Source organism: Salmo trutta, chromosome 36 (assembly GCF_901001165.1).
Source record: "Salmo trutta chromosome 36, fSalTru1.1, whole genome shotgun sequence".
Taxonomy (NCBI): Eukaryota; Metazoa; Chordata; class Actinopteri; order Salmoniformes; family Salmonidae; genus Salmo; species Salmo trutta.
Window position 1 is genome coordinate 34,470,797 of NC_042992.1, and position 144,179 is coordinate 34,614,975.

General features: G+C 42.8%; 7 protein-coding genes and 1 long non-coding RNA gene across 12 annotated transcripts in view; 7 read left to right on the plus strand and 1 right to left on the minus strand.

The window, feature by feature from the left end:
- Nucleotides 1–5,746: 5,746 nt before the first annotated feature.
- On the plus strand, nucleotides 5,747–11,924 carry LOC115176198 (zinc finger protein 706-like). Of its 2 annotated transcripts, none has more exons than XR_003872169.1 (4): nucleotides 5,747–5,839; nucleotides 7,546–7,687; nucleotides 10,583–10,748; nucleotides 10,840–11,924. XR_003872169.1 is itself a non-coding variant. In XM_029736076.1 (4 exons), exons 2-3 carry the CDS (start codon nucleotides 7,553–7,555, stop codon nucleotides 10,676–10,678), a joined length of 231 nt encoding a protein of 76 aa, XP_029591936.1. In that variant the 5' UTR covers nucleotides 5,748–5,839; nucleotides 7,546–7,552; the 3' UTR covers nucleotides 10,679–10,710; nucleotides 10,840–11,924. The 2 variants fall into 2 exon arrangements, 1 of the variants encoding a protein (XP_029591936.1); XM_029736076.1 differs by having other exon boundaries at nucleotides 5,748–5,839; nucleotides 10,583–10,710.
- Nucleotides 11,925–13,888: 1,964 nt separating this feature from the next.
- LOC115176194 (bone morphogenetic protein 8A-like) lies at nucleotides 13,889–29,510 on the minus strand. Of its 2 annotated transcripts, XM_029736070.1 has the most exons (5): nucleotides 29,496–29,510; nucleotides 19,276–19,455; nucleotides 19,007–19,086; nucleotides 18,688–18,798; nucleotides 13,889–14,411 (listed from the first exon to the last, which is right to left on the minus strand). In XM_029736070.1, the coding sequence occupies exons 2-5, from the start codon at nucleotides 19,400–19,402 to the stop codon at nucleotides 14,262–14,264; spliced, it is 468 nt and encodes a 155-aa protein (XP_029591930.1). In that variant the 5' UTR covers nucleotides 19,403–19,455; nucleotides 29,496–29,510; the 3' UTR covers nucleotides 13,889–14,261. The 2 variants fall into 2 exon arrangements, with proteins under 2 accessions (XP_029591930.1, XP_029591931.1); XM_029736071.1 differs by lacking the exon at nucleotides 29,496–29,510 and having other exon boundaries at nucleotides 19,291–19,615.
- On the plus strand, nucleotides 14,762–18,066 carry LOC115176175 (uncharacterized). Its single transcript, XM_029736027.1, has 14 exons — nucleotides 14,762–15,216; nucleotides 15,428–15,513; nucleotides 15,597–15,668; nucleotides 15,758–15,841; nucleotides 15,953–16,099; nucleotides 16,189–16,269; nucleotides 16,395–16,544; nucleotides 16,665–16,714; nucleotides 16,835–16,904; nucleotides 17,006–17,092; nucleotides 17,191–17,289; nucleotides 17,413–17,493; nucleotides 17,584–17,688; nucleotides 17,846–18,066. Exons 1-14 carry the CDS (start codon nucleotides 15,051–15,053, stop codon nucleotides 17,975–17,977), a joined length of 1,410 nt encoding a protein of 469 aa, XP_029591887.1. The 5' UTR covers nucleotides 14,762–15,050; the 3' UTR covers nucleotides 17,978–18,066.
- LOC115176201 (uncharacterized) lies at nucleotides 23,599–24,386 on the plus strand. The gene is made up of 2 exons (XR_003872172.1): nucleotides 23,599–23,683; nucleotides 24,113–24,386. It is a non-coding gene; the product is annotated as an uncharacterized LOC115176201 (long non-coding RNA).
- Nucleotides 29,511–32,957: 3,447 nt separating the features above from the next.
- ak2 (adenylate kinase 2) lies at nucleotides 32,958–39,547 on the plus strand. 2 transcript variants are annotated; one of them, XM_029736068.1, is made up of 7 exons: nucleotides 32,958–33,153; nucleotides 35,902–36,027; nucleotides 36,226–36,336; nucleotides 36,613–36,707; nucleotides 37,074–37,146; nucleotides 37,984–38,256; nucleotides 39,433–39,547. In XM_029736068.1, exons 1-6 carry the CDS (start codon nucleotides 33,055–33,057, stop codon nucleotides 38,212–38,214), a joined length of 735 nt encoding a protein of 244 aa, XP_029591928.1. In that variant the 5' UTR covers nucleotides 32,958–33,054; the 3' UTR covers nucleotides 38,215–38,256; nucleotides 39,433–39,547. The 2 variants fall into 2 exon arrangements, with proteins under 2 accessions (XP_029591928.1, XP_029591929.1); XM_029736069.1 differs by having other exon boundaries at nucleotides 32,959–33,153; nucleotides 37,984–38,188.
- Nucleotides 39,548–41,195: 1,648 nt separating this feature from the next.
- LOC115176164 (E3 ubiquitin-protein ligase RNF19B) lies at nucleotides 41,196–64,610 on the plus strand. 2 transcript variants are annotated; one of them, XM_029736004.1, is made up of 9 exons: nucleotides 41,196–41,236; nucleotides 51,847–53,134; nucleotides 58,604–58,803; nucleotides 59,200–59,344; nucleotides 60,221–60,383; nucleotides 61,231–61,486; nucleotides 61,674–61,863; nucleotides 62,126–62,260; nucleotides 62,613–64,610. In XM_029736004.1, the coding sequence occupies exons 2-9, from the start codon at nucleotides 52,443–52,445 to the stop codon at nucleotides 63,025–63,027; spliced, it is 2,196 nt and encodes a 731-aa protein (XP_029591864.1). In that variant the 5' UTR covers nucleotides 41,196–41,236; nucleotides 51,847–52,442; the 3' UTR covers nucleotides 63,028–64,610. The 2 variants fall into 2 exon arrangements, with proteins under 2 accessions (XP_029591864.1, XP_029591866.1); XM_029736006.1 differs by lacking the exon at nucleotides 41,196–41,236 and adding an exon at nucleotides 49,768–50,072.
- A 5,553-nt stretch (nucleotides 64,611–70,163) lies between these two features.
- LOC115176196 (NADH dehydrogenase [ubiquinone] iron-sulfur protein 5) lies at nucleotides 70,164–77,867 on the plus strand. The gene is made up of 3 exons (XM_029736073.1): nucleotides 70,164–70,274; nucleotides 73,180–73,399; nucleotides 77,640–77,867. Exons 2-3 carry the CDS (start codon nucleotides 73,184–73,186, stop codon nucleotides 77,745–77,747), a joined length of 324 nt encoding a protein of 107 aa, XP_029591933.1. The 5' UTR covers nucleotides 70,164–70,274; nucleotides 73,180–73,183; the 3' UTR covers nucleotides 77,748–77,867.
- A 1,781-nt stretch (nucleotides 77,868–79,648) lies between these two features.
- The window catches only part of LOC115176136 (microtubule-actin cross-linking factor 1-like), a 117,434-nt gene continuing 52,903 nt past the window's right edge, over nucleotides 79,649–144,179 (plus strand). Inside the window, exons 1-2 of the mRNA XM_029735969.1 lie at nucleotides 79,649–80,122; nucleotides 84,421–84,693. Of these exons, the coding sequence (XP_029591829.1) occupies nucleotides 84,450–84,693 (244 nt within the window). The 5' untranslated portion in view covers nucleotides 79,649–80,122; nucleotides 84,421–84,449. The remainder of the gene's footprint in view (nucleotides 80,123–84,420; nucleotides 84,694–144,179) is intronic.

Consider the following 144,179-nt stretch of genomic DNA (forward strand, 5'->3'; position numbering starts at 1 on the left):
GCCAATGAGAGCATACAGGTCGCAGTAGTGGGTAGTATGATTGATGCCAGCAAGCATTTGACTTCCCTTGCTAAACATTTTTATAAAAGAATTATAAAGAATTAGCCAATCAGTGTAGAGCTGAGCTTAGCTGTGGGTTGTCCTGGCGCAGAAAAACGACCCCAAGGGAGGCCAGTTTGGATTTGGCTTCACACCAATTAAATCACATCCTATGCAAAACGTAATTGTCAGAAAAAACATGTCTGTTTCTGGTCTGCTTGCGTCGTTGTCCTGCAGTAGCTAGCTTGCTAAATCAGACCTTTCCTAAGCCATGGACGGAGATGTGGATTTGGACTTGTGGTTTTGACTTACAGTGCATTCGGGAAGTATTCAGACCCCTTGACTTTTTCCAAATTGTGTTACTTTACAGCCTTATTCTAAAATGGATTAAATCGTTTTTGTTCCTCGTCAATCTACACATAACAGCCCATAATGACAAAGTAAAAACAGGTTGAGAAATTTTTGCAAACGTATAAAGAAACAACAACTGAAATATCACATTTACATAAGAATTTAGACCCTTTACTCAGTACCTTGTTGAAGCACCTTTGGCAGTGATTACAGCCTTGAGTCTTGTTGGGTATGACACTACAAGCTTGGCACACCTGTATTTGGGGAGTCTCTCCCATTCTTCTATGCAGATCTGCTCAAGCTCAGGTTGAGAGCCTTGTCCCGAAGCCACTCCTGCGTTGTCTTGGCTGTGTGCTTAGGGTCGTTTTCCTGTTGGAAGGTGATTTTTTCAGGTCTCTCCAGAGATGTTCGATCGGGTTCAAGGCTGGGCACTGGCTGGGCCACTCAAGGACAGGTTGTGTGCTTAGGGTCATTGTCCTGTTGGAAGGTGATGTCCTGAGCGCTCTGGAGCAAGTTTTCATTAAGGATCTCTCTGTACTTTGCTCCGTTCATCTTCCCCTCAATCCTGACTAGTCTCCCAGTCCCTGCCGCTGAAAAACATCCCCACAGCATGATGCTGCCACCACCATGCTTCACCGTAGGGATGGTACCAGGTTTCCTCCAGACATGGCGCTTGGCATTCAGGCCAAAGAGTTCAATCTTGGTTTCATCAGACCAGAGATTCTTGTTTCTCATAATCTGAGAGTCCTTTAGGTGCCTTTTGGCAAACTCCAAGCAGGCTGTCATGTGCCTTTTACTGAGGAGTGGCTTCCGTCTGGCCTCTCTACCATAAAGTCCTGATTGGTGGAGTGCTGCAGAGATGGTTTTCCTTATGGAAGGTTCTCCAATCTCCACAGAGGAACTCTGGAGCTCTGTCAGGGTGACCATCAGGTTCTTGGTCACATCCCTGACCAAGGCACTTCTCCCCCGATTGCTCAGTTTGGCAGGGCGGCCAGCTCTAGGAAGAGTCTTGGTGGTTCCAAACTTCTTCCATTTAAGAATGATGGAGGCCACTGTGTTCTTGGGGACCTTCAATGCTGCAGACATTTTTTGGTACCCTTCCCCAGTTCTGTGCCTTGACACAATCCTGTCTCTGAGCGCAACAGACAATTCCTTCTACCTCATGGCTTGGTTGTCAACTGTGGGACCTTATATAGACAAGTGTGTGCCATTCTAAATCATGTCCAATCAATTGAATTTACCACAGGTAGACTCCAATCAAGTTGTAGAAACATCATAAGGATGATCAATGGAAACAGGATGCACCTGAGCGCAATTTCGAATCTCATAATAAATTGCCTGAGTACTTATGTAAATATGGTATTTCAGTTTTTTAAAATTATATAAATGTGCAAAAATGTCTAAAAACCTATTTTTGCTTTGTCATTATAGGGTATTGTGTGTAGATTGTATATAATTTTATCAATTTTAGAATAAGGCTGTAATGTAACAAAATGTGTAAAAAGTCAATGGGTCTGAATACTTTCCGAATGCACTGTGATTCTCTGTACAGGCCAATGATTATGATGTGATTCTGATCTAACAATACATTTATATATTGTGCCACTGGTCTAAGATGATTGAAGTTCAATATGTAGCCTAGATGTAGCCTAGTAGGCTCACGTTAACTAGCTAGTCGACTTAGCTGGTTCGTTGTTGCCCATGCAAGGAAGTTAGGCTAGCAAGCATTTTAGCTATGTAGCCAATGAAAACCAAAATGAAATATGTACTGTATGGCAGAGCCATATACCGTTTTGTCAACATGAAAGAGAGGAGGATGGCATTTGCGTTCAACTAGTCTACATTTAGGGTGAATCAACTCTAATTTTTTTTACCTTTGCGCTCACATGCACACACACACACACACACACTCACACACACAAACACACACAGAAATCAGTGCCATGGACAGCCACATGATATTTAGAAACATTGATTGGATTAAATTGTTTTTGGTATCTGTAAATTTGCTTTCAGTGTATTCAACTAAGCATACATGTACAGTTGAAGTCGGAAGTTTACATACACTTAGGTTGGAGTCATTAAAACTGGTTTTTCAATCACCCCACAAATTTCTTGTTTTGGCAAGTCGGTTAGGACATCTACTTTGTGCATGACACAAGTAATCTCAATTTTCCAACAATTGTTTACAGACAGATTATAATTTGGATTATAATTTGGAAATTGCTCCCAAGGATGAACCAGACTTGTGGAGGTCTACAATTTTTTTCTGGGGTCTTGGCTGATTTCTTTTGATTTTCCCATGATGTCAAGCAAAGAGGCGCTGAGTTTGAAGGTAGGCCTTGAAATACATCCACAGGTACACCTCCAATTGACTCAAATGATGTCAATTCGCCTATCAGAAGTGTCTAAAGCCATAACATAATTTTCTGGAATTTTCCAAGCTGTTTAAAGGCACAGTCAACTTAGTGTATGTAAACTTCTGACCCACTGGAATTGTAATACAGTGAATTGTAAGTGAAATAATCTGTCTGTAAACAATATTGTTGGAACAATGACTTGTGTCATGCACAAAGTAGATGTCCTAACCGACTTGCCAAAACTATAGTTTGTTAACAAGAAATTTGTGGAGTGGTTGAAAACCTAAGTGTGTGTAAACTTCCAACTTCAACTGTATATCTATTCCATTGATAAACAGTCATCTTATTAATCATAACCTCTTATCATATCATCATTCTGAACAGTTGAGCTCCCAAGTGGCGCAGCGGTCTAAGGCACTGCATCTCAGTGCAAGAGGCATCATTACAGCACCTTGTTCAAATCCAGGCTGCGTCACATCCTCGCCGTGATTGGGAGTCCCATAAGGTAGCGCCCAATTGACCCATAATCATCTGGGTTTGGCCGGGGTAGGCTATCATTGTAAATAGGAATTTTGTCTTAACTGACTTGCCTAGTTAAATAAAAAGTTGTAACCTACTTGGATCTACAATAACCCCAGCCTTACTCATGATTCAGTACTACACAAATTGGTTTAATTATTTATTTACTAGCTAATTAAATAATCACAAGATAACATACACACTTAATACATGAGACAAAGGTCCCTAGCGGACTTTTAAAATATGGTGGCTTTCTACACCACGACATGGAAAAGGAGCGAGAGGGAAAAAAACACTTATCGTCGATACATTTCAGAACTGTTCTCACATTAATCATATAGTTTGCACATGAACCGCCGCCCATTTGGAGAAAAAAAATCATGAATGTATTTACGTATGGGTGCCTTTGTTCGTTGTGTAGTCCTGAACAGAACTGCAGAGTTCACTCTGTTCCATTCGCTCCTGAAGCTGCTTATTTGAAGGTAAGCCAGCCAGCCAAAATTAAAAACAATATGACATTTGTTTTCCATAGCTCCCCACTGACCATTCCCTACATTCTTATGTTAGAAATATTGTTCCAGTATTCAGTTTTTTGAACGTGTTAGAGTTTCGTCAGGAACCAGTCTGTTAACAAAGTACATTCCTTTCGCCGAAGCTGGAGGGGATAAGAGAGAGTCTTCTTCTACCTTAATTTACAATAGGGTGTGGAGGTGTCAAAACCCCCACACCAGTTCCCTCCTCCCCTCTGCGGGTGAGAGGAGGTCTGGTTATTGCCAACCATTGCCAAGCTGATCTAACCCATTGTGATCCTCACAGGACAGTCATGACATGATCAATGATGTCTACTCTCGGGTACGGCCGGATATTGGGAGGTCGTTATTTGCAGATGATGGGGCCTTATGGAAGAGGGGAAGAAATGTGCCATACATAGTCAGGAAGGTACAGGAAGCAATTGATGAGGTAGAGCTGTGGGCATTAATGTGGGGATTCAGGTTCTCTGTAGATAAAACTCAGACAGTGTTCTTTACCAGGAGGAAGGTGGGAGATGGGGTATGCTTGAGGTTATATGGATGAAACTTGGAGAACGTGGGGGCCTTCAGGTTTCTTGGGGTATACTTTGACACTAGACTGACCTGGGCAGAACACTTTGAGAGAGGTGGGAAAGTGTATGAAGGTGCTAAATGTGATACGCTGTCTGACAGGGAAGGAGTGGGAGGCTGGGCGTTCCTCATTGAGGACCATGTATGTTGCATTGATCCAATTTGTAATAGACTATGGCAGCATAGCGTATGGTTCGGCAGCCCGGGCCTCATTGGAAAGGCTAGATGTCACACAGGGGCAAGAATATGTAGTGGGCCGTTTCGGAACTCCCCAGTGGCTGCACTACAGGTGGAGAAGGGGGATAGGCCATTGCAGATAAGGAGACAGCAGCTGGCAATGAATTAATGGGTTAACCTACAGCGAAATGTGGTGTCTCATCCTACGAAAGGGATTTTACAGGCATGCTGGGAACATGAGTGAAGGCAGAACACAAGCTTTGGGTGGTTGGGTAATACCCAGGCAAAGGAGATGGGACTGTATAAAAGGGAGTTTAGTCCAACGGTAGCTATCCCTGTGAATCCACCATGGCTACTCCCACCTCCAATAGTTGATCTAGAAGTATTGGAGAGACTACAGAAACGCATTACAGATCATATGGATGTGTATACGGCGGAGCTGATGGAAATACTGTTGGCCTTGCAGTGGGTGGAGAAAGTCAAGCCAGACAGAGTAGTTATTTGCTCTGATTCATGTGTGGTGTTGCCTTTAGCTCACGTAGCAGAGAAGACATGCTTTATGAGGTGCTACCAATCCATGGCAGGATTAGACAAATGGGTACACAGATAAGATTTACTTGTGTCCCAGCCTACGTGGGGGTGGAGGGGAACAAGGCAGGTGATGTACTGGCTAAACAAGCACTTCGTAGTGGAGATGTTGATGTTGTAGTTTTAATGCGCAAGGCAGAGGCAAAAAGACTGATTTGGACAGTGACGGTGCAGAGATGACAGAAGCAGTGGAATAGAGATACTAAGGGAAGGCATTTCTTTCAAGTACAGAGAAAATTCGGGGAGGGGAGATTGGCAGGATAGGACAGAAGAAAGGAGGCTATTTTTACAAGATTAAGAGTGTGACACAGCGGGTTGAATAATACCTTAAATGTAATCGGAAAGCATCCACAGGAAAGTGGGATTATTGCCAGGAAACAGAGACCGTGGAGCATGTATTGCTACAGTGTGGACTTTATCAGAGGGAAAGAGAGAGGCTGAGAACTAGTATGAGGGAGAAGGGGATACAGGAAATGAGTTTAAAGAGTATATTGACAAGAACGTCATTAGATATAGTCTCAAATAGTTTGTTATATTTTTTAAGAGCAACGGGGCTGGCAGGTAGGATTTAGTTTCTCCCTGTCTCTGGTCCGCACTCCACTACAGTAGGTGGCGGTAATGCACCATAACGTTAGATGCCAATCAGCGATAAGCCTCACCGAAGCAGAAGAAGAAGCAGAAGAAGAAGGGCGAAGCAACGCTAAGGTATTTTTTCTCTCAAAATGTAACATATTGTTTATTAGATTGAAGAGCACATATATCGGTTTGTACAACTAATAGCCAAATAAACACTTGGGTAACGTTCGTTTTGGTTTAGCTATTCAGTTCTGCAATGTCAGCTAAATAACTAGCTAGCTATGCCACACGTGAAATAGCTGGCTAGCTAACTGATCGCTTAACGTTAGCCATTGTTGTTAGAACTGTCTAACCATGTTGTATTTTGTTTCAGTTCGCGCCTCAGACGTGTTGGTCTTAGCTATTATCATTAAACCACGCCAACTGTTACTAATTAATTGGCTAGCTTACTAGATAGATGTTGGCTTTGATTGCTAGCTAGCTAGCTTGCTCTCTTTGCCAACCGAACTAAAGTTGGCTAGCTAGTTACAGTGCAAGAGCGAAGTATCAAGACGGGGTATAGTCATTAGTGCAAACAGTTGCAAAACGTTTCGCAACGAAAACTAGTTGCTATTGGACACAGGTCAGTTTTTCCTATTGAATACACCCCAGCTAGCCACTGCACTGGAATGGCCTGTTGTGATTCTTGTTTTATGCTCATCACATTCTTACCAGAACAGACGACAATAAACCTAGTTTTAAAACCCCTTATAAAGTTGGTTTTGTAGCGTAAACTGGGAATTTGATATTTTTGATTGATTATGATTGTCTGTTTCATATGTGCAAAGTCGTTAACGATGTCCACTTTAACAACATATTTTAGCCATTAAATAGTATAGCATGCCTACATCTTATATCAATCAAATGTATTTATAAAGCCCTTCTTACATCAGCTGATGTCACAAAGTGCTGTACAGAAACCCAGCCTAAAACCTCAAACAGCAAGCAATGCAGATGTAGAAGCACGGTGGCTAGGAAAAACTCCCTAGAAAGGCCAGAACCTAGGAAGAAACCTAGAGAGGAACCAGGGTATGAGGGGTAGACCAGTCCTCTTCTGGCTGTGCCAGGTGGAGATTATAACAGAACATGGCCAAGATGTTCAAATGTTCATAGATGACCAGCATGGTCAAATAATAATAATCACAGTGGTTGTAGAGGGTGCAACAGGTCAGCACCTCAGGAGTAAATGTCAGTTGGCTTTTCATAGCCGATCTTTCAGAGTATCTCTAGCGCTCCTGCTGTCTCTAGAGAGTTGAGAACAGCAGGTCTGGGACAAGGTAGCACATCCGGTGAACAGGTCAGGGCTCCATAGCCGCAGGCAGAACAGTTGAAACTGGAGCAGCAGGTGGACTGTGGACAGCAAGGAATCATCAGGCCAGGTAGTCCTGAGGCATGGTCCTAGGGCTCAGGTCCTCTGAGAGAGAGAGAGAGAATTAGAGAGAGCATACTTAAATTCACACAGGACACCGGAGAAATACTCCAGATATAACAGACTGACCCTAGCCCCCGACACATAAACTATTGGAGCATAAATACTGGAGGCTGAGACGGAAGGGGCCAGGAGAGCTATACATCTTATAGCTAAGCTGTTACATAAACTATTGTTTACCAAATACTAGCTAGCTATATAATATTACAGAATCTCTTGTTTAGTTGTCAGCTGGCTAGTTTCTTGTGTAGCTAAATTCACTTGTACGTTCTCTAAATTGATGGCTAGACTTCTGACAAAGACTGAGATACTAGTATCACCAGATAAATACAAATGGGTAGCATTTTTCTACGTCTGTTTCTCTCAGGTAGGCCATGGCTCGCGGTCAACAGAAGATTCAATCCCAGCAAAAGAACGCCAAGGCGGCAGCTGCTAAGAAGAAGGGAGCGGCAGCAGACCAGAAGACTGCAGCCAAGGCAGCGCTGGTCCACACCTGTCCTGTCTGTCGGGTGAGTATTAGTGGTTGGTACTGTATGTGCCTTTAGAAGGCAGGCCAAACTCGTGTTTGGTGATTCCTGGTGTCTCATCAAAATAAACTGCAGCATGTTTTGGTAATCATTCAGCGGTTTTTACCTGATTAAGTACATAACCATTAGAAATTGATGTTGAAAGTTCAATAAAATAGTCCTAAAACTTAAGTTGAAAATGATGGTGGTGCTGCTTTCTGTAGACAATGTGTCCAAATCAATAACCAATATGCAGAAACAGTTTGTTATATTGAAGACCTAAACATAAAATGTACTATCTGCACATACATGTGCAACAATAATAATCACAGTACTTTTGTATTAACGGCACACACACCAAAAACCCTGTTTTGACAAGTGACAAATAACTGATATCAATTAGGGGGGAAATCAGGTTGTATGCGCTCTTGAAACCCACAAATTAAAAGAAAAACATGGAAACTGGAGTTTTTTTTACATCACTGGGTAGAGAACAACTTGCAGAACACTGTCATATAGATTTTAGAGTGATTCATTTTGCTTTGGGGTTCGACCAAGACAGGAAGACAAATGCAACACTTATTTGTGAATCACTCATATCGATATCACATTGAAATCAATTGTGCGAGAGGGGGAGATGAGGTTGCACGTCCTGTTAAAATTAACACGGCTCAAAAACCAAACGGAATCTGGGAATAATGTGTACATCACTGGTTAGAGGACAATTTGTAGAAGACCGTTAGCTAGGCCTACATTTAGAAGTGTTGCATTTTCTTTCAAGTGGGTCACAGACGCGGTAAGTGTAATGCAACACTTTTTTTTTGTTAATCACTTCCATCAATGTCACGCTGAAATCAATAGAATGGGGGTTAAATGTTGGTGGTGTAGCGCTGTTTGAAGTAACACTATTCACACTTGGAATAACCTAAACACGGTTGGTTAGATCAACTTGTAGCGGAATTACATTTTTATCTTGGAATGTCAGGTGTTGATTTCGGTAGGAAACGGAACACCTTTTTTGTTAGTTATCTTAAACTTAAACGAATCACGACGCGACATAGGATATCAACAGTGACAACAGTTGGCTGCTATTTAAGTGACAGTTTGACTGTCAAATCCATGTATTGGTGTGTGGCCATAGACTTTTATAGAGAGACCGCGTTTAATTTTCTGTCGCATTTCGTTGACTTATGTGGCATTTCTAAGTCCTGCATAACCGGTACAAAACCAAAGATATTGATCTGTTTTAAGTAATCAATCATATGTCATCTTGAAAACTATACACTTTTATACTAGCATCAACAATCTGAGGTAAAATGGATGTGTAAATCCAATACATTTTCTGGGGTGAAAATGCAGGCATGTGTAAGTTATTAACACAAACTGTCCACATTAGGGAAATTAACAGAATATACAATTGACTATGGCAAAATATTTCAACATGTCCATTTAAGATGATAGTATACACTATATATTCAAAAGTATGTGGACACCCCGTCAAATTAGTGGATTCGGCTATTTCAGCCACACCCGTTGCTGACAGGTGTATAAAATCGAGCATAGAGCCATGTAATCTCCATAGACAGACATTGGCTGTAGAATGGCCTTACTGAAGAGCTCAGTGACTTTCAACGTGGCTCCACCTTTCCAACAAGTCAGTTAGTCAAATTTCTGCCCTGCTATAACTGCCCTGGTCAACTATAAGTGCTGTTATTGTGAATTGGAAACGTCTAGGAGCAACAACGGCTCAGCCGTGAAGTGGTAGGCCCAAGCTCACAGAACGGGAGCTTGTGTCCTCGGTTGCAACACTCACTACCGAGTTTCAAGCTGCCTCTGGAAGCAACGTCACAAGAACTGTTTATTGGGTGCTTTATGAAATGGGTTTGCATGGCCGAGTCGCCGCACACAAGCCTAAGATCACCATTCACAATGCCAAGTGTCGGCTGGAGTGGTGTAAAGCTCGCCGCCATTGGACTCTGGAGCAGTGGAAATGCGTTCTCTGGAGTGATGAATCACGCTTCAAAATCTGGCAGTCTGACGGACAAATCTGGTTTTGGCCGATGCCAGGAGAACTGTGCCTGCCCCAATGCATAGAGCCAACTGTGAATTTTGGTGGAGGAGGAATAATAGTCTGGGGCTGTTTCATGGTTCGGGCTAGGCCCCTTAGTTTCAGTGAAGGGAAATCTTAACGCTACAGCATACAATGTGCGTCCAACTTTGTGGCAACAGTTTGAAGGCTTTTTCCTGTTTCAGCATGCACCCATGCACAAAGCGAGGTCCATACAGAAATGGTTTGTCGAGATCGGTGTGGAAGAACTTGACTGGCCTGCACAGAGCTCTGACCTCGGCTACATCGAACACCTTTGGGATGAATTGGAACGCAGACTGCGAGCCAGGCCTAATTGCCTAAATTCAGTGCCCGACCTCACTAATGCTCTTGTGGCTGAATGGAAGCAAGTCCCCTCAGCAAGCCTTCCCAATAGAGTGGAGGCTATTATAGCAGCAAAGGGGGAACCAACGCCATATGCCCATCATTTTGGAATGAGATGTTCGACGAGCAGCTGTCCACATACTTTTGGTCATGTAGTTTGTTGCCCACTTGCAAACTATTGCAACAATGACATCTCTTTCTCGCTCATTTAACCATTTAGAGAGTAAAATAATGGTCTCAACCACAATTTAACCAGGCACTCTAGACTAGAGCCTCCATAGTCTGTACAGCAGCCTGAACGTTTGACATCCCTACCTTTTAGGTTTCTCTTTGTGTCTAGTCCATTGTACTGGCCTGTGTGATCTGTTGTACTTTGATGCATTTTATTGCTTTATCATTTGTCACCTGAAAATTCGGTCTCAGCCAACAGTTGTTGATATCCTCCGTCCCTTACCTGACCCTTACAGACGCAGATGCCGGACCCGAAGACGTTCAAGCAGCACTTTGAGAGCAAGCATCCCAAGTCGCCAATGCCCCCAGAGCTGGATGATGTTGAGGCTTAAAAGACCAACACACACAATGGACCTACAGCTGGGTTAAGATGCTCTCATCATTCAGACTCCCAGTATACATGTTAGAAGCAAACTCTTTCCCCATGCTAAAGTTGTATGACTCAATATGTGGATATGTCGTCACTCATCGCCTTTCATGTTGTGATTCACAGACACACGATGACCACGATTAGAGCGCTGCGACTGGAACGTAATGGCTTCAAGAGACAAAACACCGAGACCCCTGGACATGGGTGGGGGAATATTTGTGTGACAATGACCTAAAAGGGGGGCAGAAGCACACCAGCACCCCATCTTATATGTCCAACCATCCCTCAACTTCAGACTCTGTGGAAGCATCCATCTTAATTATATGAGCCCACTCTACCTACATCCCTTTTCCCTGTGCTGCTTCCTTCATTAATACCTGATTCAATAACATCTAGACTGTTACACATCTAAAAGTGTCATGGTGTTACTGTTTTTGCAACTTTTTCTCATTTGTGTACCGCTGTCTTACTTTTGCCCCCACCTCTTTTCTATACCTCCTCCCATACACTCTTGTGCAAATCATTTCTGCTTTCTTTGAGAATGGTGTCATAGTGGAAAGGATTTGTTAATTGCCCAAGACTGAGCCTTGTTCTGCCTGTAAAAGGCCCTGGTCGAAACAGTACCAAAATCACTTTTGATAGTCGCCGGGTCCACGTTGTAACAATTGTATTTTGCATTTGACCATTTCCAAGAAATGTATAAATATATATGAAAGCATTCCTCTGCCTATTTGATCCATTCTGAAGGAAAGCAGTGAATACGTTTTCTCTGTGTGTGAGAGAATATGTATGCCTTGTAATGCTGGCAGAAAATGTGTTACTTCCAAATGCAAGTTAAACGCCATTCCGTCTATACTGATACCAGACTAATGCATACTTATAAGTATTTAATGTATTTCCAATATACTGGAATGCTATGTAGCTGAAGAGGGGTGACACTGTCTAGGATAGGAGTGTCAATCAGTTTCTGGAGGTCTGTGTTCACTGGCATTTCCTCTCACTTCTGCATCAAATCAACCTCTGCAATATATATTCTAGTTATTTTATTACAAACATAGCAGTACACAGTCCTCCATAAATATGTTGACAATGACAAATTCCTGTGTATTGGATCCTCTGTACATAGAAAAACGACAAAAAAATGACATTTGCCATTGCTACTAACTTGTACTGGTTAAAAGTATAATTAAAGAAATGCATAAAAAGTAGTAATTTTTGTCACGTGCTTATGGTCCATATATTTAGCGTTAGTACATCTAAAAGAGACAATGAGAAATTCATGGTTCAACAAGACAACATAGACATCAAAAGGGTAGAAATGTAGCATTGCACTTATGTCACAGTACTTTACAGCTTTGATTGGATACATAGAATATATGACAAAGGGTGATGTAATTATCTGAATTACTGTAGATTTGAATAGTTTAAGAGTGAAGTATGGTTCTAAGTCCAATGTGAAGGTCCTTCTTTATGAAGGAGGCAATGTGTGTTATTCATATACCATTCTCATACTCAAAATCAATATATTATACTGAACAGAAATATAAACAACATTGAAAGTGTTGGTCCCATGTTTCATGAGCTGAAGTAAAATATTTCAGGAATGTTTCATAAGCACAAAAAGTTTATTTCTCAAATTTTGTGCATAATTTGTTTATAGCCATGTTAGTGAGCATTTCTTCTTTGCCAAGATAATCCATCCACCTGGCAGGTGGGGCACTTCAATAAACTGATTAAATAGCATAATCATTAGACAAGTGCACATTGTGCTGGGGACAATAACAGGCCACCTTAAAATGTGCAGTTTTGCCACACAACACACAGTTTTTTCTCAAATTTTGATGGAGCATGTCGACTGCTGGAATGTCCACCAGAGATGTTGCTGGAGTATTAATTTCTCTACCAATGTCGTTTTAGAGAATTTGGTAGTATGTCCAACCGCAGACCAAGTTTAACCATGACAGCCCAGGACCTCCACATCCGGCTTCTTCACATGCAGGATCATCTGAGATCAGACACCATTGATAGCTGATGAAACTGGGATTGCACAACTGAAGAGTTTGTAAGAAGAAATCGTCACAGTGCTCGTCGTACTCACCAGGGTCTTGACCTGACTTCAGTGGACAAATGCTCACCTTTGATGGCCACTGGCACGCTGAAGAAGTGTGCTCTTCACAGATGAATCCTGTTGTAGCGTGGGTGAGTAGTTTGCTGATGTCAACGTTGTGAACAGAGCGCCCCATGGTGGCGGTGGGGTTATGGTATGGGGAAATAAACTATGGACAACGAACACAATTGCATTTTATCGATGGCAATTTGAATGCACAGAGAAACCATTGTTGTGCCACTCATCCGCCGCCATCACCTCATATTTCAGGATGATAATGCTCGGTCCCATGTTGCAAGGATCTGTACACAATTCCTGGAAGCTGAAAATATCAAAATTGTTCCATGTCCTGCATACTCATAAGCATGTTTGGGATGCTCTGGATCAACGTGCACGACAGCATGTTCCAGTTCCTGCCAAAATCCAGCAACTTAAAAAAAAATATCAAAAAGGAGTGGGACAACATTCCACAGGCGTCAATCAACAGCCTGATCAACTCTATGCTAAGGTGATGTGGGCTCCCGAGTGGCGCAGCAGTCTAAGGTACTGTATCTCTCGTGCAAGAGGAGTCACTGGTTCAAATCCAAGCTGCATTATTATTATTATTATTATTTGACCCTGCTGGTAATCTATGAACATTTGAACATCTTGGCCATGTTCTGTTATAATCTCCACCCGTTACAGCCAGAAGAGGACTGGCCACCCCTCATACCCTGGTTCCTCTCTAGGTTTCTTCCTAGGTTCTGGCCTTTCTAGGGAGTTTTTCCTAGCCACCGTGCTTCTACACCTGCATTGCTTGCTGTTTGGGGTTTTAGGCTGGTTTCTGTACAGCACTTTGTGACATCAGCTGATGTAAGAAGGGCTTCATAAATACATTTGATTGATTAATTGCATCACATCCAGCCGTGATTGGGAGTCCCATAGGGCGGGGCACAATTGGCCCAGCGTTGTCCGGGTTTGGCCGAGGTAGGCCGTCATTGTAAATAAGAATTTGTTCTTAACTGACTTGCCTAGTTAAAAAGGTTAAATTAAAAAAATATATATATTAAATGAGTCCCACTGCATGAGGCAAATGGTGGTCACACCAGATACTGACTGGTTTTCTGATCCACGCTCCTATCTTCATTTAAAATGGTATCTGTTACCAACAGATGCACATCTGTATTCCCAGTCATGTGAAATCCATAGATTAGGGCCTAAAGAACATATTTTAATTGACTGATTTCCTTATATGAACTATAACTCAGTAAAATCGTTGAAATTGTTGCATGTAAAGTTTATATTTTTGTTCAGTGTAGATACATACTAATTATCCTCATATTTCCAGATTATTGATATCAACTGCTGGCTGTAAGGTATATTACCCTGTTTGTATCTTTTGGAACAATGGTAGTGAGGTTTATTACAATGATGTAGAATAGATGGGCCACCACAGATGTCACAGGCATCCACAGGTCTTGACCACCATGTTGCGATGCTTCTTTAGGATCACATTGTTGTTGTCGTCATAGAAGAGTACAGAGATGGGACTGAGCTTGGTGGGTGCGCAGCACGCTTTGGGAACCTCATCTGGCTTCAAAAGGTGAACCTGCCACGAAAAAAGGTCAATCAGACTTATTCATACATACACTTTGATATAATCAATGATAATATCCTGTTTATAAAAGAGATATTGATTATTATTATGCAGATGCTTCAGTGCTCTCCTACTTCAGTGGGCTGTGGCTTCGCCCCCCTTGTCTGAATTTGGTCAATATGTTTTAACCCAGGTTGTCTGTGCTCCACAAGACTTTATAGCCCACTGAGCCAAAGCCTAGAAGTTCAACAACAACTTCCATGAAACAAACTAAAACATTTCAATGGGCCATTGACCAAGCTGGTGACTTAAAAAAAAAATGGTATTTTTATTTTACATTATACACACACAACATAGGAAAGCCTCTGGTGACAAAATAGGGTCAATAGAATTAGAATGATGACCAGGAACTGTATAGGATTCTAACGGTAACCATTGAGTTCCAAATTCATTTCTATGGCAACACAGCTGTCAATTTTGTAAACAACACTTTTCAAATATATGTGTTGCCATGAGACATCTAACCGTTAGAACATATCGGCGTTCTATTGAACGTTTTCTGTTCGAAAACAAGAACAACTTGAATTTGCTGTTCAACAACAACAAACTTGACTGATTTTTGAGACCTGAGATTGAAACATCGACTGGAAAATGCCTGGGTGCTTTTCAACATTGACGGAGAGACTGCGAGGACGTCGGCGGCCTACTGCGTCGACAGGTTGTTCAAATTCATTTGTGGCTTGTTTTTCTTGTCTTTTTCCGTTTTGCAGGGTTCGTGATCGTCGGGAGGTGGACAGCGACGGCGACTTCGAAGTTGGTATGTGGAATTTTAAACTTCTTATTTTACTACATTCAACATTGACAATGTGATTTGTGAAATGTTGTGTATTTCTGTAATCCAGGCTTGCAAGCTAACGTTAACTTTAGTAATTGTTGCTAAACGATGCACTTTTGCTAGTAGTATTAGCTAGCGTGCTACATTTTACGTCCTAATAATTGTTTGTTTGTATTCCTTTTCCTAATTTTAGAATCAACTGTACTGGATGAGGTCCAGTTGGATGTGCCACTGCTGCCAGTTATCCTTCATGTCCAGGATGCTGCTATCATCCTTGAGGTACACTTTTCAGAAAGTTTTTGGTTTTATGTTTGAAAAGTATCCCACATATTCATTGTGAAAATCTTTGTTGTCTGCTTTAGGAGGCCACTGGTAATTGGCAGCTGATAGCGATTAGGTTCAGCCCCCTGTACTGTGGACCTGTTGTGATCAGGGTAAGAGAACCACACACAGTCACATCACCGTTACAATGTTTGCTGTTTCTAACCTGAATGTATTGTAATGTCACCCCCCTCTTGTGCAGAACAATGCCGGTCCGGTGGCTAAAGCCTGGAGGACTTTCCAGTTCATCAGCCCCATTATCACCTACATGCGTGGGGGATCCCAGGTATGTGTCTTTGTAACTATCTAGTCCTAATCTACATTGTCAGAGTCATGTGATCTTGATGGAAATATGTTACAGCGATGGCTGATGTTGTTTTGTTGTTTCTCTCCACAGCAGGTGGTGGTGAGGATGCACCATGTGAGTAGGGTTCGAGGCCTGGAGACTCAACTGGTGTGGGCCATCTCCAAGGAGACAGCCAGACTTAGTCCAGAGGGCATCCCCTACTGTGCCACCAAGGTGCAGTCTGTCACTTGGATCCAGGTAAGATGTAAATACTACTGAAATAGTATTAGATTAGGCTTTTCTTAACTTATTCCCTTTGGCCTTAACATGTCGTCTCTCTCTGTCAGTATGTGGCTGGCAGGGTGACCCAGTATGCATCTCACCTCCGCCACGAGACGTCTGTGGACGTGACGCTTGGCTGCTACCAGGTAAATAAACGTTTTCCTATGTATATAGAATACAAATTACTGGGCATTTTTCCATTAGATATGCTCTGTTTTCTATTAACCTGTGTGTGTGGTAAACAGGTTTGTTGTGTGTGTTTTTGGAGCAGCAGACTGATGTCTCGGTGGTGTACGCCACTCTCCACATGGGGCTGGATGGGCTGCTCTCCTCCTCGGCGTGGTCGGAGGCTGCCTCCGTCTCTACGCCCACCAATCAGCAGTTCACTGAGCCAGAGCCTGAGGGCCACAACTGCTATGAGGTCAGATGTTAGACACACAGTTACACATTCTATTGACTAGTAGCATTAAGATCCTTCCATTGACCCATTGTTTGTCATGTAATTGGTCACTGATGTTGAATGTTTGTTCTGTTGTTGTAGGGCTGGGAGGAGGACCTGCTGCCTGAGGAGAGGGAGGTTCCTCTGCTAAAGTGAGTTCCTGTAAATGTCTGTGTAGTCTGGGCTTGTCAGATGCTGAAGGATAGTGGTCACCATGCTGTTATCCCCATTGACTCTAATGGTTGACATGCTCCATTCCCTCCCTCCCACAGCCTCTACCTTACCACCAAGAGAGTGGAGGACATCGCCCTGAGGCTCGTCTCCCTGCGCCAGGCCTTCACTGTGAGTGGACCCACTTTTATTTTTTCTCTCTGTATCTTCTTGTTCTGTCTGTCTCCTAGAGGAAGATGGGTGTCTCACCCTAACTCTTCCCTCTTCTCTAGACACTGCTTGGTTCCACCCTGAGCAGGAACCATCTGTTTGTGGCAGGAAAGGTCCTAATGGGCGCACTGGTTCAGGCCCACCACATGGTAGCTCACTAACTCATTATTCATTCAAGGGAAAGAGAGCGTCCTCAGTGGGAAATGTCTTCTGTTCACTAACATCAATGCTCTTTGCTTTGTGATAGGACGAGGCCGAATTCATCCGTGCCTATAACGACTTTGTTGACTACCTGAGTGACCCCTCCAAGAAGATTGACATTGAGAGGGAGCTGGCTGAGGCAAAGGTGAGTTCATTAACTCTTTCATGTCTCACTTTGAGTTCTTCCACATGCATGTCTTTATACATCACAGTATCTGATCTATTTGAAATCCTTCCTATTTTCTCCAAATGTGTTTTCTTGTCCTAGATCCATCATGTTAACCTGATAGATGTCCTCTTTGAACTGGTGATGTTTGGGATGATGACAGCTCAGAAGTCCCTGATGGTGGTAAATAGCATCTCACTGGTACATGTTTCCATGTCTCTCTATTAGCAAATTCACTTAAATTTTTCTTCTCTCCTCCTCTGTTTCCTTTAGCACCCTGGTGGGTTCATGGAGCGTCTGTACGCTCTCCTGTACTCCTTCCTGCCCGCTGCTGCCAGCATTGAGCCAAAGGCTGAGAGATACCTGCTGCTGCTCAATGTAAGTGTCGAGTTTACTTCCTTATTCCTAGTTTACTTTTTCCTGATTAACAGGGTTTCAATTACGTTTTACAGGGAGTAACTCTCATTGTCTCTTTCCTCTTGGTAAGCTAGTAACTCAGAGCCATTATCTATGTGTTGTGTGGTGTTCTCTTCAGGGCGGGCTGATGGCTCTGCTAGATGACATGTTTGGGCAGCAGCTGGCCTGGTACTTTAACCCAGAATCTCTGGTCACTGAGCTCTCCAGCCTCCTGGAGTACCACCTGGAGAACCTCATGGCCAGCATGTAGTCCTGCTGCAGAGATCTGAAAGACCACACTCTCTCTCTGTCTGTCCATCTCTCTCTCTCTCTCTCTCTCTCTCTCTCTCTCTCTCTGTCCATCTCTCTCTCTCTCTCTCTCTCTCTCTCTGTCTCTCTCTCTCTCTCTCTCTGTCCGTCCATATCTCTCTCTCTCCATCCATCTTTCTTTCTCTCTCTCAGGATTTGAGGACTTGAAGTGCTTCGTTGAACCATGATTAGTTAACACCCATTAAATTAATGTATTCTCTTGTTTTCTCTCCCTACAGGATTCTTGTGACACTTTGTCACCTAACAGGGATCTAGACACTAATGCACTACATTACTTTGCACTGAATTTGACATTTTTAAATAAAATAACTAGTAGTTCAAAGCATTTGTCTCTGTCTTTTCATTTACTTGATCATTTCATCACTATTTCCTCTTCCTGGAGTTATGAGGCTAATATTACATGAACAATTATGCTTTATTCTTAACATATGGAAATAAACAACAACGTTTAGTTGATTTACAGGTACTACAGGCCCACACTTTATGGCATTGTACTGTGATGTGTGAGTCTGCCATTGTAGACTTAGGTAACTTGGGTATATTACTTTCAATCTGCCATATTTCCCATTAATGTCTGAGCAATTTACCGTCTTTCCCACTGAAACCAATGTTAGTGTTCATGTGAGAGAGGGTGTAGTAGTACATACTGACCACTAGTTGGATCATAGCGTGGTTGGTGGCGTTCATGCAGGAACCCAGAGGGTATAGGCATTCTCCATCACAGTAGAAGGCAGAGTAACCCGTAGGAGCCAGGACCCAGTCCTAATAGAGAGAAATACCATAGAAATAGAATGACAAGATTAGATAAATGACTAGAACAGAAATACATACACTCCAATGCACGTACTACACAAATGCCTTGCTTCCTTAAAAAGACTAATTGTGTGTTACAGCAAATAAGGTGATACAATGTTAGCTCATGATATTATCTATTCAGTAGAATGAGTAGTTAAGGGAGACAGAAGCTTACCTTCCAGCCTAGGTCACTAAAGCTCACATATAATTCATGTCTCTTACAAGCCTGACGCCCACTGTTGACGTGGCTGTGATCTGAAAGGGACCAAACAATATGTTATGAGACAGGACACACTGTAAAGCACACTTTGGATGCATTGGATTTACAATAAAGACACAATTAAATGCAACTTAATTAATTTAGTAATTTGGATTAACGATGCCTTTAAACGTTGCATTAAACAAGCTTCACAACAAGACCTAAAACCAGGGTTGTCCCCTGACCTTGTAGGACCTCACCATGTGTACTGGGCAGGGGCAGGTCATATTTGGGCTTCCTCTTGCGCGGGTTGGGTTTTAGGGCACGTTGGGGGTGACGGGGGGTCTGGCTGGCCCTGAAGAAGGTCACCATGAAGGGCTGTTTGGAGCGGGGGCCCCTTCAACCCACCAAGCCTACCCACCCAGCTGACAAGGACAGATAGAGAGAAAACTGTGTGCGCGTGTGTGTGAGATATAATCGTGAGGTAAACCAAAACATATCTCCATTTCTATGTATTTACTAAACAATTACAAATACTATGACATTACAGTGTTACTGCGCAGGTACTGGTGTCGTATTCTGAGTTATCTTGCCTCTAGTCAAAGGCATAATAATCAAGAAATCCATATTGTGGGTAATAACCTCCCCATCGGCAGAGCATTTCCTGACCCTGACCATAGTGTTAACTCTATGAGGCTCACCCTCCTCTGTCTCCACATAGTGACGAATGCCCAGGTTGCTGCGGGGGTGCAGGACGTGACAAATAAACTTGAAACTGGAATGTTTACTGGTCGCTCTTGAGGTAAAGGGGAATTCAGATGTGAGGAATACATTTGACTAGTTGTAGAAAATACTGGAGATCAATAAAAATAAGGCAAGGAGCAAGCACTGCGTGGATATTAAGTGTGCCAAACAGGTGCTGTATAGATTACAATACTATTTTTCTAACCTTTTGGAACAATGTAAACACTAAATACATTATAAGCGTATCAGAATGCAATTTCCAAAATGGAAGGCTTATTTATTGTTGAAGCTAATTATTCAAGGCTAGCTTTATTTTATTTTAAAACTAAAATGCTTGATTACATTTCAAATGATGAATGACTCATATGCTGTGTGATGACATGAACGAATGAAAGATTGATTGATACAGTAGCCTATATACAGTGTCAAGAAAAAGTATGGGAACCCTTTGAAATTACCTGGATTTCTGCATAAATTAGTAAGACAATTTTATCTGATCTTCATCTAAGTTACAACAGTTGACAAACACAGTGTGCTGAACTAATAACACACAAATTGTATTTGTATTGTCTATATTGAATACATAATTTAAACATTCACAGTGTAGGTTGGGAAATGTATGTGAACCCCAAGGCTAATGACTTCTCCAAAAGCTAATTGGAGTCAGGAGTCAACTAACCTAGAGTCCAACCAATGAGACAAGATTGGAGATGCTGGTTAGAGGTGTCTAGCCCTATAAAAAAACACTCACAAAATTTGAGATCGCTATTCACAAGAAGCCTTGCCTGATGTGAACCATGCCTCAAACAAAAGAGATCTCAGAAGACCAATAAAAATTGTTGACTTGCATAAAGCTGGAAAGGGTTACAAAAGTATCTCTAAAAGCCTTGATGTTCATCAGTCCACGGTAAGACAAATGGAGAAAGTTCAGCACTGCTGCTCTTCTCCATAGGAGTCGCCGTAAGGGAAAGATGATTGCAAGAGCACAGCGCATTATGCTCAATGCGGTTATGAAGAATCCTAGAGTGTCAGCTAAAGACTTACAGAAATCTCTGAAACATGTTAACATCTCTGTTGACGAGTCTACGATACGTAAAACACTAAACAAGAATGGTGTTCATGGGAGGACACCACAGAAGAAGCCACTGCTGTCCAAAAAAAACATTGCTGCACGTCTGAAGTTTGCAAAAGTGCACCTGGATGTTCCACAGTGCTACTGGCAAAATATTCTGGACAGATGAAACTACAGTTGAGTTGTTTGCAAGGAACACACAACACTATGTGTGGAGAAAAAAAGGCAAAGCATACCAACATCAAAAACCTCATCCCAACTGTAAAGTATCATGGTTAGGGGCTGCTTTGCTGCCTCTGGACCTGGACAGCTTGCTATCGCCGACGGAAAAAAAAATTCCCAAGTTTAACAAGACATTTTGCAGGAGGATGTAAGGCTATCTGTCCACCAATTGAAGCTCAACAGAAGTTGGGTGATGCAACAGGACAACGACCCAAAAAACAGAAGTAAATCAACAACAGAATGGCTTCAACAGAGGAAAATACGCCTTCTGGAGTGGCCAAGTCAGTCCTGACCTCAACCCCATTGAGATGCTGTGGCATGACCTCAAGAGAACGGTTCACACCAGACATCCCAACAATATTGTGGAACTGAAACAGTTTTGTAAAGAGGAATGGTCCAAAATTCCTCCTGACCGTTGTGCAGGTCTGATCCGCAACTACAGAAAACATTTGGTTGAGGTTATTGTTGCCAAAGGAGGGTCAACCAGTTATTAAATCCAAGGGTTCACATACTTTTCCCACCCTGCAGTGTGAGTGTTTACATGGTGTGTTCAATAAAGACATGAAAACGTATCATTTTTTGTGTGTTATTAGTTTAAACAGATCCAATCAAATTTTATGACCAATTTATGCAGAAATCCAGGAAATTCCAAAGTGTTCACATACTTTTTCTTGCCAGTGTAGTTGATCACAAACTCAAGGAATGCAAGAAGCTAGCAAATTCCTGTCCACTTTCAAAAGGTATTCACAATATTCTAATAATACAAGGGGTTATGAAAGAAAACACTTGGCCTGGGGTCGTTCAGTGGTCTTGTGCTGTGGTGGAATGTCTCACCATTATGCTTGCACCAATCCAATGCTTTTAAATGCATGAGGTGAAATGATGCAGGGTATTAGAACACAGCTTATTTCTTTCCCCACTTTCCCCAAAATCAATTTGTCCCCTCAATCACTCTTGCCACTTGCTTGCTTTCGGCAAGGCTATTTTCTTGCCTGCCAAAATTCTCCTCTCCTTCTATCTTGGGACTGCAAGGCCTGGCACACTTCAGAATACCCATCCCTCAATCCCCTATCCCATCGTGCTTTTCCCTCTAAAGGCTTTTCCTACATTTTTTTACGCTTTTTCTGTTTTAGTTTTTTTAAATGTAGGTACAGTAGTAATAATAAAATAATAATAACAACAAATAAAAATGTGTACTCTGGGCAAAAAAGAAAGTTCAAATACATAAGTCAACATGAGTGCATATCCATAATCACAGTAAACTGTTATAACATCAAAAATTAGATTTTTTTTAATGTATAATAATATAATAAGCAAAACTATGACTGAATGTGCCTCCATGAAGAATCCCCTCCCCAATAGGTCCCTTCCCCCTCAATAGGACACCCCCAGCACCTCCACCATCCCCATCAACCCACCCACAAAACACAATAATGATAATAATAGAAATTTAAATAAAATAAATATACATACACACATGTACAGTACATATACATAAACATATTCACAAGACACTCAACTTCTCATCTCTTTTTCCTCCATCAGATATGCAGGTGACATTTCCACCTGGATGACAGCACATAATCAGCAAGACGGAGATGCTCTTCATCCGAGGGAATACCTGCCCATTCTCAGATGTTAGATAACCCGAGATGATCACGTCATTTACATTCCAGTCTTTGTCAGCTCCACATTTGACTACTTTAACCCACACCCTGCTGGAATCCCTGCATTCTCAGATTCCCCTCTGTTATTAATCTCTATATTGTAATCAATAAAGTGTTTCAAAATGCTGTACTTTTATGAACATATATGTTCAGATCATTCCTGAGAGAGAAGGGGTGTAATATTTCCAGATGGGTGTGTGGTACCTTCCTCACCCATGCCAACAAGATGTTACTTCTTGTGGGGTCTTTGCCTTGAAAGTAAGTATGAGAGTATAAGTAATGTACAATTAACCTACTGAAAGTATACTGACTAAAAGGCAAAACAGAACTGTCAAATTATATTATAGATGTGTCGTTGTATACTTGCGAATTAGAATCTTAAATTGAACATAATTCTGTTGGTGAAAACTGAAATGCCTATCAATTTTTTTCCCCAGTTTGCTGAATGTGTTCTGAAGGTATAAGGGCACAAGGTGAGGCCCAGATGCAGATGGTTCGAGTCTCTGATATTTATTCAAATCCAAGGGGTAAGCAAGAAGATGGTCGTGGACAGGAAAAAGATCAAAAACAGGTCAGAGTCCAGGAGGTACAGAGTGGCAGGCAGGCTCAAGGTCAGGCAGGCGGGTTCAGAGTCCAGACAGGCAAGGGTCACAACCAGGAGGACGAGCAAAAACAGCGCAAAGTAAAAAGCAGGAGACTGGAATAACATGCTGGTTGACTTAACAAACTGTCAACAGACTAGCAGGGAACACAGGAATAAGTATCCAGGGACTAATGAGGGACTAATGAGGAAAACAGGTGACACCTGGATGTGGGTGGAGACAATCACAAAGACAGCTGAAACAGATCAGGGCGTGACAGAAGGAGGAGTCGTTGTCTTTTCAAATAGGGACAAAGATGTTAACATCACGAGAGAAGAAATAGCAGTCACTCTCCTCTAAAACACTGGTATGTTCAATTTCTAATTTAATATAATTGTAGTTAAAGAAAAACTTGAAAGCTCCATATAAATGTTATCTTTGATCCAACTTCTGACTAGATGGCTGCTAAAACACATGTATATAAATAATTATGTTACAAGAAACCTATACTATTCCCTTGTTCGCTCAGAAAAATGCATGTAAAGATGTATAGACTACTTGACATTATGTTTTGCCTGATGACCTGAGCCATTATTGAGGTGGACAATAATGAGGAAGACACTAACGGGGTAATTGCTGGTTCACTTCAAAAGGCATGTTTTTAGGAGTACAAATTTGTATAAGCAGTAATACTACCTCTAGAAATATCATCTACTTTGTCTGATAATGAAATAATTATAATTCAAGAAAATGTATTCAACGTTTTAAATATATTTACATTTATCATAAATTTCAGATTGGTTGTGACCGCTGCCCACGATGGTTCCACCAGTCCTGTATGAAAACCATTCCATCATTGGAGGATTGTGTCTGCGCTGCCTGTCAGGACTAGGTTAGGCTTGAGTTCCAGGTGACGGTATCACCTGGAAAACTTTCCATAAAAAGTGGACTAAATGTTCAGTCGAGCTGTTGCAGCTTTCCAATATGTATTTATATTTGATTTGTCATTTTATCTCTTATGCAAAGATTGAAATTTTGTATTTCTTATTAAATGTTAAACTTAACTTTGATCAATATTTGTTATTTTCTTAAACGTTTCTAAAATAAGTTTGTTTCTTTATACTTTCATTTAGCTTTCTGTTGCACACACTACTGGTCAACATGCGCTACCAAAATGATTCTGAAGTGTGCCAGGCCTTGCAGTCCCAAGATCGAAGGGGGTGGGGGTAGAATTTCAGCAGGCAAGAAAATAGCCTTGCCGAACCACCTCCTAATTTCCTTAAATTTGTGGCTAGAGTCAAGTACTTTCTGTCGCACACATCAGTCAAATACTTTCTATAGAACAGTTTACGTCAGGATAGGCAACCGAAATTAATGAGGGAGTAAAATGTAGGCAAGCAATAAATACACTGCTCAAAAAAATAAAGGGAACACTTAAACAACACAATGTAACTCCAAGTCAATCACACATCTGTGAAATCAAACTGTCCACTTAGGAAGCAACACTGATTGACAATACATTTCACATGCTGTTGTGCAAATGGAATAGACAACAGGTGGACATTTTTGGCAATTAGCAAGACACCCCCAATAAAGGACTGGTTCTGCAGGTGGTGACCACAGACCACTTCTCAGTTCCTATGCTTCCTGGCTGATGTTTTGGTCACTTTTGAATGCTGGCGGTGCTTTCACTCTTGTGGTAGCATGAGACGAAGTCTACAACCCACACAAGTGGCTCAGGTAGTGCAGCTCATCCAGAATGGCACATCAATGCGAGCTGTGGCAAGAAGGTTTGCTGTGTCAGCGTAGTGTCCAGGGCATGGAGGCGCTACCAGGAGACAGGCCAGTACATCAGGAGACGTGGAGGAGGCCTTAGGAGGGCAACAACCCAGCAGCAGGACCGCTACCTCCGCCTTTGTGCAAGGAGGAGCAGGAGGAGCACTGCCAGAGCCCTGCAAAATGACCTCTAGCAGGCCATAAATGTGCATGTGTCTGCTCAAACGTTCAGAAACAGACTCCATGAGGGTGGTATGAGGGCCCGACGTCCACAGGTGGGAGTTGTGCTTACAGCCCAACACCGTGCAGGATGTTTGGCATTTCCAGAGAACACCAAGATTGGCAAATTCGCCACTGGCGCCCTGTGCTCTTCACAGATGAAAGCAGGTTCACACTGAGCACGTGACAGAGTCTGGAGATGCCGTGGAGAACGTTCTGCTGCCTGCAACATCTTCCAGCATGACCGGTTTGGCGGTGGGTCAGTCATGGTGTGGGGTGGCATTTCTTTGGGGGGGCCGCACAGCCCTCCATGTGCTCGCCAGAGGTAGCCTGACTGCCATTAGGTACCGAGATGAGATCCTCAGACCCCTTGTGAGACCATATGCTGGTGCGGTTGGCCCTGGGTTCCTCCTAATGCAAGACAATGCTAGACCTCATGTGGCTGGAGTGTGTCAGCAGTTCCTGCAAGAGGAAGGCATTGATGCTATGGAATGGCCCACCCGTTCCCCAGACCCGAATAAAATTGAGCTCATCTGGGACATCAAGTCTCGCTCCATCCACCAACGCCACGTTGTGGTGCACACAGACTGTCCAGGAGTTGGCGGATGCTTTAGTCCAGGTCTGGGAGGAGATCCCTCAGGAGACCATCCGCCACCTCATCAGGAGCATGCCCAGGCGTTGTAGGGAGGTCATACAGGCATGTGGAGGCCACACACACTACTGAGCCTCATTTTGACTTGTTTTAAGGACATTACATCAATGTTGGATCAGCGTGTAGTGTGGTTTTCCACTTTCATTTTGAGTGTGACTCCAAATCCAGAACTCCATGGATTGATAAATTTGATAAATTTTATTTTTGTGTGATTTTGTTGTCAGCACATTCAACTATGTAAAGAAAAAAGTATTTAATAAGATTATTTCTTTCATTCAGATCTAGGATGCGTTGTTTAAGTGTTCCCTTTATTTTTTTGAGCAGTATATTTCAGAACAACTGCTAGACGAATAAGACATTGGTGAGATTATGAATTTTGGCAAAGAGATGTATTTATAAATTAATTCACTTCAAACAAATAGCCAAACCGAAAACTGCAGACATTACTAGTCCCCCCGCGATCAAACTGACAAAAATCAAATGAAACGCAGCCTAACGTGATCAGAAATCTCAAGTCGCAGCAATGAAGAATTGAGTTGGCAAGAATTGGAGCTGTTCGGTACAAAACCGGAAGAGTCATCTTTATTTCATCCTTCCTGACTGTTGATGACCTCTTAAAGTGGAACTGCACGGAAAAGGCTCCATGCAGGATTTCGCCAAAATGTAACCCACTGGACAAAAACTGGTTGAATCAACATTGTTTCCATGTCATTTCAAACCCAAAAATCTATGTGATGACATTGAATCAACGTCTTTTTTTTCACTCAATTTTGAACCTAAATCCAATTACATGGCGGCATTTGTTGTTGAATTCAAGGTTAGTTGACAACTAAACCAAATGTAAATCAAAACTAGAAGTTGTACTAATGTCTGTGCCCAGTGAAAAGTAATTTGTCTTAGTAAACATGTTTTGAAATACAGTAGGTTATCAATATGCGTTGTCAAATAAAGTCAATACAAGAGATCTTCTGTTGGATCTGACAATTAATCTTGATGGTTGTACAGTCATCTCAAATAAAACTGAAGGACCTCGGTGTTACCCTGGACCCTGATCTCTCTTTTGACGAACATATCAATAGTATTTCATGGACAGCTTTTTCCATCTACGTAACATTGCAAAAAAATCTTACACTTTTTGTCCAAAAATGATGCAGAAAAGTTAATCCATGCTTTTGTCACTTCTAGATTAGACTACTGCAATGCTCTACTTTCCGGCTACCCGGATAAAGCACTAAACTAGGGCTGATTTCAAGATTTTACTGCTAACCTACAAGGATTTACATGGACTTTCTCCTACCTATCTCTCTGATTTGGTCCTGCCGTACATACCTACACGTACGCTATGGTCACAAGACGCAGGCCTCCTTATTGCCCCTAGAATTTCTAAGCAAACAGCTAGAGGCAGGGCTTTCTCCTATAGAGCTCTATTTTTTTCTGGCAGGGCCTGCCTATCCATGTGAGAGACAAAGTCGGTCTCGACCTTTAAGTCTTTATTGAAGACTCATCTCTTCAGCAGGTCCTATAATTGAGTGTAGTCTGGCCCAGGAGTGTGAAGGTGAATGGAAAGGCACTGGAGCGACGAACCACAATTGCAGCCTCTGCCTGGCCGGTTCCCCTCTCTCCACTGGGATTCTCTGCCTTTAACCCTATTACGGGGGCTGAGTCACTTGCTTAATGGTGCTCTTCCATGCCGTCCATGGGAGGGGTGCGTCACTTGAGTAGGTTGAGTCACTGACGTGATCTTCCTGTCCGGGTTGGCGCCCCCCTCAGGTTTGTGCCGTGGGGGAGATCTTCGTGGGCTACACTCAGCCTTGTCTCAGGATGGTAAGTTGGTGGTTGGAGTTATCCCTCTAGTGGTGTGGGGGCTGTGCTTTGGCAAAGTGGGTGGGGTTATATCCTGCCTAGTTGGCCCTGTCCGGGGTATTTATGTTGCAATAGTTTGTGTTGGGGGGCTAGGGTCAGTCTGTTTATATTTGGAGTATTTCTCCTGTCTTATCCGGTGTCCTGTATGAATTTAAGTATTCTCTCTCTCTCTCTGTCTCTGTCTCTGTCTCTCTCTGTCCTGGGACCATGCCTCAGGACAACCTGGCCTGATGACTCCATGCTGTCCCCAGTCCACCAAAAAATGCTGCTGCTCCAGTTTCAACTGTTCTGCCTGCAGCTATGGAACCCTGACCTGTTCACTGGACCTGCTGTTTTCGACTCTCTCTCTCTCTCTACCGCACCTGCTGTCGCTAACTCTGAATGCTCTGCTGTGAAAAGCCAACTGACATTTACTCCTGTTGCACCCTCTACAACCACTGTGATTATTATTATTTGACCCTGCTGATCATCTATGAACATTTTAACATCTTGGCCATGTACTGTTATAATCTCCACCTGGCACAGCCAGAAGAGGACTGGCCACCCCTCAGAGCCTGGTTCCTATGTTCCTGCCTTTCTAGGGAGTTTTTCCTAGCCACCGTGCTTCTACATCTGCATTGCTTGCTGTTTGGGGTTTTAGGCTGGGTTTCTGTATAGCACTTTGTGACATCGGCTGATGCAAAAAGGGTTTTATAAATACATTTGATTGAAAGTTTGATTGATACAGTATCAATATAATTTTAAAGAGGAAATCTTGGTCTTTTTTGGTAAACAGCTGAGGTGTGGTGATGGAATGAGACCATCCATGACCACGAGATCAAAATGATCGTTTTAACCATGTTTTGAAGCTATACAGTGTTTGTTTAGAGTAAACCGAGCTTACATTTGCGGTTCTGATGGGATAATACAGTTGAACTAAGCTCATGAGGCATTTATAAGTAATATTCTTCAAGAATCAATGCCTACGTCATAAAATGTATTTACCAATCCCAGATTGACCCTTTAACATTAGATAGATATTGATGCAGATAGAATAAGCTTTTTGTTGAACATACTGAGCATACAGCATGTCTATAAAAATATATATTTTTTGTGACATATTTTAGTTTAGAACAAGCACCATCTTTTCCTTCAGTACTTTGTTGCTTTTTGAAATTCACATCAGTGTAGACTACTCCTTCAGACATACTTTGTAAGTGTAACAGTATAGCTTCCGTCCCTCTCCTCGCCCCAACGTGGGCTTGAACCAGGGACTCTCTGCGCACATCAACAACTGACACCCCACGAAGCATCGTTACCCATCGCGCCACAAAAGCCGCGGCCCTTGCAGCGCAAGGGGAACAACTAGCGCGCACCACCGATAACTAGCTAGCCATTTCACATCGGTTACATAAGCCATTGTAAGTGTATGTCTTTCAGTGGGTGGAGATGGTTACTGATCCTAAAAACTCATACTAGACCCAAAATAGACATTTCTATATAATGGGGACTGAGGGACAGAGTTCTGCAATGACAAAGACTTCTCTTGTCTGTTAGTGGCATTAATTCAACTAACTATCACAATTTTTTATTTACCATTATTTAACTAGGCCAGTCAGTTAAGAACAGATTCTTATTTTCAATGACAGCCTAGAAACAGAGTTTAAACTGCAGAACGACAGATTTTTACCTTGTCAGCTCAGGGATTGGATCTTGCAACCTTTCGGTTACTAGGCCAACACTCTAACCCCTAGGCTACCTGCCACCCCGTTAATGATTAAGTGGTAGGCCTATTCCTATCGTTGGTCATCATTTACATCCACACAGCTCTTTCTCTTATAGACATGTAGCTGAACCACATGAGGTATCTGATTAGTTTGATTAATAGTATGTTTCTCTTTTCTGCTTCTAAAAGCATCTTAATTTAGAGAAAGACTGTGGTTTTGATAGAAGTTTGTTGGTTTTCTTGTTAGTTGGAAAAGTATTATTTGAACAACCTTTAATCAGGGGTTTGCCTACAAAAACAATCATTTACAGTTGAAGTCAGAAGTTTACATACACTTAGGTTGGAGTCATTAAAACTCGTTTTTCAACCACTCCACAAATGTCTTGTTAACAAACTATAGTTTTGGCAAGTCTGTTAGGAAATTTACTTTGTGCATGACACAAGTAATTTTTCCAACAATTGTTTCCAGACAGATTATTGCACTTATAATTCACTGTATCACATTTCCAGTGGGTCAGAAGTTTACATACACTAAGTTGACTGTGCCTTTAAACAGCTTGGAAAATTCCAGAAAATGATGTTATGGCTTTAGAAGCTTCTGACAGGCTAATTGACATAATTTGAGTCAATTGGAGGTGTACCTGTAGATGTATTCCAATGCCTACCTTCAAACTCAGTGCCTCTTTGCTTGACATCATGGGGAAATCAAAAGAAATCAGCCAAGACCTCCGAAAAAATGTTGTAAACCTCGACAAGTCTGGTTCATCCTTGGGAGCAATTTCCAAACGCCTGAAGGTAACACGTTCATCTGTACAAACAAGAGTATGCAAGTATAAACACCATGGGACCATGCAGCCATGGGACCCTGACTCAGTTACACCAGCTCTGTCAGGAGAAATGGGCCAAATTTCACCCAACTTATTGTGGGAAGCTTGTGGAAGGCTACCCAAAACGTTTGACCCAAGTTCAACAATTTAAAGGCAATGCTACCAAATACTAATTGAGTGTATGTAAACTTCTGACCCACTTGGAATGTGACGAAAAAAATAAAAGCTGAAATAAATCATTCTCTCTACTATTATTCTGACATTTCACATTCTTAAAATAAAGTGGTGATCCTAACTGACCTAAGACAGGGAACTTTTACTTGGATTAAATGTCAGGAATCGTGAAAAACTGAGTTGAAATGTATTTGGCTAAGGTGTATGTAAACTTCCTAATTCAATTGTATACCTAACAAATGCCTATATTTAGACACAAAAACAATGTTAATAATGATACTTATTATTATTTATTTAACTTGTATGGCGCTTTTTTTTTTTTTACAAAAAACAATCTCAAAGCGTATAAAATCTAAACAAACGAACAACAAATGTAGATTGATTGATGGAGATTGAATGTCTCAATATGGATTCGAATGAAATGCTGGGAGTTGAGGCTGTTTGGATTGAAAAGGCACTGTCGTTTCAGCAGGGGAGGCATCGATGGTAGAGCCAGAGAGTCAGTGCACCACATCTGCTTCTCCGACGGTCAGATCCTCCATAGGACCCGCTTCTCCGTAGGTACTGGTCGTCCATTGGCGAACATTTTGCGCCCACCTGGGTGATGCCACGGATGATGAAAAGCGACCACATCTTGGCAGTAACCTCTCTAGGGTAGGGGGCAGTATTTTCACATCCTGATAAAAAACGTACCCGATTTAATCTGGTTATTACTACTGCCCAGAAACTAGAATATGCATATAATTGTTTGATTTGGATAGAAAACACCCTAAAGTTTCTAAAACTGTTTGAATGGTGTATGTGAGTATAACAGAACTCATATGGCAGGCCAAAACCTGAGAAGATTCTGTACAGGAAGTGCCCTCTCTGACCATTTCTTGGCCTTCTATACCCTCTTTATCGAAAACAGAGGATCTCTGCTGTAACGTGACACTTTCTAAGGCTCCCATAGGCTCTCAGAAGGCGCCAGAACGTCAAATGATGACTTTGCAGTCCCTGGCTGAAAAACAGTAGCGCATTTGGATAGTGGTCGATCTGAGAACAATGAGACGGGCGTGCACGTGAAGAGTCCATTTTACATTTTCAGTCTTTGAACGAAAAAGACATCTCCCAGTCGGAATATTATCGCTATTTTAAGAGAAAAATCGCATAAAAATGTATTTTAAACAGCGTTTGACATGCTTCGAAGTACGGTAATGGAATATTTTGACATTTTTTTGTCACGACATGCGTCTGCGTGTCACCGTTCGGATAGTGTCTTGAACGCAAGAACAAAACAGAGGATATTTGAACATAACTATGGATTATTTTGAACCAAAACAACATTTGTGGATGAAGTAGAAGTCCTGGGAGTGCATTCTGACGAAGAACAGCAAAGGTAATCCAATTTTTCTTATAGTAATTCTGAGTTTAGTGAACGCCAAACTTGGTGGGTGTCAAATTAGCTAGCCTGTGATGGCGAGCTATCTACTCAGAATATTGCAAAATGTGCTTTTGCCGAAAAGCTATTTTAAAATCTGACACCGCGATTGCATAAAGGAGTTCTGTATCTATAATTCTTAAAATAATTGTTATGTTTTTTGTGAACGTTTATCGTGAGTAATTTAGTTAATTCACCGGAAGTTTTCGGTATGTTTGCTAGTTCTGAACGTCACATGCTAATGTAAAAAGCTGTTTTTTTATATAAATATGAACTTGATTGAACAAAACATGCATGTATTGTATAACATAATGTCCTAGGAGTGTCATCTGATGAAGATCATCAAAGGTTAGTGCTGCATTTAGCTGTGGTTTTGGTGACATTATATGCTAGCTTGAAAGATGGGTGTGTGATTATTTCTGGCTGGGTACTCTCCTGACATAATCTAATGTTTTGCTTTCGTTGTAAAGCCTTTTTGAAATCGGACAATGTGGTTAGATAAAGGAGCGTCTTGTCTTTAAAATGGTGTAAAATAGTCATATGTTTGAGAAATTGAAGTAATAGCATTTTTAAGGTATTTGAATATCGCGCCACTCGATTCCACTGGCTGTTGACTATGTGGGACGATTTCGTCCCACATACCCTAGAGAGGTTTTAAGAACAGTCCCTGAGCCTCCTCTGCCACCGCTACAAACAGCATGTAGTACTAGTTGTAATTATTCCCGACAGATGAAACCATAATAGTAATATTACTTAATTATTAAATAATAATAATAAACAATTAATATGAATAATAATAATAGAGATGTATCTAACAGTCTAACTAATAACAATGTTCATTTACATTTCTATGGTCCCTCACCAAAGAAAACCCGTATTTGCGTGTGCAAAACCCGGATGTTATAACAAGAAATTTGCTTACTATTTCAGCAAATCAGCGTGTATGACGTTTGACTGAGCCATCTAATGACCAATGAGAGGGAAGTATTTTCTAATAAGGGGCGGGCTTTATTCCTAAACAGCAAGAAATAAGTCGCTGACACTTCCTTTCGTGGTCAAGTTGGCAGATAACAAAAGTGGCACAAGGACGGTTAAAGTGAACATGGCCCCCAGCATGCAATTGAACGATGCCGTGTCCGATGTTAGAAAGGGAATTCGGGCAATCCTTCTCGGACCCCCAGGTGCTGGGAAAGGAACACAGGTGAGTGAGTTATGCTAACTTGCTATGGAAGTGCAGGAATGGGAGACCGCATGGCCGACACTGCCACCTAAGTGTATACACCTTGTCCTGAAGTTCATTCTGAATTGGCTTGCATAGATGGCTAGCTTTCCCAAGTTTCGTGTCATGAATTGGGTTTCTAGATCAGACGGATAAGGAAGTATAATGCAAGTTGTAGCTAGCTCACTAGTTATGAGCATTTGTTAAGTTGAGCGTAGCCATTTCCCTTTGAACTAACGTTATCTGGTGCTGACCAGTTTGATTTGTGAACTTGCAACACTTTGGCACAATGTTGTACTCGTCTCTGGAGTAGCATGCCAATGTATTGTATGAAGGGCTCTTTGAACTGTGACTTTCAATGTCCCATTAGGTGACTGTATGCTAATCATACTCTCCAGCTGGCCAGAGCCAACTACTTTCATTTGATCTAACCAGGTTCAGTGAGCGTGTAGACTTGACTTCCCTGTCAATAAGCTCAGTGTAATTGTTATTTAGTTTCTGGAAGTTTCTGGTCCGGGAGAACAAATGGTTGTGCAGGGTTTTGTTTGAAATGTGTTTGGGCTGGAACAACAGCTGGCACACCTGCAGCTTGCCAGGACCGAAGTTGGGGACATCTGTACTTCCTTACTGTAGTGGCTGGATAGCTGCAGAGCATTGCCTTATAAAACACTCACATTTTCGGTTGCACAGGCTGGTACAAGTACTGTAGGGCGTTCAGGCAGTGCTTTCTGAAAGTATACATACCCCTATTTTGTTACAGCCTGAGGTTTTTTTTTAAGTGATTAAATTGAGATTTTTTTGGCTGGGTCACTGGCCTATAATACCTTATGACAGGGTTCCCCCAACTGGGGGCTGGCCTGTGGGTGGTTTTATTTGACTTTCTTAAAAAATTTGATTAATTGAGAAGCTGGAATGTCTTGACTCAAAGTATTCATCCCCTTTGTTATGGCAAGCCTAAATGAGTTCAGGAGTAAAAATGTGCTTTTATAAGTTGCATGGACTGTGTGCAATAAGTGTTTAACATGCTTTCTAAATGACTACCTCATCTCTGTACCCCACACATACAATTATCTGTAAGGTCCCTCAGTCGAGCAGTGAATTTCAACCACGAAGACCAGGGAGGTTTTCCAATGCATCACAAAGAAGGGCACCAATTGATAGTTGGTGATAATATAAATAAATAATAATAATTAAAAAAAATATATATCTCTATCCTGTTGAGCATGAAGTTATTAATTACACTTTGGATACACCCAGTCACTACAAAGATACAGGTGTCCTTCCTAACTCAGTTGCTGGAAAGGAAGGAAGTCGCTCAGGGATTTCACCATGAGGGCAATGGTGACTTGTAAACAGTTAGAGTTTAATGGCTATGATAGAAAACCGAGGATGGATCAACAGTGTAGTTACTCCACAATACTAACCTTACTGACAGTAAAAACATGGCACTAAAGTAATACTGTAAAAAATGTGGCAAAGCAATTCACTTTTATTCCTGAATAGACAGAGTTATCTTTGGGTCAAATCCAATACAACACATTAGAGTACCACTCTCTATATTTTCAAGCATAGTGGTGGCTGCATCATGTTATGGGTATGCTTGTTATCATTAAGGCTTGGAGTTCTTCAGGATAAAACATTTAAAAAAAGTTAACGGAATGGAGCAAAGCACAGGGAAAATCCTAGAGGAAAACCAGGTTGTCTGCTTTCCAGCAGACACTGGGATATGACATTTCATTTCCTAAAATGAGGCCAAATATAGACTAGATTTGTTTACCAAGAAGATGGTGAATGTTGCTGAGTTACGGTTTTGTCTTAAATCTGCTTGAAAATCTATGGCAAGACTTGACAATGGTTGTCTAGCAATGATCAACAACCAACTTGAGAGCTTGAAGAATGTTGATCAGTATAATGGGCAAATATTGTACAATCCAGGTGTGCAAAGCTCTTAGACTTAACCAGAAAGACTCACAGCTGTAATCGCTGCCAAAGGGGATTTTAACGTGTTGACTCGGGGGTATGAGTACTTATGTTGTTTAGCTATTTCAGTTCCATAAATTTGTTAACATTTCTAAAAATATTTTTTTATGTTGTCATTATGGGGTATTGTGTGTGTGTGTGTGTGTGTGTGTGTAGATGGGTGAGATTAAAAAAATATATATTAATCCATTTTGAATTCAGGCTGTAACACAACAAAATGTGGAATAAGTGAAGGGCTATGAATAATTTGACTGTACTTGTCTCGCTTGGAAGATCTTAAGTATTTACTTAGTCCCTTGGGGGGGATTGGTCTTTAGCTCTCAGTTGTGGCGCAACTTGAACATCGCTCTGAAATGTAAAAACTAAATGGCAACATGATTGTGTCCTTGAAACAACTGTACTGCATGTGCTATGGCGTTTAATTATTCAACCCACGTTTTTCCAGAAGTGTCCCATGCCCTCCCCACATCGAGCCATAGCATGGGTGGAGGCTCATGTCATGGGTGGAGGCTATGTTGCAGCTGGAGGGATGTTGTGATCAACTATTAAGATTCAGCACGACTTGAATACCTTGAAGGGCTCCCACCTGTTGTAATAATTTGACATGTTGGGGAGGTGGAAATGTGTTGCCGTACTTCTCTCTTCAGAGTTGTCAAGTTACACTTGAAACATGAGACATGGCTACCGAAACGCTACCCTTGTTGCCTTTGTAACATTAGGCCTAATGCCAATAACCCCCCTCCCTCCCAGGCTCCTCGGTTGGCAGAGCAGTACTGCGTGTGTCATCTGGCCACGGGGGACATGCTGAGGGTCATGGTGGCGTCTGGCTCTGAGCTCGGCAAGCGGCTCAAGGAGACCATGGATGCCGGGAAACTGGTAAGATGTGTTGTGTGTGTTCATATGTTAGTTCTGAACGTGTGTCTGTGCTCATTTTAATAGGAATGAATCTGTTTTGTGTCACCGGTTCTGTAGCTTAGTGGTAATCTGAGACCGGTTTACTTGGACCTCTGTCCCAATTGTGTGTTGTCATGCCTTTTTTTGTCTCATTGCTCATCACTGTCAACTTACTCATAGGTCAGTGACGAGATGGTGGTAGAACTCATAGAAAATAACCTGGACACGCCTCCCTGTAAGAAGGGGTTCCTATTGGACGGATTCCCCCGCACAGTGAAACAAGCAGAGATGGTGAGGATTGGTTGGTGCCTGACTCCATTTTTGCTGTCAATTCCAAGAGCAAAAGTGTCTCTAGCTGTTAATCAAGCATATGTAGTGGGTAAACCGATTGCTGTTCGTGGTGGAAAAAAAGTGCTTCCTACACTTCCAATGCATTTTTCTGCAAAGGGTGGGTTAACTGTCGCGCAAAATGAAAATGGGTAAACTGCGTTTACCCTCGACTGCTTCACTGAGGATATGAACCTGTTTCCTCCCTGCTCCTATGTTTCATGAGTCCCTCTCTCCTAGCTGGATGACTTGCTGGAGAAGCGCACCGAGAAGCTGGACTCTGTGATTGAGTTCTCCGTCGACGACTCCCTACTGGTGCGCAGGATCTGTGGCAGGTAGGACCAAATATTGTATAGCAGGGGGAGACGTGCTGCGTTGACCTGTGGTTTGATCCAGTTATTATAGACCATTTGTTGGAGAAATTGTTATGAAACCGAGCAATGCCTCCCTCAGCCGCAACAAACAGTGATCTGTACAGAGGACACGGCTTCATACAGAGGAAATAATGTGCCTGTAGTCCAATCCAAATGGTGCCATTCGCATGTCAAAAGGGGTTCTTCGGGTGGCCATTATGGGATGTGGTGTGAAATGTTGAAGTGGGCCAAAGGCAGTGTGGTTGGACTTGATGGAGGACGGGAGTGTTGTTGAAATGGGGTTAAACCATGTGGCCCACTAACCTCTTTCCCCCCCCCCCCCCCCAGACTAATTCACCAGCCTAGCGGTCGCTCCTACCATGACGAGTTCAACCCACCCAAAGAGCCCATGAAGGATGACGTAAGTACCTTGACAAACATCCCCCTTTCTGAGTCTGGAAACCCTACTTCTAATGTAGACCATTTTAGTCATTTAGCAGACACTCTTATCCAGAGCGACTTGCAGTAGTGAATGCATGCATTTCATACCCTTTATTTTTTTCCCCGTACTGGTCCCCCGTGGGAATCGAACCCACAACCCTGGCGTTGCAAACACCATGCTCTACCAACTGAGCCCAGAGGAAGCTGGTTGTATAATCCTCTAATCACAGGTTTTCAAATGTGTTTCTGGGTCAATTTGCACTTCAAAAAGTGTGCACGCGCTCAGTGTTTGTGGAAATATGCACTTTTAACAAGTGTGTTCTTTTTAGAAGTGTCTATCATATGAAGAATGTAGTGGCTCATTCGCACACACTCTTTCACAAGTGTCGTGTGACACAATTCCTTGGCTAGGAGTTGTTCCGTGCAGGTGGCTTTGAGCTCTTTCAGATGCTCAGCACAGAAATGGCTTTCAACACACAAATCAAAAGGGTTGTAGTGTGTGTGGTACCCAGAGATGTAGATCGGTGCTACTGGCTTGGCAATCTATTTGACACCGCTCAAGGCCTTCACCACCCCTTCTGTGTTCATCATAGATCCAAAAGGACTGGATAGGAGGTAATTAATATGGTAGATGCACTTGACCATCTGGAGGGCTAGAGGGAGCCATCACCATATTTCTTAAACCTATCAAATTTGTATAGATCTGTGAACTCTGAAAGTGTAGGGAGGAAGGGAAAAATAAATAACAGGAGAGAAGCCAAAATGGCACTTTTCAGTCATATGAACCCTAATGTCTTCTCTCTCTGTCCCCCATCAGGTGACGGGGCAGCCGCTGATGCGCCGCAGCGACGACAACGCGTCGACGCTGCGCTCGCGGCTGGAGGCCTACCACCGGCAGACGGTGCCCTTAGTCAAGTACTACAGCGCCCGCGGCCTGCACAGGGCCGTTGATGCCGCCCAGTCCCCCGACGTCGTCTTCGCCTCCATCCTCGCCGCCTTCTCCTCGGCCACAGCCTCCCCCTGTAAAGACCTGGTGCTCTTCGTCTAAGCTCCCTTCCACTTCAGTTGCTTCTTCACTCTCAGGACTCTGGTCCGTGCTCCTTTCGTCTAGCTTTCCAACTCTCCTCCTCGGGACGAGTCTGTGCTCCGTTCTCTTCATCTCTCTACTTTCTGGTGGGGTGTACTTGTGTTTGAATGCGCTCCTCTAATGGGTCTGTTCCTGGACACTACAGAGAATAGCTGATTTTATAATGGCGTGTATAAGATGAGTGTAACGTCCCCCTTGGGTCAGGTATACATATTGGTGGAAATGTAGCTTATTTGTGATGGTCCCTGTACTTGGATTAAATTGAGCAAGCTGTAGGGAATATGGATGTGATTTAAAAAAATGTATTACAGTTAATGTAATACATCTTAATGTAATGTGTCATTAGTTTGAAAAATGAAAGACGGGGATAGATAAGGCGAATGTCAGTCTACTCAGAAATTAATTATCTACTGACTTTTGTACTTTGACACTTGGTGTGCATTGCTTTTCTTTGGTTAGTGAAACTGAAAGCATGCCTTTTTTTTCCTAGAGCATAGCCACAAACACAAATTACCTGTCATACCGATGTATATTTACTTCCTGTTAACCAACACCATTTTTATGTTCCTATTGATACGATTTCCATCCCGCTCTATAAATAGGCTACCTGTTGACTCATTTGTCCTTTCCTTTCTAGATGTTTGTCCCTTCTTGCTCTCTGTAGTCAACTGTGATCTCTGCATTTGGTTGAAACATCTGCATGCCGATTGTGACTTATCATCTTTGAATGTGAATGCATGCTCTCAGGGTAGTCGGAAAACAATAGCAATTGTGTAAAGCTATATTGGCCAGTAGAATTGCTGTGGGAATTTTCCTAGCTTGACTAGATAATGTTAAGTTTCAAAACAATGACTATTGAATTCTGCTTTAGTTCCTGTAGTCAAGTTTGATACTGGCAAATGATTGTTAATGTGCTGCTAAGTCGCGTTGTAGTGCAGCGTTAATTTTGACTCATGTAAAGCCTGATGGCTGACTCTTTATGATAGTTAATTGCACTAGATGGACAGGATTGTTAAATTGAACACATACAAGGGTCTTTCTATATCCAATGGAGCAACTTGTCTGTACATGTTCTGCCTCTTGCAGCTTTAAATGATCCAAAACTCAGCATTTTGTTGGAATTTCTATGCGATTGTCTCAAATGTTTAAATTCACCCAAGTCTCTTATTTTTGTTTCAGCTATTTGAATCCCTGCTTCTCCGAGTGCAATCTACCAGTAATAAGTGAAGCCATCTTGGAATTGACTTTGATTATGTTTCCCTTCTAATAAAAAGATGCTTTTCTACAATCATGACATTTTGTAGCCTCCCTTTGTGCTGCATACTACTCATATATATTGCCTTACTTTCTACTAATATAACTCAACTGCAATTACCTCAATGTGAATTGAGTCATGGTTTATGTTGCGTATTCTACATAACTGGGTGGTGTCTTTATGGAACATAACACAGTTGTTTGCATTAGCCTGCATAGTGATTTGGCTAACGTTCATACTTGGCAAAGGTGTACTAGGGCTAGAAGTTTTTCAAAGTATTAGACACTGAAAGATGTAATTTGAGGAACCGGATCGAAGTAAATTGCGCGAGCACTCAATCCTATATGGAAAGTTGGAGGAAATGCAGTAGGCTACATTTCCCATATCTAATCGACTGCGCTAAGTGTCTTTATGATTTGATTTCTGGGAACTCGACATAAATAATAGTCAGCGAGTTCCAGGCCATGTCATTACACAGAATCCAAATATTGACGTTTCCCTGGTTATTTCCAAGCACTGTAAATTCATTTTGAGCTTTCGATGGTGACATCACCACGGACGGGTGGGGTTTCCTTGTTCCTCGGTTTGTGGCGTCACATACTGGGGCTTTCCTCCATGAGAAAGCAGAGGCTGCGGAGGTTCTTCTGTTGCTCTCCTAAAACGGGACAGGGCGCGATCTGCATTTCATAACCTATACATACTCCATTTGATATTTTAGGAACAGTGTGTCAGGTCCCGTATAGGAAGCTGAGATGCAATAGCCTAGACAAGGAAGATTTCAACACACCCAAAGCAAGCGATCACAGCCCATCGCCATTGACGAATGAACATTAACAGCGGATCCCAGAAAACGGTCTCGTACCACCCCTTGAGGTAAGACTAGTCTGCCTTATTGGGCCTTGACACACAATGCAACATGTTGAAGATATTCCGATTTTTGTGGATTCATGTCGCTCAGTTGCTTACTTGGTAGGCTACATTATGGGAAGTAACATATCTTAACTCTAACGGCAGTGTTACTGTTCGTTACATGGTCAGTGTATATGAACAGCCAATTGTATATATCCCATATTGTTGTGCATGTTCTGACTGCTGCTCATTCTTGAGTAATAAACAATTACAGTGAGTCATGGCTGGTGATAGTGTACTATAGTACATACTTAAGCGTTTGGGTTTGTTTATGACCACTGAACAAAAATATAAATGCAACATGTAAAGTGTTGGCCCTATGTTTCATGAGATGAAATTAAAGATCACAGAAATGTTCCATATGCACAAAAAGCGTATTTCACAAAAATGTTGTGCCCAAATGTGTTTACATCCCTGTTAGTGAGCATTTCCCCTTTGCCAAGATAATCCATCCACAGACTGGTGTGCCATTTCAAAAAGCCGATTAAAAAGCATGATCATTACACAGGTGCACCTTGTGCTGGGGACAATAACAGGCCGCTCTAAAATGTGCAGTTTTCTCACAACACAATGTCACAGATGTTTTGAGGGAGTGTGCAATTGACATGCTGACTGCAGGACTGTCCACCAGAGCTGTTGCCAGAGAATTGAATGTTAATTTCTTTAACATATGCCACCTCCAATGTTGTTTTAGAGAATTTGGCAATACGTCCAACTGGCCTCACAACCACAGACCACGTGTAACCACGCCAGCCCAGGACCTCCACATCCGGCTTCTACACCTGCGGGATCGTCTGAGACCAGCCACCCAGTATTTCGGTATGTAATAAACCCCTTCTGTGGGGAAAAACTCATTCTGATTGGCTGGGCTTGGCTCCCCATTGGGTGGGACCATGCCAAGCCATGTGCAATCCATAGATTAGTGCCTAATTGATTTATTTCAATTGACTGATTTCCTTATATGAACTGTAACTCACTAAAATCGTTGAAATTGTTGCATTTATATTTTTGTAAAGTATACATGCATGTTTGTACAGTAGTGTCAGGTGAACTCTGTTTCAAAGCTCCTGTTGTGTCAGATTCCCTCTCATTCTCAATTTTCTCCTCTCTCACCCCCTCACTCTTTCACTCATTCATTCCTGGTACCACCACTCCCCTGTTTGTCCCAAAATCATTATTGAGGACAGGACATTATATATACAAAAGTATGTTGACACTCCTTCAAATGAGTGGATTTGGCTATTTCAGCCACACCTGTTGCTGACAGGTGTATCAAATCGAGCACACCGCCATGCAATCTCCATAGACAAACATTGGCAGTGGAATGGCCTACTGAAGAGCTCAGTGACATTTAAGGTGGCACCATCATAGGATGGCACCTTTTCAACAAGTCAATTTGTAACATTTCTGCCCTGCTAGAGCTGCCCCGGTCAACTGTAAGTGCTGTTATTGTGAAGTGGAAACGTCTAGGAGCAAAACCGGCTCAGCCGCGAAGAGGTAGGCCACACAAGCTCACAGAACGAGACCGCCCAGTGCTGAAGCACGTAGAAAATGTCTGTCAGTTGCAACACTCACTACCGAGTTCCAAACTGCCTCTTGAAGCAACGTCAGCACAATAACTGTTCTTCAGGAGCTTCATGGAATGGGTCTCCATGGCCGGACAGCCTCACACAAGCCTAAGATCACCATGCTCAATGCCAAGCGTCGGCTGGAGTGGTGTAAAGCTCACCACCATTGGACTTTGGAGCAGTGGAAATGCGTTCTCTGGATTGACGAATCACGCTTCAACATCTGGCAGTCCGACGGACAAATCTGGATTTTTGGCGAATGCCAGGAGAACGTTACCTACCCCAATGCATAGTGCCAACTGTACAGTTTGGTGGAGGAGGAATAATGGTCTGGAGCTGTTTTTCATGGTTCGGGCTAGGCCCCTTTGTTCCAGTAAAGGGAAATATTAATGCTACAGCATACAATGACATTCTAGACAATTCTGTGCTTCCAACTTTGTGGCAACAGTTTGGGGAAGGCCCTTTCCTGTTTCAGCATGACAATGCCCCCGTGCACAAAGCGAGGGCCATACAGAAAGTTTTTGTCGAGATCGGTGTGGAAGAACTTGACAGGCCTGCACAGCGCCCTGACCTCGACCCCATCGAACACCTTTTGGGATGAATTGGAACGCCGACTGCGAGCCAGGCCTAATCGCCCAACATCAGTGTCCAACCTTACTAATGCTCTTGTTTCTGAATGAATGAAAGCAAGTCCCCGCAGCAATGTTCCAACATCTAGTGGAAAGCCTTCCCAGAAGAGTGGAGGCTGTTATAGCAGCAAAGGGGGGACCAACTCCATATTAATGCCCATGATTTTACAATGAGATGTTCAACGAGCAGGTGTCCACATACTTTTGGCCATGTAGTGTATCATTCCGTTGAGCGAGAAAAGAGGTGACGACGCGCAACCCTGAAAGCATGATATCCAGCTGCTTGCTCTAGTTACCATCTGTCCTCAACAACTAATAGAAAAGCAATACTCACTTCCCCACAACTACCTTAGCCAAATACATTTCAACTCAGTTTTTCACAATTCCTGACATTTAATCCTAGTGAAATTCCCTGTCTTAGGTCAGTTAGGATCACCACTTTATTTTAAGAATGTGAAATGTCAGAATAATAGTAGAGAGAATGATTTATTTCAGCTTTTATTTCTTTCATCACATTCCCAGTGGGTCAGAAGTTTACATACACTCAATTAGTATTTGGTAGCATTGCCTTTAAATTGTTTAACTTGGGTCAAACGTTTCGGGTAGCCTTCCACAAGCTTCCCATCATAAGTTGGGTGAATTTTGGCCCATTCCTCCTGATAGAGCTGGTGTAACTGAGGCAGGTTTGTAGGCCTCCTTGCTCGCAGATGCTTTTTCAGTTCTGCCCTCAAATGTTCTATAGGCTTGAGGTCAGGGCTTTGTGATGGCCACTCCAATATCTTGACTTTGTTGTCCTTAAGCCATTTTGCCACAACTTTGGAAGTATTCTTCGGGTCGTTGTCCATTTGGAAGACCCATTTGCGACCAAGCTTTAACTTCCTGACTGATGTCTTGAGATGTTGCTTCAATATATCCACATAATTTAATTCCTCATGATGCCATCTATTTTGTGAAGTGCACCAGACCCTCCTGCAGCAATGCACCCCCACATCATGATGCTGCCACCCCCGTGCTTCACGGTTGGGTTGTTGTTCTTCGGCTTGCAAGCCACCCCCTTTTTCCTCCAAATATAACAATGGTCATTATGGCCAAACAGTTCTATTTTTGTTTCATCAGACCAGAAGACATTTCTCCAAAAAGTACGATATTTGTCACCATGTGCAGTTGCAAACCGTAGTATGGCTTTTTTATGGCGGTTTTGGAGCAGTGGCTTCTTCCTTGCTGAGCGGCCTTTCAGGTTATGTCGATATAGGACTCGTTTTACTGTGGATATAGATACTTTTGCACCTGTTTCCTCCAGCATCTTCACAAGGTCTTTTGCTGTTGTTTTGGGATTGATGTGCTCTTTTTGCACCAAAGTACGTTCATCTCTAGGAGACAGAATGTGTCTCCTTCCTGAGCGGTAAGATGGCTGCGTGGTCCCATGGTGTTTATACTTGCATACTATTGTTTGTACAGATGAACGTGGCACCTTCAGGTGTTTGTAAATTGCTCCCATGGATGAACCAGACTTGTTGAGGTCTACAATTTTTTTTCTGAGGTCTTGGCTGATTTCTTTTGATTTAACCATGATGTCAAGCAAAGAGGCACTGAGTTTGAAGGCAGGCCTTGAAATACATCCGCAGGTACACCTCCAATTGACTCAAATGATGTCAATTAGCCTATCAGAAGCTTCTAAAGCCATAACATAATTTTCTGGAATTTTCCAAGCTGTTTAAAGGCACAGTCAACTTAGTGTATGTAAACTCCTGACCCACTGGAATTGTGATACAGTGAATTATAAGTAAAATAATCTGTCTGTAAACAATTGTTGGAATAATTACTTGTGTCAAGCCCACATTAGATGTCCTAACCGACTTGCCAAAACTATAGTTTGTTAACAAGAAATTTGTGGAGTGGTTGAAAAACGAGATTTAATGACTCCAACCTAAGTGTATGTAAACTTCCGACTTCAACTGTATATTACCATAAGGGACCTCTATTTATTAGAAATGCTGACATCATTACTTGTCTGAGGTCCCATATAGTGGAACTATTCTCACAATCATAGTTTGTTAAGGCCCACATGCTTCAGGTTACAGTCCCCTGGAAGTCAGCCTAACAGTCAACCATACTAGGCCTATGTGACATCTCTGTCTCCTCTCCCCTCACATGCACTGTCCTAACTGACATGTCTCTCCGCCTTCTCCTTCATTCTCTTCCTCCCTCGAACTACCCGTCCCCTCCCTGACTTTCATGCCCACTGGTCAGTTGGTAGACTCTGATCTGTGTTGGTGGATTGGAGCTCAGAGAGCTAAGGCTGTGGAGCTGGGGCCTGGGCCTGCACTCTGCCACTGTGACGCCTCCAGGCTTCACATGAAACGTTCAGTTTGCCTCCAGAACGCTCCTCTAATTATTATACCTTGTTAGCTCGGGGATTCAATCTAGCAACCTTTCGGTTACTGGCCCAACGCTCTAACCACTAGGCTCCCTGCCGCCCCATACATGTAAGACTTAAGTGTGTGTGTATGTGCGCATGTGTGTTTGTGTTTGACGACGTGTCTGTAATGTGTGTATGACTGGGTGTATAAGTATGTGGGTGCGTGTCATGTGCGTTCGAGTGTTTGGGATGGGGGTATTCCAGGGTATTGCTGTTGCTTCATTTTGTTTGAAAAGGGATGCTTGAATGACTGTCCACTGCAGACAAGCTCATCGCTGCCAGCTTCAGTTCTGAGGTAAATTCAGAGGAATCACAAAGTCTGGTTTCTCTAGGTGCTTCCACAGAATGGCCCACGACTGTCTCTGGCACACTCCTCTTCAAACTCCCACGTCTACCATTACTGATAGTGTGGGAGGGCTCCACAAGGCCTCCAAATGGCCTCCAAACTCTATGAATCAGTAGGTAACTAGATAACGGAGCTTTTAGCTGAACAGAAGGACACGTTTCCTTTTTTAACCCAGTTAGCATGTAATATCATCACATCATGACATGACTCAACTGGCCTGGTGTTTGGAGGCGGCAGCAGCGTTGGCCTGCCCAGCCCTTCTAGCCCACTACTGAGACATGACGATGCCCTTGTCACAGAGAAAGAGGACCGAGAGGGAGAGCGAGGAAGAACGAGAAGGAACAAGAGGGAGAGCGAGGAGAGGTTGAAAGAAGGGTGTATTACTGTGTCGTAGCCAGAGGGGCAGTTCACTCTGTTACCTCCCTCTATATTTGCTCCTGCCAGGAGATTAAGTGAGAAGGACACACTGAGTTGCATCTGTCTCTCTAGCCAGAGGGGCATCTCACTGCCTCACTCTGGTCACCACCTTTTTTATTACGCCCTTCTGCACTAATGAACTTAGAACATTAAACCAGTAAATCAGAGTTCACAGAGACCACTTGCTCTACCCAGAGACACAGGCCTCAGTCCTCAGTTACAGCTCAGGGCTTACAGAGGGTTTAGGAAGTATCAAAACCAGCTAATTAGCTTGCCAAACACTCTGTCAGTCTTTGTAAACAAACAACACACCAACATGAATCGGGTGGTTTGTGTGGTGGTGAGCTTCAATGACTTAGGCCTACTGGACTACAGTACCACTGTATCAGTACGATATAATGCACTCTTTGATTGTGTTACTTTATCACTGAATATAAAACATTTAAAAAATGTACCTTTATTTAACTAGGCAAGTCAGTTAAGAACAAATTCTTATTTTCAATGACGGCCTAGGAACAGTGGGTCAACTGCCTTGTTCAGGGGCAGAACGACAGATTTTGTACCTTGTCAGCTCGGGGATTCGATCTTGCAGCCTTTCGGTTACTAGTCCCAACGCTCTAACCACTAGGCTACGCTGCTGCCCCAATAAACCATATCCCTGAATAATATGAATAAAACAATTTGGTGAGTAATTTCTTTATTTCTCTTTATTTTTATGAAGCATAATCAAAGTAGCCAAAGTGAAACACTTGAAATATAGCATAACAGTATAATAGGAACTTTCCCAGTCTTCCCTTTTACTTTGGTTGGATGTCCCTGGGAAAAACGAAACCCATGCTTTTATTGTCTTTATTTTGCATAATGTATTTGGCTTGTTAAGTGTATCCCCAACACAGCTCTGCTGCAGCAGCATTTCAGCTCTAAGTGACTCAGCAGCTTGTGTAACAGCTATCAGGTATTTCGGTAGCACAGCTACATTACCGTTCAAAAGTTTGGGGTCACTTAGAAATGTCCTTGTTTTTGAAAGAAAAGCAAATTTGTTGTCCATTATAATAACATCAAATTGATCAGAAATACAGTGTTGACATTGTTAATGTTGTAAATGACTATTGTAGCTGGAAACTGAAGATTTTTTAATGGAATATCTACATAGGCGTATAGAGGTCCATTATCAGCAACCATCACTTCTGTGTTCCAATGGCACGTTGTGTTAGCTAATCCAAGTTTATCATTTTAAAAGGCTAATTGATCATTAGAAAACCCTTTTGCAATTATGTTAGCACAGCTGAAAACTGTTGTTGTGATTAAAGAAGCAATAAAACCGGCCTTAGACTAGTTGAGTATCTGGAGCATCAGCATTTGTGGGTTCGATTACAGAATCAAAATGGCCAGAAACAAAGAACTTTCTTCTGAAACTCGTCAGTCTATTCTTGTTCTGAGAAATGAAGGCTATTCCATACGAGAAATTGTTAAGATACTGAAGATCTCGTACAACGCTGTGTACTACTCCCTTCAAAGAACAGCGCAAACTGGCTCTAACCAGAATAGAAAGAGGAGTGGGAGGCCCCGGTCCACAACTGAGCAAGAGGACAAGTGTCTAGTTTGAGAAACAGACACCTCACAAGTCCTCAAATGGCAGCTTCATTAAATAGTACCCGCAAAACACCAGTCTCAACGTCAACAGTGAAGAGGAAAATCCGGGATGCTGGCCTTCTAGGCAGAGTTCCTCTGTCCAGTGTCTGTGTTCTTTTGCTCATCTTAATCTTTTCTTTTCATTGGCCAGTCTGAGATAAGGCTTTTTCTTTGCAACTCTGCCTAGAAGGCCAGCATCCCGGAGTTGCCTCATCACTGTTGACGTTGAGGCCGGTGTTTTGCGGGTGCTATTTAATAAAGCTGCCAGTTGAGGACTTGTGAGGCGTCTGTTTCTCAAATGTTATTTTAATGGACCAAAAAATGAGCTTTTCTTTCAAAAACAAGGACCTTTCTGAGTGACCCCAAACTTTTGAACGGTGGTGTATATTACACCTAAATGACTTACAGTAAGTTTGTGTGTGTGAATGTGTGTAGATGTAGGTTCATAGGGCCCCTGGGAAGGATGTAGGATCCTAAAGTGCTCAGACTGTACGGTTTCAGTGTCTTCCGCAGATAGATTTGCTTAGACTAGGCCAAACAAACTGAATGAACAAACTGGCCCCACTTAATGTCCAAAAAGAGCAATGTCTATGTTAAGAGGATGAGAGGCTATGCATACAGTTGACTCACAGTGCAGCAGCAAGGATAACACTATTTGACTTGTCTGAGAGATTCTTAATGCAGAAGACAAGCTAGAGAGCTGCTTAGAGGCAAAAGAAAACAATTTCATTAGTGTAATTGTTCATCACAGTGAGAGATTGTGTGTGTGTGAGCAGCAGTCGAGTGGGAGGAAAAGTGAGGGACAAAGAGTGTGCTGATCACAGAATCCAGACCACTGAGTCTTCAGCCTGTTCATGCCCATCTGCCATGCCTCCTCACTCACACCCCTCTCTCTCTATATCACACACAACTTTAGATACTGCACTGAACAAAACTATAAACTCAACATGCAACAATTTCAAAGATTTTACTGAGTTGCAGTTCATATGGAAATCAGTCAATTCAAATAAATTCATTAGGCCCTAATCTATAGATTTCACATGACAGGGAATAGTGCATCTGTTGGTCACAGGTACCTTAAAAAAAGGTAGGGGCGTAGATCAGAAAATCAGTCAGTATCTAGGGTGCATCATTTGCCTCATGCAGCGTGACACATCGCCTTCACATAGAGTTGATTGGGCTGTTGATTGTGGCCTGTGGAATGTTCCACTCTTCAATGGCTGTGCGAAGTTGCTGGATATTGGCGGGAGCTGGAACACGCTGTCGTACACGTCAATCCAGAGCATCCCAAACATGCTCAATGGGTGACATGTCTGCTGAGTATGCAGGCCATGGAAGATCTGGGACATTTTCAACTTCCAGGAATTGTATACAGATATGGGGTCGTGCATTATAATTCTGAAACGTGAGGTGATGGCGGCGGATGAATGGCGCGACAATAAGCTTCAGGATCTCGTCGCACGTATCTATGTTTTCAAATGGCCATTTATAAAATGCAATTGTGTTCGTTGTCCGTAGCTTATGCCTGCCCATCCCATAACCACACTGCCACCATGGGGCACTCTGTTGACAACGTTGACATCAACAAACAGCTCGCCCACATGACGCCGTACACGCTGTGTGCCATCTGTTGAAACCAGGATTCATCCGTGAAGAGCACACTTCTCCAGTGTGCCAGTGGTCATCGAAGGTGAGCGTTTGCCCGCTGATGACCTTCCCTGAGACGGTTTCTGACAGTTTGTGCAGAAATTCTTCGGTTGTACCTAACCCACAGTTTCATCAGCTGTCCGGGTGGCTGGTCTCAGACGATCCCACAGGTGAAGAAATGGCATGTGGAGGTCCTGGGCTGGCGTGGTTACACGTACCAATAGTATTTCAATCAATCATGGCTAGCTATATACAGTATCTATGTTAGCCCTTTTCCCATATACCCTTCTGTCAACAAGGGCTGAAGTCAAATGTTTTATGAGTCAGTACACATACTGGCTGCTCCTCTCTCTGTGTCTGTCTCAGCCTCCTGCACTCAGAGGCTACGACTGGAATCAGAATCATATTTGCCTTGTCATAGACCTGTAGTCCAGAGGCCAGGCATACTGTAGGAGGAGAAAATCAGGCCAGGACTCTGTTATGACTCAGTGTGTGTGTTTGTGTGCTTAGAAGGTGGGTGTGCTACCTTAGACAGTGGCACAGATTCTGAATATCAACCCTCATAACTGTCATTCTCTCATCCTTTCCCCTTATCTTAGCATAACATTATCTGCATACAAACACACTCTCACCTATAACACTGTATAAATACACACATTAAGCAGTACTGTAATTACCAATGTCTACATTATCTATAAATTACAAGAGTACGTGTGTGTGTGTGTGTGTGTGTGTGCGTGCGTGCGTGCGTGCGTGCGTGCGCGCGCGCGTGCGCGTAAGTGCCAGAGTCACTGAGTGGGTCGCTGTTTGCTCGGCTCATAGTGAGCATCGGCATGGCAACCGCAGTAGCAGCCCAGTGTGAAGTGGAGAGCAGCTCGAGACTCTGTGTGTGTGTGTGTGTGTGAGAGAGGGTTTCATATTGACGGAGCGAGACAAAAGAGAAGAGCAGATGAGAGAAAGAACGAGAAGGAATGGTAGAGGTTAAATAATATAGAAGGTAATTGGACTGATGAATATGTTTGCTTCCCCTTCAAGATACGTTATGTCATTATCATTAGTAAATTCACAAAAATAGTATTCCGCTTTCCAAAGGGCTGTATCTTATGAGTAAGTGTGAGTCAATGAGCATGTTTTTATCAGTGATCATGCTAGCTGTGCATGTGCCTAGTGTACAGTGCATTCGGAAAGTATTCAGACCCCTTGACTTGTTCCACATTTTGTTACGTTACAGCCTTATTCTAAAATTGATTAAATCATTTTTCCCCCCTCATCAATCTACACACAATACCCCATAAAAAAAGGCAATATCACATTTACATAAGTATTCAGACTCTTTACTCAGTACTTTGTTGAAGCACTTTTGGCAGCGATTACAGCCTTGAGTCTTCTTGGGTATGATGCTACAAGCTTGGCACACCTGTATTTGGGGAGTTTCTCCCATTCTTCTCTGCAGATCCTCCCAAGTTCTGTCAGGTTGGATGGGGAGTGTTGCTGCACAGATATTTTCAGGTCTCTCCAGAGATGTTTGATCGGGTTCAAGTCCGGGGTCTGGCTGGGCATCTCAAGGACATTCACACTTCTCCCGAAGCCACTCCTGCATTGTCTTGGCTGTGTTTTTAGGGTCGTTGTCTTGTTGGAAGGTGAACCTTCGCCCCAGTCTAAGGTCCTGAGCGCCTCTGGAGCAGGTTTTCATCAAGGATCTGTACTTTGCTTCGTTCATTGTTCCCTTAATCCTGACTAGTCTCCAAGTCCCTGCCGCTGAATAACATCCTCACAGCATGATGCTGCCACCACTATGCTACACCGTAGGGATGGTCCCTGGTTTCCACCAGACGTGATGCTTGGCATTCAGGCTATAGAGCTCAATCTTGGTTTGATCAGACCAGTGAATCTTGTTTCTCACGGTCTGAGAGTCTTTAGGTGCCTTTTGGCAAACTCCAAGCAGGCTAGCATGTGCCTTTTAATGAGGAGTGGTGGAGTGCTGCAGAGATGTTTGTCCTTCGGGAAGGTTCTCCCTTCTCCACAGAGGATCTCTGGAGGTCTGTTAGTGACCATCTGGTTCTTGGTCACCTCCCTGACCAAGGCCCTTCTCCCCCGATTGCTCAGTTTGGCCGCCAGGCATCCATCTCTAGGAAGAATCTTGGTGGTTCCAAACTTCTTCCATTTAAGAATGATGGAGGCCATTGTGTTCTAGGGGACCTTCAATGCTACGGACAATTCCTTCGACCTCATGACTTGGTTTTTGGTCCACTGTGGGACCTTATATAGACAGTTGTGTGCCTTTCCAAATCATGTCCAATCAATTGAGTTTATCACAGGTGGACTCCAGTCAAGTTGTAGAAACACCTCTTGGATGACCAATTGAAACAGGATGCACCTGAGCTCAGTCTCATAGCAAAGGGTCTGAATACTTATGTAAATTAGGCATTTCTGTTTTTTATTTTTAATACATTTGCAAAAATGTCTAAAAACCTTTTTTTGCTTTGTCATTATGGGGTATTGTGTGTTGATTAATGAGGGGAACAAAGTAATTTAATCAATTTTACAATAAGGCTATAACATAACAAACTGTGTAAAAAGTCAAGGGGTCTGAATACTTTCCGAATGCACTGTATTTAATTTCTTCTTCCTGGCTATCTGCACCAAGAGTTCATTGTGAAGTCGAAAAAGCGAGAGAGAGAACGAGCAAGGAGGGAGAGGTGTGTCATACTGAGCATGCTCCCTGTGCTCTTTGCACTGCTAACTTCCTGTTATCTTCTTCCTCCTCACAGACAGTTGATTGAGAGTGTAAGAGACACACACAGAAGAGAAGAGGAGAAGAAAATCTGACCGGAGCAACCACCAAGAAGGATTTAAGAAAATTTGAATAACCTCCAAGAAGTTCTTCTTTAAATTCTATAACGTTCCTATCATGTTTTTTTCCCTCCTCGTTTGAATTGAGAAACATTTACTGAGAAGGGACATTGACGTTTCTTGTTGTAGTCATTCTCCTCTTTGTGGTTTACAGTAACAGTTTACTGTCAGTTTGGAGCCCCATGTTTGTTTGGACGAAAGCACACCTGTTACTTTTCTCACATTCTTGATTTGGAGCAACGGAGTGTGAGACGTGTGAACGCCAGTGGGAGGAAGGGGACTTTGTTTCTTTCACGTTTGTCTTCTCGTTTATAGTTCCATTTGTGGGTTCCATTGTTTCTTGTCAGAGGAAGGGGAAAAAGGGTTTCCAACTGGGTATCAGTGACATTCCATTCTGGTTTCACCCAAGGACAAGTACCCTCTTGTGTGTGTGTGTGAGGAAAGCTTCCTCACAGTGATATAAGACTATACAAGCGGAAAAGGAAAGAAGCTTTCGTGTGTCACTTCTGGGAAAATGGGATCGGAAAAGGACTCGGAATCCCCCCACTCCTCGGTGAGCGGCATTCCCAACCCCAAATGCCGGGCACCGGGAAAACGCCACGGACGCATCTCCTTCCACAGCCTCTTCCACAGCAAACGGGGTTCCCGGAGCGCCAATATAGGGGCGGCCACACCTTTATCCCAGCTCCACAACCAAAACCATCAACAACAGCAACTCACCCCCCTTGTCCCCCCCGTAGTCCCTTCTACCCCCACACCTAACCCAGCCCCCACCACCACCACCATGGACGCCCCCCAGGACCCAGCCAACTCCCCCACCTCCACCCAAACAGAGCCCCTCTCTTCCAGTCGGCTCTCCCTGGGTCTGCCCCAGTCCTCCAGCTCCACCACCACCAGCGCCTCTCCTCCAGCAGACTTCCTGGAGTGCCCCCTGTGCCTGGTACCCCAGCCCCCCGAACAGCTCCCTGAGCTGCTGGGCTGCAGCCACCGCTCCTGCCTGTGCTGCCTGCGCCAGTACCTGCGCATCGAGATCACCGAGAGCCGCGTCCACCTCAGCTGCCCCGAGTGCTCGGAGCGACTGGCGCCTCATCAGGTGGCGGATATTTTGGACGACGTAGGTCTGCTGGAGAAGTATGAGGAGTTCCTGCTGCGACGCTGCCTGGCCTCCGACCCAGACTGCCGCTGGTGTCCCGCGCCCGACTGCGGGTAAGAGTTAACTTCCGTTGTTGCCTGGCCTTAACCTTAATCGTAACCTGAGTGTGAACCTGAACCTTAACCTTAACTCTATAGAGTCATCACTGTCTAGCCGTGGTAGAAGGGGCGGAAGTACCTTAAAGCGCTTTCTGACCACAAATGTGATTTTAACACCTGAACTTAACCCTTACCTTTACCAAACCCCTACCATTAACCCAAACTATAACTTTTCTTTACGCAGATTCATGCTTTCAAAGCAGTGTTCTGTCAGTTATCCGAAGTCTGAGGATGTTTGTCGTGAACTGGAATGACCTCCAGCATTATTACAAGCTTTAGAGGTGACAAAAGTGAGAGGAAACATTTATAGCCTAGAATTCTCTAAGTAGGTTAGAATGTTGCAGACTATTATGTGGTTACAAGGGGAAGGACAATGCTCGGTGGCTGATCGTGTAATGTGATAAGGGGAAATTTCTGATAAACTGGTATGAGCCTATTTTGTGTGTGTGTTTATGTGTGTGTGTGTATGTATGTCTGTGTTTGTGTGTAGGTGACACACGCATGCATGTGTATGTGGGAGGGAAAGCACAGATTATCTGTGCTGGTTATATTCAAAGGAAACATGCCAGTTTGGTAATGTGAATCCTGTCAGACAGAGAGGAAGGACCAAGACAGTGGGCTGGACTATAGATGACCTACATTCTAAAAAGACCAGAATGACTCACTACACAACTATTCCTTCTCTACAGCCCTACCATGGAAAGGTCTAGTGTGGTTTGGGCTAACGGGAGTGGAGCTTTTCAAAGGGGTACTCTGTGTGTGTGTGTGTGTGTGTGTGTGTGTGTGTGTGTGTGTGTCATAATGGTACTACATTGTCGTGGGTAAGGAATACGTGGCCTTGGTTACAGTAAAGTGGCCTGGATTGTCTCTGGCTGTGGAGTCTCAGGGACCTCTGTCTAAATCGCTTTTTCTTTATTTGTCTTCCACTTTCTTTCTCTCTTTAAAAAAAAATATGTTTATCATAGTCACAAACCCCAGACTCCTTAACTCTGTCTCACTTGAATGATCAAACACTCATGCACACCAGAGTTTGCTCAATTTAGAATTTCTGGAATTGACTCCCATTCAGGCTGTAATACAACAAAATGTGGAATAAATCAAGGGTATGAATACTTTCTGGAGGCACTGTAGAATAGATTAGGCATTTTAATTTCACTGAATTTAATTATATTTCCTTTCGAATTAGAGTTCTGTATCCTGTTTACTACTTCAATTCAAATGTAATAATTTTATTGGAATTTACGAGGCATTCTCAATTCCATTCTGGATTGAGCCCAACCCTGACACACACACACACACACACACACACACACACACACACACACACACACACACACACACACACACACACACACACACACACACACACACACACACACACACCATCTCAATCTATTATTCTTGTGAAGGTTTTAACTCTTGAGCTTCATTGTCCTTTAGACTCATTGGTCAGTTCCCTCTCCATTCCCCAATCAGACCTCACTGACTGACAGGGGGAGACAACCAATCAGAGCAGCGATAGGTCTATGGTCGCTCTGCAGGCTGTCAGTTGCTATGGTGACTAGTGAGGCGGCATAGAGGTAGCCAGTGTTGCCAGGGGTAACAGAGGTTGGGATTTATTTAAAGTGATCATTGCTACCCACCGCTGCGACCTGTATGCTCTCGTCGGTTGGCCCGCGCTACATATTCGTCGCCAAACTCACTGGCTCCAGGTCATCTATAAGTCTTTGCTAGGTAAAGCCCCGCCTTATCTCAGCTCACTGGTCACCGTAGCAACACCCACCCGTAGCACCCGCTCCAGCAGGTTTATCTCACTGGTCATCCCCAAAGCCAACACCTCCTTTGGCTGCCTTTCCTTCCAGTTCTCTGCTGCCAATGACTGGAACGAATTGCAAATATCACTGAAGTTGGAGACTTATATCTCCCTCACTAACTTTAAGCATCGGCTGTCAGAGCAGCTTACCGATCGCTGCAACTGTACACAGCCCATCTGTAAATAGCCCATCCAACTACCTCATCCACATATTATTAGTTTTTTGTTCTTTTGCACCCCAGTATCTCTACTTGCACATCATCACCTGCACATCTATCACTCCATTGTTAATGTTAAATTGTAATTATTTCGCCACTATGGTCTATTTATTGCCTTACCTCCCTGATCTAACTTCATTTGCACACACTGTATAAAGATTTTTCTATTGTGTTATTGACTGTACGTTTGTTAATCCCATGTGTAACTCTGTTGTTGTTTTTGTAGCACTGCTTTGCTTTACCTTGGCCAGGTCGCAGTTGGAAATGAGAACTTGTTCTCAACTGGCCTAACTGGTTAAATAAAGGTGAAATAAAAAAAGAAATGACACACTCACAGGACTGAGTGTGTGTGTGTACAGAGTCACAGACAGTGTACTACATTTGTACTGTAATGATAGCCTAGTTGAAAACAAAGCAGTGTCTCACCAGTGTCTTAAAAGCAATGACAGCTTGCGCTATTCTTAGACATGGCTGTCAGAGTGCATTTGCTCCAAACCTGTAGCTTGTCAGCATTGGACTCCTCAGATTCCCACCGCTCAAAGCCGTGATGTCAGTCATGATCGTGCTCCAACGCAGCAGAACCGACCAATCAAATCACATTTTATTGGTCACATACAAATATTTAGCAGATGTTATCGCGGGTGTAGCAAAATGCAGCGTTGACATGGATTGTTCCTACAGGGAAAAGGCTTCCTTGGCAACTTGTGTCTCTGCTCTGTTGGAACAAGTCACTGAGCTCAGGCTTGAAGACATGTTGCCAGTTTGAACAAACAAACAAAGTAATTGGGAAAGAAACCAGCGCAAACTGGATTTAATGTGCTGCTAAGAACTGTGTTAAAGGGGAAAAAACCATAGTGGTGTAAACATTTCCCCTAGTTTGAGGTTTTGAAAGAGAATAGGTTTTCAACAGTTTTTGTATTTGACGTCTGGTTTGCCTGTGTAGCGGAACACTGGAGGCCTTGAACAGAGTGGTGGTCAATAAGACTGAGTGCTCATCTTGAATACCAGGACCTACAGTTGAAGTTGGAAGTTTACATACACCTTAGCCAAATACATTTCAACTCAGTTTTTCTCAATTCCTGACATTTAATCCTAGTAAAAATTCCCTGTCTTAGGTCAGTTAGGATCACCACTTTATTTTAAGAATGTGAAATGTCAGAATAATAGTAGAGAGAATGATTTATTTCAGCTTTTATTTCTTTCATCACATTCCCAGTGGGTCAGAAGTTTACATACACTCAATTAGTATTTGGTAGCATTGCCTTTAAATTGTTGAACTTGGGTCAAACGTTTCGGGTAGCCTTCCACAAGCTTCCCACAGTAAGTTGGGTGAATTTTGGCCCATTCCTCCTGACAGAGGTGGTGTAACTGAGTCAGGTTTGCTTGCACATGCTTTTTCAGTTCTGCCCACAAATGTTCTATAGGATTGAGGTCAGGGCTTTGTGATGGCCACTCCAATACCTTGACTTTGTTGTCCTTAAGCCATTTTGCCACAACTTTGGAAGTACGCTTGGGGTCATTGTCCATTTGGAAGACCCATTTGCGACCAAGCTTCAACTTCCTGACTGATGTCTTGAGATGTTGCTTCAATATATCCACATAATTTTCATTCCTCATGATGCCATATATTTTGTGAAGTGCACCAGTCCCTACTGCAGCAAAGCACCCCCACAACATGATGCTGCCACCCCCGTGCTTCACGCTGGGATGGTGTTCTTCGGCTTGCAAGCCTCCCCCTTTTTCCTCCAAACATAACAATGGTCAATATGGCCAAACAGTTCTATTTTTGTTTCATCAGATCAGAGGACATTTCTCCAAAAAGTACGATCTTTGTCCCCATGTGCAGATGCAAACCGTAGTCTAGCTTTTTTATGGTGCTTTTGGAGCAGTGCCTTTTTCCTTGCTGAGCGGCCTTTCAGGTTATGTCGATATAGGACTCGCTTTACTGTGGATATAGATACTTTTGTACCTGTTTCCTCCAGCATCTTCACAAGATCCTTTGCTGTTGTTCTGGGATTGATTTGCACTTTTCGCACCAAAGTACGTTCATCTCTAGGAGACAGAACGCGTCTCCTTCCTGAGCGGTATGACGGCTGCGTGGTCCCATGGTGTTTATACTTGCGTACTATTGTTTGTACAGATGAACGAGGTACCTTCAGGCATTTGTAAATTGCTCCCAAGGATGAACCAGACTTGTGGAGGTTTACAAATTTTTTTCTGAGGTCTTGGCTGATTTCTTTTGATTTTCCCATGATGTCAAGCAAAGAGGCACTGAGTTTGAAGGTAGGCCTTGAAATACATCCACGGGTACACCTCCAATTGACTCAAATGATGTCAATTAGCCTATCAGAAGCTTCTAAAGCCATGACATCATTTTCTGGAATTTTCCAAGCTGTTTAAATTCACAGTCAACTTAGTGTATGTAAACTTCTGACCCACTGGAATTGTGATACAGTGATTTATAAGTGAAATAATCAGTCTGTAAACAATTGTTGGAAAAATTAGATGTCCTAACCGACTTGCCAAAACTATAGTTTGTTAACAAGAAATGTGTGGAGTGTTTGAAAAACGAGTTTTAATGACTCCAACCTAAGTGTATGTAAACTTCTGACTTCAACTGTACATTCAAAGCAATAGTTGTGTGACGGGTCATATGTCATTTTTAGCATTGTTATCTGATGAGAAAGAGAGTAACTTTCTAATTAGATTCAGTTTTGCTCAGTCTTTGAGCACTGTCACTTACGAATAGTATTATATGAGATGAAATACCATTTCATCTTTACATACAGTACTTGATGATCTTGTTACATCCGAGATAAGATAAGAACCCTGCCTCCCCTCTTATGGTGAGGTGACAGCCTATTTACTGTATGGAGAAGTGTGTGTGTGTGTGTGTGTGTGTGTGTGTGTGTGTGTGTGTGTGTGTGTGTGTGTGTGTGTGTGTGTGTGTGGTGTCATGGAACTCTGCAATTATGATAATATGCTATGAAGATTAGCTCTTGGTCTTTCTCCCCTCGTGCCCTTCATTGAGGCTACTCCAGACAGCCTGAAATCATATTTTTCCTATTTCTCCTTCCTCTCGTATCCTTTTTTCTAACTCTCTCTCTCCACGGCTCAGTTAATTGTGAACATTTGTCTGGCTACAGTGTATTTAATTTGAACCTTAACCGCTTGATAGTTTCCTTAACTCACAATTTCCTCCAAGGCTGTTGTGTCTCCTCCACTGACTCAGTATCTCTCTCTGTCTCCCCTCTCTCTCTCTCTCTCTCTCTCTCTCTCTCTCTCTCTCTCCAGTGATGTCTTTTTCACTTTGCCATTGATTTCGCATGAGCCAATATGTGCCTATAAAGGTTTTCTGAAAATCAAACGTCTTCCTCTTTCTCCCGCTGACAGGTTCGCTGTGATCGCTTCGGGCTGTGCCAGCTGCCCCAGGCTGGTGTGTTGCAGAGAGGGCTGCTTGGCTGAGTTCTGTTACCACTGCAAGCAGGCGTGGCACCCCAACCAGACCTGTGACTCGGCCCGCCAGCAGAGGGCACTCTCCTTGCACATGCACAGCAACCACTCACCCAGCTACGCGCAGGAGCACGGGCACGGTACTTTGATTACTCTTCATGCCGTTATTGTTATGTCTGTATATTAGTCTCCCTCTTCTTATAAAGCAATTTTCAGACCTCCTTTCATGTTCCAAATGTCTCGGTGGACAGAACAGTAAGTCAGTTTGAATGAACCTTTATCACAACCTCATATGTCTCAGCCCGTCTCTTACACTAGCTGTTGGCAGTCAAAAAGAACTATATCGTCACACAATGTCTCCAAACCAATCCTCCTCTGTCTCTGGTTAAAGTAGAAGTACCTTTTAGGCACAGATCTAGAATCAGCTTACCCTCCCCATATCCTAACGGCAAGCCATAAAACTGACCTCAGATCAACGTTGTCTTGAATCCTACTCCCACTAAACAACCTACCCACTCTCTATCTCTTGTCTCTAGCTGACGACATCAAGCCCTGCCCACGATGCGGCGCCTACATAATCAAGATGAACGACGGCAGCTGTAACCACATGACCTGTGCCGTGTGTGGCTGTGAGTTCTGCTGGCTCTGCATGAAGGAGATCTCTGACCTGCACTACCTCAGGTAACTCTCAAGACTATGGCAGTTCACGTCAACACAGATTTATGTATTGGACTAGTAGATGACTTTCCATGTGCCAAACATCCGTATAGGTCTACCCACCCTTAGCAGAGTTGCCAAAAACCGGATGCATCCGGTTTTCAGGGATACAGATAATTCAACCTGGCGTCCTTTTCCGCTGAAAACCGGATGTGGGAACTCCGCTCAGCCTGCATGATGACATCCACCCAATTTTAAAGCATGATTGTAATTACTGGGGTTAGACTGGTGCTTTTTTTTAAAATCCTTCAGAATTGATTTTAAATTAGAAATACCTACACATTTTATGGAATGAATTAAGATTAAAAAAAACCAAATACTGACGCAAAACATAACTGAACGAAAGGCTTTATTGTTTTGATAAGAAGACACCAAATATATTCCTACATTAAAATGACAAAACGTTTCCACAGATTCCGTCTAACACGTCTTACGTCATATGAGCAATACTGTAAAAGTGGAAAACAGGCAGTGGTGCGCGTCTCACTCCCGTGTGACAATTAGCAGAGGGCTCTGAATTCATAATGACACAACCTTCCGTCACCTCCACTCCTCTGTTGCTGTGGGGATTGTTTTTCCTGAACATGGGCCCAGAACTAATCACTTTTCTGTCTACCTCCCTTGCTCTTCACCATATTCCTCCCCCTTTCTTTTTATATCTGTTTCCCCTTCATTACAATTTTTTCTTTATTTTCTCAATTCACAATCTCCTCCTCCCCCTCTCTCGCGCTCTCTCTATTTTCCACACGTTCCATTCTTTCCCCTTTTCCTTGCTTTCTCTCTCCCCTTTCTCTCCCTCCGTATCCCTTCATCAATCCCTCTCTTTCTTCTGCCTCTCAGTCCGTCAGGGTGTACGTTCTGGGGAAAGAAGCCGTGGACTCGTAAGAAGAAGATCCTGTGGCAGCTGGGCACTCTGATCGGAGCCCCGGTGGGCATCACCCTAATCGCTGGTATCGCTGTGCCTGCCATGGTTATTGGCATCCCCGTCTATGCGGGGCGCAAGGTATGCAAAAACACTGGCAGATGGGCAACCCCTTACTGAAATCCCCTTTCATTTGGCCTACACTCAGTCATTTAGCAGAGGATCTGATTTGGAGTGGCTTACTAAGACATTAAAAGGAAAAGAATGAAAATATCTACTTTTCATGATATTTAACAGAAAAGCTATTAATTGTAGAAATGATATGTGGCGGTGCTGGTCTTAGAAATGGAGTTAGTTTCAATATGATGATGTTCACTTTCGTGGTGGAACTTTCATTTCCTGCGTGTATTTCAGCAATCGAGAAATACAATTCCTGAAATAGATATGGTTTCAAACCATAAGATCTTTTTTAGTTTTCGGGACGATGCTACAACTGTTCTTCGGAAACGACATCATTTTGAAACTATTTAGTCTCGATAGAATTGTAGAATGGCCTATTTTAAAGGATATCTCTTTACCGCATCCTGGTGGCAATACAGTATAACTGCGAGCTTGAACCTAAGCCTGTTTGAATGCTGTAAAATAGCCCACCCACACACCCTGTATTGTTCCAGGCTCCTAAGCCTTCCCAGCTGTAGAAATACCTTTCAGAGTATTACAAGTTGTACTCAGCCAACTGCCTCACCCAATCACAACCAGAGATGTAAAGCCGTAATAGTTCTAGGTAAAGGAGCTCTGATGGTGGTACTAATAGACTAATATAAGCATGTGAATAAAGAAAGAAATCCCCTCACATGACCTACTTCCTACTTCTCCCAAGTGCTTTATAATATTAATCAAACCTAAACCACAATACAGACGTTTCAGCTGCAATAGCCTTTATTGCTATTCACCTTCACTACTATCTATCTTTTTATTTTTGTGATAGATTCATGCCCATTATGCGGGGAAGAAGAGCAATCGCCACAGGAGGAACCTGGCCATCACGGGAGGAGTGGCCCTGTCAATCATCACAGCTCCTGTGATCGCAGCCGTCAGCGTGGGTATTGGCGTGCCCATCATGTTGGCGTACGTCTATGGAGTCGTGCCCATCTCTCTGTGCCGCGGAGGAGGCTGTGGCGTCAGCCGAGGAAAGGGGCGTGGCATGCGGATAGACTTTGACGAGGACGACGGCCCAATCACAGGTGAGCAAGACTTAAAGAGCTATCATTTTTGCCTTAATAGACCTAATACTGTAAAATACAATGACACTAACCTACATGTATGTCTCTCTTTTATGTTACAAACATAATTGAACTGCAAGTTAATTTAGACAAGAAATATATATCATCATCATTCATGAAATAAAAATATGAAATAATTGTCCCCTAGTGGCTGATGCGTGGCGGGCCCTCAAGTCCCCCAGCCTGGGTGAGAGCAGCCTGGAGGGGGCAGCCAGCGGCCTTAGCACCACCTCCCCCAGTGAGGGCCTCTCTGTGGCCCCCGGGGTCCTGGGAGACAACCCCCACTTCAACACTCTGGCCGGGGGCGCCCTTGGAGCCAGGACTGGCAAATTCAACAGGTATGGAGGGGAGCCCAGCAGGGAAGAGAACCTGTTCTGTACTTCTTATGGAGGGGAATGTTGTGCATTGTAAGCAGAGACACAGTATAAATAGGGGCCAAGTAAGCCTTAAACGAACTAAGTTTTTGTTGTCCGTTTAAGAATTAGACCCGCTGCTGTGAATGTTTTTTGCTGAGTAAATGTAATGTGGCATATGTTGAATGCTGTAATAACTATTGTTGGTATAAACATGTAATAATAACCATGTTTTGTGTTGTTCCAGTTTGGAGCTCCAGGGAGGGGAGCTGGGGAAGGACGGTGCCCAGAGAGAGACAGGTAGTCTGGGAGCGGGTAGTGACTGTGCCAGCACCCGGGGCATGGCAGGCTCCATTATCTCCTCCTACACACTCCCTGACAGGTGAGTGTCACAATCTCCCTCTCTCTTACACACACACGATTTTGAGAAAATCTACTCCTCCTCCATGATTTGACATCTAGTCGCATTTTGTTTCTGTCGGTCTCATGTTGTTGTTGTCTCTGATGCAACAGCTCAATTTCCTCAAATCTCTCTTGCGTCTGACTTGTCTTTAGTCTGTGTGGTATGCAGGCAGCACTTAGTGGTTCAAAAATATTTATTTTAGCCATTGATTTAGTTCCCGACAGATGTTTTCAAATCAATTTTGAGTTAAACTTATAATGGTAGGCAAGGTGACACTGGATACAGCAGATGATATGCTGACTAGTAAATCTAAATGTCTTTGTTCTCCTAGGGACTATACTAACCTGGAGATCCAGGTGGACATCGAGACCAAACCCAGCCACCTCTGCCTGACCAGTGAGGAAGACCTAAACACGCCCCCTGCTGCTATGGCAGGGGGGGAGGAGCCTCAGGACTGCAGCTCCAGAAGGGGCGGGGGTCTGTTTGGCTCAGCACTAGGCCTGTCGCCAGGGGCATCGCTCAGGGAGGGGCTTCGCGATGTCACTCTGGCCCAGCCCGAGAGCATCCGTAGCGACCTGGAGATGTCCGACACCCAATCGGACGACATCGCCGAGCTGACGTCAGACGACTGTGACTCGCCTCATCCCAAGAGCTGCCGGCCCCCTCAACCCCAGGCCACCTGCAGACCCCTTCACACCTCCGACAGACTGCACTGTCCCCCGGATAATGTCATCCTCTATGTTTAAGAGTCCAACTGATGGAGAGCTCTCAGAGATTCCACAACCCCCACCCAAAATGTTTTTTTGCTTTTCGGTAATTCTTTTGCTGCTTTTTTGTTAACAAAACATCTTACCTGCAAACAACACCCGTCTACATGTGTCTGTCTTTCTCTCAACATCTTGATCTCCTTGCAGAGAATTGGCAGGGTTCTACCTCTGAGATTTCTCTGTTTACTTCTAGGTGCAAAAATGCCTTGGCTACTTGAGCGACAAAAAAAGCTAAACAAGAGGTACACATTTTCCACAAGAAATACTGCAACAAAAAAAAGAGGAAACAAGGTGAAAGGTCACCAAGCACACTAACGAGTCAAGGATTGTGGGGAATGGGGTTTGTACTATGGAAGAGGATGTTTTTAGGGATGTTTGAGTGTGGCATTTGTACTGGACTTTGTTGGCTTAATTTCCTCCCTTTTTTTGTTAGAACTGAATGATATTGAATGATTTAGAAGTAGTTTTATTTGCTGTGTGCATGAGTCTCCGTGAACTGAGTTTTCTACGGCTGTGTAGGCCTTCAAGTGTAGTATGTACCCGTTACACTGGTGGAGTTTACAGTAGTTTGTTCAGAGACGTGACTTTTAGAGGCGATCTGCACTTGAATCTCACCTGCACAGAGAAGAACAATGTAGGGGTTAACGAGAGTCAATGTTGTGGAAGATAGACAAGTACTTAACCAGCAGACAGTTCCACTTGAATGACTGACTGCCTGCCTTACAGACAGTGATGACACTCACTGACGAACACACTGGCTTTCTGACATGCTAGCTGTCTGACCCACTCTAGTTATGCGTGTGCGTTCTACACCAAGACTATAAAGTCAAAATATACATTTTCAGTAGAAAACAATAGTAGAATGAATGGATGGACTTCTTGTGATTGTATTTGTTTGTCCCACTATCGAGTGAATTTATGAATGAGCACTTGTGCACTTTATCTAAATATTCATTTAATTTTTTTGCTCTTTGTTGTCATCAGTTACTGTCTTTGAGTTTTCTTCCGTTACGTACTTGTAAAATCATAACCAAATGTTGATTATCAGAAACCTTTTTACAGTGTAACAACATTTTGCAGACCCATTTTTATTTCTTCTAGAATAATTACTAGAGCTTGTTTTTGCTGTTTTACCAACCATGTGTTTGAGTTGTTTAAGATATCCCCATTTACTATAGACATCATGAAATCTGTATATGGGAACATTGTTTCATTTCAAATAAGCTTTATGCGGTCAGATCATACTATTGAGCAGTGCTTGGTATGGTCTGTTGATGTTATTCAGTTGTCGCTTATTTCTGCCTATGAGAAACCACATGAATGTACCACGGATTGAAACAGGAACTTCCTAAATATGAAAGGAGGATTTACCCTTAAGAACACAGTACATGTGGGTAAAATAGTTATAAATATATGAATAGCAATATAAAAGTGTTGTATATAAATGTGTAGTATCTCCCGTCACTGTTTTGGAAGCCCCTTTCTGGGGCCAAACACACAGGACTGTGAAAGAGGTTGTGGACTTTGATTTGGAAAATAAACAAATGTTTCTGTTGCAAGAATATTGTGTTATTATTATATGTTCTATTGTGTGTGAAATATTGGATTTAGGGTATTGGAACACACACACACACAAACATATAGAGAGAGAGAGAAAATAGCTTTGCATAACATACATAGATGGTCATAGTCTGTTTTGGGGACTAGTGAACTACACTGAACAAAAATATAAATGCAACATGTAAAGTATTGGTCCCGTGTTTCATGAGCTGAAATAAAAGATACCTGAAATGTTCTATGTGCACAAAAGTGTTTACATCCCTGTTAGTGAGCATTTCTCTTGTGCCAAAATAGTCCATCTACCTGACAGGTGTGGCATATCAAGAAGATGATTAAACAGCATGATCATTACACAGGTGCACCTTGTGCTGGGGGCCACAAAAGGCCACTCTAACATGTGCAGTTTTGTCACACAACACAATGCCACAGATGTCTCAGGTTTTGAGGGAGCGTGCAGTTGGCATGCTGACTGCAGGAATGTCTACCAAAGTAATTGGCTGAGAATTGAATATTAATTTCTCTACCATAAGCCGCATCCAACATCGCTTTAGAGAATTTGGCAGTACGTTCAACCGGCTTCATAACCGCAGAACACGTGTAACCACGCCAGCCCAGGATCTCCACATCCGGCTTCTTCACCTGGGGGATCGTCTGATACCAGCCACCCGGACAGCTATGGGTATGCACAACTGAAGAATTTATCAGAAACTGTCTGAGGGAAGCTCATCTGAATGCTTGTCGTCCTCCCCAGGGTCTTGACCTGACTACAGTTGGCGTCATAACCGACTTCAGTGGGCAAATGCTCACCTTCGATGACCACTGGCACGCTGGAGAAGTGTGCTCTTCACAGAGGAATCACGGTTTCATCTGTACCGTGTATAGCATTGTGTGGGCAAGCGGTTTGCTGATATCAATGTTGTGAACAGAGTGCCCCATGGTGACGGTGGGGTTATGGTATGGGCAGGCATAAGCTACGGCCCATGAACACAATTGCATTTTATCAATGGCAATTTGAATGCACAGAGATACCATGACGAGATCCTGAGGCCCATTGTCGTGCCATCACCTCATGTTTGGGATGCTCTGGATTGACGTGTACGACAGCGTGTTCCATTTCCCACCAATATCCAGCAACTTTGCACACACATTGAAGAGGAGTGGGACAACATTCCACAGGCCACAATTAACTCTATGCGAAGGAGATGTCACGCTGATTAAGACAAATGGTGGTCACACAAACTATACTGACTGGTTTCCTGATCCACACCCTTACTTTCTTTTAAGGTATCTGTGACCAATAGATGCATATCTGTATTCCCAGTCATGTGGGAATACAGAATAATAATAATGAACTTATTTCAATTGACTGTAACTCAGTAAAATCTTAGAAATCGTTGCATGTTGCGTTTATATTTTTGTTCAGTGTACATATACAGTGCCTTCAGAAAGTATTCATACCCCTTGACTTATTCCACATTTTGTGTTACAGCCTGAATTCAAGAATGGATACAATAAACAAGTTCTCACCCATCTGCACACAATACCCAATAATGACAAAGTGAAAACATGTTTTTAGAAATGTTTGCAAATTTATTGAGAATGGAATACAGAAATATCTCATTTACAAAGTATTACACCCCATTGCTATAACACTCCAAATTGAGCTCAGGTGCATCCTGTTTCCATTGATCGTTCTTGAGACGTGTCTACAATTTCATTGGCGTCCACCTGTGGTCAATTCAATTGATTGGACATGATTTGGAATGGCACACACCTACCTATATAAGGTCCCACAGTTGACAGTGCATGTCAGAGCAAAAACCAAGCCATGAGGTCAAAGGAATTATCCTTAGAGCTCCGAGACAGAATTGTGTTGAGGCACAGATCTTGGGAAGGATACCAAAAAATGTCTGCAACATTGAAGGTCCCCAAGAACACAGTGGCCTCCATCATTCTTAAATGGAAAATGTTTGGAACCACCAAGACTCTTCCTAGAGCTGGCTGCCCGGCCAAACTGAGCAATTGGGGGAGAAGGACCTTGGTCAGGGAGGTGAGGTGACCAGGAACCCGATGGTCACTCTGACAGCACTCTAGAGTTCCGCTGTGGAGATATGAGAACCTTCCAGAAGGACAACCATCTTTGCAGCACTCCACCAATCAGGCCTTTATGGTAAAGTGGCCAGACGGAAGCCCCTCCTCAGTAAAAGGCACATGACAGCCATGCTTGGAGTTTGCCAAAAGGCACCTAAAGACTCTCAGACCATGAGAAACAAGATTCTCTGGTCTGATGAAACCAAGATTGAACTCTTTGGCCTGAATGCCAAGTGTCACGTCTGGAGGAAACCTTGCACCATCCCTACAGACTTGGTTTCCTCTATCGTAATCGCTCCTCTTTCACCACAGCTGCCAAACTAACCCTGATTCAGATGACCATCCTGCCCATGCTAGATTACGTAGAAATTTAATTTATAGATCGGCAGGTAAGGGTGCTCTCGAGCAGCTAGATGTTCTTTACCATTTGGCCATCAGATTTGCCACCAATGCTCCTTATAGGACACATCACTGCATTCTATACTCCTCCTTGTGCCGCTGCCATGTTGTGTTGCTACCTTGTTGTTGTGTTGCTGCCATGCTATGTTGTTGTCTTAGGTCTCTTTATGTAGTGTTGTGTTGTCTCTCTTGTCGTGATGTGTGTTTTGTCCTATATCTGTTTTTTATTTTTAATCCCCTGTCCCCGCAGGAAGCCTTTTGCTTTCTGGTGGGCCATCATTGTAAATAAAAATGTGTTTTTAACTTACTTGCCTAATTAAATAAAAAATGGTGTTGGCAGCATCATGCTGTGGGGATGTTTTTCAGCGGCAGGGACTGGGAGACTAGTCAGGATCGAGGGAAAGATGACCAGAGCACACAGCCAAGACAACGCAGGAGTGGCTTCGGAACATGTCTCTGAATGTCCTTGAGTGGCCCAGCGAGAGCCTGGACTTGAACCCGATCAAACATCTCTGGAGAGACCTGAATATAACTGTGCAGTAACGCTCCCCATCCAACCTGACAGAGCTTGAGAGGATCTGCAGAGAAGAATGGGAGAAACTCCTCAAATACAGATGTGCCAAGCTTGTAGCGTCATACCCAAGAAGACTCGATGCTGTAATCGCTGCCAAAGGTACTTCAACAAAGTACTGAGTAAAGGGTCTGAATACTTATGTAAATGTGTATATATGTAAATATATTAGCAACAATTTCTAAAAAGCTGTTTTTGCTTTGTCATTATGGGGTATTGTGTGTAAATTGATGTGGTGAAAAAAAACGATTGAATAAATTTTAGATTAAGGCTGTAACGTAACAAAATGTGGAAAAAGTCAAGGGGTCTGAATACTTTCTGAAGGCACTGTATCTGGGGAAGGGTATAAAACAAGTTCTAGAGTGTTTTTAGTTTCCAAGAGCACATTAGTCTCCATCATTGGGAAATGGACCCAGACTCTGCCTAGAGCTGGCCGTCCGACCAAACTGAGCAACCGGTTGTCACGAGAATTTTTATCCCAATGTTCTAACTGAACTATTTTATAGCTTTGACCAATTCCCAGAGGTTGTAAGGCTCTGGTTAATGAAGAATTAGACCAAGTCCCAGTCTGCAATAGATCAACACTTTATTCAGAGAGCACTCTGCCCCTCAAATGCAGAGCCAGTCTTTTATATATATACACACACACACACACACACACACACACACACACACACACACACACACACACACACACACACACACACACACACACACACACACACACACACACACACACACAAGTTTCTTATCATAGGCTGACTTGACAGTATGAGTTTCTGTGTCTTCCCAGAGCATTGCCGTAGATGTTTCCATACTGGCTGTTACCATATAATATAGGTGTTAAAGATTTCTAATTTAAGAGTCAAGTGAGAAAGACAAGCTATTGTAACTAAAAGAATAATACTTCTGGCTGTAACACAGGCAATATTTTTCACACTACCCCCATACATAGTTATCTCGTCTCACAGGTGCACCCTGCTTGCATAGCTACAAAAGAATACAATGCCCTAGTTATAATTCTAACCAAGCTACACACATCACCAGATTATATTCTTCTGATTCTAACACATTTCACACAGTTATACAGTTTCAGGGTGGAATACTTTAGTCATTATCTTAAACATACAAATTCTTCTATCACCGGTCAAGAAGGACTTTGGTCAGGGAGGTGACCAAGAACCCAATGACCTCTGACAGAACTACAGGGTTCCTTGGTTTAGATGTGAGAACCTGCCAGAAGGACAAGTCTCTACAATACTTCACCAATCTGGACTTTATGGGATAGATGCCAGACGTAAGCAACTCCTGAGAAAAAGGCACATGACAGCATGCCTGGAGTTTTCAAAAAGGCATGTGAAAGACTCTGAGATCATAAGGCAAAAGATTCTGTGGTCTGATGAGACAAAAATGCAACTCTTTGGCATCGTTCATCGCCCGTCTAACACCATCCCCACCATGAAACATGATGGTGGCAGCATCATGCTATGGGAATGCTTTTCAGTGGCAGGGACAGGAACGACTGGTAAGGCTAGAGGGAACAATTAATTTGGCTCTCTTGATGAGAGCCAAATAAAGGCAAATCCTTGATGAGAACCTGCTTCAGAGTGCAAACGACCTAAGACTGGGGCGAAGATTTACATTCCAACAGGACAATGACCCCAATCATACAGTCAAAGCAATGCTGGAATGGCTTCAGAACAACAATGTGAAAGTCCTGGAGTGCCCCAGCCAAAGCCCAGACTTGAATCCCATTGAAAATCTGTGGAAAGACTTGAAGATTGCTGTTCACTGCCGCTCCCCATCTAACGTAACAAAGCTTGAGAAAATCTGCAAGGATGAATGGGGAAAAAATCCCCAAATCCAGATGTGCAAAGCTGATACAACATACCCAAGACAACTCAAAGCTGTAATCACCACCAAAGGTGCTTCTACAAAGTATTGACTCATGGGTGTGACTACTTATGCAAATGTATATTTAATTTTCAATAAATGTGCAAACATTTCTAAAAACATATTTTCACTCATTATGGGTATTGTGTGTAGATGGGTGAGAAATCTATTTAATCCACTTCAAATTCAGGTTGTAACACTACATGTGGAATAAGTTACAAAAATAAAATGTGGAATAAGTGAAAGGGTATGAACATTTTCTGAAGGCACTGTAGTTTAACTAGCAATTTAACTATGTTTTGCAATAGCTTCGTGGTAGTAAACTAAATTAAAATGTTCAGTAGTTAATTTCTTTTTTTTGCCCTGTAGTGGTGTAACTAACTACTGGAACTACACACAGTTTTGTTTAATAAGCTAAATTACACATTTTAACATATGTTCGTACTATTTTGTAGTCTATAACATATTTGATATAATTTATCACGAGGGAGTGAACTACTTTTTCAAGGTAAATTGGTGGCTTGATAAACGAAACATTTGATTAGCTTCCTCAACATCGTCCAGTTTGGGTTAAGACCCCTAGGTTCTATACAGTAGTGTCGTAAATATAGGCTGGGTTTCCAAGCGACCGTCTGATTTCAGGCTTAGGCTCACTCTACCGTAAAGTAACGGGGACCCACACAGAAGGTTAAAGTGACTTCAACAAAACGCGGTAAATAATGACAGTTATACCATATTTACATACCTTTTGACAATACAGTAGAAACAGGTTAGTGAGTCACCACATACAGTGCGAGTGGCCTGTTAGTCAGTTAACAGTAGCTAACTTTAGTCAGTTGGTCCGTGTATCAATAGTTAGCTAGCAAGCTAAACAATTAGCTAGACAATGAAGTCGAGTGCAATAAGTGCATCCCATGGCTGCTAAATATTGCTAGCTACCAATAGCTAGATAATAGGCTTGTATGAATGTCTAATTGCAACGTTGCGATGACTAACGTTAGTTAGCTAACTAGCTAAGGTTGGCAAGCTGTAACGTTAACAAGCTACAGTAGCTAGCTATCATGTTTGAAACAACTGTCCCAGGCTAGACATTTCATAGTAGCTAACTTGCCCATTCACGTATTATTCTAATGCCAGCGCCTATGGCTGTGTATGTGGCCCCTTCTCGAGAGTTAGTAACGTTAGCTAGGTAATTTTACTGAACATTTAACGTTAGCTATTGGACCTGAATTAATATTGATGCCTCCAGTTGTATGAACAATAATTTACAGCAAGATGGCTCTCTGAAAAATGTCAGAGAGATTTCATCCACCTCTATCACATTGGGTGTACCAGTATTTATTAGACGAAGACCGTAGCAAACGTTTGAGGTTTCCAGGGTTAGAGTAGAGTTGTCATGCTGAGGCAGTGAAGAAAGTAGAGGAAGATGGGTTAAGGGGGAGGAGTGGTGAGAGTAGTAGAGATATACCAGTACAGAGGGATAGGCCAAAGAGTGATATAAGTTTCAGTAAGATTAGATTGTTAGCATTTATAGCAATGGTTATCAACTGTACTGCAGGGATGGAACGGAAGTCTCAGAAAATGGAGGTTGTGGTGGCAGCTGCAGAGAGGTATTTTGGTGTTCGAGACTTGACAGCAGAAGAGTTACAAGATGTGTGAAGTGGTGATGTCCCATCCTTTCAGGGTGATGGCATGAGGTAGGAATAAATACATTTAATTAGTGGAGTAGGTGGGGTGTTATTTTTATTTTATATCATTTTGAAATTAGTGAGTATATAGTGTGTGATGGTAGGGTATTTATTTAATACATATTTCTTTTTCAAGTAAAGTATAAGGGAGTTGTACTCCAGTCTAGTAGGTGGCGGTAATGCAACAAATTGGATGCCAACCACCGTTAAACCTCATAGAAGAAGAAGAAACCTTTTACTCAACAATTTTGCAACTTAAACCAGTTTTTATTGGACAAATTCTGTTGCCTTCACTTACTGAACAATGTAGCGAAAAATGGGGCAATTCAAGAGGGTGCTACGAAATGAATGTCCCAACGTTGTTTTCTTTGTCCTATTTCATTATAAATTACATAGAATTAATCATTATATTGTTCTCTACAATATTATAACCTTAATATATTTGCACTTGACAGTGTTTAGGAAATATGAACGTTAATTTGCTGTGACCGTTTTGCAATTCCTTCTCATTTAACTTCTCAAAGTATTACCATACGGGACTGATGCTGTCGCTTGCCTTTCTCTGCCATTTTCCAACTGTTAACGACGATGACGTAGTAGTAGAGTCGACTCTAAAATAATTGATTCCTCGACTCCTTGCGGTGTCAATATTCCTAGCGGAATCGACTCCTAAGATTCTGTATTTTTGGAGGAAACTGATTAGTTGCCTTACTTCCGAGAACACAAACACTCGCATAGGGCTGACCCCATTTAGTAGACTGGTCGATTGTTTGGTCGATAGGCTGTTGGTCGACCGAGATTTCTTTAGTCGAGATGTAGCAAAAACAATAATAAAAAAATATCGACCGTTTTAGACTTCGCAGCTCATGTTTGTATCTCTTCTATATTTGGTGTTGTGAGGTGGTACCATTTGGAGGTGTTTCCGCTCTTTGGACCAAATCAAAATCAACTTGATACCTTAGTCATTTTCATCTCCAGATCCTTGTCTTTCATTGCCTATAACTGGGAATAATCTACGTTGAGGGGCAGTTTCTATGGCAATTTAAACGGAAAGAGTCAGAAATACACAATGATAACAAGAACAGATTGTCTTCGCCGGGGGTGGATATTGAAATTCAGTCTGTTAGCTTTGTAAATAAATATAAATCTAGTCCCTATTTAGTTTTGTATTCAGTGGATTTCATTTAGAAAAAGCCCATGTTTTCATTCACAAAACTGCAGCAACTAGTTAGCTTGTCAACTTGAACAGCGTCACAGGGTTATATTGACAGATTTGTGTTGAGCATTATAAACTGGGTGGACAGCTGTGGTATATCAGACTGTATACCACGGGTATGACGAAACATTTATTTTTACTGCTATAATTACATTGGTAATCAGCTTATAATAGCAATAAGGCACCTCAGGGCGTTGTGGTATACGGCCAATATACCATGGCTAAGGGCTGTATCCAGGCACTCCTCGTTGCGTTGTGCATAAGAACAGCCCTTAGCCGTGGTATATTGGCCATATACCACACCCTCTCAGGCCTTATTGCTGAAGTGACCATTGTGATGACATTCCATTCACTCTAAACATGCTAAATTCTCAGAGTAAATAGTCAAACTTTTGAACCATATATGGTAGAGACATGGGGTTTGGACTGCTGTTTTTCTGACTGAATCGACATATTTGTATAAACCTTGAATAAATTAATAATTTCATTGCTGTACACGCTACAAATTATGTTTGCTTACGCTTGGTTCCTAATGTTAGTGAATGCACCCTTTGTTATTATGGCCGCAATGACTCTAAGGAAAACATTTGCATTGCCAAAACCACAATGCCACAAAAGACCCCTTTCTAAAACCACGATGCCACAGAAAGACCCCTTTCTAATCAGAAACCTTTAGCATCACTCTTGCTCTTCTCTCTTCCCCCCTCCTGCAGCATCATGCCGTTCATCGACCTCCAGGGGAAGTTGGGCATCAACATAGACAAATGGATGTTGATCCAGGGTGGAGACCAGCCATACAAACGGGCACCCCGCTGCCACGCCTTTGAGAAGGAGTGGATCGAGTGTGCGGATGGCATTGGTCAGACCCGTGCCAAGAAGGAATGCAAGCTTGAGTTTGAGGACTTCTATGAGTGCATGCACAGAGAGAAGACGGTGAGTGTAGGATATCTGAGCTTAAGAGTGTGTGTGAACTGTGAAGATTGATTGTGTGTGTGTGTGATTTTCATGTCCTTTCCTAATAAACACTTGTGATTTCATCAACCAAGACCGGTTGAGGAGTTGTCAGTTGATATCCATGTCTGATAAAATAACTGCTTGTCCTTCTACATGGGTGTCCATCCTAGGGATGTGACAAATGGAAAAATGTTCTTAACGTTTAAATGTACATTAAAACGATGAGACAAATGCATAAAATGTCACGTGAATTCATAATGCAGCTGCGCTGCTGGCAGCAACTGCCTGGGTCTCACGGTGCGTCCCTTCCAGATGGTGAAGCATTGCACCTGTACTACCATTACTGTACTTCAACTCCACCTTGCAAAATTTGCAATTCCTTCTCATTTAACTTCTCAAAGTATTACCATACGGGACTGATGCTGTCACTTGCCTTTCTCTGCCATTTTCCAACTGTTAACGACGATGACGTAGTAGTGGAGAGTCGACTCTAAAATAATTGATTCCTCGACTCCTTGCAGTGTCAATATTCCTAGCGGAATCGACTCCTAAGATTCTGTATTTTTGGAGGAGACTGATTAGTTGCCGTACTTCCGAGAACACAAACACTCGCATAGGGCTGACCCCATTTAGTCGACTGGTCAATTGTTTGGTTGATAGGCTGTTGGTCGACCGAGATTTCTTTAGTCAAGCAGTAGCAAAAATAATAATAAAAATATCATGGTGTACAAGACACCTGTCTGATTCGTGGCACAGTCCATCACTCTTAGGCATGTGCTATTGAAGTTGTATAGGGTTAAGGACAATGGTGCAACACTAATAAAAATTATATTATTTTATAACAAACGCGCTTTCTCCCGCATTTCATAGCGGTCACTGTCAACGGTTCTGAAACATCAATGCATTGTTGAATTCGCACCTTTTCCTAGACCATGTTGCAATCTGCGTAATAGCAAAGTTAACCAGCATATTGGTGTTGAGAACAATGCGGCGGAGGTAGCAGCAGAGATAGGAGACAAGAAAACAGCCCTTGCCTTAATTGTTTAACAAAAGTGAGGAGAGAGTAAACTCCAACTTAATTAGCTCTATAGTCAATAGCCTAACTGTTAAATGTTCCATATACAGTACCAGTCAAAAGTTTGGACAATCAAGGGTTTTTCTTTATTTTAACTATTTTAATCATTGTAGAATAATAGTGAAGACATAAACTATGAAATAACACATATGGAAACATGTAGTAACCAAACAAGCATATTATATTAAATATATTTTCTATTTGAGATTCTTCAAAGTAGCCACCCTTTTCCTTGATGACAGCTGTGCACACTCTTGGCATTCTCTCAACCAGCTTCATGAGGTAGTCACCTGGAATGCATTTCAATTAACAGGTGTGCCTTGTTAAAAGTTAATTTGTGGAATTTCTTAATGCGTTTGAGCCAATCAGTTGTGTTGTGACAAGATAGGGGTGGTATAGTTAAATAAATGTTAAATAAAAAAAGTTAACTGAGCACTTGTTGGCTGGTAGGGGTGGTATACAGAAGGTAGGGGTGGTATACAGAAGATAGCCCTATTTGGTAAAAGACCAAGTCCATATTATAGCAAGAACAGCTCAAATAAGCAAAGAGAAACAACAGTCCATCATTACTTTAAGACATGAAGGTCAGTCAATACGGAAAATTTCAAGAACTTTGAAAGTTTCTTCAAGTACAGTTGCAAAAACCATCAAGCGCTATGATGAAACTGGCTCTCATGAGGACCACCACAGGAAAGAAAGACCCAGAGTTTTCCAGTATGGAAAAATAAATGTATGAAATGTATGAATGTATGCACTCACTACTGTAAGTCGCTCTGGATAAGAGCGTCTGCTAAATGACTAAAATTTAAAAATGTAAATGTTACCAGCCTCAGAAATTGCAGCCAGCCCAAATAAATGCTTTAGAGTTCAAGTAACAGACACATCTCAACATCAACTGTTGAGAGAAGACTGCGTGAATCAGGCCTTTATGGTCGAATTGCTGCAAAGAAACTACTACTAAAGGACACCAATAAGAAGAGGAGACTTGCTTGGGCCAAGAAAATCGAGCAATGGACATTAGCCGGTGGAAATCTGTCCTTTGGTCTGATCAGTCCAAATTTGACATATTTGAGATGCAGAGTAGGTGAACGGATGATCTCCACATGTGTAGTTCTCACCGTGAAGCATGGAGGAGGAAGTGTGATGGTGTGGGCGTGCTTTGCTGGTGACACTGTCAGTGATTTATTTTGAATTCTGACAAAAGGCATACTTAACCAGCATGGCTACCACAACATTCTGCAGCGATACGCCATCCCATCTGGTTTGGGCTTAGTGGGGCTATCATTTGTTTTTCAACAGGACAATGACCCAACACTCCTTCAGGCTGTGTAAGGGCTATTTGAAGGAGGAGAGTGCTGCATCAGATGACCTGACCTCCACAATCACCCGACCTCCACCCAATTGAGATAGTTTGGGATGAGTTGGACCGCAGAGGGGAGGAAATTGTAACAAATTTTTTCAAATTTATTACAAATAAAAATACCTTATTTACATAAGTATTTAGACCCTTTGCTATGAGACTCGAAAATGAGCTCATGTGCATCCTGTTGCCATTGATGTTTCAACAAGGTTCTCTGGTCTGATGTTACCAAGATTGAACTCTTTGGCCTGAATGCCAAGCGTCACGTCTAGAGGAAACCTGTCACCATCCCTACGCTTAAGCATGGTGGTGGCAGCAACATGCTGTGGGGATGTTTTTCAGCGGCAGGGACTGTGAGACTTGTCAGGATCGAGGGAAAGATGAACGGAGCAAAGTACAGAGAGATCCTTGATGAAAACCTGCTCGAGCGCTCAGGACCTCAGACTGAGGCAAAGGTTCACCTTCCAACAGGACAACAACCCTAAGCACACTGCCAAGACAACGCAGGAGTGGCTTCAGGACAAGTTTCTGAATGTCCTTGAGTGGCCCAGCCAGAGCCCGGACTTGAACCCAATCGAACATCTCTGGAGAGACCTGAAAATAGCTGTGCAGCGACGCTGCCCATCCAACCTGACAGAGCTTGAGATGATCTGCAGAGAAGAATGGGAGAAACTCCCCAAATACAGGTGGAACAAGCTTGTAGTGTCATACCCAAGAAGACTTGAGGCTGTAATCGCTGCCAAAGGTTCTACAGCAATGTACTCAGTAAAAGGTCTGAATACTTATGTAAATGTTATATTTCCGTAAACTTTTTGTTGTTGACATTTACAAAAATGTCTAAAAACCTATTTTTGCTTTGTCATTATGGGGTATTGTGTGTAGATTAATGAGGGGAAAAAAACTGTAATACATTTTAGACTAAGGCTGTAACATAAAGTGTGGAAAAAGTCAAGGGGTCTGAATACTTTCGGAATTCTCTGTATATATGGAAAAATACACATTTTAAAAATTTCGACCAATCAAACAGATGACTCTCGGTCGACCAAGATTTATTTTAGCCCTACACTCGCATCTGTCATAGCGAGCTAGTAAGGGACGGACAGAGAGTGGAGGGCACAGTATAGGCAGGTCGGCAGACAGGCCTAGTGCACAGTTCTGACTATCTATTGGCAATCAAAAGCTGTATCTCGCAATTCTTGGCATGCAATGTCTCGCAACTTCAGTAAAACATGGCATATCATCAATGAATAGGCTAGGATGTTGAGATGAGTGAGATGCAACACTTCAGTCATATAAAGTACCTGCTCGTGCACTGGTTTGCTTCATGCGGTTTACAGCGTGGTAGACCGGGCACCAAAACAGTTGAGAAGTTGAGCTTCGCTCTTCAACGCTCTTATTTTTGCGGAAATTCACCAATTATGCTATTCTGCATCGACGTTAAAAAAAAACGCATTGTTTTCCGGTTAGGTATTTTTCTTAACGACAAGGATCCCAATTTCGTTGAAATATTTTACCGTTTAAAACGTTCACACCCCTAGTGGAAGCTTTGGTGTTGAATACCAAATTAAGAGCGTCAAGACTAGAGGAAATGCTTTTGTTTTAACAGTTTTTGTTAAAAATACATTGAGTTGATGAATGAAGAGAATTGTGGTTTTGATCAGCAAAGAGCTGAAAAAACACCAATACCTCCTTAAGAAGTTCTGAGCTTGCACCCCCAAAAAGGTTTGACAGCCTGTCTCACAACTAAGTGTCTGACGTGGATTGCTCTCTCTGTCTGTCTGTAGCACAAGAGGCTGTATGAGATCCGTAAGCAGAGGGACAAGATGGTGAAGGAGGGCACCTACCAGACCCCAGCGCACCACACCGGTGCTCAGGCTGATGACAGGCCTTGACCTTGTTGACCACAAGGTGTCCCCCCAACTTGTGTATAATAATTGTTATTCAGAGATCACTTTATTGTTCGTGTCCAACCCTTTGCAAGTTAGCAAATAAATATTATTGACCATGAACCTTGTATGATTTTCTCTCTCTCCTTTTTTAGGTACAGTGTAGGGAGAGATGATTGGAAGAAAGGGACAGAAATGTGAAGGTGATTTATGATATGTGAACTCAGGTTTAAGTTTGTTCACTATCTTTGTGATCTTGGTTTTGAATGTGTTAATACTACCGATTTAACTCAATTATTTGTAATACCATACTAACTACACAATACAAGACAATATGTTTTGAGCGTGAATGTATTCGTTAAAAAAATGAAATTATTTCAAATTAGCCTACTTGTTTTAGGACAAAAATAGCTGCAGTTGAAGTACTACAGCACTACAGACGATATAACCAGCATAATTAATATCCTTGAAAAAACTAAACATATGAGACTTCCAGAAATGACAATCAGAAATATCCTAATGATATCCTTATAAACCAGCCTTGCTTGGAAGTGCGGAGTTGATGATATCTGAACCCCACTCAACTCTAAACCCTGTCACCTAATTCTGGTAAATATCAGAGTTGATGGATTAGTTGATCTGCTTCTAATGAAATTGAAATATGAATGAATGCACTCTGAAATCCCAATTAAATTACCAAGTGTTTCACTAGCCCTAATAAGATTAGGAGATCCTCCATGTCACCACAAGGTGGCGCAAAGAGCCAAGTAAATACTACACAATCTCCGATCTACCTAATCGTGTCAAATCATATTTGAAGTAAATAGGCGTCTGTTACAATGCAACACAAATAAAGGGTTTTATTACTTGCTGATATAGAGTGGAGAATTAAGTATTATGGAGTGAGTTTAGCCTCTGCCTTAATCACAAGGGTTATTTACCAAAATGAAGAGATACCAATGCTGACACTATATAGTTGATAAACCGTTTTGATTTAGTGTTTGGAGGGAGGGGCGCGGGTAGGAGCTGGAATTTTCAGAAGTGCCAAAAGATTGCCTCATGGCCTGACTCCCGCCAAAGGGTTGCACGTTATTTTTCTGATTCATTTCAGTCTGTTGGTGACATTGTATCTAGGCCGTGGGACAAGGTGAAAAGGCAACAGTGTGGTCTAGGCTAGTCATCACAAGGTTTTAATAAAGTGTTTGGGTAAGGGGATTTTGCCCTGTCTGGGCACTGCATTTTCTTTTCCAAAACTATAGGCCTATTGTGCTGCTTTAATGCCTTGCAGTTGACCTGATTTATTGTCAATTACAGAAATGCGTTCTTCCCTTATTTTGATTAACAAAGGGGATTTTAAAGGAGATTGTTTTATTATGTCAGTAAAGTTAAGCAGCATGTTACATATTACAGCCAAACGTTATGGTACCTTTTATCTTCTGAAGCAAGTCTCCGGTCTAACTTGCAAAATTGCACTGCTTCTCATTTGGCCAGTCCCACAGAATTGGCCTTAGCCTTTTGTTTGATTAAAACATCAGCAGCGAGCCTAGTTAATCCTGAACTGTTGGACAGCATTTCGTTGCGCTCTCTGACTGCTCAGCGGAGGGAAGGAGGGAGGGAGGGTCGGTGTATATAGGGGCCAATGGTTATCCAGGGAGGACCATTCTTGCAAGCTATTCTCCCGACCGGACAAGATGGACCTGTAGGACTGGGAGGGTCCTACAATACTCTGAAATATGTAGTTGTTTAGTTGCATAAATACATATTGGGGGGGGGGGTCAGGAGAAACAGGGGTGATAGATCAAAGGATTAAGGATTAATATGATCACATGCACATGCAAAGACAAAGCAAGACCTGTTGCAAAAGCAGTAGCTAAATACAGCTATTTCGTGGTTGCTATGCATCCACAAATATGCCAAAAGTAAACGCCTCTTTCTTCCCCCCAAAAAATAGCGTGCGTCGTGCCAGTTGGCCGTGAGCGAATAGTGTAGCTGAAGTTAGAACACACCGAAATTCAATTTTCTGGACACTTAACATCTCCTCTCCAATAGCTATGGGTTAAATGTTAAACCCTTGATATAGCCAGCCCGTTGATGAGGTTAGTAGAGCGAGGGCGAGGTGGGGGTTGTAGAGACAGGAAAGAACGGGAGAGGGAAGGAGGGGAATAGACAGCCATTACCGAATCACAGTCGTGGTATTCATCGCTTCCTTGTCCCGGGTCAGTACAAACGGCTGAGTAGCAGCCCTGATCAGACCGTCTGTACCTAAACGTGCTTCCGAAAGAGGAATTACGCTTGTCGTGAGGAGGGCGACTCGAAGAGCCACAGCATCCCTGTCTCTGTAACCCTGTAAGATATTCCGACTCGAGGACCGCTATTCTCCGGTAAGGTTTCGGTGTCGGGGAACACACATGTGTAGTCTGAATCATATTGCCAGACGTCTGAGATTGTGAAATACATATGATATAATACATGTATTATGGTTGATTTTCAGTTGCATTTGTATTACCAATGTGGTAAAACTATTCCCTTATTCAATATCTGTTCTTAATTGCAGAGTAAAAAGTTGATATTTATGCAATTCATAAAATCATTGGTGTAATTAATTCATTAGGATATAAATACTAATGTACAGAGTTCATATTATTTTGGTCAGATAGGCCTATCGTTTTATTATAGCCTATCAAAATCGATTTTTTTTAATCCATGCTTGCTCCTGGTTTAGATGCTTTGTGCCTGAAAAGGAGAAATGAGAATGGGTTTGTAGGTCGAATAGCCTAACAATGTTATTCTACTAATGAGAGTGACACAACGCATATTGTTAACACCGGCATCACGAATGGATAAATGTTATTAGCCCGTTATGCAGGCAGTGTGGACAAAGGGCCCCAGTATGCTCCTTGCCTTCGCTCCCCACGACATTTCGAAATAGGATCGATCTATGATCACTCATGCATACGGTTTCCGCTACATATTAAAGCCCTCTCCTCGCTTTTCCTCATAACGCACATCAACTCTTCTACAGAACACACATTCTTATGCCTAGGGTCTATTGTGATTTATATAAATCCATAGCCTTGTGCAAGAGCTGTTTATTCAAGCTATTGTGTAATTTATGTTCGATTTCTGAATAGAAGGTGTCACTGAATAGGATCATTTTATTGATCGGCCATTATCGGTAATAATACCATGGGGACCGCGCACTCATCAAAAACGTCCCTAGAGCGGCATCAATGAATGTTCTACAGAAGTCGTCTTATGTTCAGCCTTCTTCACGCTAAAGGCTGTCTGGAAAATATAACAAAAAATCTGTGCTAGAGATGAAAGCAAGATACAGGAGTCACCCGTCGATTCACACACCAGATGGCCATATGTATTTCCCTGTTGTGAGCAGCCTTGTGAAGATCATAAATCATTAGCTAACATTCGGTCAGTTTGTCAATCTAGCCCGAGGTAAACAGTCTAGGTAAACAGTGAAGTAGTCATTTATATCCCATTTTAAACCTTTGGCAGATTTTCTCCTATTCCAGTGTGATACTTCATACTCATTGCCAAAGATTATGGCTACTACTCTCACGCCCTTTTCAGCTGCAGTGCACATGGACACACCCCCTTTCCACATGAAATATTCAGGAATCGGGAACCACCATTGTGAAACCAGATGGAAAAAAATGTCGCTGAGGCTGCACAGTCAACTACTCTGTGTTGGCTTTGCAGTAAAACAAAAAAGCAATGTCAGACAGTACTGTGTCAACTAGACATCTGTCTCAATTAACAATCTATCACTATCTCTGTCTGCCTGCCTGCCCATCTGTCTGTATCTACTTGCCTGCCTGTCTGTCCGTCTTCCTGCCGGCTGTCTGTCTGTCTACAAGATCGGATCTGGCCATTTGTCTCTGAATTTCCTCATTTTATCCCACAGCTCTTTGATATGCACTGTGTGCCTTGTCATGACGGGCAGGGACACCAGAGAGACATCGTCATTATACAGGTAGCTGCACAACATAACAGGCGGCGTGTGCAGTACGATAAATCAATCAATATAGTGCTGTTCTTGAAGGTTATTTGAACAACCGATAAAACAGATTTCTCAGAGGATACATTGAGTACTTCCCTGAGAGCAACGCATGCTTCCATCGCTGACCCCAGCATTATCTCAGGGGAGCATCCTCTTGATAAAAGGGATATGACAGTTTGCTCTTCGGGAAATATTGATCACAGCTTGGAGTGAGATGATCGGAACATGACGTAGGGTTTCGTTATCATAGATTCAACACACACACACACACACACACACACACACACACACACACACACACACACACACAAGCATATATGCACAGTGCAGGTTGACGTTAATTGATGTGAGTCTTGTCCTGGAGGCAGAACTGAGCGATTTCCCCTAGACAGTCCAGCTGCAAAGCCAAAAGTGGCTATATTGTAAACATTTATGAAAACAAAAATGAGCTTTTTGGTCTTAATTTAATGTTAGGGCTAGGCATTAGGGTTAGCAGTGTGTTTAAGGTTAGGTTTAAAGTCGTATTTTGTTACTTTTTTGGCTGTGCTAGCTAGTGACCACTCTGGAGAGCTGCCTCCTAGAACAAGAAAAACACTAACCTGCATATGCAATACACATACACGCTCTCAACTCCAGTAGCACCTCATTAGCTGTGACTTTTGACAGTGGCTGTCAGTATCGGAGCGAGTCTGGATCGCCAGTGAGGGGGAGTTGAGAGTCTAGTCATTGTGTCAGTGTTACTCATAGCTGGGGGCCTATATCTATGAGGATCGTTCAACTGTCTCCAAGAATATTCATGCACGGACACAACACCGTGTGGATTATATGCCTTTATGCGTATAGGTAACCCCCGCTGCCTGTTCAACTATCAATGAGGATTCAACAGCTGTTAATCGTTTAGTCGGTCCAAAGGCTATGAAGGAATGCTGTTTTGGAATCACTCAGTCCCGGCTCTGGATGGGAACACCTTGTATCCATGGCCATGCAAATCCGGAGGCCAAGTTGTAAATTAACCCAGTCAACTGTTCTGCATCCATACACGCTCCAACTCCAACAACTGTTGTCGGGGAGAGAGAGGGAAGAGGACAGAGACAGAGTGAGAGGGAAGAGAGAAGAGAACTGAGACAGAGAAAGAGAAGAAGACTGAAAGAGTGAGAGAGGGAAGAGGACTGCGACAGAGCAAGAGAGAAAATAAATTATTTTAATATGACTTTATTTGGGGATTTTTCTGTTTTTTCTTTCAAAAGCTGTCTTTTCCTTTCACACGATGCCACACAAGGCCATAATGACACAGCGTGGCTTTGAACCCCCATTCTGTCTCTATTTATAAACCACTGGCTCCGGTCGCCTCAGAACCAACACTCTGTCAGGCAGCAGCAGGGAAACTGAGTGATCCAACTGGACGCTGGGAAGGGTTAACCCCATCCTGGTACCTCAAGAGACATGCTGGAGGAAGTGGGGCAGGCGTTCTGCCCAGGGCAAGACTAGTACAGGGAAATTCAACACAGTTATCACAGATGGAAATAGTAGCTAGCTTGTTTGACTTACTACTCACATCTCAATGAAACCACAGCTGTAGTAGTAAAGAGTTTGTATAATTTCAGTTAATTGCAAATGGCTGATTACAGATGGAAGCCCAAAACTCTTTAAAATACCTTTCCTTATTTAGATAGACGGAAGACCGTGGTGGATTTGTGGTCAACTAGGACCCCCATGAGATGTAAAACTGCAAAGGAATAGTCTGAAAAATAGCTGAACCAAACCAGAATCAAATTTTGTCGGTCATTTAGCATAGAATGGGCTGGGCTGTTCAAGGGTCAGTCTTTAGACAGTAAAACCCATTCAAAGTCCCCAGACACCACTGCGCTGAGGTCAGTGTTATTGATCCCCAATACGATGGACAGAGCCGTAGTCCATGTTCCCGTGGGTCCCATACACATCCAGCTGATCACAGAAGAACTCCTCTCTCTACATGACTCGAGTAGAGAGTCCAGTATCGACCAGGACCCAGACTGTATTAATAGAACCCGGAGCGAGTGTATTCGATCAACCTGTCCCTTGGTCTTTCCACATCATTACCTCAGTGACTCAGCAGCAATGTCCGTTGAACCATCATCATCATGACCCCAAGACCCACCTGTCAATCATCTGTTATGAATGTAGAGTAACGGAAGTCATACTGCTGTAAAGTTTCCTGTCCTTGTCCTTCATTGACTATTGGTTGAAGTTGGCGGTGATTTCACTACAGAGCTCCAGTGACATTGGGGTGTCTAGCCAACCTCTTTGCCTTTATGTCAATCATCTCCGTCTTGAAAGTTGAGTAATGGTCTTCTGTCATACGACTTAGAACTCGTCAAACTCGTTGAGCGTCATTCAGACCTGGCAGTTCTGTTAACCTAATTCTTCCTCCGTCCTCCTCCCTATCGTCATCACCATCGTGTTGTAACCACGGTGACTTAGACGAATTACACGAAGCCTTGCGTTATTCGTGAGCTATGGCAGATTACACCGTGGATGATGAATTATACAGCATTGCCTATCTCTCATACTTCCTTTCTTTCCCTCCTCTTTCCTCTCTTCTTTCTTCCCCCCTTTTGTCCTGACCTTATTTATACCCCCTCCCCTACACTCTTCCCCATTTCTTCTCCTCCTCTTTTACCCCAGTCCCTCTCTTTTTCCAGCCCTCCGGCGTGATGGAGTCCTCGGACGAGGAGACACTGAGCGAGCGCTCCTGCGTTAGCGAGAGGAGCGAGCGGTCTTTGCGTAGCGAGCGCTCGGGGGGCTCCCTGTCCCCCTGCCCGTCCGGACCCCAGGGCCCCCCTGGGGACACCCTACCTTGGAACCGACCGTCCAGACACGAGAGAGGAGAGAGGAGGAAGAGGAAGACCCACGACTCGGTGCTGGACCCGGCGGAGAGGGCCGTGGTGCGTGTTGGAGGTAAGACGTTTTGGTAGACGTATACTACTGCAACACTCAAATGGAAAGGGCAGGGTATACATGCAGAGATGGGAACTGATAATGGTCCTCCTTCAGTGGGGGAAGACTGGAGACAAATGCGTGGCAGTGGTTTTCATTATAACCTTAACCTTTTATTACACATGGGAATGTTGTCAGGTTTAATCTAATTCAAGAACTAGCTATCTTTGTAATTATTGTGCTGTACTGGAGGGAGTTTGGAGGATGTGGCTAGGATGTATATCTCTCCATCCCACTTTACCCTCATGGATGTGGGTTGGGAGTGCATTGTACTAGCCTTGGATGGAAGAAACATATATCATAGCAGAAACTAGACATATATTTTCTTCATACCGTATACTTTCACTAAAGGCGTGTGATTCCGCTCCAAAGGTATCTGTCAGGTTTAGGGCTTGAGGATTTAACCCTGTCATTGTTCCAGCTTGGGTTTTATAAGAGAGTAAAGTGTTTGTGATGGAATGAGCGACTGAGATACAGTGAACAAAGAATGGTTATGTATGCTGCGGTTGTTTCCTCAGGCATGCAAGCTGCTCTTCGCCTGCTATTCCTGCTAACTTCATTGCTCTTTACAAAACACAATCAGTGTCCCACTGGGCACAGACGTCAATTCAACGTCTATTCCACATTGGCTCAACGTAACTTCACAACGTTTTCACCAAGTGTGTGCCCAGTGGGGTTGTCGTGCACTAAAATAGATGTATACAAAAGAGATGGATTGATGCGGTGTGTAACAGAAGCTGGTCGACTCCTGATAACTGTTGTGAATCATGCACTTAAGCAGCGAACATGCAGATATCCAGACTGAGGAATCAACATTTTTTTTTATTTAACTTGGGACTGGAGAACTGCAATCCACTTAAACAAAACATTTTAACACTTAATTAGCACAGGGTAACACTTAAACAAGTTGCACTTACAGTGCATTCTGAAAGTATTCAGACCCCTTGATTTTTTTCCACATTTTGCTTTGTTACAGCCTTATTCTAAAATTGATTAAATAATAGTTTTTCCTCATCAATCTACACACAGTACCCCATAATGACAAAGCCAAAACCAATTTTTTTGCAAATTTATTACAAGTGAAAAACAGAAATACCTTATTTATGTAAGTATTCAGACTCTTTGCTATGAGACTCGAAATTGAGCTCAGGTGCATCCTGTTTCCACTGATCATCCTTGAGATGTTTCTACAACTTTATTGGGAGTCCACCTGTGGTAAATTCAATTGATTAGGCATGATTTGGAAAGGCCTGTCTATATAAGGTCCCACAGTTGACAGTGCATTTCAGAGCAGAAACCAAGCCATGAGGTCGAAGGAAGCTCCGGGACAGGATTGTGTCGAGGCACAGATCTGCGAAGGGTACCAAACATTTCTGCAGCAGTGACGGTCCCCAAGAACACGGTAGCCTCCATCAGACAGAAGATGTTTGGAACCACCAAGACTCTTCCTAGAGCTGGCCGCCTGGCGAAACTGAGCAACTAGGGGAGAAGGGCCTTGGTCAGGGAGGTGACCAAGAACCCGATGGTCACTCTGACAGAGCTCCAGAGTTTCTCTGTGGAGATGGGAGAACCTTCCAGAAGGACAACATCTCTGCAGCACTCCACCATTCGGGCCTTTATGGTAGAGTGGCCAGATGGAAGCCACTCGTCAGTAAAAGGCACATGACAGCCATGCTTGGAGTTTGCCAAAAGGCACCTAAAGACTCTCAGACCACGGGAAACAAGATTCTCTGTTCTGATCAAACCAAGATTGAACTCTTTGGCCTGAATGCCAAGTGTCACGTCTGGAGAAAACCTGGCACCATCCCTACGTTGAAGCATGGTGGTGGCAGCATCACGCTGTGAGGATGTTTTTCAGTGGCAGGAACTGGAAGACTAGTCAGGATCGAGGGAAAGATGAACGGAGCAAAGTACAGAGAGATCCTTGATAAAAACCTGCTCCAGAGCGCTCAGGACCTCAGACTGGGGCGAAGGTTCACCTTCCAACAGGACAATGACCCTAAGCACACAACCAAGACAACGCAGGAGTGGCTTTTGGACAAGTCTCTGAATGTCCTTAAGTGGCCTAGCTAGAAACTGGACTTGAACCTGATCAAACATCTCTGGGGAGACCTGAAAATAGCTGTGCAGCGACGCTCCCCATCCAACCTGACAGAGCTTGAGAAGATTTGCAGGAAAATCCCCAAATACAGGTGTGTGAAGCTTCTAGCGTCATCCCCAAGAAGACCCGATGCTGTAATTGCTGCCAAAGGTGCAACAACAAAGTGCTGAGTAAAGGGTCTGAATAATTATGTAATGATTTATTTTTAGTAAATTTGAAAACATTTCAAAAAACCTGTTTTCGCTTCATCATTATGGGGTATTGTGTGTAGATTGATGAGGAAAAAAAACAAGGCTGTAATTTAACAAAATGTGTAAAAAGTCAAGGGGTCTGAATACTTTCCGAATGCAATGTAAGTGCATTTATCATGATTCAGCTGTATATACTAACCAGTGTGAAGGAGAGAGGAGGCAGTCAACAAATCTCTGGTCAGAGGTCAAGAAAAAGGAGGGAGGAAGGAGGAGTGTGAGAAACAAAATGTCAGTCCATTCGTCACGGTTTTACACGTGACGCGACGTAAACTGCCATGCTAAAGCTACAAACAGGTCTTTATTTTATTGCCTTTTGGTTTGAATCAGTTGTGACATGCATTTCCGGTGAGACACTGGGTTTTCTTTTTTGAAACCTTGTTTCTCAGTTGAACCAATGTTTTTGAGGTTTCGGCCGGACTGGTCAGTTGACAGTTGTGGTCGTCCTCTGGTTCTAAGAGCTGGAATTCACAGCTGTCCTGATGTGTTGTGGTGCCAGCCTGCCAGGGTTTGGGCTGTGTGTGTGTGTGTGTGTGTGTGTGTGTGTGTGTGTGTGTGTGTGTGTGTGTGTGTGTGTAAGTGAGTGGGTGGGTAGAGGAAAGGCTGTGTCTGTGTCAGACTGTTGTGGTTTGATTATGAGAGAGAGTTCTTGGCTCGCTGTTGGCAGCAGGACCTTTGACTGACGTCTTGGCTCAAACGTTAAGGCAAAGTTGTTGTGTGGTGGGTGCAGAATACAGATCTATCATCTTTATTCAAGGAGACAAGGCACTCTTGTATTTCCTATTGGTTTTCATTTTGGATGCAACTGAGGATGAGGATGAAGTGAGAATCAATACAAGCTAAACTACATGCTATGGTGACTGTTTCATAATTCTAATATTCTGTATTATTTGGGTTAAATTCAACTAATTTGACCACAATAATTTGACCAAAATCTGTTTGGTCACAGATTGGCATGTGGAAATTGGAAGCATTAGAAGCAGCTGAGGTTGAGCATCTGTATGTCACATGGAACATAGGCTACATTTGTCACATGAAAGGAACAGTATTTTAAAAACAGTTCAAAAACAAGATCTCCTGCTATTGTGGATAATTTGTCGAGTTCTGAATTATTTTCAGGCAGCTCTCTTGCCTTGAGGGATTTGGATATTTGCTGACTGGTGTAGCCTATGTGTAAATGTCGGCTGGAGGCAGAGTGTATCCGGGTGTGTGGATGCAGTTTGGGGAAATGTATTTACATACAGTATGTACTGAGGCCCCAGATATAAGGTGCCTGCATGGAATTGAGGCGTCTAGGCAACTGCCTGACTGAACTCTTGCTCAACAAAAATTTCACCAGGCAGCTCAAAGGACATCTCTTAGCCTGGCTCGGCCCTATTCCCCTGTTGCCATGGGGACCTGCATGCACACAGTCTCCCGGTTTCCATGGCTATGAAGGGAGCAGGAAAGACACTGGAAAAGTGAGGAAAAAAGTGAAACAGAGAGAGAGAGTGCGAGCGTTTGAATTTGAGTTGAAGTTTGTGAAAAGAAAGACCATTTTTGTGGAGGACACAGAGAAAAGTAGAGGGAGGGATAGAATGAACCCAATGAGGAATCCACAATTAAAAGAGAGATTGGACAGAGAGGAGGAAGAGGGAAGGAGGGCATACAGAGAAAATGGACAAGCTTCAAAGAGGAGGAGGATGGGAAGAAGAGTAATGATGACATATAAAAAGAGACAGGGGCGAGAGAGTACGTGTGGAGGGGACACAGAGAAAGAGGGAAAGGGGATGTGAGCAATTTGGACCGGGAAAAGGGGAGTTGGAAGGCCACGCTATAAGTCAATTATGTCTGTTACTTAAAACACACGTCAACAGAGGCCTCATACACACAACCTCAGAACACCCTGAGAGCTCAAGCCATATAACTAGGAAATAAAGTGACTAGGCAACAGGATAGATAATAAACAGTAGCAGCAGCGTATGTGATGAGACAAAAAAAGTGTGTGTATAAAGGGTCAGTGCAGATAATCCGGGTAGCTATTTGGTTAACTATTTCATTATTTATCAGTCTTCTTTTTAATTTTTTTTTTTTAATTTAACCTTTATTTAGGCAAGTCAGTTAAGAACAAATTCTTATGGCTTGGTGGTAGAAGCTATTCAGGGTCCTGTTGGTTCCAGACTTGGTGCATCGGTACCGCTTGCCCTGCGATAGCTGTGAGAACAGTCTATGACTTGGGTGTCTGGGATATTTGACAATTTTTAGGACCTTTCTCGGGACACAAATCAAATCAAAGTTTATTTGTCACGTGCGCTGAATAGAACAGGTGTAGACCTTACAGTGAAATGCTTACTTACAGGCTCTAACCAATAGTGCAAAAAAGGTATTAGGTGAACAATAGGTAAGTAAAGAAATAAAACAACAGTAAAAAGACAGGCTACATACAGTGGTGAGGCTATAAAAGTAGCGAGGCTACATACAGACACCGGTTAGTCAGGCTGATTGAGGTAGTATGTACATGTAGATATGGTTAAAGTGACTATGCATATATGACAAACAGAGAGTAACAGAAGCGTAAAAGAGGGGTTGGCGGGTGGTGGGTGGGACACAATGCAGATAGCCCAGTTAGCCAATGTGCGGGGGCACTGGTTGGTCGGGCCAATTGAGGTAGTATGTACATGAATGTATAGTTAAAGTGACTATGCATATATGATAAACAGAGAGTAGCATCAGTGTAAAAGAGGGGTTGGGGGGGGCACACAATGCAAATAGTCCAGGTAGCCATTTGATTACCGCCTGGTATAGAGGTCCTGGATGGCAGAGAGCTTGGCCAGAGGGATGCACTGGGCCGTGCACACTATTCGCTGTAATGCCTTGTGGTCATTTTTAGACATGTAGTTTTTCAACTATATGCATTGAGCTTGTCTGATGCTTTAAGCTTACTGTTTGATGAAATAAGACACAAATGACTCAAGAGGGAGACAGAGATCTAGATAAGCAGAAGAAAGAAAAAATATCGTGACCCGACCCAACAATTCTCCTCCCGCTCCTGCTGGTTTTATCAGATTCTGCTGTTACTCTCTGGCTACAGGAGGAGTTGGCAACCTTTTTCATGTGGAATGCCAATTTATTTGACCATTTCTACCAATCTGCGTGCCAGTTATGGTTTTCATATGCATACTGTGGAACAGTTTCATTTCATTTATTATAATGTCTTCATATCTCAAAATCATTGAGATGTGGTTAATCACATTTCTATCCAAATCTAAATGAAAATGGTACAAACATAAAAACGTACTTTTATTGCCATTGCCAACTATGGTGATCGAACAGGTTTCCTGTTATATTCATCAGAGTTGTAGGGAGGGTGAAGTCTGTGAATCCCAAAAATAGTAATTATACAGATGATTGACAAAGCATGCATACGACAGTATTCATACCTGGGTTTTTGTGGTAAATGTAAATGAAAAACCTGTTTTGATAATGGTTTTCATACACATACCTTTTCCATAATGTAGAGGCCTATGGGATATTCATTGAAGAGGTAAGAGAAGAGGATGGTAAATGTGATCTACATAACATACCAGTACCAATTGACATACCTTTGTATTCCTCCTCGTCTGTATACCTGCAGACACAGACACAAAAGTAAGCAGTTCAGTCATCTGCACCCAATACAGCTAGCCGTCAACATATTCTTATAGCCTACATATTCTTACCTCTTTGTTGATAGATATCCATTGAATTGTGTCCATTTTCTGTTTTAGAAAGATTTGCACAAATATGAAAAGATAGATGGTATCATAAAACAATATAAATGTAGATCATACAAGGTGCACACCTTACCTTAAATTGAGGAGATCTTTACATTTTTCAGTTAAGTGCGTGCACCTGCTGTCCTTTCAAATTCAAATTCAAACGTTTCAGTTGGGCAGTTAGGTTCCTGCAAGAACCCCCACCAACTAAGAAGGTTCCTCGATGAACCCCACCTCCTATGGTGTTCTTGGAAGAACCTTTTGGGGGCAATTTTCAGTGCCAACAACCTTAAGGTTTTGTGAAGAACTTTGAGGATCTGAGAAGAACCCTTGTTGAACCCCTAGTTTTTAGAGTGTGACTTGGGCAGGAGCTCACCGGAGCTGAGCACCGGTACCCCATGCTCTACTTCTTGAGCTCCAGTTCCTCTTACAGAATATTAGCTCAAAAGTATTGTGGAGCTCCTGCACCTAAATATAAACAGTACCAGCATCCAAAATGAGTACCGGAACCTATTTCAGTCCAAGTCAAGCACTGATAAGAAGTAGGCCTATTTTATGATGTTATTTCCCTTTCACACTGACTGGTTATCAAAAGGGAGAGAGCTGGAAAGATTTTTGAGATAGTAGTTTGTTCATCGACGTGTCATTCTCAATGGATGTAAAAACACGACTTCGTTTGAAGTGAAGAAAACATTACTTTGAGAAGCTCCACAGCTCATTAGTGGTGGTGCGTCAAGCCAATCAGAAATACTATCAGATCCCCTAATGGGCACATTTTATATGCCTATATTTGCGCGCAGGCCAGGTAGCCTAAAAGCCTACTTCTAAGTGTAATCAGGTGCGAGTCCTTACTCAACATTTACAGGAGCACTCCGAACAAAAGACAATGACTAGATTGAATTGACAAAACTCGTAAATGGAATGAAATAAACCATAGGTTGCATAAGTTGTGCGCTCTGCGAACAATGTGTCTACTCCGACAATGAGAACGGTAAAAGACTGGAATAATAATATATTGATGGCATGAACAGAAATGACCGTAACCAAACGAAAATTGTAGATTCGAAATTATAGGAATAAATGGTAAATGTACTACTGGTGAAATATGTAATGGGGATTTGATATACACCAACAAACAAACAGAAAAAAATCACACAAGGAAGTTGTGAAACAATGAATGTGCACAAATTGGCGGGAGAGAGTGCATTCTGTAGAGAGAAGTGCATTGTGCACCTGGGTGCTGCATGGTCAATCCGACATCTGCATTGGACATGCAGCATTTCTTCTAGGGCTTCGCGGAGCTGTGCAAAGCTGTTGTTATAGAAGCCGTCAAGGAAGTGAGTTTGTGTTCATACAGGATGTACCGCCCCCAACTACTGTCAACCAATCATGTCAATACGGAGCTAGACAGAGACATTGGGGAGGTGCACGGTGATGAGGACTCTGCATACCTCTGGAGGCTCCGCGATTGCATCACACCCACCATAGGGAGCCGCTGACCACATTTTTGGATCAAGCGTCAATTGGCTTTTAGTCTAGGCCTCTGCAATGGATTAGTTCACTGAGATGGGTGCAAATATATGTATATACACTACCGGTCAAAAGTTTGGACACACCTACTCATTCCAGGATTTTCTTTATTTTTACTATTTTCTACATTGTAGAATAATAGTGAAGACATCGAACCTATGAAATAACACTTGGAATCATGTAGTAACCAAAAAAGTGTTAAACAAATCAAAACATATTTTATTTTTGGAATTCTTCGAAGTAGCCATACTTTTGCCTTGATGACAGCTTTACACTCTCTTGGCATTCTCTCAACCAGCTTCATGAGGTAGTCACCTGGAATACATTTCAATTACCAGGTGTGCCTTCTTAAAAGTTAATTTGTGTAAATATCTTTCCTTCTTAATGCGTTTGAGCCAATCAGTTGTGTTGTGACAAGGTAGGGGGGTATACAGAAGATTTGGTAAAAGACCAAGTCCATATTATGGCAAGAACAGCTCAAATAAGCAAAGAGAAAGTCCATCATTACTTTAACCTCCCTGGGCAACGTCCCACCTAGTCAACAGCCAGTGGAATCGCGTGGCACGAAATACAAATACCTCAAAAATGCTATAACTTCAATTTCTCAAACATAGGATTATTTTACACAATTTTAAAGACAAGACTCTCGTTAATCTAACCACATTGTCCGATTTCAAAAAGGCTTTACAGCGAAAGCAAAACATTAGATTATGTCAGGAGAGTACCCTGCCAAAAATAATCACACAGCCATTTTCAAAGCAAGCATATATGTCACAAAAACCAAAACCACAGCTAAATGCAGCACTAACCTTTGATGATCTTCATCAGATGACACTCCTAGGACATTATGTTATACAATACATGCATGTTTTGTTCAATCAAGTTCATATTTATATCAAAAAACTGCTTTTTACATTAGCATGTGACGTTCAGAACTAGCATACCCACCGAAAACTTCAGGTGAATTTACTAAATGACTCACGATAAACGTTCACAAAAAACATAACAATTATTTTAAGAATTATAGATACAGAACTCCTTTATGCAATCGCGGTGTCAGATTTTAAAATAGCTTTTCGGTGAAAGCACATTTTGCAAAATTCTGAGTACATAGCCCGGCCATCATGGCTAGCTATTTTGACACCCACCAAGTTTGGCACTCACCAAACTCAGATATACTATAAGAAAAGTTGGATTACCTTTGCTGTTCTTCGTCAGAATGCACTCCCAGGACTTCTACTTCAACACCCAATGTTGTTTTTGTTCCAAATAATCCATAGTTATATCCAAATAGCTGCGTTTTGTTCTTGCGTTCAAGACACTATCCGAAGGGTGACACGCCGGCGCATATCGTGACAAAAAAAATTCAAAATATTCCATTACCGTACTTCGAAGCATGTCAAACGCTGTTTAAAATCAATTTTATGCGATTTTTCTCATTAAATAGCGATAATATTCCGACCGGGAGACCTTGTTTTCGTTCAAACACTGAAAATAGAAAATGGAGTCTTCACATGCACGCGCGCACCCGTGTCATTGTTCTCAGAACGACCACTTTCCAAAAGCCCTACTGTTTTTCACCCAGGGACTGCAGAGTCATCATTCCCCGTTCTGGCGCCTTCTGAGAGCCTATGGGAGCCTTAGAAAATGTCACGTTACAGCAGAGATCCTCTATTTTCGATAAAGAGGCTATAGAAGGACAAGAAATGGTCAGACAGGGGACTTCCTGTATGGAATCTTCTCAGGTTTTGGCCTGCCATATGAGTTCTGTTATACTCACAGACACCATTCAAACAGTTTCAGAAACTTTAGGGTGTTTTCTATCCAAATCAAATAATTCTATGCATATTCTAGTTTTGGGCAGGAGTAATAACCAGATTAAATCGGGTACGTTTTTTATCCGGCCGTGAAAATACTGCCCCCTATCCTAAACAGGTTAAGCATGTCCCAGTTTAGGCCACCTAGCAGGACAAATTCAGACTTAGTGTAAGGGACCAGGAGAGAGCTTCGGGCAGGTAGGGTACAGGCCGGTGCTGATGGAGGACGATAGCACCCAGCAACAGTCAACAAAGAGCTATTTGAAAGTTTAAAACCAGCAAATCAAATTGTTTGGGGACAGACTTGGTGGACACAACCGACCACTGAAGGTCATCCTTGGTAAGGATTGCCACTACCCCACCTTTGGAATATCTGTCTTGCCGAAAACGGTTATAACCAGAAAGGTTAACGTCAGTATTCAAAACACTCTTCCTTAACCATGTCTCAGTAATGACCATTGGAGCTGTGAACCCACACTATTGATGTTTTTGTGTCTGTAAAAAAATCATTTATTGATTGGCTTCACCTGTGTGTCCTTGTGTGGCACTCTGACACAATGTGCTGTGCTAGCTGTTCAGCCCCCTTATTGTGTGCACATATTTTTCTGGATAGGAGTGTGCAAAATTACCATCTTGATTTTAGGCTCCATGAAATACAGCACATTCTTTTAAACTGTTATGCGTGTGGATTGTTGTTGGAACAGTGGAACTTTTCAGTTCTCAACTGGCATTACATTCAATTGCCGTTAGATGGCAGGCTCAGCATTGGTTCAGTCCAAAACAAAAGCAGCTGTCTTCAAAGCAGATTACTGGACACGCCATTTTTTTGAGTGAAAAGGAGGTGGTGCCGTAACACCAGTCGGGATACCACAGAGGGGCGCTCCTACCCTACTATACGCACTTGTGCCATAGCAGCCATATATTGACCTACAGCGACACATTTCTTCTGCTGGAGGTTTCTGGCGTGGCTGGTAGAGGGGGATGGATGACAGCCACTGCAGGAAGAATAGAGAAACCTGAGCGCGAGATGAGAGAGAGAGAGAGAGAAAGAGAGGGAGGGAGAGAGAGAGAGGCAGGCAGGCAGGCGGAGAGTCGCAGCCCACAAGCCGTGTCTTTAAGAAGCGGCCATTGAGCTGGTGAGAAGCATGTAGAGAAGCTAAAGCGGTTTAATCGAACCAAGAAGACACCGATTAAAGGGGATATAAGAACCGGTATCCGGATACTATTTCAGTGGAGCCTTGTTTCTGATTTCGGAAGGAGCCATCCCACTACGACCCCCCTTGCCTTTACGCAGACACGCTTCAGTGGCGCTCACGCACACACATAAAACACATTCGCCGGTAGGAAGGTGTGGAAGGGTTGATTTTTATAGGACACGGCGAGCGATGCGCCTGGAATTGTGGCTTGGCGAACACATTGGACAGTAATGGGTCGATATATTCAATTAAATAATGGTAGGCTATAACATTCATAGACCTCTATTTTCTATTGGATAGAAGGTTTGAGCTTTCTGTTGCTTATTTGGTCCACATTTTATTCAAACTACGAATGACTCGACTTGTCAAGTGAGCGGCTTCACTTTTTCCTTCAACCAATTAGCCTCGCGAATCGCCACTTTCACAGGCAAACAAGGGAGAGGAGCACATTCACGGTGGCTTTCAACGCAAAACGGATTTGACAGCTGTGTTTGCGAGCAGAGGACCCGGATCCACCGTCCTGGATTACTGCGGTAGCGGGCCATTCGGCTGCTGGCCACCGGTAACAGAGGCACCATGGCCGGCTTCATCCCGGGTTTACAGCCGACCAGCCATTCCCAGGAGAAGGAATTCGCCCAGGCGTACGAAGATGTTCTGGAGAGATACAAAGGTAAGGAACGAGAAGAAAGGAGTGGGCCCTGGCCTGGAGTTGATCTTCGGCGAGACAGCGGGACAATGTCATAATCTCGATTGTTTCATTGTTTACATGTTGGATAAATAGGCTACACTCGCTATGCTACTTTGTGTCCCATCTGTGTTTCATTGAGTGAATCCCAACTGCGTGTGTTTTCAAGTCTGATCTTGATATTAAATTGTGGCATCCAGACGCCAAAGGAAGCAGTTTTATTAAGTCCCATGCCAGCTAACGTCAAGGAATTTCCCCAAATGACATGCACTGTTGTGCGGTGAGTTTGTTCCCAAGACACGAACATATTGCATAATAGTTAATAACACGATGTCTCCCTTTTGGTTGCACATATTAAAACATGGTTCTTAGTTTTAATAACTAAAACGCTACATAGCCTGAAACCAACCCCGTTTTTGGACCTATTCCACCATGTTACCACCAGCATTGAGACGTGCTGTTTTATAATCCCGATGACAGGGGCCCTTTACAAATGAATGCCTCTACTGAAATTGACCGTGATGGAAGCAGGGAGGGGAGGGAAGGGTAAGAGAGGGGGGTGATGACAATTGACGTGGGTCACATCTTTAAAAAAATTCAAATATTTAACAAAATGTAAATGATGGCCTACCCAGGCGAAACCCTAAACCGGACGAGGCTGGGCCAATCCTTGGCTGTAGCACAATCGGCCATGGTTGGGAGTCCCATAGGGCAGCGCACAATTGGTTTGGCCAGGGTAGGGCATCATTGTAAATAAGAATTTGTTTGCCTAAAAAAAGAAAATTGTGTGCCGCCCTATGGGACTCCTAATCATGGCCGGTTGTGATATAGCCTGCAATCGAACCAGGGTCTGTAGTGACTGCTGTGCCACTCGGGAGCCCATCTGTGATGCTTGGGTCTTGATGAAAAGCGAGTCCTTTTAAATGATTGATTATTGTAATGAAATACTACTCTCTTTGGGGTAGTGTGTGTGTGGGTGGGTGGGTTGTAGGGAGTGCATAAGTAATTTGTAGTTCTTTCATCCCCCTAAGAAACTTCAGGTAGTCAAACAACACTTGGGAAATAACCGCAGAGGCATAAACAGCGGGAAAGAGATGTATTTTAAATAATAGTTTGTTGCAGTTATGCTATGACAACGGAGCGTAGAGGTATTGTGGGGAGGGTAGGACCTAAATTATTCTTGTAACCGAGGGAAAGGTGTATAGACATGGGTAATGACAATGAACCACAAAACCACATAGCTGAACATGTGCAGGCAGCGGAATGCTTTTCCACACACACACACAACCATTTTGAGTGGCCTTTCAACATGTTGCACATTCATTGCCACTGATGGCAAGCTTGTATGGTGGCAGTACTTAGTAATAGCTGGTTTTATGTCAAGAATACATCTAATATCAGTGTCTTATCAGCCACTTGGTTTTGTTCATTGCCTCAATAAATAAGTACTTGGCCACGTTGTTATAATCAGTGGGGCTGGGCAGCATCATGTTGGTGTTGATAATTGTAACGGTGAATTAGAGACTAGATACCGTTTCAACTCTTATAACTGACACAGGCAATGTTCTTTTTTGACACGGTCAACATCTCACAGCCAATGAACTGAACTGTGGCTACCATGTGAAACTTGTTTTAGCCTACATTGTAACAGGATGAAGGAAAAAGGAAACCGCACACTGCCCTTGATAGTATCACCGATCTTTAATAAGCTTTACGTATCGGTCTCACGGCCTTCGTCAGAGCTTTTGTGAATTTCTTTTTAATCAGCACCCACCTACATCCGTTCCACGCTTGGAAAGGGGTTGGAGGCAAAGGGAAAACAAACAAGTGCTACCAAATTTTAACAATATGCATTTAATAAATATTACAGAAGTGTATAACTAAGACGTATTAAATGTCTGTAAAACCACAATGAGGACATAGCAAGTTTTCATTCATCATTGGGTACATCGTACGAAAAACATCAGAGGAATCTGAAATAGGGACATAATTCATGTTCAAATTCACAACATAACATACATAGGCATTTCATCATTAAGTCCTTTAGGAAATAATGTCTGGAGGGTGAAAATCCAAAAATGTTCTCTCTTACTCAGAGTATTATTAATATCACCTCCCCTGTTGTAATCAAACTTGGAATGGTTGTGTCACACTGATGCATAGTTAAACTTCCTTGTTACTTCCAATAAAGGAAACTACCAGTGTTGGGGAAGCTATTCTGAAAAAATAGTTTACCAAGCTACCAATTACTTCACACTGGAAGAAGTTAAGCTATTCTAAAGCTACCCTTAAGAACAATATAGTTAACCTTTCTAAGTAACTTTAGTTAAGTAAACTACTTCCTGAAAAATTATCATAGGTAAATCTGAAATGTCATCGACTACAAATTGCAAAAAAGATCCCAGAAATGTTCCATATGCACAAAAAACGTATTTCTCTCAAATGTTGTGCTCAAATTTGTTTACATCCCTGTTAGTGAGCATTTCTCCTTTGCCAAGATAATCCAGGTCTGGCATATCAAGAAGCTGATTAAAAAGTGTGATCATTACACAGGTGCACCTTGTACTGGGGACTATAGAAAACCACTCTAAAATGTACAGTTTTGTTACACAACACAATGCCACAGATGTCTCAAGTTTTAAGGGAGTGTGCTATTGGCATGCTGACTGCAAGGATGTCCACCAGAGCTGTTTCCAGAGAATTTAATGTTAATTTCTCTAGCAGTACATCCAACCAGCCTCACAACCGCAGACCATGTTGATGGCGTTGTGTGGGCGAACGGTTTGCTGACGTCAACGTTGTGAACAGAGTGCTCCATGGTGGGGTTATGGTATGGGCAGGCATAAGCTATAGACAACGAACACAATTGCATTTTATTGATGGCAATTTGAATGCACAAAGATACCGTGACGAGATCCTGAGGCCCAATGTCGTCCTATTCATCCGCTGCCATCACCTCAGGTTTCAGCATGATAATGCACAGCCCCATGTTGCAAGGATCTGTACACAATTCCTGGAAGCTGGAAATGTCCCAGGCCTGCATACTTTTCAGTTGAGCATGTTTGGTATGCTCTGGATTGACGTTTACGACAGCATTTTCCAGTTCCTGTCAGTATCCAGCAACTTCGCACAGCCATTGAAGAGAAGTGGGACAACAATCCACAGGCCACAAATCGGCAGCCTGATCAACTCTATGCAAAGGAGATGTGTCACGCTACATGAGGAAAATGGTGGTCACACCAGATACTGACTGGTTTTCTGATCCACGGCACTTTTTTTTTTTTAAGGTATCTGTGACCAACAGATTCATATCTGTATTCCCAGTCATTAATTTATTTCCATTAACTGATTTCCTTTATATGAACTCAGTAAAATCTTTGAAATTGTTTCATGTTCCATTTTTTATATTTTTGTTCAGTATAGTTAAATTACTAGTTGAACTACATATACAGTTGAAGTCGGAAGTTTACATACACTTAAGTTGGAGTCATTAAAACTCGTGTTTCAACCACTCCACAAATTTCTTGTTAACAAACTATAGTTTTGGCAAGTCGGTTAGGACATCTACTTTGTGCATGACACAACTCATTCTTCCAACAATTGTTAACAGACAGAGTATTTTACTTATAATTCACTGTATCACAATTCCAGTGGGTCATAAGTTTACATACACTAAGTTGACTGTGCCTTTAAACAGTTTGGAAAATTCCAGAAAATGTCGTCATGGCTTTAGACTCAAATTATCAGAAGCTTCTATGTCAATTAGCCTATTGGAGGTGTACCTGTGGATGTATTTCAAGGCCCACCTTTAAACTCAGTGCCTCTTTGCTTGACATCATGGGAAAATCAACAGAAATCAGCCAAGACCTCAGGAGAAAAAAAAATTGTAGACCTCCACAAGTCTGGTTCATCCTTGGGAGCAATTTCCAAATGCCTGAAGGTACCACGTTCATCTGTAGTATAAACACCATGGGACCACGCAACCGGCATACAGCTCAGGAAGGAGACGCGTTCTGTCTCCTAGAGATTAATGAACTTTCATGCGAGAAGTGCAAATCAATCCCAGAACAACAGCAAAGGAGCTTGTGAAGATGCTGGAGGAAACAGGTACAAGTATCTATATCCACAGTAAAACGAGTCCTATATAGACATAACCTGAAAGGCCGCTCAGCAAGGAAGAAGCCACTGCTCCAAAACCAACATAAAAAAGCCAGACTACGGTTTGCATCTGCACATGGGGACAAAGATCGTACTTTTTGGAGGAATGTCCTCTGGTCTGATGAAACAAAAATAGAACTGTTTGGCCATAATGACCAACGTTTGGAGGAAAAAGGGGGAGGCTTGCAAGCCGAAGAACACCATCCCAACCGTGAAGCACGGGGGTGGCAGCATCATGTTGTGGGGGTGCTTTGCTGCAGGAGGGACTGGTGCACTTCACAAAATAGATGGCATCATGAGGAGGAAAATTATGTGGATATATTGAAGCAACGTCTCAAGACATCAGTCAGGAAGTTAAAGCTTGGTCAGAAATGGGTCTTCCAAATGGACAATGACCCCAAGCACACTTCCATAGTTGTGGCAAAATGGCTTAAGGACAACAAAGTCAAGGTATTGGAGTGGCCATCACAAAGCCCTGACCTCAATCCCATAGAAAATCTGTGGGCAGAACTGAAAAAGCGTGTGCAAGCAAGGAGGCCTACAAACCTGACTCAGTTACACCAGCTCTGTCAGGAGGAATGGGCCAAAATTCACCCAACTTACTGTGGGAAGCTTGTGGAAGGCTACCTGAAACGTTTGACCCAAGTTCAACAATTTAAAAGAAATGTTACCAAATACTAATTGAGTGTATGTAAACTTCTGACCCACTGGGAATTCCCTAAGACGGGGAATTTCTACTAGGATTAAATGTCAGGAATTGTGAAACACCTTAGCCAAATAGTTTATGTAAACTTCCGACTTCAACTGTAGTTAGCTACTCCCCAACACTGGAAACTACTACCGGTGTTTCCCCTAGAGATAGTCATTGGCGTGGTGGGCAAGGCCCTCAGTCTACCCAGAACCATAGACGCTTGACTCTGTGTTCTGTCAACACTAAGATACAATGTCACAGCTTGTCCTTTTTGTACCTTCCAAAGGTAGTTTATACAATAGAAACAGGTATACAGGTCATATTGGTTTGTGGCTAAGATTCCCCTCTGGTGGTCTGACTGAAGTAGTGCTTTATGCAATGAACTTCACCTGACGGGCCCTTTCCTACCGTGTGTGTGTGTGTGTGTGTGTCACTTGTGGCAGTTCCATGAAGAAAAAAGTGAGAAATGTGAACTGTCCGGTGCTGACAGCATTGCTTGTCTGTAATTGGAGGCTATATGATACTGGTTAAATGATTCAGGAGAGAGGCTGTGTGTTGTCTCAAAGGAAGGCATCTCTCTCTGTGTGTGTGTGTGTGTTCCACTGTCTGTTGTTCAGGGAGTTGACGGGTTCTCAATAACAATTGACAGGATATCCAGTAAGAGTGACTGGCTGAGCCCAAGGAAAAGCTGACACAGGGACGTGACTCATAAAATGGACACACACACGTCACCCAGTCCCAAGACGGACACCAGTTTCAGGGGTATAAGACTGACAGATAGAAAACAATTATAAACTTGTTTCCCAATTTTTACATAAAAAAAAATGGTATAATTTATATTATTTAAATAACATTTTAAAAAAAGTATTTTTTAATTTGAAGAAAAATGAGCTGAGGGAAGCTCCGCTGAGAGGCTAACAAGGGAACCAGAGAAAGTCATATTTAGTTGAAGTTCAAGAACTGACTGTAGGCCTCTTGCTCCACCACTTCTAGTTTCTCCCCCACATTGCAATGCCTAAATAGAACATTCCAGACTGCCTGTATATGTGCAGTTCAACAAGACAAATCCACGACCTCCCTGACCTGAGCTTTCCATCCATCCAGGCTTGTTTTTGCCCATGTAATGTGACTGCCAGCTCTGTCCTGCGACTGTGTCTGTTGTTTCCACAGCTACTAGCTAGGCTCTGTTGCTTGTTTACCCCTTAAGCAGGACAGGAAGAGCGGGATGGATGGTAAGAGCTCCCTCCCTGTGGCCTTTTCATCCCTCAGTCCTCATATTATTATGCTCTACAGTCACGCACATATACTGACACACACACTGGCACTGTCAGACACCGACACACACTGTCCTCTCACACACACACACAGTACATTCACAGTTTTAGACACTCGCACTTCGCAGAATGTGACTCTTCGACTCAGAGGCTAAGCACCAAGGCTTCGCACAGGTTTTTACTTGCACATTTCCAGTCCTCACACTCACTGTGCATATTCTAATGGAGACAACGAGCGGAAACTTACAAACGTTTCCTGATATTCTTCTGTATTTCCCCTCTGGAGTTGTGCTGACGCTGGTGTCCCTGATTTTTATGGCATACAGGAAGAGCCAGGTTGTTCGAGGCCTGTTCTTCCTGTCTCTCCAATTCGCCACACGCAGACATGTACAGTACCCTGTGTCTTTCCACTGCTTCGTTAAACTCTGTCTACACAGTGCTTTGAATATTATCGCGGCCTGTGAAAACTGGTGCCACTCAGAGAGTCAGTTCAGCTGGCTGGACTTGAATTAGGGTTGAATTGGGGAAATAGTCTGGGAAAAGAGGTTGTAACCGTAATATAACATAACATAACATAACATCTGATCTGTAACTGATTGGAGTTACACTACATGACCAAAAATATGTGGACACCTGCTTATCGAACATCTCATTCCAAAATCATGGGCATTAATATGGAGGTGGTCCCCACCTTTGCTGCTATAAGTTTCCAATCTTCTAGGAAGGCTTTCCACTATATGTTGGAACATTGCTGCGGGGACTTGCTTTCATTCAGCCACGAGCATTAGTTATGTCGGGCACTGATGTTGGGCGATTACGCCTGGCTCGCAGTCGGCGTTCCAATTCATCCCAAAGATGTTTGATGGGTTGAGGTCAGGGTTCTATGCAGGCCAGTCAAGTTCTTCCACACCGATCTCATCAAACCCTTTCTGTATGGACCTCACTTTGTGCACAGGGGCATTTTCATGCTGAAACAGGGAAGGGCGTTCCACAAAGTTGGAAGCACAGAATCGTCAAGAATGTCAATGCATGCTGTAGCGTTAAGATTTCCTTTCACTAGAACTAAGGGGCCTAGCCCGAACCATGAAAAACAGCCCCATACCATTATTCCTCCTCCACCAAACTTTACAGTTGGCACTATTCATAAGGGCAGGTAACGTTCTCCTGACATCCACCAAACCCAGATTCGTCTGTCGGACTGCCAGATGGTGAAGCATGATTCATCACCTCAGAGAACGTGTTTCCACTGCTCCAGAGTAGAATGGCGGTGAGCTTTACACCACTCCAGCCGACGCTTGGCATTGCGCATGATGATCTTAGGTTTGTGTGCGGCTGCTCGGCCATGGAAACCCATTTCATGATGCTCCTGACGAACAGTTCTTGTGCTGATGTTTCTTAGAGGCAGTTTGGAACTCTCTGTAGTGAGTGTTGCAACCGAGGACAGACTATTTTTACGCGCTTCAGCACTCGGCGGTCCCATTCTATCACTTTGCGGCTAAGCCGTTGTTGCTCCTAGACGTTGCCACTTCACAATAACAGCACTTACAGTTGACCGGGGAAGCTGTAGCAGGGCTGACTTGTTGGAAAGGTGTCATCCTATGACGGTGCCACGTTGAGTCACTGAGCTCTTCAGTAAGGCCATTCTACTGCCAATGTTTGTCTTTGGAGATTGCATGGCTGTGTGCTCTTATTTTATTTATTTATAAAAAAAAAAAATATATATATATATATATATAATTATTTTTTTATATACACCTGTCAGCAATTGGTGTGGCTGAAATGGCCGAATCCACTAATTTGAAGGGGTGTCTACATACTTTTGTTTATATACTGTAAGTGTGGAAAGTTCTGAATTGTTCCTAAATGGGTTTTGGTTATTGAAACTATAACCTCCCCTGGTTTGGGACTGACTGAATGTGTGCTGGAGAGAGAACGGCAGGGGGAACTGAGGCAGACGAATGAACGATTTGGATGGAGAGGTTGGATTGTTACAGCTGGATTTTTCCACCTGGCCTCGTTTCCCTCCCCGAATCCCTGGTTGACTTTTATTTATTTATTTATTTTTGCCTCGGCTCACACGGTAGAATGCGGCATGCGTGAACACAACCCCTCATTCCTCCCTCTATTGTTCTATCTCTCTGGCTCTTGAAGTGCATTTTCTTAGTCGACCTCGCGTATCAGTCATACCCCCCTCTGTCTCTCCACCTCTCTCCTTCTCTGTCCTCTCTCCTCTGAGTGTGGGTGGAACAAACTCCCTGTTCTCAGAAGTCTCTCTAGGCTTTTCCTCCCCGGGGCTCATTGCATAACTCCTCTGCAGCTGATTTTTGGAAACATAATCAATGCTCTGTGTGTTTTTAGGGAAGAGGGTATTCAACAATATACATCTATGCTCATGCTTCTGCATGTACTTTATATAGGGTGTTTCTGCTCTCTGCAGAGCCCCTGGAGCGGTGCCTTGAGTAAAATCGATAATGAGGCTGTAGCAGGCCAGAGAAGCAGAAAGAGGGGCTCTACTGTGCCATCTGGATCGCGCCTGTCCCACACACTGCAGCAGCACTCCTCTATATGCCAGCTGTGTGTGAGTGAGAGAAGGGGGGATGTGTACGTTATCAAATGGAGGGGGTCCAGATGTCAAGATGAAGGGAGATGGGGTGGGGGTTAAGCGCATCACAGCAAAGAGAGGGGGAAGGATGGAACGAGGTAGAGAGGAGGCGAGAAACTGTTAACCTCTCTGGTACATGTGGGACGAACTCGTCCCACCTACGTAACAGCCACTGAAATCCAGTGGCGCGATTTTTGAATCGTTAGAAATGCTATAACTTCAATTTCTCAAACATATGACTATTTCACAGCTATTTAAAGACAAGAATCTCGTTAATCTAACCCCACTGTCCGATTTCAAAAAGGCTTTACAACAAAAGCAAAACATTAGATTATGTTAGCAGAGTACCCAGCCAGAAAAAATCAGACACCCATTTTTCAAGCTAGCATATCATGTCACATAAACCCAAACCACAGCTAAATGCAGCACTAACCTTTTATAATCTTCATCAGATGACACACCTAGGACATTGTGTTATACAATACATGCATGTCTGTTCAATCAAGTTCATATTTATATCAAAAACCAGCTTTTTACATTAGCATGTGACGTTCAGAAAAAGCATAACCACCGCAAACTTCCGGTGAATTTACTAACAGTTTGCTAAATTACTCACGATAAACGTTCACAAAAAGCATAACAATTATTTTAAGAATTATAGATACATTACCCCTCTATGCACTCGATATGTCCGATTTTAAAATAGCTTTTCGGATGAAGCACATTTTGCAATAATCTAAGTACATAGCCCGGCATTACAGGGCTAGCTATTTAGATACCCACCCAGGTCAGCATCCACCAAAATCACATTTCCTATAAGAAAGATGTTCTTACCTTGCTTGTTCTTCATCAGAATACACTGCCAGGACTTCTACTTCAATAACAAATGTTGGTTTGGTCCCAAATAATCCATCGTTATATCCAAACAGCGACGTTTTGTTCGTGAGTTCTAGAATGCTTTTTCGCGGTGTCGCGCATGGCGTATTGGCGTGTCAAAAATGTCTAAATATTCCATTACCGTACTTCGAAGCATGTCAACCGCTGTTTAAAACCAATTTTTATGCCATTTATGTCGTAGAGAAGTGATAATATTCCGACCGGGAGTATGCATTGAGCCTAAACAGCCGAATAAAATTTCTCCTCAGAAGCGACTCATGCACGCGCATCATTGAAAGGTCCTCCGAGCATCCACTTACAAAAGGCGATAATATGTTTCAACCTGAGGTTCCCTCGTAAACCTTCAGTTATTTCGCGGGCTCTGAGAGCCTATTGGAGCCCTGGGAATTGTCACGTTACAGCTAAGATCCTTACTTTTCAATAAAAAGAGGTAAGACGCACGACTCCTTGTCAGACAGGGTACTTCCTGCTTGAAACCTTGTCAGGTTTTTGCCTGCCATAGGAGTTCTGTTATACTCACAGACACCATTCAAACAGTTTTAGAAAATTCAGAGTGTTTTCTATCCAAACCTGAACAATAATATGCATATTCTAGCTTCTGAGTTGGTGTAGGAGGCAGTTAAAAATGGGAACATATTTTTTCCAAAATTCTCAATACTGCCCCCTATACCAAACAGGTTAATGAATGAATCATGGAGTCCTGTGGTAAAAGCACACTACGTGGGGACTGTGGCCTGGAGAGCATTGATTTCAGATGGATGCAGATGAGAGCCGCTCTGCCTTTCTGTACCTAGCAACACACACAGAAACAGAACTGGTGTTCACCTCCCCGACCCTAGATCTATCTCATATATAATATATATTACATTACTGTAACAATGTGTAGTATTAGCTATAGGTGAATGATATTACACACTTTGCAGGCCTTAATACTGAGGTGGTTACTTTATGTTCGCTCTCCTGTTTACTTTTCACTGCAGAGGTGCAGGTACTGCAAAGCAGCTAAGAGAAAGCTGATCTCACTACGGGCTCCCAGTTTCTCCCTATATTCCTCCCTTTCATTACCTTTCTCCCTCGGACTTGGACAGGAGCCAGATGAGGTGCTGCAGAGCAGCTACGACGATGCTACAGCCCTCTCACCAAAACTCTGTCTCTACATTTCTTTCATTATCTCTCTTCCTCTACTCCTCCCTCTATTTCTGATCCCGAGGAGAGCCCCCCCCCCCCCCCATCACGCGGTCCTCCTGACATGCTATCCATCCGTCTCCATCCTGGAGGAATCGACTGCTAACTAGCCTATATTGTTCTCCGAGGAGAGGGGGGTCTATTCCATCACACGAGACTAAGTGCATCTAGACTGTGCATGTTGAGTAGATCTTGATCCCATTGATTTAAAATGACGACAACTGAGATCTGGCACCAGGCTATGGATTAGGTGAGGATTGCATGAGAGTCAGTAGGATTCCAATGGGTCAGCCTGTGAATATCTCAGTCCAGTATTGCTGTTTACCATTCTGTGTGTTGAGTTGTGAGAACCTGCTGGGCCGTGGCCTGTGACTGGAGGTCTCGGTCCCGGGAAGAATCTCACTCTTAATCCTCCAGCTCGTGGCTCTCAGCTGATCCAGTCATTATAGGACAGTAGATCACAGATATCACGGCTACCATGCCGTCACAGGTCACACTGTTGTTAGGTCATACACACAGTCAGAAAGAACGCATTCTATTTGACCCCTGAACAAACGGGAGATGGTATGTCATTAGCCTAACCCCTGTCCTAAGTGTGTGTGTGCTTCACTGATCGCTCTTGCCTGTTACTCTTTTTGCAGTGTGTTTGCAGTCTATGATCCTGTGTGTGTGTGGATCTGTTTCTACTCCGTGTGTGTCTGAGGGCTTTAGGTGTGGGGCAGATTTGCCATTCAAATCAGTCCCTAATCTCATTCATCCATAAAATAGCATTGGTGGTACAGGGGTAGAATTGTCGCCTGCCACGTAGGAGGCCAGGGTTCGTATCCTAGCCCATGCACCAGGGGACTAAATGTTAATTTAACTATGGCCTTCCCTGTGGCTCAGTTGGTAGAGCATGGTGTTTGCAACGCCAGGGTTGTGGGTTCGATTCCCACGGGGGGGCCAGTACAAAAAATGCATGAAATGAAAATGAAATGTATGCTTTCACTACTGTAAGTCGCTCTGGATAAGAGCGTCTGCTAAATGACTAAAATGTAAAAAAAAAAAAAAAAAAGTAAATCCACTTTACTACACAGTAGTATGTCCCTATGAGAAGTCCGCAGTGGAACGGCCCACTCCTTCTCAGCATTCCTCTGCTTGATGTGGCACCTTCCATTTACTCCCCTGGCCTAATCAGAGGGGGATGCTTTAGGTGGTTATGTGATTGTGACATAATGCCCTCAACATGGAAAGGGGGACACCTAGTCGGTTGTAAAACTGAATGCATTCAACTGAAATGTCTCTGGATCAGAGAGGTGTGGGGGGCTGCCTTAATTGACATCCACGTCATCGGCGCCCGGGGAACAGTGGGTTAACTGCCTTGGTCAGGGACAGAATAACAGATTTTTACCTTGTCAGCTCGGGAGAAGGATGTATCACTTAGGTATAGCGTGAGGTACTTTTGTATGGGCATATTTGCAGCCTACTGGGTGGGGATATTTCCCCAATTAATATGCAGGTAATTTCTATAAATAAATAAATATGCTTATTTGTTATATGGCTTTAACCAAAGCGTATAAGCCTCTTATAGTTAATACATATTTTCATTATGTGGGACTCAAATCTGTAACTAGAGTTGTTGCAAGCACCATGCAACCAAATGAGCTATAGGAACCTTTTTGACTACCTTGTGTTGCAGCCTATACCATGGATGTGGAGATTATGAGCATTTTGCCTCTTGTAAACCTTGGACAATAGCTCATCCTACACTATATTACAGTGCTTTTGTGCACATGCCATTGACTCAAATGTGCGAATCAGGTTGTCGTGTATGTGCTTCCAGCCTTTTGTGCGAGGTTTAAATGACCGCTTCACGTCAAAGTACATGAACCTACGGTGTCAGGGGAAAAAAAGAACCAGACATTTATCTATTGTAATTTAAGAGAAATCGTACAATGTACAATTTGGTGATTTTCAAAAAAAAAAAAATCCCCCAAAAAGTTACAGATCCAGTTGCAGCGTGTTGAGACGAATCCGTTAAGGTGGGTTTCAGAGCTCTGCGAGATTTCTGTGATTTTCTGAAATGACACACACTCATTCAACCCTCTGTAAATAAGTCAGTTCTTAACTTCTTGGGGCTATGTGGGACGTTAGCGTGCCACCCGTGGCGCACCCTATCAACAGCAGGTGCATTTCAAGAGCGGCAAATTTGAAACCAAATAAATGTCAAAATTCAAATTTCTCAAACATACAACTAACTTACAGCCTTTGAAAGATAAACATCTTCTTAATCTAACCACGTTGTCCGATTTTCAAAAAGGTTTTACGGGGAAAGCATAAAGTTAGGTTATGTTAGGAGAGTACATTGATAATAGCTGTGTGTAATGCATTGTCGATTCAAAGACAGGCGTCACCAAAACCATAAAATCAGCTAAAATTATGCACTAACCTTTTACAATCTCCATCAGATGACACTCCTAGGACATTATGTTAGAACTAAAAATGCATGCATTGTCTATCAAGTTCATATTTATATCTAAAAACAGCGTTTTACTATGGCGTTGATGTTCAGGAAATCGTTTCCCTCCAATACCGGCAGTCAAGTCATGACAACAAAATAATTAATTAATATTAGAAAACATTGGTAAAATATTATATTGTCATTCAAAGAATTATAGATTTACATCTCTTGAACGCAATGGACTTGCCAGATTTAAAATTAACCTTACTGGGAAATCACACTTTGCAATAATCTGAGCACTGCGCCCAGAAAAATACGCATTGCGATACAGACTAACCGCCATGTTGGAGAGATCTAAAATCGAAAATACTATGTAAATAATCCATTACCTTTGATTCTCTTCATCAGATGTCACTTCCAAAGAATCCCAGGTCCATAACGAATGTAGTTTTGTTCAAAAAAGCTCATCATTTATGTCCAAAAACCTCCGTGTTGTTAGCACATGATCTAAGCCAGCCGGACTTCACTTCACGAACGGAAAAAATATATTTACGTTCGTTCAAACATGTCAAACGTTGTATCGCATAAATCATTAGGGCCTTTTTTAACCAGAACATGAATAAAATTCAAGGCGGACCATTGGGTTCTCTTTTAAAACGTTTCGGAATGAGAGTACCCACCATCAACTCGCGCGCAAGGTGTCTAATGGGCCATCACCGTTCCAAGGCTCTTCTTCAGTCAGATCTCACTGTAGAAGACTCAAAACACTTTGTAAAGGCTGGGGACATCTTGTGGAAGCAATAGGAAGTGCCAAAACATTCCTCACCCCCTTTGTTTTTCAATGGTATAGGCTTAAAGTCAATTCAACACATCAGGTATCCACTTCCTGTCAGAATCTGTCTCAGGGTTTTGCCTGCCAAATGAGTTCTGTTATACTCACAGACACCATTCAAACAGTTTTTGAAACTTTAGGGTGTTTTCTATCCATATATAATAAGTATATGCATATTGTAGTTACTGGGTAGGATTAGTAACCAGATTAAATCGGGTAAAAAATTTTATCCAGCCGTGAAAATACTGCCCCCTATACCCTAACAGGTTAACGTAAATACTTAAAACTCAATATTCTATAAGAGCCTACCCTAAGGAGGATATGTGTTCACTTTCAGCTTCCTGTTTCAACCGGAAGTGCCGTAAAATAGTGGCTGTTTCGAAGGGTTAAAAAGATGAGATCTTTTCAAAACTTCATATGTGTGATTAGGCAACCCTCATGAACTGTAAATCAGTCATTTCTCCCAACAGATGTCAAATAAAAAACTCTCTCACACACACACACACAAAGGATGGAGTGACACAGTGTGGGGCTTAAAGACACACAAAGCCTGCAATGACATTACCATAATCTCTAAGCAGTGCCGAGTTCAACAAGATGCCCCGCTTGATCGTAGCTCGCTCGGTCTGAGAGCAGCGACCGTGAAAAAAAGAAGGCCCAAAATGAAGCCTGGCCCTAAATTTCAGGTGCTTTTGGGTGACAGCACAATTCAACCTCAGGAACGTTCCTGAGGTCCTCCCGATCTGTGCAAGCCTAACCTTGACCGTGTGGCATTAACCCTTAACAGTTAAAAGGTGTTTACATCAAACAGTTTGCAATGACTTCTCTCCCCATAGGAATACATCGCCTGCTCCCCTAAATTCAACCTGAAGCCTATGTGGGTTATGAATGCCTTTTGAACCTGTCTTCGATGACAATCCATCAGGCCACTATGAGGTCTACCTGTGTCGATTCTAAACTTCCTGGAGCAACCGGAAGTGAATAAATTCACGCTAAAGGTGTTTTGATATACCAAACCTGCAGTTTGTGATAATCACTGCATTCAACCCTGTGTAAATCAGTCCATTCTTAATGTAAAGACTTTAAACTCAGGATTCTGTAAAAGCCTACCCCAATTAGGATGGGTATTTACTTTTAGATTCCTGTGCCAACCGGAAGTGCCATAATTAGAGTCAAAGCGGCTGTTTCGAAGGGTTAAAAAAAAGCCAGATCTTTCCAAAACTTCATATGTGTGATTAGGCAACCCTCATGAACTGTAAATCAGTCATTTATCCCATCAGATTTCCAAGAAAAACTCACACACACACACACACACACACACACACACACACACACACACACACACAGCAAGGATGGAGTGACAGTGTGGGGCTTAGACACACAGAGCCTGCAATAGTTACCTTTGTTCAAACTATCAAAGAACCGTCAGACCTAGAGCAATGAAACTTTAGAAACCTGTTCTAAAGCTCAAGTTGATAGTGCACAGTGAGTTATGTGGCCCTAGACGGTTCTCAGACCGAGAAACAGACTCGTACATTTGCAGTAACTTCAAATCATTTTGACCATTACGAAAATGACAACATTTAGAAAGGTCCCAGAGTCGCAAGACTAGGTGCATTGAAACCGCCTCGGCCCATAGAGACGGACCCCAACGTTACTGTCCGATAGCTCATTCAAGGACCCCGTAAAAATGTGGATTTTCAGCACCAATTAAGGTCGCTGCTCAGGCTCCAAATGACCTATCGAGCCGAAACTTGGGATTCGGGGTCGCCTCAGCTAGGCCTACATATAATGTCAGAACTGGACCCGCAGCTAGATAGACATTCTGAAATCAACACCAACGAGCGATGAAGAGGAACCAGAATCACTGCCCGGCCATCCTGAGTTCATCAGGTCAGTCAATTTCGCATTCCTGCAGTATTTTTGAGCATGTCAAATTCGTGATGGTAAATGCCCATTTAAACATATTGCAATTGGACAGCCGTGCGCCTGGTGATTGGAATGGGTTACCAGGAGAACATTTATAAAATGGGTTTTAATGCCTTTAGAGGGGTGCAAGGGGTCCACGGTTGGGTAGGGAGCACCCCCCACCCGTGCCCATCCAATAGGGGGCGCCCCTAGTCATTTTGGACATTTTTCAAAAAATCTTTAAAAAAACAGAGTCCCACTTCTCCCTCATCATACATGACAAATAGACCATCTAGGTTGATTCATGGCTTAACATAGTGCTATATATCAGTTGGGCAGTATAAATTCCATTTGGACATGGTTCACTGACTTTTGGGTTTGTAAACCGACTTCCTATGATCGTACATGGCAAATGGACATAACATCCTGATTTGGCACTTTCATATTGCATTTGGACATTTCTTATGGCATTTGGCAATGGTTCACTGACTTTTGACTTCCAATGAAATCATATTGCAAATGGACAAAACTTATGCACAATTAAAAAAATTATGACAATAAAATATGACATATGTTCATACAGTTCTTATACATGTGTAATTGACAAAAAAATCGAAAGAATTTCGAAAAACGGTCCAGAAAGGACTTTTTTAAGGGGGTGATACGTTTTTGAAAGAATTTTCAAATGTTCAAAATTTTACTTTTGGGTCTTGTGTTACATTTGCAATAACAACATTTACGGGGGAGCGCGCTCGCCATCTACTGGATTTTTGCTGTGTGACACTTGGCATTTGCCATATGGCATTTGCAATCAGTTTTGAATGAAACGACGTCCATTTGAGTGGTATTGTACATCGTGTATATGTTTCGTACGGTGCCAATAAGATCCCATTCATTTTTGTCCATTTCTGGGGGGTGTTCCCTTACTATGTTATCAGTCTTCAATAGACAGGCTTCCATCGGCCCATCTTTATTCGACAAAAGCAAAGTCGCAAAAAAAAGCATAGCGATGTGTAATGGAAACGGCAGATTTAGGTGAAATGTTCTAAAGATTGACAATTTTTATCCGTTCGACGGGTGGATTTTGTCAAACGTTCTTTATTGCGCCAAGTTTTTTTTCCGAATAAATGATTGCTGAATAATTTTGAAGGTACGCAGGGCACATGATGTCACCGCGTAACTATAAAGCTCCTCTCCACATTTTTTTTATTCTAAATGCCTAATGCTGGCAAAATATTTTTTTTTCAACTATAAAAATGCATATTTCTTTGCAGGGTAAAGATTGTCTGACTTTCAAGAATGCCTGCCTTGCTTTTCTGGTTGGCTGGAAAGTTTCACCATCCAATGATTTCAGATCTACAGGAGTTTACCCATGGCACGGAAGTGGCGATGCGTTGGCACATGACAATTATTAGAATATGGCAAATATTTGACAATTATTGCATTCTGTCCATGCTGGCTTTCGCGGGCTACCTGTGACATGAAACCGATAGGTGGGAGAACATACAGGTTATCGGCAATTTATTCATGCGTAATTTGCCTGAATGGGTAATGGAAACACTTCAACCACTAAATATTTATTAGACACTGTCGGTTTTCACGAATGGTTTGTTTGTGTGTGACATTACGTCCAGCTGTTTTGCTCGACACAAGATAGTTAAATGGAAAAACGCCGTAGCAGGAAATTGTTGCATCTATTTTCTATGCAAACTGTCTAAACGTCAACAGAATCATTGCACAAGTTAATGGAAACATAGCTAGTGATGATTGACAACTTTTTTATTACCCATTAGAAATGGAATGACTTCAGCTTCATTTGCTTTACATGGTCATAGAAAAACATGTACAGTCCAGTATCACCCCAAAACCCTATCGGTGAGCATGTTTGAAGAATACTGTAGTCGTCATTCACTCCTTGATAAAGCGTTCATCATAGCATTCCTATGGGAGAACTGCCCTCCCTCCCTCTCTCCATGGGTGAGCTGCCCTGGGAGAACTGCCCTCCCTCCCTCTCTCCATGGGTGAGCTGCCCTGGGAGAACTGCCCTCCCTCCCTCTCTCCACGGGTGAGCTGCCCTGGGAGAACTGCCCTCCCTCCCTCTCTCCACGGGTGAGCTGCCCTGGGAGAACTGCTCTCCCTCCCTCTCTCCATGGGTGTCCCCTCCTCTTCTTCATCCTTGTCGTGTCTGATTACCTTTAGTGGCCCTCTCTTTCCTCTGTCATCATCCCCTCTTTCTCACCCTCCCTTCCCCCTCCTTGCCATGTCTCTTGTCTGGCATTCTTTCGATGTCTCCTCTCTCTCTCTCGCTTTTTCTCTCGCTTCTCTTTCTGTCTCTTTCCCCCCTCTCTCACTTTCTCGCGCGCTCTCTCTATCTTTACTAGGTCAATAGTCACCAGTAGTGGTAATCTGATGTGGGCTGCAGCTTTGTTAACAAGCTTTGCTCCTAATTGAGAGACTAAAATGATCAACCTGCAGGCAATGATTTCTACACCAGAGTGTGTGTCTCTGTGCATTTGTGTCTTCATTTGGTTGTTGCCCAGATTTGTCCTATTTCACACATGTACAAGTGAATACGCATGTGAACTGGAAATTATATATATTTGCATATCCCAACTCTCCCTGGGACACCCTGGGAGAGTGGGGTCACGGCCAGGTTCATATCAACGGTGACCCTGGAGCAATTAATCTGGGGCGGCAGGTAGCCTAGTGGTTAGAGCGTTGGACTGGTAACCGAAAGGTTGCAAGATTGAATCCCCAAGCTGACAAGGTAAAAAAATCTGTTTTGCCCCTGAACAAGGCAGTTAACCCACTGTTCCTAGGCCGTCATTGTAAATAAGAATCTGTTCTTAACTGACTTGCCTAGTTAAATAAAGGTAAAATAATAACATTTAGTTAGATGCAGTGAAATGTGGTGTTTTACAGGGTCAACCATAGTAGTAAGGGCTAAGTGCCTTGCTCAAGGGCACATCGACAAATCATTAACCTTGTCGGCTCAAGGATTTAAACTAAGCAACCTTTCGGTTACTGGCCCAACACTCTAAATGCTAGGTTACCTTCCGCCCTGTGCCTGCGTGCATGTCTCCCCTCGTAAATACCATATCCTGTCGATTTGAATTGCCAGTGCAATACCGGTGACTCATTTTCCATTGGAACAAAAGCTTTTCTCTACAAGGGCCTATCATTTGTTATGAATCAATGGTAAATTGATAGATTGAAACGACCTTATGAACGGCTAATTAATTTATGGAATGCCTATTTTTATGTTGTCGGGATATTAGATTTATCGATCACAAGTTTATCTCTAAATCCTGACCTTTCTTTGTTCGTCTAGGTCTTATAAAATAGTATTTTTTTCCATTGGTCTCTAATTTAGCGTCAGATGACATAATAGAAATGAGAGACATAGTAATGCGAGGTCCTCAAGGGGACTTTGTTTGTTTGCCCTAAAGATCTCCTCCCACCGATCTTCTCTGTCATTCTGTTGCGGCCCACGTGCACCATGCATTCCAAACAAGGTTGTCTGCTCGCCTCTGGGCCAACATTTGTTGATAAAACTTGAATCTAGGCTAGCCTGGGCCCAAAACCCAAGTGTGCTCAAGGCTTGCAAATAAACAATTAAATCATCATTATGACCACAATGGAATGTTATCGTTTCGATTATATACCGAGAGATAAAATGCAGCAAAGTATGAAACATTAAGGCATAGTTGCTACAATATGTTCAGTTTAGACTCCTAATAATTCTTCCAGTTTTGTAGAAGATGATACAAATTGGACTCTTTTCCTTTGGCAATACAACTGTCATCGTTCCACTGGGAAGTCCGAGAGGGTGAACTCCAGACAATCCCCTCAGTGTTCAAAGAGACAAGTGTTGACTGAGGAGGAGGGAAAAGGAGCTGAATTGGAAGCTCATTTCCAGATTACAGAGGAGGAGGGGAAGCCGGGGAAGATTTAGTGAGACTCCCTAGTTAAAGGATGTGAGAGAAGGATGAGGGGAGAAGGAGTGAATGAATGGAGTCTAACTTTGAGAGGAGTAGTTTGCAGATTTGGGGAAATTGTAATTTAGCACGTTACAGGGAAGGAAATGAAAAAGCTTAAAGCGAATAAGCAATTTTAAAGTGAATTGATTTAGTTGCAGTACGTCTCATGAACAGCCCAACCCCGATTCGTTTGGATTTGACCAAATCCTCACCTCCAATCCACAGGTTAGCATTATGAGCACATGTGCAGGACACTTTGCCACTAAATAACTTAAACTGTGATCATTCTGTTTTGAAAGGGATTAATTTAAAAATCAGCACAGAAAGACCTTTTATGTTAGGCCACCTTTCCCTGCCAATGCTAGCTAGCTCATCAGACTGACAGGGTGAAATGCCTCTCTTAGATAGATAGATCTATCTATATATTTACGTCATTTAGCAGACGCTCTTATCCAGAGCGACTTACAAATTGGTGCATTCACCTTATGATATCCAGTGGAACAACCACTTTACAATAGTACATCTATCTTTTTTGGGGGGGAGGGTTAGAAGGATTACTTAATCCTATCCCAGGTATTCCTTAAAGAGGTGGGGTTTCAGGTGTCTTCTAGGCAGAATTGAGTTCAGACAGAGGAACTGTCCAGTGTCTGTGTTCTTTTGGCCATCTTAATCTTTCTTTTTATTGGCCAGTCTGAGATAAGGCTTTTTCTTTGCAATTCTGCCTAGAAGGCCAGCATCCCGGAGTTGCCTCTTCACTGTTGACATTGAGACTGGTGTTTTGCGGGTACTATTTAATGAAGCTGCCAGTTGAGGACATGTGAGGCATCTGTTTCTCAACTAGACACTAATGTACTTGTCCTCTTGCTCAGTTGTACACCGGGGCATCCCACTCCTCTTTCTATTCTGGTTAGAGCCAGTTTGCACTGTTGTGTGAAGGGAGTAGTACACAGCGTTGCACGAGATCTTCAGTTTCTTGCCAATTTCGCGCATGGAATAGCCTCCTTTCTCAGAACAAGAATAGACTGACGAGTTTCAGAAGAAAGTTCTTTGTTTCTGGCCATTTTTAGCCTGTAATCAAACCCACAAATGCTGATGCTCCAGATACTTAACTAGTCTAAAGAAGGCTGGTTTTATTGCTTCTTTAATCAGCACTACAGTTTTCAGCTGTGCTAACAATTACAAAAGGGTTTTGTAAAGATAAATTAGCCTTTTAAAATGATAAACTTGGATTAGCTAACACAATGTGCCATTGGAACACAGGAGTGATGGTTGCTGATAATGGGCCTCTGTAGATATTCCATAAAAATATCTTCCGTTTCCAGCTACAATAGTCATTTACAACATTAACAATGTCTACACTGTATTTCTAATCAATTTTATGTTATTGTAATGGCCAAAAGCACAGTTTTACTTTCAGAAACAAGGACATTTTATATGTGACCCCAAACTTTTGAACGGTAGTGTATATATCATTTTTGTTTAATTACTCGGGAGAGGCGAAGGTCGAGAGCCGTGCGTCCTCTGGGGTGGGGGTGTGTGCGCGAGCTGTGCTAATCTGTTAAAGTGTTTTGCTTGAGTGAATGTTTGCGTGTCTGTACATTCTGACTGAGCGTGCTAGGGCTGGGACGAAACCAGTATTGCGATGCTCATTATTATCGTGGCAAGGAAAGAAAACATGAAGATTTAACATCTTTAGGAAAACAACCCTAATGTTGGAAACAAACATTATGTTGTCATCCAGATTTACATTTATTTTCCAAGCCTAAAGCACCCAATGTTTTTAACAAAGCGGGTTTTTAAAGAACCGCAGTATTTGGTCTGCTTCGTGTTTTCATTTTTGCGATTTATTGGTATCGACTTGCCTAGTTAAATAAAGGTTACATTGTCCTGGCCCTAAAACTGCGTGCCCATGCAAAATTGTTATTAGTGACAGAGACCTGACACGCCTTAGCCTGGCGGACCTGGTCCATCTGTTGGGAGGGTCTCTGCCCCTTCTCTAATCAGCCAGCTTTGCCCACAGAGCCAGGACTGCAGAGTAGCGCCACACTGGGTTCCCACTAGGCTGTCTCGCTCGCTCGCACGCACACGTTCCCCCTCCTCCCGCCTAAAAGGAGCGAGAAAATGAATGAGATGCCATTGGATCGACCGAGGAAGGTGGAGGAGCAGAGTGAATCGGAGCAGAACACACGCAGGCTCCCGCTGAATAAGAGAATGTTTTGGATGACTGAGACGGACCTGTATCGCTTGGTTATTAGTTAACAATGATGTCAGCTCAACCGACATTGGCATATAGCTACGTTGGCTAAAAGCAATGCTAGCTAAAATCCTTTAGGCTGCTTTGTGCCCAATTTTTTTTCCCACTTTAAAATGTATGCCAAACAATAACCATGGATTTCAAAGTTTAACAAACCATGTAACTCCTATGCACACGGACTACTTTTTAACAATTTCCACTGAACATTTTTTCAAAAATGAATTTTGTGGAAGAACTAACATAAAATCTCCCTCTGGTTTTTATGCAACCGCGTTTTCCAAAAACTCCGTTACATATCTGCTCTGAATTAAGATTCTAAGATGTCTGCAGAAAGAATGGGCTGTCAGCTATGACATGGCACCTTAACTTTTGATAAAAAATATATTTTGGTGATTAACTACAGTAAGTGAAGTAGATTTAAACCCGGTAACAGAATTACACCATGGGTCCAGATTAGAGTGCAGTACAATACAGCACAGTATATTTCAGTACAATATACTCTACTTTTTGTAACTGTACTCTGTGCTCTACTCACTGTATTGTGATATCCACACTTGTAAAAACAAAGGTCTATGATGGGTTCAGATTTGGTCCGGTCCATCTGTGGACGTTAACATCAAGGCCAGGGTGGACTGACCAAATTTCAACTACTTTTCAACGCCCATGGACGCCCGGTGTTGGTCGGTGCTCAGTGGGTGGGGACGCTGGTTAAAGTAAATGGAGAGGGGGCTCATAGGTAGGTGTCAGTAAGAGCTGGGAGAGGTCACATTAACTGGTGAATGAGAGATGGAAGGTTGTCCAGACTGAGTGTTTAACACTCTTTGTTTGACCACCAGATGACAGAGAAATAAAACAGTTATGAGCTGATCATAACAGTATGCCAGTGGAACAGAGGACAGTAGCAGGAGACCCAACTGTGGGTTGTAACTATTATGATTTCCTATTGTAGCCAATTCAGTTGCAGTAATTCGTTACAGATTTTTTTTTTTTGGGGGGGGGGGTAATTCTGTTACCAATTTGGTAACGAAATGTAAGAGCTTTCATCACTTAATAATTCATAAACAAAATTTATCAGTAAAATCACTAACTAATTTGTAGGTCTACCTTTACTTGTTACTTCTGTAAACTTGAATTGTCCTTCAGAAGAGAGAAATTTGAAAATGTCTGAAAGATGTGGGTTTTTGGTAAAGGAATTACAAGCCAATATTTCTTAAACTTGCAGAAGGAAACCATTTCTCCCAACTTTTCTTGTAGATGTTTTCTGAGACCATCTGTTTATTCAGAAATCAAAGCCTTTACTTTAAAATGGAAAATGGTTGAAAAAGCTATTCCTTCATTTCCCCAAAATAGACTCTCATTTGACACCCAATTTGATATGCTCCTATGCACTTCGCATGTTGGTGCTCATGGGTCCTTTTTACATGGATCCTTTTACATGGAAATGCCCTTCTGCAACCAGGGGAGGAGAAGTGGCAAAGGGGGATGGGCACTTCACTCCTTCTCTTCCAAGTTAGCTGGTCTCCCCGTCTGCCACCCCTCTTTTTGTAATCCTCCTCTCTCCCCATTCCTCCCTCCCTAATCTGTCGTTCCCTCACTCTGCCTCTCCCTCCTTAATCCAAGCTTTTTAATCAGCACTCTTAACACAATGCCATGCCAAGAGGAGGGATAGAGGGATGGATGGATGGAGAAACCCGGCACTTATAGGTGTGAGGGGAAGAAGGCTAAAATGAGGAGTGAGGGAGAGGAGTGCAAAGGTGGGCTGTAGGGATGGAAGGAGCGAGAGAGGGTAAAGGATGTGGCATGGGGTGGAGAAAAGAGTAAGGAGGGGGGAATGGAGGGATGAAAGAGAGAGAGGGAAGGGGGAGGTGTAGTAAAACCCTCTGTTGGGGATGCTCCCCTCAGGAGGCATGAGGAGGATCAATGAGCTCTGCAGTAACTTATCTTGTCAGTACAGGGACAGAGTACTGTATAGAGGATGTCTTTTTGAGAATCTGTTAGTCAGTGTATGTCTTTGCATAAGTGCGATTGAGTCACTTTTAGAACCTTGTCCTCAGCACTTCTATATGTGAACGTTATGGGGGATTTCCAGTAGTGTCTTAGAGTGTGTGTGTGTGTGTGTGTGTGTGTGTGTGTGTGTGTGTGTGTGTGTGTGTGTGTGTGTGTGTGTGTCAGGCCTGCATGAGTATAGTGACTAGTGTGCCAGCAGTGTAGTGTGACACAGCAGAACAGAGTGAGAGTTGCAGGGCTGGGAAAACATTCCTGAAATAACGAGGAGAGGAAGTGGAAGCCGTGTTCTACCGCTCTTAAAGACACGGGAGCGGTGTCTGGAGTGGAACTGAAAAAACACAGTCTAGCAGGCAGACACACACACACACATCACGTAACATGATGAAACACAGCTTCACAGCTCAGTCACATTGCCCTCATGTACTGTAGGTCTTTCCAACCCCCATGTCTACAGTGCTGATGACTGTAACCTCTGGCAGACAGTTCTCTCCATGCAGGAAAGTCTATGACGGACCTGCACCAACGGCTGTTTTCACTTCTGTTTATGGCCCAGTTTTCTCCTCCTCCGCTCCATTGCATGTGAACTACTGAATGAATCCTTGTACGGTACTATCTCCATTGTAAATTGGGGAAGAATTGCCTACTTTCCGAAAGGAATGAGAAAGTTTGCAGTGAGACGGTATGATAATATAGTCGGTCTGATTTTTAAAGTGATGGTGGCGATGAAGAGGAATATTTGGAAGAGGAGGAGAAAGCGGAAGCTGGAGTGACGCAGTTGAGAAACAGTAAGGTTAGAGCTGCCGTATGTCGTCTGATTAATGTAGAGAGGGAGAAAGCGAGAGAATCAAGATGGATGCCCCCTGAGGAAGAAAGCCCTTCTACTTAATCTTTACATTCCGGGCGGCTAGCATAACAGATGTGCCCCACAGGCTTCAAAGAGAAAAACATTCAAATGGACCGTGTGTCTGTGTGTTCTCAAATATGTGCTTTTTTTTTTTTTTTGCATCGTGAAGCACTCGTGATCTATGCAATCTGATATGTAGTGGCATGGATGTTGTTCACGCCTTTTTGTTGTTGTTGCAAGACCCACATCGGTTGTTTCATAAACATCCCCATCTAGCGTCCTATCGAATTTGGAATCTTATTTACTTCCTGAAAAAGTTGATGAGAGACGTTCCTCTGGGAAATTTCATCAGAGAAACTGTCTTGGCTGGGCGTCGAATAGCTCGCTGCGAGTCTAGGCTTAACCTCTGGCTAACGCGGACTGCTGGGCCTTCAGTCTCCTCTGGAAGTGGAGCTATTTTTAAATAGTTATGAATATTGAATTAGTTTGGCTGAAACAGACTGTCCTTATTCCAGTGGCTGTCTGTATGTGGGTGTCTTTTTTAAAAACTAGGCCAGTTTATGGGGGTACATTTCCCTGTCAGTGATTGCCCAATTTAGAGCATTGCTTCTGATTGGGTTGGTGTGCATTTTTGTTTTGGCTTTGGGATAGCCTACCTTTTTTATGTGTAGTCCTACATCTAACTGCCAAAATAAAGGAAACGCTTAAGCAAATGTGGGATACAAAGGATATTGAAATAGTTGCTTCCACACAGGTGTGTTTCCCCTCATGTATAAAAATGCCCAGTTGCCCATTATTTAGGCTATCATGGCCAGAAGAAGAGATCTCAGTGGCTTTGGAAGACGGGTCTCAAAGAAGCATAGAGGGTTTAAAGGGGGGTGTGTGTGTGTGTGTGTCTCAATCACCAGATCTCAACCAAATTGAACACTTACGGGAGGTTCTGGCGCGGCACCTGAGACGGCGTTTTTCTAGAGTTCCAGACACTGGTAGAATCTATGTCAAGGCACGTTGAAGCTGTTCTGACGCAACGCCCTATTAAAAATCTATGACGGTTTATCCATTATTTTGGAACTGACCTGTATATGTTTAACGCATGTTGTTGAGGATTTGTCAGTTAGCAGTGTGTGTGTGTGTGTGTGTGTGTGAGATCGGCACCATCTGCTTGTACCTGCGGCAGCTTGACAGACCGTGATAGTGCAGAACATGTTGTGGCGTCTGTGTTAGGGGTGGTCTGACAGATGAGGCAGAAACTCCATGCATCTGCTTTGGTAAGACACCCTAGTTTTTCTTTCCTGAAGATCAATGTAAATATGCTTCCACACACACCGTGCTTCTGGAGAGTATACGTTCACAGGCGAGTTAGAAGAGACAGAGAGAGTACAGACATGTATAGCTGTGAACCATAGTTCTAGCCGTGCCTGGGATTGCCTGCCAGGCTTTTTAGATCTCACATGATCTCCACATGCAAAGTGTTCTCCACACCTCTTGACTGCAATTAGCGTGTAAAAATATATCCAGTAACTAACCAGGATATAGAACACTGTCTGACATTAATACCAGTGCAGAGGACAAGATGAAACCGAGATTGTAGGATAATCTGATTTAAAATAATAAATCAATGCCTTTGTCACCATGGATTAAATCTACTATTACGTTACTCAAAATATTCAAGTAGGATTTGAAGGCAACTCTTTACCAAATTGCATTTCAACTGATATGACTGGGGTCTTTAATGTTTCTTCTAGACCCCCCACCCTTTGTGTGTGTGTGTGTGTGTGTGTGTGTGTGTGTGTGTCTGTCCCTCTCGGTCTCTCTCGGTCTCTGGGTCTTTCTTTCTAAGCATGCACAAGAAGACAGAACTACGGCCTTTCAGAATCTCTGCCTTTTTCTCTATGGTCATTACTTACCCTCTTTAGTCCTACTCTCTCTCTGCACACTCATTACTTATTCAGTTTGACCTTCAATGTCTATATGTCTATCTATCCCCTCAATATCGCTCCCTTAATCTGACTGCTCTGTGTTCTGTCCTAGTGTCATAGTACTAATACCTTGTGCCCTACATCATGGGATTGATTGTTATCTAGCACTTGGCCATCTTCCCCTGCAATATCTCTGTTATATACAATACAAAGTAGTGTATATTAGGTGTGCACCAAGGCACTGTTCTGTCCCCACTATTTTTCTAGCAGCCTCCATGTTCTGTTGCTCTCTCCTCAAACTCTGGCTTTAGAAACACTGCTTACTTTACAGGCTCATTTTACCATTGAGCTAAATATCTTGTGCATAAATATACTGTAAATGAAATTGCACAAATAAACACTTCTTTAAAAGAAGCACCCCACCCAAATCAGAAGCGATGCTCAAAATGTTACTCACCCCTCTTAATAGCCCTCTTACAGCTTTGTATAAAAACAATCAGACATTGGTGCAGCAGGCTGCCTGGTTAAGCTGTTTCGGAGGACGCATGGCTCGACCTTCGCCTCTCCCGAGCCCATTGGGGAGTTACAGCAATGAGACAAGATCGTAATCACGAAAAAGGGGGAAGAAATTACACACCAAAAAACAAACAAACAATAAGACTAACATGCTGACCACATCGCTCGTGCCGCAAAATAAATGTACACATACATGTTATTCAATCATTGCACCCACACTGCTCGCGCGCGTTTAGCGAGCATCTGCATGGCCAGGCGCTAAAATAGAAATAGTTTCTATTTGTGATGCTCAACGCGCTGCAAATCAGGCCTCTCCCATCTCCTCATTGGTTTTTAACCTGTTACGGCTAGACGTTCCGCTAGCGGAATTCAAATTAAATTATTAGAGATATTTAACTTTCATAAAATCACAAGTGCAATACACCAAAATAAGGTTAACTTCTTGTTAATCCAGCCACCGTGTCAGATTTCAAAAAGGCTTTACGGCGAAAGCAAACCATGCGATTATCTGAGGACAGCACCCCACCATACAAACACATAAATCATATTTCAACCAAGCAGGTGTGACACGAAAGTCAGAAATAACGATGTCATGCCTTACCTTTTGAAGATCTTCTTCTGTTGGCATTCCAATATGTCCCAGAAACATCACAAATGGTCCTTTTGTTTGATAAACTCCTTTTTTATATCCCCAAAATGTCAATTTATTTGCCGTGTTTGATTCAGGAAAAACACCGGTTCCAACTCGCCCAACATGACGACAAATTATCTAATAAGTTACCTGTAAACTTTGTCCAAACATTTCAAACAACTTTCCTAATCCATTCTTAGGTATCCTAAAACGTAAATAATCGTTAAAAGTTAAGACGGAATATACTGTGTTCAATAGCAGATAAAATGAATGTGGAGCGAGTTCCAGGTCGTGCGCACCAAACAGAAAAGTACACTTGGCGTGACACTCAGAAAGGAAAAGGCTACTTCTTCATTTCTCAAAGGAAAAACATCAACCAATTTCTAAAGACTGTTGACATCTAGTGGAAGCCATAGGAACTGCAACCAGGTGCCTCATAAATCTAGTACCCCATAGAAAACAGTCAATTCAACAACAAAAAAAACAATTCCTGAATGGTTTGTCCTCGGGGTTTCACCTGCCAAATAAGTTCTGTTATACTCAGACATTATTTTAACAGTTTTTAGAAACTTGAGTGTTTTCTATCCAAATCTATCAATTATATGCACATCCTAGCTTCTGGGCCTGAGTAGCAGGCAGTTTACTTAAGGCACGCTTTTCATCCGGACGTGAAAATACCGCCCCCTGTCCCAAAGAGGTTTTAAGAGCATATACCCACGTGGGGGATTTGAAAGATGAAATTAGGTCCACACTCCGGTAGGTTGTTGTAAAGTTGGTTGTCAACTGCCATATCAAGTCCAAAGAAGGAAAAAGAGGCCTTAAGGAAGGAGAGATGATGAGAAACGAATTCGGTTTACCGTTTTTATCTGTGGATTAATTGTCAGAGTAGAGGACCTTGTGCATTTCAGATAAAATAACAACCCAATGTTTATATCTAAGGACAAATTGGCTAGTAACAGCAAGATAGCTAGCTAAATTGTGGTAGATGTTTAATGGTTTTTGACCTGTCCACCAATTTAATATAATTGGTTCAGAGTTTTTGATATTTCAACCTGCGTGTCCTGATCGCTTCTGGTGTGGGTGGATAGGTCTTGCTATTTACACAGTCTATTGTGGTAAAGGTTTCTAATACTCAACATGCAACACTCCCCTGCGGGCATAGGTTATTTTTGGAGAAAGACACACAAGGTCTATTTTCATCTGGGGAGGAAGAGAATAGAGGTCTGTTTAATGAGCTCCACCCTTCCCCTGTTCATGACTTAACAAGATCTGCATTCTGGAACATTCCACAGTAGAATATATGGGAGCCACATTTTGTTATAGCACCTTTACACAATTTCTAACAGCCACACGTTTAGTCACAACACATGTAGTGAACACAGCTAGACCTATTGAAATGCATGTGGTTAGCTTGTTAGTAATTTCCCATGACAACTGGTCCAGGGTCAGTTTCCTGTGTAAGTCAATGGTTTAACTCGGGTCTATGGTGTTTTTAATTTATTTTTATTTCAACTTTATTTAACCAGGTAGGCTAGTTGAGAACAAGTTCTCATTTACAACTGCGACCTGGCCAAGATGAAGCAAAGCAGTTCGACACATACAACAACACAGAGTTACACATGGAAGAAACAAACATACAGTAGGAAAACAAAAAGTGGTGGTGAGAATAGCAGGTCCTAAATCAGTTAATAGGAGCGGCTAGATGTCTTGTTCAGGCTGACACAGAGCTGTGGTCTCGCTCCAGGAAGCTCCTCGCCACCTCCAGGGCTCGGGAAATGGGTGGGCGGCTTGGTGCTTCGGCAACACGTTTTCCCTGTCGTGAATCAGGAAACTGGTCAATGTGATGGAGGGCCGTCTGGCACGTCATGGCTCCAGAGACCTAGTTCTGCTGCTTGAGCGCTGCGGTGGTCTCGCTCCAACAAGCTCCTCTTTAGGCCGTGGAGTGGGTGGGTGTGAGCGCCAGCAGATCACAGCGATGCGGACTGCCATTTGCCCATTCACTGGGGACACGCATCAATAGCGGGGGAGCTGTGGGGGGAGGAGGAGGAGGAGGAGGAGGAGGAGGAGGAGGGGGAGCAACAAAAGCCAAGAGAGAAAGGACAGAGGGAGGGTGGAGAGTGCACAGAGTGGTGGTGTTTGTCGGAGGCGAATGAATAAAATCTTTCTCCCTGACAGTGGGTTGAGGCCTTTAACTCTCCTCTCGCCGCTCTCTCTCTCTCCTTTCTCTTTGGCCATCTGATGGAAGTTATGTTTGTTTTTCTCGCTTCCTCATGTACTGCCCCTGGAGAGAACAGCAGGGAAAGCCCAAATTGAAATTGTCTGTGAAAAACACTTCGTTAACGAAACCTTCAGCTTGTACATTCTTCTCAGTATCTTGTATTTTTCTGAAAATGCTAGCCCTGGGGTCTCTGATTTTCTCTCCTTCAGGAAGGGAAAGGTGCTGGTAAAATGGATGGAAGTGTTGTGTGTGTGTGTGTATATAAGTGTTACCGTGCTTAGATGTGCTGATGGAAGGAGAATGTCCCCGAGAGGAATGCAGTCAGGCCAGAAATGTTTTCACCCACAGAACTTAACTGAACTAGAACGGCCTTAACGGTCCAGGAAAACACACGAGGAACAGGAATCGAGTGAAAAAACAAAGGCCTATTTTTAAACTGTTCATTTTGTAGTCATATGCTGCCTTCCACCAATGATATCCTTTGTTATGTCTCGAGAGATGTGGTCATAACTATGCGTAGGCTTCGCTGCTCGAGTGACACAAAGGAAAGATACTATAGCTGTTGATGGCTCACCACGTTGCTACAGTGGCATGTTTTCAGTGTTCTGAATTGTGCAACTGGTTAATGTGGTGATTGGGTGAAGTGACAATATGGAACGCAGTGGCTCAAGGCTCACTTCTGCTGTTTGCAGAGATACTGGGGGGGGGGGGGGACCTGTACATTCTGACTGTACACTGATACCCGCTACTAAAGAGTGTAGGAATGACGACTGATGTAGTGGAGAGAAAGAGATGGTGATGGAGCGCAAAGGGTATGGAAGCATTCTGCCTCTTCACTGTAAAAATGACAGCGCACATGGGGAAGACAGAGAAAGGGAGTGAGTTGTGACAAAGATTGGGGGGGGGGGCACATACTGTACATTTGAAACCTGTTACCAAAGGGTGTGGAAGACTATTTCCTCACTTTAAAAATGAGAGAATTCTGACCACGCTAAAACCTTCCACTGTAGGGTGTGGACTATGGAAGCCTTCTATTTCCTGTCGCTGTAAACATGACAGCTGACATATTAACAGACGGAGAAGCACCGTGGTCTGAGAGACGGGTTCCATGCTGTAACTAGACGCTCGAACCTGCTGCTGTAGTGGAGTGGTGGCCTTCTGTCTCCTCTTGCTCTCACTGTAAAATTGACTTGTGGTGGATGGAAAGAGGGATACAGTAAGAACAGTGGACATCTCTGGCCTTCGCTTACTGTAAAAAGGAAAGCTGACTCCATAGTAGTACTGGGCGGTATACCATATTTTACCATATACCGGTATTGATGCATGGACTGGTTTGGGTTTTTACTTTACCTTCTACAACTGTATTTGAATGTTTGGTTTGTTAAATGTGACATGCCGTGTGTAACGTCCATCTTCATAGTTTACTTAGCTACTTGAGTCATCTCGCTCTCTCGCTCTCGCTCTCGCTCTCTCTCTCGCTCTCTCTCTCGCTCTCTCTCTCGCTCTCTCTCTCGCTCCACACAGACCTAGCTCCGCCCCCCCCCCGTCACTCGAGCGCATTTGTCCCTCGACCATGAGACACTTGCGTTCATGCAAGAATGTTGACGACAACCATGCTGTTTTCACTTTGCTTCCTAATATAAATCCACTAGCGTTCTATAATTACATTATTAGTTTGTTTCTGACATCTGCAAACTAGTTTGTCTTTTCTTAGCAAGTCGGACCTAAATGTCTTGTCAGCTGGCTAGATAGCTAGTTAATAAATGTACAGATTCAGGGCAAACGTAATTAGCTATACAACCTGGTAATGCCAGTAACGGTGTACACTTAAATCAGCATGTTTGCGCAACAGTATCTTCTAAATCAAAGACTAATACGCAAAGCATGAAGTAGCTAAGAGAGAACATTCAATGTAGCCAAAGATTATAGGGTTCCCTAGGAAACACTTTGGTTCCTACCCTGTCACAATAACTCCTCCCTGGCATTTTCATTCATTGTCATGTCAAACACCGTATTCAAAGTGCCCACCATTATATTCTAACTATAGCATTAGAATGATCATTCTATTTCAACATTTGCAACATTTGGTTGAAAATAAGGCCTAGATTGTTTGTCCATATCGTGCAGCCCTATGTGGCAGTGTGGAAATTATCTCAAACGAGTGCAGGAAATACAGAAATTGGATGAAAAAATGCAAAATCATTTTTTGTGTTGAATTAAACAATCAGAATGGAGAAACACATCACATACATTCTAAGTGTGTGTTGCCACCCTATGGTCACACTACTCATAAAGCACTATGGTCACACTACTCATAAAGCACTATGGTCACACTACTCATAAAGCACACTACTCATAGAGCACTATGGTCACACTACTCATAAAGCACTATGGTCACACTACTCATAAACCACTATGGTCTCACTACTCATAAAGCACTATGGTCTCACTACTCATAAAGCACTATGGTCACACTACTCATAAAGCACTATGATCACACTACTCATAAAGCACTATGGTCACACTACTCATAAAGCACTATGGTCTCACTACTCATAAAGCACTATGGTCTCACTACTCATAAAGCACTATGGTCACACTACTCATAAAGCACTATGGTCACACTACTCATAAAGCACTATGGTCACACTACTCATAAAGCACTATGGTCACACTACTCATAAAGCACTATGGTCACACTACTCATAAAGCACTATGGTCACACTACTCATAAAGCACTATGGTCACACTACTCATAAAGCACTATGGTCACACTACTCATAAAGCACTATGGTCACACTACTCATAAAGCACTATGGTCTCACTACTCATAAAGCACTATGGTCTCACTACTCATAAAGCACTATGGTCTCACTACTCATAAAGCACTATGGTCACACTACTCATAAAGCACTATGGTCACACTACTCATAAAGCACTATGGCCACACTACTCATAAAGCACTATGGTCACACTACTCATAGAGCACTATGGTCTCACTACACATAGAGCACTATGGTCTCACTACACATAAAGCACTATGGTCTCACTACTCATAAAGCACTATGGTCACACTACTCATAGAGCACTATGGTCACACTACTCATAGAGCACTATGGTCACACTACTCATAGAGCACTATGGTCACACTACTCATAGAGCACTATGGTCACACTACTCATAGAGCACTATGGTCTCACTACTCATAAAGCACTATGGTCACACTACTCATAAAGCACACTACTCATAGAGCACTATGGTCACACTGCTCATAGAGCACTATGGTCACACTGCTCATAAAGCACTATGGTCACACTACTCATAAAGCACTATGGTCACACTACTCATAAAGCACACTACTCATAGAGCACTATGGTCTCACTACTCATAAAGCACTATGGTCTCACTACTCATAAAGCACTATGGTCTCACTACTCATAAAGCACAATGGTCTTACTACTCATAAAGCACTATGGTCTCACTACTCATAAAGCACTATGGTCACACTACTCATAAAGCACTATGGTCACACTACTCATAAAGCACTATGGCCACACTACTCATAAAGCACTATGGTCACACTACTCATAAAGCACTATGGTCACACTACTCATAAAGCACTATGGTCTCACTACACATAAAGCACTATGGTCTCACTACACATAAAGCACTATGGTCTCACTACTCATAAAGCACTATGGTCACACTACTCATAAAGCACTATGGTCTCACTACTCATAAAGCACTATGGTCACACTACTCATAAAGCACTATGGTCACACTACTCATAAAGCACACTACTCATAGAGCACTATGGTCACACTACTCATAAAGCACTATGGTCTCACTACTCATAAAGCACACTACTCATAGAGCACTATGGTCACACTACTCATAAAGCACTATGGTCACACTACTCATAAAGCACTGGTCACACTACTCATAAAGCACACTACTCATAGAGCACTATGGTCTCACTACTCATAAAGCACTATGGTCACACTACTCATAAAGCACTATGGTCACACTACTCATAGAGCACTATGGTCTCACTACTCATAGAGCACTATGGTCTCACTACTCATAGAGCACTATGGTCTCACTACTCATAGAGCACTATGGTCTCACTACTCATAGAGCACTCACTACTCATAGAGCACTATGGTCTCACTACTCATAGAGCACTATGGTCTCACTACTCATAGAGCACTATGGTCTCACTACTCATAGAGCACTATGGTCTCACTACTCATAGAGCACTATGGTCTCACTACTCATAGAGCACTATGGTCTCACTACTCATAAAGCACTATGGTCTCACTACTCATAAAGCACTATGGTCACACTACTCATAAAGCACTATGGTCACACTACTCATAAAGCACTATGGTCACACTACTCATAAAGCACTATGGTCACACTACTCATAAAGCACTATGGTCTCACTACTCATAAAGCACTATGGTCTCACTACACATAAAGCACTATGGTCTCACTACTCATAAAGCACTATGGTCACACTACTCATAAAGCACTATGGTCACACTACTCATAAAGCACACTACTCATAGAGCACTATGGTCACACTACTCATAAAGCACTATGGTCACACTACTCATAAAGCACTATGGTCACACTACTCATAAAGCACACTACTCATAGAGCACTATGGTCACACTACTCATAAAGCACTATGGTCACACTACTCATAAAGCACTATGGTCACACTACTCATAAAGCACTATGGTCTCACTACTCATAAAGCACTATGGTCACACTACTCATAAAGCACACTACTCAGAGCACTATGGTCACACTATTCATAAAGCACTATGGTCACACTACTCATAAAGCACTATGGTCACACTACTCATAAAGCACACTACTCATAGAGCACTATGGTCACACTACTCATAAAGCACTATGGTCACACTACTCATAAAGCACTATGGTCACACTACTCATAAAGCACTATGGTCACACTACTCATAAAGCACACTACTCAGAGCACTATGGTCACACTATTCATAAAGCACTATGGTCTCACTACTCATAAAGCACTATGGTCTCACTACTCATAAAGCACTATGGTCTCACTACTCATAAAGCACTATGGTCACACTACTCATAAAGCACTATGGTCACACTACTCATAAAGCACTATGGTCACACTACTCATAAAGCACTATGGTCACACTACTCATAAAGCACTATGGTCACACTACTCATAAAGCACTATGGTCACACTACTCATAAAGCACTATGGTCTCACTACTCATAAAGCACTATGGTCTCACTACACATAAAGCACTATGGTCTCACTACTCATAAAGCACTATGGTCACACTACTCATAAAGCACTATGGTCACACTACTCATAAAGCACACTACTCAGAGCACTATGGTCACACTATTCATAAAGCACTATGGTCACACTACTCATAAAGCACTATGGTCACACTACTCATAAAGCACACTACTCATAGAGCACTATGGTCACACTACTCATAAAGCACTATGGTCACACTACTCATAAAGCACTATGGTCACACTACTCATAAAGCACTATGGTCACACTACTCATAAAGCACACTACTCAGAGCACTATGGTCACACTATTCATAAAGCACTATGGTCTCACTACTCATAAAGCACTATGGTCACACTACTCATAAAGCACTATGGTCACACTACTCATAAAGCACTATGGTCACACTACTCATAAAGCACACTACTCAGAGCACTATGGTCACACTATTCATAAAGCACTATGGTCTCACTACTCATAAAGCACTATGGTCACACTACTCATAAAGCACTATGGTCACACTACTCATAAAGCACTATGGTCTCACTACTATGGTCTCACTACTCATAAAGCAAATGTATCACTTTTATTATTCAAAAACATGGAATACCGTCCAATTTGTTTCAAATACCGTGATATTATATTTTTGCCGTATCGCTCAGCCCTACCCCATTGATTGATTCATGGAATAATGAATAGGTTGTGTGTTTTTAAATAGGTGGTTAGATAGCCAGTTGGATGGGTGGAATGATAGATATCCCAGCCAGGTCACCCGTGATACAAGTCCATATTTGACGTCCATCCATGTCTGAGGACGTCAGGAGATTATGTGGAATTCAGCCACTAGGGGCAACAGTGAGCGCTGTTAACTTGAAGTCGGTTTCGGATTCGAAAGGTTGCAAGTTCCAATCCAGTGATACCTCAAAAACGACTTTAAGCCTACCCCTTACCTTAACCTTAACCAACCATTTGGTGTTAATGCCTAAACTTATCTTAACACTTCGAAATTTGACGTTTGAGAAACATGGGTGAACATCTAATTCTGATGTGAGACTGAGAGCTAGTTGAGATTTTCAGGGGAGGGCAGTCGTCAAAACACTGCTGAAAAGGCCACATTATGTAGTGTGGCGAGGCTAAGCGTGGCGAGTAAAGATGAGGTCATAGATGATGCCTGGCCTGTCCTACCTGCCTGCCTGCCTGTGCTAGATTGATACGTGGCTTGATTCGGAGGGTCAAGGACAGGAGGAGGGAGGAGAGAGCACAGAGGGGTGGTGTTTGTCGGAGGCGACACACCCCTCGCTTGTCTCATTAAGGACCCGAGAGCGCTCTCTCTCTCTCTCTCTCTCTCTCTCTCTCTCTCTCTCTCTCTCTCTCTCTCTCTCTCTCTCTCTCTCCAGTGAATGCACCCACCTGGGTTTTGTCATGAAGTACCCAGTCTCTCCATCCCACTTTTCCTCCCTTCATCCTTCCATCCAGTTTGGTAGCACCGGGTCGTTAATAAGCGCTAATGAAGTAAGGTCTTTCTGCTGTAGAGTGGGCGGCAGCCTGGAGTGTGTGGTGATCTGGCTCATTGAGTTTTAGTTCATGTCTGAAGAGATTTTTCAAATAGTCATGCTGCTTCTAATTTGCCTGGAGTGTTAAAAGCTGACTACATTTCAACAAAATGTTTTGTCTGGTCTAGCACTTTGGAGAATTACCATTTGGAAAATACAGCATTTAAATGCAGCTATTTCTATCTCTCTTACTGTAGATAGTCACCCCAACAGTTCACTGTGGACGCAAAGCATTGAAGGCCAAACTGAACTACATTGTGTGGAATCTCAATGAACATGCCTTCTCCTTGAAATGTGATAACACTCTAAAAGACAGTGATTTCTCCTTATTTTTCTCTCTGAATACAAATCTGTACCCAGACCTTCTCTGCAAAGTCTACTGTTTCAATAGCACCGTGTTCCTTGATCTAAGCAGAGCCTCGACGAGTACAAACATTCCAAATCTCCACGTCCTTTCATGCTCCAGAGACATGCTGCCACTGCTATCTCAACCCAACCTGACTATTTATTTACGTGACGACGGCCTTGAAAACCAGAACGTCAAAGCCTGATGTGATTGAGCTAAATGACCATTCATTCTGACAGTGGTTCACACTTGTTTTTATAAGTCCCATCTACGCTCATCTCTTCATAAATATGAATGAGTGCATATATTATTTTGTAGTGCGCTTTGAAAGCCTGGGAAGTCATAGACATAAAATCATTTTGTTTCCCAGGTTTATTGGATGTGGCCCATTTTTAACAATGTAGGCACATAGTGAGTAGCGTAGCCATTCAGCACAATATTAGACTATGCTAATATTGGGTCCCACCAAAATGGCTTAGGCATTATGATGCTAGGCAGCGTTAGCGAAAGGCAAAATTGGTCTTCATTGAAATAGCCTAGGTGTTATGTCATGAGGCTAATGTTTATATGTTGTGGAGCGTGTATAGAGCTTCAAGTTCCTCGGTGTCCACATCACTAAGGAATTAACATGGTCCGCGCACACCCACACAGTTGTGAAGAGGGCATGACGCTGTCCCTTCCCGCTCAGGAGACTGAAGATCTGAGGCAAAATCTTTTCAAGAAGTTCTCCAGCTCCACCATTGAGAGCATCTGGGCTGCATCACTGCTTGGTACGGCAACCGCAAGGCACCCGACCTCAAGGCACCACAGAGGGCGGTGAGTACGGCCCAGTATATCACTGGGGCTGAGCTCCCTGCCGTCCAGGACCTCTAAACCAGGTGGTGTCAGAGGAAGGCTCTAAAAATTGTCAGACTCCAGCGACCCAAGCAATAGACTGTTCTTTCGGCAAATGGTACCTTGAACTAATAGTACCCTGAACTGCTTCTAACCCCAAGCCATGAGGCTGCTGAACAAGACTGCTAAAGGGCTAATTAAATGGCTACCTGGACTACCTGCATTGAACTCTCTTGTACTGACTCTATGCAATCACACTGGACTCTACCCACATACTTTGACACCTCAACACACTTTCACACAAACCACATAAGCTGCTGCTACGGTCTATCACCTAGTCTAGTCACTTTAGCCCTACCTATATGTACATAACTACCTCAATTACCTTGTACCCATGCAAGTCCGACTCTGTTCTGGTTCCCTGTAGAATAGGCTTGTTATTGTTATCCAGGCTGTACCACGACCGGTCGTGATTGGGAGTCCCACAGGGCGATGCAGCGTCGTCCCGGTTTGGCCGGTGTAGGCCGTCGTTTGTAAATAAGAATTTGTTCTTAACTGACTTGCCAAGTTTAAATAAAGGTACAAAATATATGTATTTATTGTTGGAAAAGGACCCGAAAGTAAGCATTTCGCTGTTAGTCTACACCTGTTGTTTACCAAGCATGTGACAAATACAATTTTTATTAGTGCAATGCTAAATTGGTTGTTATTGAACTGGCTGAACCTGACACAGCAATAGCAACCGCGCGTTAGCGAAATGCTATCCTGCTAATGACTCAGAGCTAGGTGTGTCTAATGGTGGACAGGCGTCTCCTGTCTGTCTCAGAAAACTGTGGAACTGACACCGCATTTGGGCAACCAAACTATGTCCAGATTAGGAGTGGGGCGTAGGTGTGTGTATGCACAGATTCCCAGAGACAAGAGTATGTGAATACCACAGAGCCACTCCTAGAATGTGTCGCCCCCCCCCCATAACTCAACATGGAGGCTGTTGCTGAGCAATATACTGTATCTCTCATCTACTGCTGGGGGTCTTTCTGTCTCTACCTCTGTTCTCTGTGTCTCTTGCCCTCTCAACCACTTTAGTCTCTCTCTACCTCTGACCGCGTCGGTCTTCTCCACCCTTACAACTCTTCTTGTCTACTTCTCCCACTCTTTCAATTCCTCCCCACCAAAGAGTGGATAGAATCTTTTTGCAAGGCATGTAGGCTTTCAAATACAAGTCACTGCTACTCTTAAGAAGGCCTCTGACCTCCTGTAAAAGGCAGCTCTCCCAGCATGGTGGTTTGTGGAGAAATGTCTATTGGTTTGTGAGGGCATTTCCAGGCCTGTTGAGGATGTTCCTCTGGAGGAGGCTATACACTGCACCACCCATGCCAGAATGGGTTTGGCGCCTCCCGAGACACCCCTGGAATCCCAGGCATGTGACACACACACACTTTCAAAAAATGGTAGTCCCCTGACCTTTTTATTAGGTGGGCATGTGCACACGCAATAAATAGATTGTCATATGATGTGTAGTTTTCATATACAGAGGAGGAACGATAAATAGTATAAATAAACATGTAATATCCAAGGAGGCGATAGCAATGATACACTGGAGCTCTATGGCATAATCTGTATATAATTCAATCTATACACATGCCAGGATGTAGCCACAAGCAACCCTTGTGTGTATAGTATCTTATATGATTGATGCCTACAGTCATTTGTCTAATACAAGAGCGCGTGTGTAAATGTCCACTATTGAATGCTGACTGTAAACTCGGTTAACATGTGGGTGTTTGCTTATGTCTGGTCCTTATTCAAATCAGTGGACAATGTTTGTGAGGACTCAAAGTAATTGGATTTAGCCTTAATCCATTTTGCATTCAGGCTGTAACACAACAAAACGCGGAATAAGTCAAGGGGTATGAGTACTTACTGAAGGCACTGTAGTTACCTCTGCAGATATCTACAGTGCCTACACAAAGTATTCATACCTCTTGAATTACACATTTTGTTTGACTGCCTGAATTCAAAATATATTTTTATTTCTCACCCATCTACACACAATACACCATAATGACATGTTTTTAGAAATGTTTGCAAATGTATTGAAATTAAATACAGAAATGTGTAATTTACACAAGTATTCACACCCCTGAGTCAATACTTTTGTGGGAAGCACCTTTGGCAGCGATTACAGCTGTGAGTCTTTCTGGATAAGTCTTAAGAGCGTTCAACACCTGGATCGTGCAACATTTGCCCATTTTTGAAAATTCTTCAAGCTCTGTCAAATTGGTTGTTGGTCATTGCTAGGCAACCATTTTCAGATCTTGCCATAGATTTACAAGCAGATTTAAGTCAAAACTGTAACTCGGCCACTCCGGAACATTCACCGTCTTCATCATTTTTTTTCTCACCTTTATTTAACCAGGTAGGCTAGTTGAGAAAAAGTTCTCATTTACAACTGCGACCTGGCCAAGATAAAGCAAAGCAGTGTGACACAGACAACAACAGAGTTACACATGGAGTAAACAATAAACAAGTCAATGACACAGTAGAAAAAAAAAGTCTATATACAGTGTGTGCAAACATAACAAACACTTGCTCAAAGGGATATTCATTGGGGTTGAGCAGTATCCAGATTTTCCTATGGTCATCCGGTTCTTCTCTCATATCGGGATATTTGGTATTTCCGGCTTAGTACATAAGGGCTCTATAAAATGCAGAAATGCCCATTGGGCGTCTATTAACAGAATACTAACAACATTTGCACAAGTAATAGCTAGGCTGCTAGCTAAATATGCTAACGACGCATACGGAAATGAACTAATTGCAAAGGTAGGCAATCCAGCTCATAAAGTTACACATCTATAGGTAGGAGCTACCAAATTACATTTTGGGGGAATTTGGGCATTTACAAACAAACGAGAGACATTGTAAAAATGAAAAAAGATTTGATGCATGCATATCTGAAGGAAGAACAGTACGGGTGTCTGTGTGGAGTCTGGAGTCGATAGAGCAATGTGCCTGCCTTCTCTGTTCGGATGAGAGGAGGGAAGAGAAAAACACAAGGATATCAAAAGATGGCAGTGGCAGCTGTACAGGACTCACCCGAAGGGCTTTGATTTCTCAAACACGGCAGAAAGCAAATACAATATTATGCCCCGTCACCTTATTAATTCAGCCACTTACTTAGATAATTAGCACGTTAAACCTAGGGGTCACTTTAACACAGAATTCTTCGTTTTTCAAGCAGGATTTTAAAAAAAAGGCATTAATATCATGCTGCATTTCTTAAAGCCATGACTAAAATGCTTCAGTTGCCCTTCTCCACTCGGATGAGAATTCACAAATGTACATTCTATCAGCAGACAGCACTCTGACTAATGTGTAGCAACGTTTCTCTGGTAAAATGCAAGATTAACTTTAAACAAAACGTTAAAGAATGTAGCCAGCTACATTTCCTATGATAAACATTAGAAATATGACGGCCATGCATCCTTTTAGTAAAAAATACCTTTTTTCATTGTAAGCTCATTTACTTGTGAGGCTGCCAGCCAAATTCTGTTGTCATTTGATGAAAATAAATCTATTTTCTACCTGATGTGATGCACTAATGTAGTTTCTGGGAAGTGAAACTATAGCGACACGTCCCTGATCACTCTTTCGACGCAATAAAACACTGACTTTCAATGTAAAACACAACCCCTATCAATACACAGCTAGACTCATCTGCTCCTGCTTTCTCCCGTTGTGCTATTTGCAACTAAACACGTGATTGGCTCAACTGTTCTGGGGAGCTACGGTAAGCTTCATAACGTAAAATAATCTTGTGAAATGAACAACATGATCTGCTTTATCTCCTAACGTATTGCACAAGTTGACTGCAGGTATTTACTTAAGTAGATAAAAAAATATCAAATTGTGTTGGAAATACTTCAAAGAAATAGTTTCAACTGTATTGAAAAACCATCTCTCATGATTATTTCCAAATACCCCTGTGTACTGTATACCGCCCAAGTCTATATTCAATGTCTGCTTTTTAAACATTGTACCAATCTACCAATAACTACTCTTTGTGAGGCGTTGGAAAACCTCCCTGGTTTTGCGGTTGAAATCCACTGCTCGACCGAGGGACCATACTGATAGTTTTACGTGTGGGATACAGAGATGAGGTAGTCATTCCCAAAAAATGTTAAACACTATTATTGCCCAGATTGAGTCCATGCAACATATTATGTGACTCGTTAAGCAGCACTTTTTTTTTTAGGCTGGCCATAACAAAGGGTTGAATACTTAGACTCAAGACATTTCAGCGTTTTCAATTTTCATCAATTTGTAAAAAATAAATAACATCAATCCATTTTGACGTTAGTGTGTGTGTTGGCCAGTGACGACAAAATCCATGAATCCATTTTTTATTTGGGCTTTAACACAACAAAATGAGGAAAAAGTCCAGCGGTGTGAATACTTTTTGAAGGCATTGTATATCTCGCTTTCTACCATCCCCACCCCTCGGTCTTCCACAACTGGGAGAGACCACCAGCTATGCTCTGCAGAAACTGTTCCCTTTCCTCACCCATGGTGCACTCTGTCATCTCTCTCACTCTCTCGCTCTAGCTCTCTCGCCTGACAGTGTCCAGAACGACTCCCTGCTTCTCCTAGATGAATGCTTCATTGTGTGTGAGACGGTGTGTTTCACCTCGTGACCCTTTCACACTCCGAGCAGTCCATGTGATGTCTATTCATCAAAGCGGGTTCTTTCCCTTCTTAGACAGAGTGGGTTGCCAGCGTGCAGGGGACAGACCTTGTAAGGTGGGATCGTGAGGGAGACCGATGGTGTTTTTAATGATACAACGCTCTGGTATGACGTGGGGTTTGCTAACCGCGGTCTCGCTCCGTGACACCTCAGCCCATTTAAGACATGGTCTAGAGTCAGCCTGTGATTGGAGAACTGCATGTTTGATTAGTGTTTTGCGATTTGGTCACCTGTGGCAGTATCTATCTGACAGGTGAATCCACACACACACGTCCCTCTGGCTCCCATCCAGTCTGCTGACGTTTCTACTTCACCTCCTTTTCTTTAGTGTCATCTACCTAGAGCGTTGAAGAGACCAGTAGTTTGGGTCTAGCTGGTCCTTTTCTTTAGTGTCATCTACCTAGAGCGTTGAAGAGACCAGTAGTTTGGGTCTAGCTGGTCCTTTTCTTTAGTGTCATCTACCTAGAGCGTTGAAGAGACCAGTAGTTTGGGTCTAGCTGGTCCTTTTCTTTAGTGTCATCTACCTAGAGCGTTGAAGAGACCAGTAGTTTGGGTCTAGCTGGTCCTTTTCTTTAGTGTCATCTACCTAGAGCGTTGAAGAGACCAGTAGTTTGGGTCTAGCTGGTCCTTTTCTTTAGTGTCATCTACCTAGAGCGTTGAAGAGACCAGTAGTTTGGGTCTAGCTGACGTTCCCTCGTCTCTGTGTGCTGCTACGTGTTCAGTCTACTGTACTGCTATGACAGCAGAGATCAGACAATAGGGGTTAGGTGTGCGCCGGTATTGTTTTTGTCCCCTCATCCGTCCCTTTCAGAATAATGGGTCCCTGTGTCTGGTTTGTGATTTATTTTTATTTTTCACATGAAATGCTAACTTACGGGTCCTTTTCCAACAATGCAGAGGTAAAGATAAGATGAATTAAATATAAATAGTGACATAAGGAATAAATACACAGTGAATAACAAGTAAAAATAGCGTGGTTATATACAGGGAGTAGAAAATAACATGGCTGAATAGAGGGAGTACCAGTACCAAGTCGATGTGCAGGGGTATGAGTTAATTTAGCTATGACTGTACATATAGGTAGGGGGGAAGTGACTAAGCAACAGGATAGACGATAGACAGCAGTAGCAGCGTATGTGAAAGTGTGTGTGGCGTCAGTATGCGTGTGGGTAGAGTCTGCAAGAGTTGGTGCAAAACAGGATCAGTGCTGGTCGTCCCGGTAGCCGTTTGATTCGCTACATAGCAGTCTTGTTTAGAAGTCTCATGGCTTGGGGGTAGAAGCTGTTCAGGGTCCTGTTGGTTCCACTTGCTGTGCGGTAGCAAAGAGAACAATCTGTGGCTTGGGTGGTTGGAGTCTTTTGAAAAATGTTTGGGCTTTCCTTCTGCCTTGCGTTTGGATGCCAAGCAGTTGCCATGCCAAGCCGTGACACAGCCAGATGCTCGCAATGGTGCAGCTGTAGAACTTTTTGAGGATCTGAGTAGGTTTGGGCGGTATACCTTTATACCGGTGTATTTGGAAATGACCACGTGATGGTTTTTCAATACATTTTAATATTTGTAGCTACCTTTTTTAAGTGTGGACCCATCACACCTTTTGTTTGTGAGAATTGCAATGGAAGCATAAAATGCGTCTGATGCCGAGCAGAAATTCCAATAAGAAGCATTTTACATCTGCCTTTACAAAACACATCAACATATTTCTAATGTGTTTTATCCTTTTTCCTGCGTGGAAAAACGCAGAATTAATAAAGTGACACATCATATTGTGTTAGCGTTCTACCGTGTTTTGAGAAGTCAAAGCCCTTTTGGAATCGTTTTTTGTATATCTGCCGCTATCATGATTTTCTAGTTTTTTTCCTTCTCTCCGTTCTCGCCCGTCTGCTCCCCCCCCTTTTCTCTGAGAAGAGAAGGCAGGCCCCTTGCCCTGGCGACTCCAGACTCCACACAGACACAGCGTAGCCTTAACATGCTACTCCAGAGCCAGTACTGTTCTTCCTTCAGACAAACATGGATCAAAACTTTGTTCATTTGCAAAAATTACATTCGGTAGCTATATATGTATAACTTTGATTGGATTGCCTGTATTTGCAATTAGTTTATTTTCGTTTGCGCTTGTTAACACGTTTGACTAGCAGCCACCATTGAAATTCGCTATTACTTCTGCAAATTTTGTTAGCATTCTGTTAGTAGATGCCCAATGGGCATTTTAGATTTTAAAACATTGCCGCCCCCTTGTGTACTAAGCCTGTAATACCATTTACCAGTATGAGAGAAGGACGGGGTGGCAATATGAACATCTGCATAATGCCAAACCCTAGATCTGAGGGCCCATGCCAAATCATTTCAGCCTCCTGAGGGGGAAGAGGCATTGTGCAGCGGATCCATCGAGTCTGGGATGTTGATGTGAGCCATGGCCAGCCTTTAAAAGCATTTCATGGCTACAGATGGGAGTGCTATGGGGCGGTAGTCATTTAGACAGGTTACCTTGGCGTTGTTGGGCACTGGGACTATGGTGGTCTGCTTGAAACATGTAGGTATTACAGACTTGGTCAGGGTGATGTTTAAAATGTCAGTGAAGACACTTGCCAGCTGGTCAGCGCATGCTCCGAATATGTGTCTTGGTAATCCATCTTGCCCCGCGGCTTTCTGAATGTTAACCTGTTTAAAGATCTAACTCACATCGGCTACGGAGAGCCGATCACACAGTTGTCCGGAACAGCTGGTGCTCTCACGCATGGTTCAGTGTTTCTTGCCTCGAAGCGAGCATAGAAGGCATTCATCTATGAACGTTTAAACATCTTGAAGAACAATTTGGCCTTAATGGCCATGTACTCTTACAACCTCCACCCGGCACAGCCAGAAGAGGACTGCCAACCCCTCAGAGCCTGGTTCCTCTCTAGGCTTCTTCCTATGTTCCTGCCTTTCTAGGGAGTTTTTCCAAGCCACCGTGCTTCTATATCTGCATAGGTTGCTGTTTGGGGTTTTAGGCTGGGTTTCTGTATAGCACTTTGACATCTGCTGATGTAAAAAAGCTTTTATAAATACATTTGATTTAGCTCATCTGGTAGGCTCCTGTCAGTGGGCAGCTCGTGGCTGGGTTTCCCTTTATTATCCGGGATAGTTTGCAAGCTCTGCCACATCAGATAAGTGTAAACCCCTGTGTCCTGCCTTTATGTTAAAGGGAAAGTCTGTTTACCATTATAGATTGTGGGGGTAAAGGGAGAACAGATGAGGAAGTACATACAGCAGAGGGCTACAAAGCATCGGTTGAAGTCTCAATTCTTAGTGCTTACTTTCTAATTTCTGAAAAAAGTACAGTAAGCATTTTCTGGAATGACTTTCTATTCCCTGGCCACTGGTTCCTATAATTTTTTTAAACAAATATTTTCTGAATCGATTTCATGTTCAGAGAATGCATTTGAAACTGACAACATGCGACTCTGATACAATGGAACATTATGTAATTGTCCTATGTCTCTGCATGCCATATGTACTGAAGCAAGGAGATTATGAGCAAGGCAAATATTCCTCGTAGAGTACAATTGGATACAAATAACTGATCTCAACAGTGTTGAGTGTTGTCCTTAGCAACTGAATTTGTATAAAAATGTTCCGCTTGAGTCTCTGTGTATCAATTCATCACTGTCCCCTCGTACCTTCACATACAGTAGCTCTGTGTGTGTGTATGTGTATGGGGGGGGGGGGGGGTTCGGTACTACTGTTCTTTCTCCATGCTAACCAAAGCCTCTCTTCTTTCTTTTCCATGTTGATGCTGCTCCTGTTGCTGCTTGATCCTTCCAACAAAGGTAAGACAGTCAATCCTCTGAATTAGCCAACACTTTGTTTTCACAAAACTTACTGTGGCATTATGTAGCTTTAGTTCTCCTTATGACAATAATTCAGTTAAAATATGCAAAAGTATGTTGTACAGACCTAGATAATCCTTATGGTCAATATTATTGTACTTTTAGGCTCAGTCCAATGGCACAAGATGTCCTAGTTCTTCCTTATTGTGACTGGTAGTATACACAGTATGTTGAAAGGCCATAGAAAGCCAGGTCAGTGTTAGTTAGTCTACCGTAGTAACAGGTCAGATCACATGGTGTTGCCAGGCTTCAGTCTTTTCAGAGGAATGGGTAAATGTGGTAAACATGAACCATGCTGTGGGAGGCAGGCTCTTTGACGCACCTACCATGCTGTTGCCATGCGATACCTCCTCAAACTTGCCCTCGTGTGACAGGCCCTGGAGACTCGGGAGATGGGGAACGGTTGGGTTACTGTGTGTTTTTATGCAGGGTAGGTTTTTGTGCGTTTTGATGGAAAGAGGGGTGACTTTTTGAAAGTAGAGATGGTTGAGGACTGCATTGCGTGAAAAGGTTTGTTCAGGGTTGTTGAACAACGGTTTTGAGCTTTATTAGGTATTGAGATGAGAAAAGCATTGACTTTCCTAAAATACTAGTATGTTTGTGTGTGTCAATTTCGTTTTTTGGTGTTGGGAAGGGGTCTGAAAGACTGTTTCCGTGAGGGTGAAAACGACGAAGAGGTTAAAATGAGGGATAACCTCATAAGTGTGTATGATGAGAAAGTGAAGCTGCAGTCCAAACACTTTATTTTTACCCACACAGCCCTCGCACTAGCCACTTTCCCTTGGAGGAATCCCAGTCGAAACCTGGAGGCAGTTTGATTGCCATCTTAAGTGGAGGTCCAGTTCACTCACGTGGTCCCTCGATTTAGCTTGAGAACTTTGATCACTTGTGGGGTTGATATGACCCACAATTCAATGCGAACTCGAGTCACGTTTCATACTCCAGTGGCCGCGAAGTGTCACATTTAATCAACACGGCTGCATTTTCGGCATGTCAGACAGAATTATGACACAAGCTTGTTAAAGAAAATATATACAGTACCAGTCAAAAGTTTGGACACACCTACTCAATCAGGGGTTTTTCTTTATTTTTACAATTTTCTACATTGAATAATAGTGAAGACATC

Excerpts from the sequence above, each read along its gene's own strand:
- LOC115176198 (XM_029736076.1), top strand. The coding sequence starts at position 7,553 with ATGGCTCGCGGTCAACAGAAGATTCAATCCCAGCAAAAGAACGCCAAG. Across the intron at positions 7,688-10,582 it reads ACACCTGTCCTGTCTGTCGG|ACGCAGATGCCGGACCCGAA; the intron begins GTGAGTATTAGT and ends TGACCCTTACAG.
- LOC115176175 (XM_029736027.1), top strand. The coding sequence starts at position 15,051 with ATGCCTGGGTGCTTTTCAACATTGACGGAGAGACTGCGAGGACGTCGG. Across the intron at positions 15,514-15,596 it reads ATGCTGCTATCATCCTTGAG|GAGGCCACTGGTAATTGGCA; the intron begins GTACACTTTTCA and ends TGTCTGCTTTAG. Across the intron at positions 16,905-17,005 it reads CCCTGCGCCAGGCCTTCACT|ACACTGCTTGGTTCCACCCT; the intron begins GTGAGTGGACCC and ends CCTCTTCTCTAG.
- LOC115176194 (XM_029736070.1), bottom strand. The coding sequence starts at position 19,402 with ATGGTGACCTTCTTCAGGGCCAGCCAGACCCCCCGTCACCCCCAACGT. Across the intron at positions 19,087-19,275 it reads ACATGGTGAGGTCCTACAAG|ATCACAGCCACGTCAACAGT; the intron begins GTCAGGGGACAA and ends GGTCCCTTTCAG. Across the intron at positions 14,412-18,687 it reads ACGCTATGATCCAACTAGTG|GTTCACCTTTTGAAGCCAGA; the intron begins GTCAGTATGTAC and ends TTTTCGTGGCAG.
- ak2 (XM_029736068.1), top strand. The coding sequence starts at position 33,055 with ATGGCCCCCAGCATGCAATTGAACGATGCCGTGTCCGATGTTAGAAAG. Across the intron at positions 33,154-35,901 it reads GTGCTGGGAAAGGAACACAG|GCTCCTCGGTTGGCAGAGCA; the intron begins GTGAGTGAGTTA and ends CCTCCCTCCCAG. Across the intron at positions 36,337-36,612 it reads CAGTGAAACAAGCAGAGATG|CTGGATGACTTGCTGGAGAA; the intron begins GTGAGGATTGGT and ends CCTCTCTCCTAG.
- LOC115176164 (XM_029736004.1), top strand. The coding sequence starts at position 52,443 with ATGGGATCGGAAAAGGACTCGGAATCCCCCCACTCCTCGGTGAGCGGC. Across the intron at positions 61,864-62,125 it reads AGGACTGGCAAATTCAACAG|TTTGGAGCTCCAGGGAGGGG; the intron begins GTATGGAGGGGA and ends GTGTTGTTCCAG. Across the intron at positions 62,261-62,612 it reads TCCTACACACTCCCTGACAG|GGACTATACTAACCTGGAGA; the intron begins GTGAGTGTCACA and ends TTGTTCTCCTAG.
- LOC115176196 (XM_029736073.1), top strand. The coding sequence starts at position 73,184 with ATGCCGTTCATCGACCTCCAGGGGAAGTTGGGCATCAACATAGACAAA. Across the intron at positions 73,400-77,639 it reads GCATGCACAGAGAGAAGACG|CACAAGAGGCTGTATGAGAT; the intron begins GTGAGTGTAGGA and ends GTCTGTCTGTAG.